This window comes from Tursiops truncatus, chromosome 13, assembly GCF_011762595.2.
Source record: "Tursiops truncatus isolate mTurTru1 chromosome 13, mTurTru1.mat.Y, whole genome shotgun sequence".
Taxonomy (NCBI): Eukaryota; Metazoa; Chordata; class Mammalia; order Artiodactyla; family Delphinidae; genus Tursiops; species Tursiops truncatus.
Window position 1 is genome coordinate 737,683 of NC_047046.1, and position 121,896 is coordinate 859,578.

At 57.1% G+C, this 121,896-nt stretch overlaps 1 protein-coding gene across 1 annotated transcript; it reads left to right on the forward strand.

Annotated features, from left to right (window-relative positions):
• The first annotated feature begins 26,065 nt into the window (after window positions 1–26,065).
• On the forward strand, window positions 26,066–117,632 carry GALNT9 (polypeptide N-acetylgalactosaminyltransferase 9). The gene is made up of 11 exons (XM_033837895.2): window positions 26,066–26,306; window positions 50,578–50,758; window positions 66,139–66,305; window positions 68,411–68,585; window positions 71,750–71,947; window positions 81,055–81,172; window positions 107,657–107,842; window positions 109,821–109,958; window positions 111,871–111,966; window positions 115,653–115,820; window positions 116,747–117,632. The coding sequence occupies exons 1-11, from the start codon at window positions 26,066–26,068 to the stop codon at window positions 116,891–116,893; spliced, it is 1,815 nt and encodes a 604-aa protein (XP_033693786.1). The 3' UTR covers window positions 116,894–117,632.
• The last annotated feature ends 4,264 nt before the right edge of the window (window positions 117,633–121,896 follow it).

A 121,896-nucleotide genomic window follows, 5' to 3' on the forward strand; every position in this document is an offset into this window, starting at 1 on the left:
AATTCCTCACTATTCAGCCCGTGTTATGTAGCATGCCTCACCTGGGACCCTTGTTAGATTGACAGAGGCACGTGGAAGGTTCTGAGAAAATCTGGTCACGTTTTTGTGGAAACATTCGAGGCACGTAGCAAAGGGAAGCTGTCCCCACTGATAAGCTAATAGATCAACTATTTCTAAGCGCAGCAGCAGAGGCAGCCCTGTCTGCATTATCGAGGACGTTCAGGGCTGCCTGGGGAGGGAGAGAAGCTTAGCAAAGTCATTTCAGAGCCTGGACTGCTTCCTGATGACAAGTCGGGATTCCTGTTTTAATCATTGCTTGTCCAACGGGGCGCAGACTCCCCGCCCCCGGGGGAAGCCAGCTTTAGAAGCCAGTGTGCAGCAATTGTCTTTCTCTGGACTGGTCTGGAAAACGTGAAAGGATAATAGTCGGCGTCACACAGAATTCTCAGTGAGTCCCAAGCCCGCTCCTAGACCCGCTCCTCACATCTATCTGTTTACGTATTTTGATTCCTGCTCACTTCCTTCTTCCTTCCTGAGCTCGCTTGGGGAGAGGCAGGGAAGGAAGCATTTAGACCCACGGCATCGTCGGAACTGCTAGGCGTGGGGGTACTGGCAGGAGGAGAGGAGACTTAAGTTCATCTACTTCAGGAAGGGTTTCTTTGGGAAGGAATTGCGGTGCTCGTTCAGTCACTGTCCCTGATCCCCTCTGGCCTCTCTCCCGCCAGGACACAGAGTCTAGTACTGGGGGCTGTGGGGAGGCGTGTGGAGGAGAGAGGAGGGAAGGAGAGGGGGTCCTGGGCGTTTGACGGGCTGGGGGAAAGGATGGGGACCCTTGGTTCTTGGCCTGGGGACTCAGGGCATGGCAGCTAGGGGTCTGGGGGGTCTGACTTATGGTGCAACGAGAGGGTCAGTCCACCTGTGCTTTCACGTGTTTTTAATTATTTGCCGCGTCTGTAGGTCGGTCAGTCTCTTGGCGCCAGTTTCGCCTATGATTATTGGAATCTCCACCTTATTTATCCACTGGGGCAATTGGGAGCCTGCAAGGAAACAAGCTCTGCAGTGAAAGCCCCCATAACACATCTTGTCCTGCACACGTGTGTCTCAGGTGATGGCTCTTGTGGCCAGTGCGTGTGGACTGTGTGTGGGAAGAAGGTCCAGACTCTCTTTCATCCTTTCGCCTTCAGATTTTACAGATGAGAAAATCTGACACTTGTCTCTGGGACCAGTACCTCTGAAACAACAAGAAAAATAGTACCTGGGGGACCACGGCCATCTGACATGGTAACTTGGTCAGCTTGAGCTGAGCGGAGAGTGGCCAAGCAGGGGAGTCAGGAGGTGAAGGCACAGGTGTCCTGCCCGAAAGCTCCACTCGCCCGGGGCTGTGAGTCTGGGGTCTTGGGTCTCAGCACGACTCCCTGGGGCAGAGGCACGGACGTGGTCCCGTGCTGCCTCTAGGGATGTATCAGGGTGTCTGGGGGGCCACCAACCTTTCCCAGCCATAACTCCCTCCCAAGGAAGCAGCGCTCATCCCCAGAGGGCACAGCTGGCTTAGCTGGAAACCTTCGCGGCCAGACCACCACGGTGAAGCAGTCCCCAGGGTTGCGAGAACATGCTGGTCCCTGTTGCCCAGGAGTTCCAACTAGAGCTGGGCGGGGCGGGGTCAGGGCAGAACCTAGACCCTGGAGTGTCCACCTCTTGCTGGTTCTGGGGAAGCAACTTGGGTCACAGTGTGTGCGTTATTTCATCGAGGCCGGTACAATTATCCCATTTCTCCAGGAAGGAAATTGAAGCTGAGAGGATAAAGTGACCTTCGAGCCCTGGGCTGGAACATTTCCAGAAATGTCTTCTGGGAAAGGAGCCGAATATTCCAAGGCTATTTTGATTGTAAGTGACAGAAACCCAACTCAAAATGGCAGAAGAGCAGGTTTATTGGTCATGAGAGTGGATTCAGGCACAGCTGGGTGCAGGGGTTCAAGTGCTCCCAGGGCCGGGACTTCCCTGGCAGTGCAGTGGTTGAGAATCCCCCTGCCAATGCAGGGGACATGGGTTTGATCCCTGTTCCCGGAAGATCCCACATGCCACAGAGCAATGAAGCCCATGCACCACAACTACTGAGCCCGTGTTCCACAGCTACTGAAACCCACACACCTAGAGCCCACGCTCCGCAACAAGAGAAGCCACCGCAATGAGAAGCCTGCGCACCGCAACGAAGACCCAACGCAGCCAAAAATAAATAGATAAACAAGTGCCCCCGGGGCCTCCGGCTCCACCCATCGTCTGCTTCTCTGCTGAGCTCTTCACTCTCAGCGGGGCTCCCCAGTCGCTGTGAAGATGATCCCCGGCAGCTCCTCGCCCATATCCCACCAGATGTGCAAAGCCCATGGGAAAAAGCACCATTCGCCAGTCTTCCACAAAAACATCCAAGAATTGGGTCGTGTTGACCTGTCTTGGGCCACGTGTCCACCTCCATAGCAGTCCTTGGGCCACGGGCATGGAATATGCTCACTGACCTGAGGAACCCTGGACTGCTTCAGAGCTAGAAGTGGGGTCTTCCTCACCTCAACCAACGGACTGAGAATAGGCGGCTCCTTGAAGAAATCTTGGACGCTCAGTCAATGCCAGACAGCTGTTAACAGAAAATGATGGCATGGGTAGCCTTCCTCAGCTGGACACGGAGCCAAAGAGAGATGCACTGTGTGAGCAGGGTTCACCAGCACGTCTTCCCCAGGAGGTCTCGGCTAGATGGGCGTTCTTTTCTTAGAACAAATAAATGTATTTATTTATTTTTGGCTGCGTTGGGTCTTCATTGCTGCACGGGCTTTCTCTAGTTGCGGCCAGCGGGGGCTGCTCTTCGTTGCGGTGTGCGGGCTTCTCATTGCGGTGGCTTCTCTTGTTGTGGAGCACGGGCTCTAGGCACGGGCAGGCTTCAGTAGTTGTGGCACGTGGGCTCAGTAGTTGTGGTGCACAGGCTTAGTTGTTCCGTGGCATGTGGGATCCTCCCGGACCAGGACTCGAACCCGTGTCCCTTGCACTGGCAGGCGGATTCTTAACCACTGCACCACCAGGGAAGTCCCAAGATGGGTATTCTTAACACAGGGTTCCAATCCCACCTCCACCAACCACCACTCTCACCCCCACCAGCTCTGACCCAGTTGCGTTAACTTGTACTTGCATGAGCTGCCAACACTTGGATACGTTGAGAGAGCTCTGAAAGAGGTCAGAGGTAAAGAAATGAATCTGGTGAAAGAGACAGAGAGACACAGAGAGTCTCTGTGTGAGTATATAGGGATATGAGTATGGACAGTGGTGGAGGAGGTGGAGATGATGATGGTGATGATGACAGTGGTAATAGTGATGGTGGTGGTGATGATGATGATGATGATGGTGGTGATGGTGATGGTGATAGTGATGCTAATGGGCATAATGGGACGGTGATGATGATGGTGATGATGATGATGATGGTAATGATGGTGATGATGGTGATAATGGGATAGTGATGATGATGATGATGGTGATGATGATGATGATGATGGTGATGGTGATGGTGATGGTGATGATGAGGGTGATGATGGTGATGATGGTGATGGTGATGGTGATGATGAGGGTGATGATGGTGATGATGGTGATGATGATGATGGTGGTGGTGATGATGGTGATGATGGTGATGATGGTGATGATGGTGATGGTGATGATGATGGTGATGGTGATGATGATGTTGAGATGGTGATGGTGATGGTGATGATGATGGTGGTGGTGATGGTGGTAGCACTTTTGCTCCTAGCACAGGAGATTTGAAGAGGGGTCAGTGTTCTATAAAATTGATCCCAAACTTAAAAGTCCACAGACCAGAAAGGTAAAATAAATGGCCGAAGTGGGCCAGACGGGAGTGTGGCAGACTGGATTTGCATCTTCTTCTAAAAGGAGTGGTACTTGCTCAGCTCCATCTACTTTTTCCATGAGGAAATAGAAGCCCTAGGTGGCCACATCTCTCAGTACTTCTAGAGACACCAGAAATCCTTTTAAATGTGAAATATTCTGGTTTGCAGATATTGGCAAATAACTCGAATTTTTGAAGAAGTGTTGGTGGACAAAAGAAAACAGGTCTACTGGGAACATGTGAAGGCCCTCTTTGAAATGACTTTGCACTGGAGGAGATACAGAGTAGAGCCAGAGGGGCTTGGAGCAAGACCCTGAACCTCCACAGCCCCGGTCCAGGTGTAGGGGGCAAGGTCTCTCCCGGAGCTCCAGATCCATCCCCCTCATTTCCAAGGCCTGGGGGTCCAGATCCCAGGGTTCCCAGGGCACCCTGTTCTCCCTGGCTGGGCGGGAACCTCAGCAGTCTGCTGTGTGAGGAGTCTGGTGTTCAGATTGAGACGGGGCTTCTCTGGGAAAACTCAGTTCCACAGCAGCCTGGGATTGGAGCCTGGGGGAGCGCTTACTCTTCTGGAGAGGTAATGGAAAGCTCTCTTGCTGGTTTCAGGAGAAATTCTGGTAATCTCACCACAAGGCTCTCTGAGAGCCCGCCAACCCAGCCCCTCAAGTGGAGACAGAGCCCGAAACAGGCGATCTTCTCCTGCTGGGCCGGGCCCGGAGGAGCGCCCCTTCCCTGGGCCGAGGCCACAGTAAGGGAAGGAAGTGTGGAGCAGGGAGGTAGGGCCAGAGGAGCTGGTGTGTCTCTGGCAGTGGCCGACGCAGCAGGCCGGGAGCTGGGCGCTGCACACCCATCCTGATGAATAACAGGATGGCTGATGTCTACCGGGCGCCTCCAAAGCGCCAGGCCCCATTGTTCACATGCCACAGGCGTTTATCCTTTAAATCCTCACAGCCTGAGGTGGAAAGCACCCCGTTTCTCAGACCAGAAAGGCCGTCAAGAGAGCTGAGGTGCTCCGCTCAAGGCCACAAGCCCCTCATTGGCTATCATGGGTCAGACTATGTCCCCCCGCCAAATGCACACGTTGACATCCCAAACCCCCAGTAGCTCAGAACGTGACCCCACTAGGAAACAGGGTCCTTGCAGATGTAATTAGTCAAGTTAAGATGAGGTCGTACTGGAGCGGGTGGACCCTCATCCACCATGGGACTGGTGTCCTCATCAAAAGGGGGGATTTGGACACAGACACGCACCCAGGGAGAAGGCCACACAAAGACGGACGTGGAGGGGGTGAGGCAGCAAGCCGAGGACACCGGGACTGCCAGCAGCCGCTGGGAGAGCCTCGGAGGACCAGCCCTGAGATCCAGGACACGAGGGGACGAATGTGTGCTGCAGGGGCCACTGTGCGAGGTGCTCGGTGGGTGGCCCGGCAGACGAACACAGCGGCACGTCTAGACCAGAACCAGGCAGGGCGGTTCCAGCCGGCTCTTCCTCTACCCCTGCCTCCCCAGAATGGGGGCTGTCACGCTCTCATAGGCAGGCTGGGGGCGGGGCAGAACCCGCACTGATTGGTCAGCCCTGAGCACATGCGCCCCAAGTGACCCCCAGTTGCCGTTCACCCCTGTGTTCCACAGGTGAAATAGGTTAAGGCTGAGACACGGGCAGGTGAGGGGACTTGCCCGAGGCCACAGAAGCAAGGCTCGAACTCAGGTGTGTCCCTCAGTGGCTCTCGATGTGGGGTCTCCAGGACACAGAAGTCTCTAAATGTCCCCCATCTCAAAGGACACACCAGAGGCCTGCCCAGCACCACCAGGCCACCCAATAGCCCTCAGATCCCCAATGCTGGAAGGAAGGCAGAGGCTCAGGGACAGCCCCCATCACATGGGGGCACACACACACACAAAGGGGCACACATGCCACAACACACACACCGTCACATGGGAGCACACACACACACAAAGGGGCACACATGCCACGACACACACACCATCACATGGGAGCACACACACATTGGCACACATGCCACACATAATACACAAATACATACACATCCCAGTACACACCAGCACACAACACACATTCATGCGCACACCACACGTGTGCACACGCACACACAAACACCAGGCACACATGTGCACAATACACACATGCTCGCACACACATTCACATACACACACGCACACACGTGCGGCACATGACAATACACATGTGTACGCACACACCAAACGCCGACACACAATGCACATCACAATACTCACACGCACGACTACACAACGCACATTCCTGAACACCACACATGTGCACACACACAAACACATGCACACACAGGTGTACACATATGCAACGCTTGCATACACATGTGTGCACACACTCCACACACACACACATGCACACACCCACAGAGTGCATTCACATACAAGCACGCATGTCAGTCCGGGAGCTGACAGCGCGGGCTCGGCTGTGACGGGGACGCCCAGTGAAGCGGTTCAGCACCTCAAGGCAGAGCCTCCAGGGCCCGGCGATGGCGAGAGCCGCTCCGGGGCGAAGCTGCATGTTGGGGGCACCGTGGGGGCATCCTGGGAAAGTTTGCGCGAGGGAGCTTCGCACGGGGGCTTGCGCTGTCTCTGCAGCCACACCCGCTCCTTCCACTTCTGGAAACTGCAGCCCTCTTCCGTTTGGGATCGCTGCTGCCCCACTGTGTGAAGTCTTGGAGGGACCGGCCAGACGCCATTCCCTGCCCTCCAAAGAGAAGCCAGCTGGCCTCTGTCTCCCCAGCATCTGGCTCCTGAGCAGAGAAGGGCTAATGCTGATCCAGCCAGAGGCCCACGGAGCTCCGCTCCCGATCTCTGGCTCCACCCACTCCCGTCCAGGGGCCGCTGGCCTTTCTCAGAGCTCGGCTGTTCCCTTCGCCTCCTATGTTGCTCACATCTTCCCAGTAGATCCTATTCCTGCACTTGTTATTCGGGATCAGTGTCTGTAGCCAGCGAACAAAGGGCTCTGGGTAGATTGATGGCATCTGTGACCCCAGGAGCAGGCCCCGCCCTTCAGCCCTTTGCCTCCCACGTTGCGGGCCCCCCACTGTGACGCACGCCTTCCTCTGGCCACGGGCAGAGCAGCCTCGATGCAGACGGAGGCTTGAGACAGCCCTTGTGCATTTTCAGGCCCTCTCTTTCCTCTCCGTGAGCACTTCCAGAAGGTGCCCGGGCCAGCCCGCGGGGGAGCCGGGTCATCTCAGCCAAGGGTCCACATGTGCGGAGGGGAGAGCTGTCCTCTCGCGACAGCTGAGCCAGCCCAGGAGAACCGGCTGACCTCGCCATGGACAAACATAACTGTTGAGTGCGGCATCTGCTGCTCCGAGCGCCTGAGTGTGACTCAGCGTAACGGAACGCAATTCAACAGATGAGACAGAGAGAGCCACAGCATCTCCACAAGGTCTCATGACCAGCCCACCTGAACGCTTCGCCCGGACGTGACTCAGCAGGGCCACCAGTCAGGTAGACGGGAAGCTGCCTCCTCTGTGGGGGGGACGCGACCCCAGCCCGTCAGCGAGCTCTGCGCGTGGGCTGCTGCCGCAGCTGCGTGGGTCTCAGAGTCGCGGCGATGACAGCTCCCACACACAAAGCAAGTCCCAGTGAGCAATTTCCTTTGATAAAGTCGTTAAGAAAATTATATGTAGAACTGAAATTATATAACTGTTATTACAGCTTGTTGAAAAATTATTTGGATTTAATTGATCAATTAGATTAAATTATATAGTAGTGATAGCTGGCAAAGGCCCAGGCCGGCGCTCACAGAGCTGAGAAGCCCACGCTCCGGGCTCTGGCTCCGGAAGCCTTGAAGCAGCACGGATTGCTTTTCTAATGAGGTTGTTACAGGTTATTCTAGATGGTTTGTTTAGAAAAAGGGCAGGTGACATTCCTGTGCCTGAACGGCCTCAGGACGTCCTGGGGACACCTGACAAGTCTCGCGGCAGCAGCACTGGCAGTTGCTCTGTGACGCGCCCCCGGCACAGAGCATCCGGGCGTCACTGCCACCGTTCCCTGCCGGCTTCCTGTTTTCCCACCTTCTCCGGACACCCTTGCGATGGCCGAGCCCCCGGAGGCCCAGAGGTGGCCGTGGGGAGCCCTGAGCAGGCAGCTTTCTCGCGACGGTAACTTTGTATGCAGGTGGCCCCAGGGGACCAGCTCTGGCCGAGGCTGTGACCTCCTCCAGCCTCAGACCTGGGACCCGTCTTGGTGGGTTCCAGTGACCGCTGTCTGGAGTGTCATGGGTGCGCCCGCGGGGGACACATGCGTGTGGGCAGAGGGCAGGTGAGGTCTGGGGTGGGATGAGTCCATCTGCCACTCTCCCAGGTGCCACTCTGGCCAAATCCGATCCCATCGGGTCAGAGATGGGAAGAGCTGCAGAAATGTTTTCTCGGCCAGCACAGAAGAGCGCTGATTTCCCCTAAAAATTAACTCATGGAGTTACGACAGGGCGGAAAGCCAGGTGTCCTCCGAAACTTGGAACGATCCAGCCACCCACACGCCCTCTCTGCCATCTGCTCTGGCGCCCCCTCCTCTGTTAGCTTGGTGAGGAATTGAGGTTTTGATTAGAGCTCACTGCCAGCTCGCCTTCCCCAGTACCCCCGGCCAGCGCCTTCCCTTCCTTTCTGGATCTGTGTTTGCAGACACCCCGAACCTCCAGCTGGGAACAGGGCGTGGAGCTGGGCAGCTTCCCAGAGGTAAGTCCTCAGCCTCGGGACTCGGTTCCTACTCTTCCAGGAGCTGGTTAGGGCCCCCCCGAGACCCCTGGCTGCTTGACAAGAGGGCTAGTCTGGGGTTCCCTGGCACCTCCACTGCCCACCCCAGCTGTCTGTGTCCACTGGCTTCTCCGAGGCAGACCGTGCAGTTCACCTCTCCTCCGTCCCGGGAAATGGGAAGCAAGTGTTTATCAGGCTCCCCCCAAGCGCCAGGCACTGTCCCTGGGGCCCGGAGTCTGAACTGGAGACACAGCCCAGGCACACAGCCAGGATCCCGGATGCCTGCTCCGTGGTGACGAGGACCGTGAAGCACAGCGAGACAGACGCAGTGACTGCGGGGGCTCAGTGGGGGGTCGGGGCATGCTCGGGGGCGATGACACCAGAGCTCGGGCCTGAGAGGCGAGAAGGAGAGAGTCGGGTGAACACTGCGTACAGCAGCCAGCAGGTCACGGGTGTCCGGGGCTGGGACTCTGAGACAAGCGGGAAGAATAGCTTCCTACTCGCGGACGCCCACCCACGCATTCCACCTCCATGGATGCATCACTGACACCCACCCCTGCACTCCGGAAGGGGTCTCCCCGCCCACCGGTTCTCGGGACTGTTCCGTTGGCCGGAAGAAAGCCGGGAGCAGGGCAGTGACGCCCCGCCCAGAGCCGGCCGTCCCGGCAGGTGCTCAGAGATGCCTGATTTACGAGGACTGAGTACATGCAGTTTGGGACCCGCTTGCTCCTTCACACTAACTGAAAGGAAAGGCAGCGGCTGGGGCACCGTGTCCGCGAGCGCACACGCGTGTACAAAAGGCTGTTGTAAATCTTCCTGCGTGCCGGCTCTGCTTTGTTGCCTATCTTGGGGGGTTCAGCTGGAAAACCAGAGTTGGGGAGACCACCCAGAGGGGAGAGGAATGTCAGATGGCCCACAGGGGCGCCCGTGTCCTACCCCGACTCTCACTGCTTCCAAACGTCACCGAAAGTGCTGAGCTTTCCTGCTGTCAGCTTGGACAAAGTGCTTGGCAAGTAAAGATCTTTCTGGGATTCCCAGGGAGACCCCTTCTTAGAACTAAGAAATTACATCCTGGGTAATGTGTTAGTAAGAAAGCTTTTGTTGGGAAGACTGCACAGGCTGCGGAGCAACTAAGCCCGTGTGCCACAACTACCGAGTCTGCAAGCCGCAACTACTGAAGCCTGCGCGCCTAGAGCCCGTGCTCTGCAACAAGAAAGCCCCCGCAGTGAGAAGCCCGCTCACGGCAACAAAGAGTAGCCCCCGCTCGCCACAACTAGAGAAAGCCTGCACACAGCAACGAAGACCCAACACAGCCAAAAATAAATAAATAAATAAAAGAAATTAATTTAAAAAAAAAAGAAAGCTTTTGTTAGCAAGCAGTAGAGTTCCAGCCCACACGAGTTTAACCAAAACAGGAAATGTACTGATTTATGTAACCAGGGGTTGTGTGCTGGACCTAGGGCTTCAGACATAGCTGGATCCAGGGGCTTAAATGATATCATTACAATTTACACACACACACACACACACACACACACACACATACACACACACACACATATACACACGTGTTTGTGTATTTGGTCTATTATAATTATTCTCAGTAGTTATGTTCTATAAAGTCACTGCAAATACTGAATCCGTGGATACTAAACTGCTGTTCTTAGGGGTAAAACAGAGTTGCGTTCCTGTGAGCTTCTGGTCACAACATTTTCACCAAATAATCAATACACCACCTTGTTTTATGTGCATTTCTGTTTAAAGAAATCTCAATTCATCTATGTTGTTGATTCAGGAATGTGGACTTCACGTCCGCAGCGCTGTGACCACACCAGAAAAAACCCTCTGACACGCACTTTCTCAGCGGCACGTCACAGCCTTCTTGTCCTTAGGACGCTGGATGGTGCTTCAGCTCTGTGCTGAGGGCTGTCTTAAACAGTGAAATCACCCACTAAAAGCACAAAAATGCAAAAAACATGGCCCTAAACAGACATGAAGTGCCCTTGCTTACAGCCCCAGAGCTGCCACAAGACGGCAGCATCGCCTGGCTCCGCCCCTGCCAGGAAGACGCGTGTCGGGCCAGTCACGTCTCTCCTGCTCTGCCACGTCCCCGAGTGACCAGGAAGAACCATGAGAACCGATCGTGAGGTTACACACAGATTCCAGTGGGCAGGCACACGCACAAGTGCGGAATCCTCCAACGACGGGGAGGGACTGCACACGTGTGTACGTATGTACTACGCATGGATTCCCTACACTGTGTGTGTTCTGTGTGTGTGTGAGCGTCTCCCTCGTCCGCCCTCCCTCCCTCCCTCAGTTCTGCTGCCCTGGGCGTTGACTGTATTCTCAGGCAGGCTCCCTCCCAGAATTGCGACCAGGACCTCCAGGTGTGTATCTCATCCCCTTAGTGACCCCGGCAGAGAGAGAAAGTGCAGGCAGCCATCCCGGCCACAGCCGAGCAGGCGGCCCACCGCGCCCAAGGCAGAGAGAGTGGGGTCAGCCCAGGTGGGCTATGCGGGTTCTGGGCCCGTGGGTTAGAGGTGGGGGAGCCTGGCATTAGCCCGCCTCCCTGTGGTCACTGCATGGAAAAGGGCCCGCTTGTGGGGAAGAGAGGGCCAAGCTGGCCCTGGTGGGGAGGGCATGCCGGGGAGCAAGGTGTTAACCAGGGGCCGAGACCGTGGGGTGGAGGTGGAGGGGCGGCGCAGCTGCAGCCTCTGCCGGGGTCTGTGGCGTGAACCTCCCGCCATGGCCAGTTTCAAGCCCCAGCGGGATGTCACCCAGCCCCCAGCAGCCCTCGCTGCTTACCGGGCGGTCGCTCCCGGGTGAAGGGCGGGCGTGAGCCCCGTGCGTCTCCAGAGAAGCTGCCCCAGGCGTCTCGGACGCGGTGCTGATCCGCAGCGTTTTAGCACGTGCCGCTCTTGCCAACATTGAAATACTGAGAAATTTCACGTGGCATTTGAAATTTCTAGTTTTCTTGAAAATTTTGGAACCTCTGACAACATTGGGGCCACAGTTGGCCGGAGATGAGATTTGTGAAGCCCTGGCAACAGTGAGGACCACATAAACATCAAATGGAATAAAGTCCCCTCCCCTCCCCCACTGGCAGACATCCCCCCATCTAACCTCATGCCTGCGGGGTCCGCCACAGACTGTACAGGAAAATGGGATTTCCCTCATGCATTCTGATGTCCATTGTTATCACTGTTTATATTTGAAGCTTGTTTTAAAGTCCTGTTATGAGTTCCCTGAGCGCTGAAAACCGCAGGAGTTTGTCCTCTCAGTTCTGGAGGCCAGAAATCTGAGACCCGGGTGTCGCAGGGCCAGTTCCTCCTGGGGGATCTGAGGGCAGATCTGCTGCTGCTTCTCCCGCTCCTGGAGTGGCGGCCCCAGCCCTGTGGACCACGCACTCTGGTCTCTGCTCTGGCCTCGCCCGCCCTCCCTCCCGTGGGCCCCCATCCCCCTTTCTCCCCTCCCTTAGGGAGCCAGCCGCTGGCTGCCGGGCCCGCCCTCACCCAGGGTAATTCATCTCGAGATCCTCGCCTTAATTCCACCTGCAAAGGCCCAGTCTCCGAACGAGGTCGCCTCCACAGGCCCCGGGCTCAGCACATGGACGTGCGTTTGGGGGGCTGCCATTCAGCCCACGACGGTCGGAGGCCGCTGCGCCCCACCTGCCTCACCTGTTCTCCCGCAGGTGACTGCTCACAGCTTCAGCCAGGGCCCTGGAAGGCAGCGCAGAGACTTCAGAGAAGTCAGGTCGGCCCTGTCCACTCCCGGTCCCGGCTCGGGGTCCCCACAAAGCCTGAAGTTCCTGCCGCCCAGCCCCAGCCCTGCCTGCGCCTGCCTTTGCTCCTTTCTCCACGGGGGAAGCGGAAGCTCTCCCCCCTTCCCCCCGGGGAGCCTCTTCCTGGCTGCCGAAGCCCCTCCATCCCGTGGCATCTCCGCCCTCGCTTCGCTCTCCTGCACGTCCAACCCGCCTGCTGGCTGCTTCCCAGCCACGCTGCACGAGCTCGCACTCTGTCCCCCGACCGCCCACCGCAGGACAGAAAGCCTGACCTTCTCTAACGAAGCGTGAGGTGCCCTCCGTGATTGGAACCCTCCCCTCTCGTCCAGGACACGGTCAAACTGTGCCTTGGGCTGCGCGCTTCTGGCCCCCCCGTCTCGTCCTAACCGCCCTTTCCCTCTTTCTTGCCGCGGCTCAGCCACTCCAGCCTGCTCCCGGTTCCAGAAGGTTCCCTGACCCCGCGCGGAGCCCATCCTCACCAGGTTCTCGCGGGATGACGCTTCCCTTCTTCACCTGTCAAGGCCTCCGGCTTGGCGGCTTCCTCTGAGGAGCCGGGCGCCCCGCCGGCTGCTCAGACCCCCTCTGCTATGCGCAGCCGCGGGCCCTCCCCAGGGCACAGCGCCCGTGCGCCGCGTGAGTGAGGCTGGGGCCCGAGCTGCCGAGGGTGTGGGTGTGTGTCTGGCTCAGTGAAGGGGCCGCGCCGAGGCCTCCACGGCTCCTCGGGCAGGGCCAGGGCCTCTGCATTCGGACGGGCCCGTGTGGGGTCACAGCCACCACGGGGCAGACGTCAGACTGCAGGACGGCAGCCCCGGTGGTGTGCGGTGGGGCGATGCTTGTGCGTGTGGGCCCTGAGAGGCGCCAGCAGCCTGACTGCGTGAGGTCAGGATTCCTGAGACAAGGGCGACGCGCCTGTATCCCGGTCGCCGGGGAGAGGCGAGCCCGCTTTCCGTCCCTGCCGCCCAGGCATGGCGCCCATCCTCCGTGCCCAGAAGAACCAAAGTCCGCGCAGACGTCAGGCTTTCACGCCGAGACGATGCGCTGCGGCCTCCTGGCCTCTGACCCTGGCCTTCCTTTCTGCAAAGCAGCCTTGGTGACTTATGCAAACCAGCATTTCCCCTCTCCGCCCGGCCGCATGCCACCCACTCCCGCCAAGTCAGTCAGGCCCTGTCGCCGTGGGGGGCACACGGGCACGTGCACACACACAGTCACACACACCACACTTGTGTGCAAGCACGCGCAGCACACACCCACTTGCAAGTCACCTCCACGTACACACACTGCACACACACTCACGTGCACACCTGGCAAAAAAGCGTTCCCCGCCCCCTCCTGAAACAGCACTCCAATCTCCTTGCACACCTGTCTGTTCACATCTCTGTTTTGGAAGCACACATGACTAGACGTGGTTTTGCAGTCAAAGGTGGTCTGTGACTGTGGGGACTTGGGTCAGTAGGGCTAGGTCGCCCCCAGAAAGCGCCCATTTACTCTCCCTGCAGCGGGAGAGGCAGCCCCGCCCCATGACGTCATGCTGTCCTTTCGGCCCCAGCTGGTCGAGCGGTTACGGTAATATTTATGGATGTTTTAATCTGGAGGTCTTTGGTCACCAGAGAAGTTGATTGTTTCCCCATAAATGTACTGGCCACTTGTCTTTCCTCCTTTGTGAACTCTCTTTCTGGGGTGGGCGCAGGCCTTCCTGCAGGACGTGGGGCAGCGCTGGCTGGAGGACGCCGCCAGCCTGGCTGAGACTTTCCAGCCACACCTCAGACTGGGCTCCGCGGCCCTGATGCTCCTCCCTCCTGCCGCCCCGCAGGGGCCAGACCTGCTCGGTGTGAAGACGTCCCTGCCCCCTCCGGTTTCCTCCCTCGCACCCTCTGCAGGCATTTCTTCCCATAGGTTTCCTGCGCCTCTCATCTGGTCTTGGCACTGAACTGACACAGTCGTGTTCCGGCTTCAGGCACAGATTGACCCAGAGGCTCGGTCACTGCCTCAGGGTCTTAGCTCTTCCCGTCCCGAGGCTGTAGTTTCCCCGGGGCTTGGCCACATGGCCCTTTGGGTTACTTCCCTGCAGCGGCACTGGCTGCACCGGGGTCACAGCTCACAGCCCCCAAATCTGTCTTTCCTGGTCATTCAAGCAGAAGTCTTGGGTCACCTCTGACCAGATCCAACAGCCTGGTCACTGTCCTTTTGTGAGCCGATCACGGTCACCAGCACAACGCAGCGTCTGATCCGCCCACCTGATGCCTGCCTGCCACGGGGTGAGTGCGGGGTGGGAGGGGAGCCATGCAAGCCCCTGGACTGTGGCTGAATGAGGGGTGGTGCCCCCAAACAGACATTATTCCAGAAGAAGGGGTGATGGGTGGGCGGCAAGAAAACAGAGGTCCTCCAGAGGGCCGGCCACTCTCCAGGCCTCAGCCCCACCCCTCCCCCTGCAAGGCTGCCGACTGAGCAGTCAGAGGCCCCCTCAGATAGCTTCTGTTCCCACAAGGAGCTTAAAAAGAAGACCATGTTGGGGCTTCCCTGGTGGTCCGGTGGCTAAGACTCCAAATAAATAAATAAATATTAAAAAAAAGAAGGCCATGGGGCTTCCTTGGTGGCGCAGGGGTTGGGAGTCCGCCTGCCGATGCAGGGGACACGGGTTCGTGCCCCGGTCCGGGAGGATCCCACATGCCGCAGAGCGGCTGGGCCCGTGAGCCATGGCCGCTGAGCCTGCGCGTCCAGAGCCTGTGCTCCGCAACGGGAGAGGCCACGGCAGTGAGAGGCCCGCGTACCGCAAAAAAAAAAAAAAAAAGGAAGTCCTGCCATTCACAACAACATGGATGGACCCAAGTGAGATGATCCAGACACAGAAAGACAAACACCGTATGACCTCAGCCACATGTGGAATGTGTGTAAAATCTGAAATCAGAGAAGCGACAGAGTAGATGCTGGTTTCCAGGGGCTGCGGGGGGGGGGGGGGGGTGGGGAGACGCTGGTCAAAGGGCACGAAGTCCCAGTTGCAAGCGGGACCGCACAGACAGTGTGAAGACTGTGCTTAACAGCCTGCACTGTGTACTTGAGATTTGCTGAGAGGAAATGTTATTCTCACCGCACACACAGGATGGTGCCTAAGTGGGGTGATGGGCGTGCTATTAGCTTAATTGTGACGATCGGTTCACAATGTACACGCGCATCAAACCATCACACTGTACACCTTAAGTATCTACAATTTTTATTTGTCATTTTTACCCCAATAAAGCTGGGGAAAAACCCCAATCTTATCGTGCGATTGTTCTGTGTCTACAACCTCCTCCAACTCCGCCCGACGCTGATATCTTTCCAGGTCAGGTGGGGCCACAGAGCGTGTCCCCGGGACAGGGGCCCCTTCCGGGGGCCTTCTGCTCGCTCCCAAGCCACTGTGTGTCCCCCAGCTTCCTCTGTGGTCAGACCCCGCCGTCAGCTCGCGGAAGTCCAGGCTGGACGCTCCCAGCCTCTCAGGGCCGTGTGTGGCAAGGGGCCACCTTCGCTCACTCACCCGCGCCCCATGCCGCTCTGGGAGCCTCGGCGCACGAAGGTCTGACTCCGGCCGGCCTTGGCGACTGCGTGGGTATCACACCGCAGTCATCGGCGGCCCACAGCTCCGCGCTGGGGCTGCTCCCCAGAGGCTGCAGCCTCCCTCTGCTTGGGCAGGACCCCGCGAAGGCTGGGCAGTGGGTCCCTGGAAACTGTGAATGCTGTATTTTCAAGTCAGCCTGCGTTATTAGACCCTGTCAAGGGACCCGATAAAGGCGGGCTGGCCAGCTTACAGGTCTACTCCAGGCCTGGGAGTCGATGGAAATGAAAACCGTTTAGACGGAGATTTTCTCCTCTGGCAGAAGGAAGAGTGTCCAGTAACGGCCTTTTCCAGCTGAAGTGTTCTCTGTGAGCTCTGAGCTAATTCTGCCTACAGCAGGAAGGGGAATCAAAGACGCCCCTCTGCAGATGATGGTAATTTCATGTTCCTCATGCAAAGATGTCGGTTTCTCTGTGATAACGCGCTGCCCCGGGTCACATCACTTCCCCGCATGACAGCAGCAGGAACCCTGGACAAAGGGCCTTCGTCGTGGTCTTCTGGGCCTCAGGAACTTGCTGAGCCCCCTTATGCCGTCCTGGCAGCACACCGGGCACCTCGAAACGTGTCCTCCAGGTAAGGGGGAGGTGGCAGCCCTGGGCCTGCATGACTGAGGCCCCACACTCTGGATGTCTTGAGATCCACGTTCGCTTCCAACGAGGCAGAGCCTGCTGGCGGGGTGTGGACCTGGCATACGACTGCCCTCGTGCCAATCCTGGCTGGGCAGCTTCCCCACTGTGTGGCCTGTCTGGTCACTTCACGTCTCTGAGCTTCAGTTTCCTTGTCTGCAAATCGGTAGTGATAACACCATTACCAGCCAGCCGTGTCCGGGGATTCCTGGGAAGAGACAGCTGAGCTCAAGCACAGGGGCACGGGGCAGGGTGGTGAGGAAACAGCGCAGGTTTCCATTTTATCGACCAGTGGTGAGGGGAGATGGAGCGCAGCAGGAGATGATGCTGGGGACATAGCGGAGAGCGAGCGTGCAGAGGCCTGAGGCTTGCCGGGGCAGACTTTATCCTGGAGGCGCTAGCGAGTCATGGAAGCATGTGAGGAAGTGTGGCACCCCTGCTGGAGCTGTGCTTTGGAAGGAATCCTCATGCCACCATCGATGACGGATGGCAAGAGGGATGGGGGTCACAGGGAACAACTTTTTTTTAAAAATTTATTTATTTAATTTATTTATTTTTGGCTGTGTTGGGTCTTCGTTGCTGCACGTGGGCTTTCTCTAGCTGCGGTGAGCAGGGGCCACTCTTCTATGTGCGGTGCGGGCTTCTCTTGCTGCAGAGCACGGGCTCTAGATGTGCGGGCTTCAGTAGCTGTAGCATGTGGGCTCGGTAGTTGTGGCTCGTGGGCTCTAGAGCGCAGGCTCAGTAGTTGTGGCGCACTGGCTTAGTTGCTCCGCGGCATGTGGGAGCTTCCCGGACCAGGGCTCAAACCCGTGTCCCCTGCATTGGCAGGTGGATTCTTAACCACTGTGCACCAGGGAAGCCCACGGGGACCAACTTGAAGAGGTGATGAAGACCTGCGCTGTGTGGTCTGATTGGGAAGGAAAGAAAGGTGTGGTGCGGAATGAGGATTACAAAGTGCGGACCACCGAACCACAGGATGGGCAGAGACCGGGATGGGACCAGTCGCCTGGACGGACCCGGGGAGTCGGCGTCTCCCTCTCGCTGAGGTCTCTGCCATTCTGGTCTTGTATCCGCAGGCTTTTCTCCTACGCTCCACAGTATGGGAAGAAGATGCTGACTCGGGGCGTTCGGACAGAAGTGGAAGCGGGTGTGGATGCAGTCGGGTGGAGGGTGTTGAAGGAAGGTCTAAGGACGGGGCCCTGAGCGGCACCGCACTTCAAGCCTGAGCAGGGAAGACCAGTCCCCACAGGAGACCCAGAAGACGAGGCCGGAGGCGCAGGAGGGAATCCGAGGAAGGGTGGTACCACCCTAGCTGGAGAGCAGTTTCCGAGAAAGGCGAGCGACCTGGTGTCAGGGCCGCCGAGAGAGGGGCTGGCTGGGCGAAGAGGCTCCACCCAGCGCACAAAGCCCGACTGGGCGTGTCCCCAACTCTACGTTCAGTGGTGTCACATTGCCAGCTTGAAACCAGCCGTGACGGGAGTACTTACACCACGGAAATTGGCAAACCCTGCACAACTGCTCTCTTCCGCCTGCAGAGCTGATTGTTAAACACGTCCCAGCACAGCATGGGAGGGGCGTGAGGGAGGAATTGAGAGCAGGTCCCTGAGTCTGGCAAGTACCTTCACGAGAGCCCTTCTGGTGGGAAGGCAGGGGTGCCACTGAAGGGGGAACCAAGGATGGGAATCCAAGCAGGCAGTAAAGGCAGCCGCACCAGGAAGCTTAGCCACAGAGGGCAGGGCAGAGGGACAGGGATTCAGGAGGCCCTGGTGGTCCATCTCCTCCACGGGGACCAGACTCCAGGTTGGCACGGACCACAGAAGGGGCCCCGTCAGAGAGAAGCAGGTGTGGGCCGAGCCACGCCCAGGCAAGGCGGGCACAGGTAGGATGGGGGTGATGCCACGTGGGGCTGGCAGAGCCTGCGGCAGCGTTCCCACCTGGGTGCAGGCGACCCTCCTCAACCCGCAGGGCGCTCAGCTGATGACAAGGCTCTGAGGGCGAGGACAGCCAAGGTCATGGGAAGCTCCCTCCCCGCCTCTTTCACTGCAAGGGTACCAAGCAGCCTGCAGCCTCTGGCCTTGGAGTAGCCTGGGTGCCCGGGGGCAGTGACAGCCCTGGATGCACAGAGCCCCAAGCAGAGGCCACGGGTGCTCAGGGCAGATCCAGGTTATACGTGTTGCTTTGGCAACAGTTTGCTAGTTGCAGTCACTGAAAGCTCCTTGCTCAGAACACAGGACGGGGAAGACACATCACCCTTGTCCTCCAGCTACAGGACGGTAGACATTTATGGGGGTTCATGAGTCAGGGGACCATGGAAGTTGTGCTTGTGGTGGATGATTGAGTGGTTCAGCCGGCCCCAAACCGTGGAGCAGCTCATGAGGTATATTAACTAGGGATGCAGGGCCGAAAGCCTGGCTAACGGCAGCTCAAGCGATAGCAGTTCGTTTGTTTCACGTAACAGGATTCCACAGGCCAGCAGCCCAGTCCTGGAGAGCTGCTCAGTGATGCTGTCAGGGACCTTCCTCCTTCACTTTTCTGTTTTGTCATCCTTAATGGGTGTTGACCTTCATCCATATGCTTGTAGCTTCATGGTTACCAAACGGCTGCTGTCCCTCCAGGCATCACATTTGAGTTCCAGAGAGGACAAATGGAAGGGGGAAAGGGAAAGTTGGCCAGATCAGTAGAATCAGTGCCTTTTACTCAAGGAAGAAAACCTTTCCTACAAGCTCTTCCCTGCAGACTTCTGCCTACATTCTCGGCCACAACCGGCTAATATGACCACCTGTCTTAGTCCATTGGAGCTGCTACAACAAGATGCCGCAGACTGAGTAGCGTATAAACAGCAGATACTTATTTCTCACAGTTCTGGAGGCTGGAAGTCCAAGATCAAGGCACCAGCATTGTCAGGTGAGGGTCGTCTCCAGGCTACAGACTGCCAACTTCCGGCTGTGTCCTTACATGGCGGAAGGGGCGAGGGAGCTCTCTGGGGCCTCTTTAATAAGGGCACCAACCCCACCCTTGAGGGCTCCACCTCATGACCTAATCACCTCCTGAAGGCCCCACCTTCTACTAATACCATCACCTTTGGGGGTTAGGATTTCAACATATGAAATTTGCGGGGGGACACAAACGTTCAGACCATAGCACCTTCCATAGACCTATCGTGGGTTGGTTTCAACTAATCAAGATTTACTTCTTGGTCTGAAATAGGCGTTTGTGGCCAAGAGGGGTTTGTTGTTGCTCTTGCAACAGGGAAGGAAGGGAGGTTGGGTAAGCAACTGATGGCATCTGCCCCGCTGGGACTCCAGCCCAGGGCTTATGACATTAGACTCAGCTGCTCAAGTGGTGTCGCTGTTAAAACGTAACTGCAGTCAGGAATGATGCCCACACAAACGAGACCCCTGGCTCCACCGGGGGTGATGGTCCTCCGTGCAGCTAGGCTTGAGCCATAGCCTTCCAACAGCTGGGAAGTGAGAGCAAGAGACATCTCATCAGACTGGTTAGGGAAGAGGTCCCCAGGTAGAGAGATTCCAAAACATGCCCACAAAGAGATGTTGTCTGTGTCCCTCCCCTCAATCTGGGTGGCGGAAGCAACACTGTGTAACTTCTGAGGCTGGGTCACAAGAGGCAGTGTGGCTGGCCCTCTAGGCAGGCTTGGTCCTGGAATTGGAAGTCACGTTGTGAGGAAGCCCTGGCCACGTGGAGGGGCCAGTGTGAGCGGAGGGGCCAGCATGGGTGCTCTGGTAGCCCAGCCCAGCCCAGGTCCCAGCCAACCACGGGCCACAGCGACAGCCACGAGTGAATGAACCTTCGGATGGGCCCCTTCCACTCCTTAATGCCGACTGGGGCCCCAGCCGTCATGGAGCAGAGATGAGCCTGACCTGTGAGCCCTGCCGTGGTTGTAGACACACCTGCTGAATGACCGAATGCTGTCGATTTAAGCTGCTGTTTGGTGGTGCTTTGAACACCCTGATGGGTTAATGATTCAGCAGCCCAGGCACCTGCGATGAAGGGACAAGTTAGCGTTATGGGCGAGTAGGAAACAGGAGAGACTAATCTTCAATATGATAAAAGGAAGAATATATTTTAGATAGCTTACTGGCAGCAGAGGCACCTGAGCGTAGAGTTTAAAGGCTGGAGCCCGGTGGCCTGGGTTGCATCCCAGCTCCATCTCCGATACCTGTGTGACTTTAGGCAGTTACTAAACCTCTCTGTGCCTCTATTTCCTCATCTACAAAGTGGGCATAATGGCTTCCCTTTGAGGGTTGCGTGAATGCACTTTGTAAAGCGCTTGGATGAGTGTCTGGCATGTGGTAAACGCTCTTTAAGTGTCTGGTAAATATATTACGAGTCAGACACGGAAGGCCTCCTAGATGAGGTTTTTGTTCTACGTGAGACCAGTGAGGAACAGACCTTTGAACCATTACTGTCGGGAAGTAGACAATGCCATTGTGCCGGAGCAGTTGTGAAGCTGGGTTATAGCTTCAGAACCCAAGGGCCAGACGTGATTCAGGCGGTGAGGACGCTCGCAAATTCGATCACCGTTTTAGAATGTCTTGGGGAGAAATGACAGCAGGAAGCGACACCCAGCGTCTTCCATTGCGATGGACGCTCCCTTCCACCCCATCTCCCACCAAATTCTCTTTCTCCTCCGCCCTCCCCGTCCTTCCCGTCTTTCTCTCCCTGTCCATCTCTCTCTCACACCGCCGCTCCCCTCCCCACCCCTTGCACGCGCTTTCTGGTCATCCTGGCGCCACTTTCCTCTCTTGGCTCAGTGGAAGGTGCCCTCTGTGCCCGGAGAAGGAAGGTGTGGTCTGGCCTGCAGATCTCAGCCCTCGCTGCCTCTCCACCCACTGTGCACCCGCATCACCTGCCCGAGGACTGATGTGCCCATCTGGGGGGGGTAACGGGCTGCAGGCCCACCGGCTGTCATGGGGGGCATCCAAAGGGGCCCGTGGTTAGTGAACGGACCCCGCCAACATCTCTGTTGCCTCTTTAAAGCTGCTTAGCGTCAGATCTGGTGGCCTAAGTCAGAGGCAGGGGGAGACAAGACTGGAGTTGGGATCCTGGGGTGTCATTAGCTCCCCACTTTGTCTCTGGTTCTGAACTGGAGCTGGTGGAGCGTTCCTGCAGCTCCGTGTCTGGGGGTCAATCTCTCAGCGAGAACTTGGCCCGCACAACCTCTGCCCTCGTCTTGGGCCCCTGCCAGCTGGGAATCCCCATGGGGAGGAGCCCCGTCATTCAGAAGCTCAGCTTGCAATTCTCAGCGGATGGCGGCTCAGGTGCAGATGCCTGAGGTCCAGCCTCGTCAATGAATCCTGCCTAAACCAAAATTCACCGCACGTTTTTTTTTTTGCTTTAGTCTTCCATAAAATGGTTGCATTAATTTTTAATTTGACAACAATCATGTGTTGCTACCCTGGGGAGCCTGGTACTTGGGAGTGTGGGAGGAGTTTGGAATAAAATCCTAATTTTCTGGAAGGTTGCTGTGCGGATCCTGAGTGTTATTCACCCACATACCTCCAGATCGCCCTCTCCCAAGTGCACGGTAGAATTTCACTTCTACCCCGGCCGTCGGTGCAGGGTGGTCCACATGACACTCTCTGGACGATACGTTTTGAGTGGAAATAGCAGGTGTCACTTCTAGGCTGGGAGTTTAATGACCAGCGTGAGGCCCCCCTAAGCTCTCCTCTCCTCTCCCCTCGGCACAGCCGTAGGCAACGCTCAAGGCGGCTGCTCTCGGACGACTGGGTCCCGAGGTGAGTCGTCAGCAAACTCCCCTGTTGACCCCCGTGGATGTGCAGCTTGTCCGAGAAATAGCCCCGCATTGTCTGAGCTGCCGAGATTTGGCCGTTTGCTTCTGCAGCACCACCCAGGCTCTCCTGACTGATACGTTTAGATAATGAAACACCGCATGCCGTATACTCAGGCTGAATTCTGAACAGGAAACGCCCTCCTCTCCATGAGCTGGGAGAGAATCATCTAGTGAATCTTGAGTTTCAGTTTGTGGTCCACAAAAGACAAGGCCCAAGTCAGAGTGAATTCTGTTCAGACAAGAATGTTGCCTCAAGGCAAACCTCGGGATGGAGGCTGGCTTCAAGGACATCAGAGGACCTAGCGCGTCCCTTCCTGGGGCCACTTTGTGTTTCCATGGTTCCGCCTTCCCGTGGCCTGCACCAGCACAGACGCCTGCCCGCCTCAAGGCTGTGACCACAAGACTCCCTTAGTCCCGTGGATGCCTTCCCACCTGGTATCCGCAATTCCGGTGAGGGTTTTCCCAGGCTGGCCAATCAGCACTGTGGACTGCAGGCTCCCTTGTGGCTTCTGAAGGGCTGGCATCTGAGGAAGCCCCCGGGAAGCCAGAGCTCTGTCAGAGGGAAGGTGGTCATGGTGGAGGGGGGGTGGTTCTCCTCCTTGCACGGTCCTGCGTTAGAGCCACATTACTGCAGCACATCTCACAACTCACTGCTGAGCATTCAGTCTATTTAAGAAATCAAATGAACACCAGTTAGCTGGACTGATGCGTTTCCGTCCGTGCAAAGTACCCCAAACTTTCCCAGGTCAATGTGCTTGTACTTCAAATGAAATGCAGCCAAATATGAATGCGTATTGGGGATGTATCATTTCCTGCTAAACCTTAGGATGCAGCCCAAGGTATTTACAGGAACAAAATAATGCTTCCTTCTGCAAACCCACTCTAACATCATGTTCAATAGACACATAATGAAAAGTGCTTGATTCTTCTTTTCTCGAGTGACAGTGGCGAATACATTGGATTCTGGAGCCAAATTGTCTGGGCTTGAAGCCCAGATCCATGCTTTGCCCTTGACGTGACCTTGAACAAGGCTTTCGCCCTCTCACTGCCTCAGTTTCCTCGTAGTTTAATTAGATCATGCCAGTTGCTGTCGGTCTTAATCGGCTAATGGCCGTAAAGGACCTAGAACAGGGTCTGGTGCAATCTTACCAACTGTGGAAATGTTAGCCGTTTGTATTTTTATTCCAAAAGCCATCCTTGTAAAATGGGGAAACATCTTACAACTTGGCATTTTATAAACAGAAAAATACAGTATTTCTTAAGGAGGGACAGGGGAATGGCTATTCACCAAGAACAGACCAGTGTTTATCAAACTTGCTGCATGTGAGACTCTCCCAGAATGATGATGAAAAACAGAATCTCAGCTTCTTCTCAGGCGAACGCGCTGTAGCCAGCTGTGGCCTCAAGTCCCAACGGCTGGGCCCTTCCTGGTGATGGTTCTCTGCCTTTCTTGGACAAACTTCCTGAGAAAGAAAAGAAAGTTTTGACGAGGGAAAGGAGCAAGGGGTCTTCCGGCTTCTCAGGAGAATCTACCAAGAGGCACAGAACCGCCATGCTGGATAGGCTAGTATGTCTGACGTTTAGAAATGTATGCTTGCAAGAAGAGCACTGGACCAAGAGCCAGAGACCCCGAAGTTCCCCTAAACACTCATACATGGATACACACACATATACACACGAACACACACATAGGCACATGCCCACGGACACACCCATAAATGCACACATGGACAAATCCACACATGTACACATATGTACACACATAAATGCACTTTTGGACACACAAATGCACATATGTGGACACACATATGAACACACACACTCAAATACACACACAGAGGAACTTCCTTGGAGCTCCAGTGGTTAAGAATTTGCGCTTCCACTGCAGGGGACACAGGTTCGATCCCTGATCAGGGAAGTTCCACATGCCACGTGATGTGGCCAAAACCCAAAATGCACTCACAGAGACACACGTGCATACAGACATGTGCACACACACACACACACGCCAAGAGCTCCCTGAAGCCCAAGGGTCAGTATCTTATTCATCTCTGTATAGTGAGGGACCAGCACAAAGCCAGCTCTTTTTTAAAAAAATTATTATTTATTTATGGCTGCGTTGGGTCTTCGTTGCTGCACGCGGGCTTTCTCTAGTTGTGGTGAGGGGGCTTCTCATTGCAAGGGCTTCTCTTGTTGTGGAGCACGGGCTCTAGATGCACGGGCTTCAGTAGTTGTGGCTTGCAGACTCAATAGTTGTGGCGCACGGGCTTAGTTGCTCCGCGGCATGTGGGATCTTCCCGGACCAGGGCTCGAACCCGTGTCCCCTGCATTGGCAGGCGGATTCTTAACCACTGTGCCACCAGGGAAGCCCCACAAAGCCAGCTCTTAATGCATGTTCCCACAATTATTCACTCAACAAGTATTTACTGAGCACCAAGTAAACACGAGGCACTGGCGAGACAGCGTGAAGTCGACAGAACCCCTTGCCTCTGGCCGCTCAGTTTCCAACGGAGCCCGGCTGTCTCATCTATAAAACGCCGGCTTGGGGCTAGATTAGAGATGGGAGTGGAGACGCGGTGAGCCGGGTTTGCTCTCACCTGAGGTCTGAGGACCCCGACCTGGAGCACCCGACGCCCAGGGGTCTGCGCCTTTTCCCCCTCCTGGTGGATTTCGCAGTTCCGCCTGGAGGTGCCCCTAGGTACCACCGACTCTCAAGCGCGGCCCACCCGTCCTTGGACTCAGCTCTCCCCAGCCTTCAGCCCCAGAGGGGGGCAAGGGGAGGGAGGCCGGGAGTAGATTCAGTTTGGCCTAGGGAAGGGGGAGACGAGCCACCGAGGTGGCTTTGACCCTACTGTCCCCCCTTCTCCTCATAAAGACGCCCCCGCCTACCCCTGCTCATCCGCGCGGACTACACCGCCTTGACCAGGCGCTCCCCAGGACCCCGCTTCGGTCGGTCAAGTCTGGGGAGGGGGAGTGGAGAGAGACTGCGCGCGTGCTCCGCCCCCACCCACCCCCCCCGCCCCCGCCCGGATGCCCTTGGTCGGGGTACCCTGAGCGCGAGGCCCCGCCCCACCCTGCTCGGGCGCCGGGAGCGCGCGCCGGACCTTGCGCCCCGCAGGGGAGGTGAGGGGAGGGGAGGGTGGTCCCGGAGGGGGCGTCCCGGGAGGGTGGGCCTGCGGGGGAGGGTGCGGGCCCCGCTTGCATGCTGATGAGCTGGGCGGCCGCGTCACTCCGCACCGGCGCCGTGGCGGCGGGGCGGGCAGGAGCCGCACGCCAGCCGAGCGCCTGCCGGCCCGCACCTCCGTCGTTTCTCCGGGCCCCGAGGCCCGCCCCGCCGCCCCCGAGACTGGGCCGCGCCCCTCTGCAGAGGATGCCGGGTGCCCCCTGCATCCGCGGCCCCGGGCAGCCCCTGCGCGTGGGGAACCCGGGAGGCGGAGGGGCGTGCTGAGCCGGCGCGGGCGGTACTGAAGGGACAGCTCCCGGGGACAGGCGGCAGAGCGCGCAGCGGGTCCGCAGCCCCCAGCCCGCGGCAAGCCGGGCTGGCTCATGGTCCCCGAAGCAGCGGGCCAGACGGAGGCTCCTGCGGCCGCCGGGCCCACGGGGATGCCCCGCGGGTGAGGCAGCCCCCAGCTTCCAGCCGCGTTCATGGCGGTGGCCAGGAAGATCAAAACTTTGCTGACGGTCAACATCCTGGTGTTCGTGGGCATCATCCTCTTCTCGGTGTACTGCCGCCTGCAGGACCGCTCAGAGGGGCCGGTGCAGATCGTGCGCAGCGCCGACCGCCGGGTGCGCAGCCGGCACGCCACGGTGGGCGCGCTGGCGGAGCGCGAGGCCATCCTGCAACGCCTCGACCACCTGGAGGAGGTGGTCTACACCCAGCTGAACGGTGAGCCGAGCCAGCGCCCCGCTCGGGACAGAGGCGCTGGGCAGGGGGGAAGCGTCCCCGTGCTTGGGACACGGCACTGCGCACGACCGCTAAAACCTCTGAGGACCCCAGGGGCCCGATGGCCAACTAGGGCTGGGGTCGAACTCCTGTCTCTTGGCAGGGAATTAGGCAGGAGGCCAAAAGCGATGAAGGCTCCTTGTGGCAGAGGGCACTGGCCTGCTTGGCCACTCACGCATTCACTCGCCCAGTGGACCCTTGCGTACCGTCCCTCCTCCCCCCCAGCACACATGAGGGGAATCCGCCTTGTCCCCCGAGGGGATGTGAGAGAACTTCTAGAGGTTGTAGGACCTGCGTTAAGAGCAGGCGGTGCCCAGGACAAGAGCTGTGATGCCCCGGGAGATGTGGCGCATCGGGGCTTAGCCCAGACTCACTCCCCTCCCTCGGGGAGGAAGTGCAGAGAGGTGGGGTGGTGACACTGCCCTTCAGAGGTGTCCTTTAAATGTTGGTGGAGAAAGGTACCCCCGGCCACTGGGCCCGTTCAGCCCCCTGTCCTGGGGATGCTCGGGGCTCCCTCCACAGAGTCGTGGGCCACGTCTGAGGCCGTGAGCCCGTGGCTCGTGGATGGAGAGACTCCAGGGCCTAGCAGGGGCTTGGCAGGTGTTAGTTACCCAGATGGACCCGGGAGTCCAGGAAGCTTCTCCAGGAAGCCCAGCTCCTGGAGGTGGGCGCCTTGTTTCATCCCAAGCAGGTGTGGGTCACCCTGAGAGTCAGAGTGGGAGTCAAGGAGGGTGAGGGGAGGGGGGGGAGTACTTTTCCACTTGGGGATATGCAGCGGAGCAGAAGAAAGCGACTGCTCCCCCGTCGGTTCACTCGGTGCCGAGGTGCGAGGAGGAAGGAGGAAAGTTAGTGCTTACCTCACTCGCGAGCTCCCCTGTCCTGCGCTATTCCGGTTTCTGCATCAGCAGACCCAGCAACACCCCTCAGGCAGCGTCAGTGACAGGCTCCGGCAGGAGCTGTCTGGGAGCCAGCTTGCACAGGCAGGGCCTGTTCTGCGTGGCGCCCGCCCGACGTGAGGGTCATCTCAGGATTTGCTTCTGGAGGCCCAGCTGGCCTCGGAGCAGCGGCTCTGAACCTGAGGCTGGGTGACGCCAGGGACGCAGGAGTTGTCCGCAGCCGTGCCCACCTGCTCGGGGAAGGCAGAGCGTCCCCTGGCTTCCCAAGCACCTTCTCACCACCCCCGAACTCCTGGTTTTTCTCTGGAGGTACTTTTGGTGGGCTCCGTGGCTTTACTGATCTCTCCTGCTCAGCTGAAGCCACGAGGGCAGAACAGTTTGGTTCAACTGCCATTTGGCCATTCCGGCAGTGATTCGTCTCCGGGAAGGCGGCGGCCCCGGTAATAGCACACAGCTTTATTGAAGTGTACTTGCCAGGGTGTTGTGGTCTGTGTTATGGGGAAGCCAGGGGATTCTATAAAAACACTGGCAGCGTGTCGGGTTGTCACATCATGACGGCCAGCTCAGCACCGAGAGCCATCCTCCCCACCCTTCAGGGTGAGAAGGGACCAGGATTCTTGGAGGCAGAAAAAGCCAAGACCTTCGACAGACTTTCCCGACACTGATGAGAGATGATGAAGCGTTTCGGGAAAGTGGAGTGTTATCCCCAGGCCCACCCCAGCCTCTCCCTCTCCTGTCTCCCGGCTTCTCCCTCCTTCCTCTCTCCCTTCCCCTCGCTTCCCTCTTCCCCCTCCTCCCACCCTTTCTCCTTTCTTCTTTTTAAAATCTTTCCTCCCTCTTCCCTTCAGCAAGTCTCTTCCTCGTCATCAATGTCCCTCTCTCCTTCTCCTTTCTTTTTTTCTCTTTTTTTTTTGCGGTACGCGGGCCTCTCACTGTTGTGGCCTCTCCTGTTGCGGAGCACAGGCTCCGGACGCGCAGGCTCAGCGGCCATGGCTCACGGGCCCAGCCGCTCTGCGGCACGTGGGATCTTCCCGGACCGGGGCACGAACCCGTGTCCCCTGCATCGGCAGGCGGACTCTCAACCACTGCGCCACCAGGGAAGCCCTCCTTCTCCTTTCTTTACCCACCCCTTCCTCCAACCGTTCTGTCCCTCTGTCCACTCCCCCCAACCCCACTCTCTTTGATGAATCCGCCTTGCATCCCTCTCTTAGGCCATGTGCCTAGCATAGCATCTTACCCAGGGGTCATTCAGTATTTGTTCCTGGAAATGACAAGAGAGCCCCAATCTAGCCCTCACCCCAGGTCGGTCGCTAAGGATAGGACAGTGCAGGCGTGGGGCTGACCTTGGTCCACAGGAAGCTGTGTGAGAGCAGTGCTCACGCCTTCAAACCGGCACCGACTCCCGTGTTAAGGGTGTTGAAGCACGGCAAAGAGAGTGCTTCCTGGAAGAGGCGAGCCGCTGCCCTTTGCAGCTGCCCTTTGCAGCCGCTGCCCTTTGCTGTCTGTTGTGTTTTAGATCCAAGAAATATGAAATGGATTCCTGGAGTTTCTACTCGACACTAATTCAGCAGAGTTTAGAAAGGAGAGGGAGAAACCCAAACAAAATTGATTTATTGCTTATCTTTCCTTTGCTTTGACTGCTTTCTAGAAATACCTCTCCCGGCTTGAAGGAGCTGGTGGGAAGGAAAGGCTGTCCCCGGGAGCAGGGCCCAGAGGCAGGGTATTCTCCCCAGCTCTCCCCACACCCTTTCTTTAGCCGGTCCAGTGACCTTTACTCGAGATGTCTTGTCGACCTCAGCAAAGGCTTATTAAGCGGTGTGTGTAGATTCCAATTCACAGGACCCGGGGGAAAATATTCTTTAAGGAAATGCAGTGTAGTCACATCCTGTATGTACACGAGAGTTTGCTTCTAAATTCAGTGCTCAAGGCAAGAAAAAACGTTTATAGACAGAAATCATCCTTCTGAATATCTTAAATTGCACATAAAATACAGCATCCCTGGTTCCGTTGCCTGCAACTGGCACAGCGAGTCTTTCCAAAGTGGAATTGGAGAACCTCTAAGCTCAGTGAGAAGGAAAAGAGAGTCCCATTCAGTTGATCGTATGTTCAAGCCCTTCTGCCTTCTTATGACCCCTTAGGAGCAGAGGCTGAATTCAAGCTGGGGATGGGATGGGAGGGTTTCCATTTGGGTTGGCTGGTTGGTTTTAAAAATTCAGACACGTGTGCGTTAATTCCCTCTAACCAGACCCACCCCAGCCCAAGTGCTTTACAGTCAGAGGTCAAAGCCATTACAGTTAGAAGTCAACGCCATGGGCCCATTGTACAGATGGAAAAGCTGAGGGCCAGTGAGACAGCAGGACTTGCCCCAGGTTGTTTAGAAAGTTAGTGATGGCAGCTGCTAAAAGCGTAATTGCTTCAGAATTATCTACATTTCTGCACTTATTAAAAGTTCAAGTTAAAATAACAGAAGGTCCAATTGCGCTCTACCGGGCAATGGCCTTGGACATCTCAGGTGCAGGTCCCCTCCCGCCAGCCCTGCCAACGTCACTTGCCCTCCACTGGGAAGAGGTACTTGCTGGCCCTGCTGTCTCTCAAACTAGACACATTCACGTAAGACTGGTACTGTTTTACCAGACTTGTGCACAACACCTGTTCTGCTATTCATCTCAGGGCGGGAATTTTTGTCTGTTTTATTCACAACTCTACATGCCCAGGGTCTAGGGAGGCACCCTGCCTATAGTTAGCGCCCCATAAATATCTGTTGGATGAGCGAGTGAGCGGATCTTTCTCTAAACAATTGTTTTTGTTTAGAATAAATTTATTTGAAAAGACACTTGCAAATCACCACTGTACCCATAAGCAGGAGGGGACTGCGTGAATGAATGCGATAAAAACAAAATCACGCCCTTTAATTCCAGCGTAACGCAGCTGTCACCAGAGGCGCTGAGCCAGAGGCCTGCCCTCTCCTTGTTAAAAGGGAGATTCTCGCGTATGAGGGATATATTGGCATGAAACCAAGACTTTCTCCTCGAAGAAATCGGGAGATCGAGACAGACTTTAAAAGGCGATAAGTCGCACGGCGCGAGTCGATGCTGCTTAACACCGCGTTCATTTTCTGCCAACGATCCTATCCTGCGTGCCGGTCCTGCCAGGGTTCCGACCCCACACTTTGGGAAGCCCGGGTCTGCATCAGAGCAGCAGAGGGGATGGTACGGGGGTGCGGGCATGGAGGAAGGGGGTGGGAAGAGTGCGGAGCTGGGCTGTCATGTTGCCAAGGGGCGTGTGTCCCCGAGGCTGCCTCCGCTGTGGCGGGGCCCAGGTTTCAGATCGGGAAGCTGAAATCCTACCAAGAGTCTGAGCGCCGTGAGTTTTAATAATCGAAGTCTGTAGGAGCTGGGGCCGGGAGGCCTCCGGGGGAAGGTGAGAAGCAGAAGGGTGGAGAGAGTGCGTCCCCTTGGACTCTCGGGCCACAGAGGGAGCAAGTGTCTCCTCGTGCAGCCGTCTTCCCCGTGCCTGCTTCGGCGGTAGGCAGATGCCACAGCTGAGAAGCCGAATCTGGGGAGGCGTCCGAGGTTTCCCCACCTGCGACGGGGATTCAGACGTCACACGAGAGCACAAGCCACATGAGGGCAGCAGGTGCCTCAGACTGTGGCACCAGGAGGAGGAGGCGCCTCGTCGCACCGTTTACGCGACCAAAGCATGAATGACACCCTTGGGTGGAGCCTGCAGGAGAGCGTGGTGGAGAAGGGGCTGGGTGGGAGTCTGAGAAGCGCATGGAAGGTTCTTGAGGCCAGGGGGGGCCGGCCGCCTCACTGGACCACCCCTTGCCCCCGTGGCACTCCTGTGCCGGCCCGCCCACCCCTGAGAGCCGGCTTCTCAGGAGGGGTTTCCGAGCCCTTCTGTGCGTGAGTAGCTCCGTTCTGAAGACCACACTCCACCTGTAGGGCACGCGCATTTCATCACAAAGCTTCCCCTGTTCATCGTGAGTTTTAATTCCAGGAGGAGCTCCCCGCTGGCTCCGGGGCCTTTCCAGCTTGAGTTCATCCACCTCCATCCTCCCTGAACCTGCTTTACGAACTAAAATGTCCTGCCTCGCCCATCCCAGCAGTCAGAGCCACCGCGGCTGAAGGAACAGCTGCCGTCTGTTCGGGGTTTAATCACGGGTCCTGGCAGGTCTTGCTTCAAAGTGGCAGCATTTAACTGGCTGGCCCTTCCCCCCGCTCCGGGCCATTAATGGAGTGGCCTTATCCCCCTGCATCCGTCTCACATCTCCCCCACTGTTGCTGATTTACTACAGAAAGTGAGAAAATACTCGGTGCGCCCAACTGGAGCCCAGGCCTCCCACAGCCGCGGCCGGCGGGGTGTTTGACGAGAATCACCTCTTCCCTTCTCCTCCGCCGGAGCTGCCTGCAATTACATTTCACTCACCCTGAGAAGATGAAGAGCGCGTCGGTTTTGCTTTTTTTCCTCTTCTTTGCCTGTGATCCTCTGCCTGCTGGTCTCGTTCTGACCCCAACTGACCACTGGTGAGTCAGGACGACCGAGGCCACTTCCGGTCACAGAGGTTAGCGCTGTGCAGACCTGGGCCTCGGCATTTTCAGGGGACGAGAGGCAGGGGTGCTTCACCCTGAGATAAACACCCCGCACGTAGTTCCCTTGGGAGGAGCGGACCTCACCCGGGCTGGCTCTATCCGCAGACTTCTGTCTGCAGATCCAGCGGGCAGCGCTTCTAGGAATAATTCATGCAGGCGGGGATCCCCGCCTCGGGAGTGTGCCGGGGCTAAGTGATTGCATTTACGGTTCAGCTCAGCAATCTGCACATTTCAAAGTTTCGGCACCGTATTCTGGAAGGACAGCTTATCCTTCGTTGGCTGGAAACTCGACAAAAAAAAGTCTCTATCCATTTCCATGTCCGATGTCCCACTGAGGACATTCCCAGATGGGATCCAGGTCTTGGAACAGTTTGGTCAGCTTCTCTGTTCTGCTCTCAAAAAGCACAGGTACCCTTGAAGGGAGGCTGGCCAGGTGTCAAAGGAGGGAGGGGCAAGGCCGATTCACGGCGAGAGGGGTCCTCGGAAACTCCCCTGCAGGCGGAAGCTCTCCCTCTCTGGAATGATGGAAAAGCTCTTTCATCCGTGTGTTGTTCACTCCTCACGTGTCCCTGATGCCGAGTCAGGAGTCACTGAGCCACGGGTTCCTGCCTCTCGGGGCTGACGTCCCAGGGGGGAGAGTAGTGCTGGGATTTGGACCCCGGCACACTGGCGCCAGGGTCCCTGCCCTGGACCGCCTCCCTGGGGATGGACTGGGAAAGACATCAGCCCGGTCAGCTCGGTGGTGAGGGCTTATGCCTCCGGCTAGAGCGAAAAGGACTGCTTGTACTTTTAACAGGATGGAGTCCAGTCAAAGCCAGCTCTGGGCGCTGCCTGCATCTGAGACCCAGCAAGCCTCGATTCCATTTCAGAGAAAGAAAGTAGCAGAAAGTGCCTGGGTTGTGCAAGGGGCTATTTCACAGCATGTGAGCGGACTGTGGAAAATGTGTTAATATTCTATGTGCGTGAGCTCTTAGCAGTGGACGCAGGGAAGGAGGAAATCTTATCTTCCTCGGTGGGGCAGAGCTTTGCAGCTGAAATGTGGCCGCAGAGCCAGACCACCCGGGGAAGCAGCCCTGCTCCCTGCAGCCTCGGGCGGCTTCCTTCACGGCCTCGCTCTCAGTTTCTTCACCTGTAAAATGGGATGAAATACTGATTATCTCCCGGTGTCACCGTGAGAAGTAAGTGAGGGAAGCACGTGAGCTCTTGGGCGATGCCTGGCGCGTGGGTCTCGCTCAGCTGACTTGGCTGAGCTCCAGCTCTCTTTTCCGCTTGTCCACAGTCCCCTGACCTTCCCCCCACCGACTCCGCCAGCCCTGTGGGTCCCTTTCTGACGCAGCCCCACCCCTGCAGAAAAACGCATGGCCCCCAGGCATCCACGGGAAGTTGGGGAGTGGGGATCAGGGAGGTGGTTTCATCCAGTTCACACTTTATTCACAGAACCAGCTCTGGCTGCTTGCAGAGCACAGGACGGGGTGCCCACAGCTCAGGGCCTGGGTGCCTTCCTCTGAGAGTTTACAGCCAGGTGGCGGGGAGGCAACTGCCTGGCATTCTCTGTTCTCTAAGGCAGTGAGTGTGAGTGACAAGAAAGCACGGTGTTGATGGGCTGTGTTGAAGGTCAGGAGGGCTTCCTGGAAGGAGAGGAGTTTGGAGCTGCACACTGGAGTTGGATAGATGACCCAAACCCCAACTGGGAGACCGTGGCAGGTCAGTTCCCCTCGCTGAGCCACGGTTTTCCCATCTGTGAAATGGGGAGGGTGATCATCCTTCCATGAAAGGATTTTTTTTTTTTTTTTTTTGCGGTACGCGGGCCTCTCACTGTTGCGGCCTCTCCCGTTGCGGAGCACAGGCTCCGGACGCGCAGGCTCAGCGGCCATGGCTCACGGGCCCAGCCGCTCCGCGGCATGTGGGATCCTCCCGGACCGGGGCACGAACCCGCGTCCCCTGCATCGGCAGGCGGACTCTCACCCACTGCGCCACCAGGGAAGCCCCATGAAAGGATCTTGAGGCGATTAGACAAGATGATGCGTGTGAAAGTGCCTGACACATAACAGGTCCTCAGAAACGTGAGCAAAGACAGTGGAAGGAAAAGAATTGAAACGAGGCGGAATTGGGACAGATGACTAGCATGGCGCCCGACATAAGAGTTTCTCAATAAATGTCCACTGGACGGGTGGATGGATTTATGGTTGGGGGGAGGCAGGGAGGGAGGGAGGATGTTTGAGTGGACAGGGGGATGGGTGGGGAGGTGGATGGATTATGGATGAATGAATATGGGAGGAGACCCCATAGAGGGTGCAAAGCCAAGCAGTGAGGAAGGGGGACGGGCATCTGGCATGGCTGGAGGAGGACAGAGGGCCAGGAAGGCGGGGGCCCTGCGCGCCCTTGTGGAGATGAACAGCTGGCCTGGCGCAGGTGTGAGGAAGACAGCCTCGTATCCGGCGTGGCCCTGGTGTAAGGGCGGCCCCGCCCTGTGGCACAGTCAAAGGGCGCTGGGCACTGCCTGGGGCTGCAGGAAGCCCTTGCTGCCCCCGCGAACAGGGCTGTGAGGCACGTGCTCCCTCCGGGGCTGCAGATGTCAGAGCAGACTCCTGGCAGCTGGGAGCGAGTGTGCCCAGAGAGCTACCCAGAGAAAATTCATGTGGCTCTGAGACCCGCGGAAGTCAACTGCTAAGCTCTAGGCCTTCACCTCCTCGCCTCCAAGGTCCCTCCACTGCTGGAAGGGCTAGCATCTCTGTTACTGACCTGGTGGCCTGTGGGGTCAGAAGGACCCAAGAAGCAGGGACCTGCTGGTCCTCAGTCAGCGCCACTTAGGGCAGGTGTCTTCACGCTGCACCCCACCTCCCTCCGGAAAGGCAGCTCTTCCGGGCCCAGGACTCTGCCCCCGACCTGGGGCCCTGCGGCTGGAGCGGCCTCTGGGGATTAGAGGGAATCCCTCGGGCCGGTGGGTACCACAGGTCCCCAGCCCTCTTCCTGGTCTCACTTCATCCCAGCGCTAGCGAGGAACCAGGAGGCCACAAAGCTGTGTTCAGTGAACTTGGAGCCGTCGAGGGCGATTCTGAGGGTGGGTCGGGGACAGCCACTGCCGGTCTGATCTGTCCTGACTCGGCAGCCAGCCCGGCTCGCAGCGGTTCTGCAGATTGGAGCCTGCAGGCCATCCCCCAGCAGGAGCTGGTCTGCCTACCGCAGCCTCGCCCAGCCCTCCGTTCCTGCCTCCGCCCGCGCCACGTAACCGTGGTCGCCGTACCTGCCCACGCCTGGCTGCGCCTGCGCCGCTCTGCCCGCGGGTCTTCTCAAAGGCACTTGACGGTGGGCCCATGACTCTCCTGTCTCGGTGGGAGTGGCTGGGATGCTAAACGTGGGGGAGAGAAACCCAAAGGGCGGGGAAATGCGAACAGCCCCTGTGTCAGGAGCCGTTCGACCGTGTGTCGCCAGGAGGACAAACGACCCGAGCGCCCGTCGTGCTGAGTGTCACGCGCGCCACCTCGTCCAGCCCCACAGCAGCCCTGGGATGGGGGCTCTGCCCCCGTCACCCCGAGGGAGGCACGCGAAGGCTGAGCGTCTCGCCTGAAGTTAGGACGTGGGCGAAGGTGGGGTCTGAATCTTGGTGGCTTTGCTCAGCCTCCAACTCAAACACATTCCAGCTTGATTTGGGGGGGAGGGGGGGTTAGACCAGGAGCAAAACGAGGCGTCGGACTCGGCCCCGGCCCGGCTCTGGGTCCTGGAGAGCCGGCGCCACAGCTGTCCAGGGGCTCGGGTCTGAGGGGACGCGAGTGGCTGATGTACATTTAGGGAAGCCCTTGAGCTGAGACTTCCTAGTTGACGCCAGCGCGGATTAAGGCTTTGGGGGTGTTGGGAAGGACTGAGTGTATTTTGCGTGAGAGAAGGATATGAATTTGGGGGGCCAGTGGTGGAATGCAATGGACTCAATGTCTGTGTCCCCCAAATTCCTACGTTGGAGCCCTAATCCCAGTGGGCTGGTGTCAGGAGGTGGGGCCTCTGGGATGTGGTTGGGGGAGATGAGGTCATAAGCATGGCCCCCATGATGGGATTAGTGGCCTCGTAAGAAGAGGAGGTCGGGGATCTCATTCTCTCTGCGTGCACACGCCGAGGAAGGGACCCCTGAGGACGTAGCAGGGGGGCCGCCATCCGCAGGGCAGGGAGAGGGTTCTCATCAGGAACCAAATCGCTGTCTTGATCTGGACTTCCAGCCTCCAGAACCGTGAGAAACAGATGTCTGCTGTTAGGCCCCCTGTCCGTGGTGCTGGTTACGAAGCCCAAGCTGACTGAGCCGGGGGTCCCACGCCGTGGGGCGCTCTGCATCCTCAGGGTCAGCGTGAGCTCTTACGCTCGTCCGTCATTCTTTGTCTGGAAGGACACTCTCTGCAGACGGAGCGTGGGGGCAACACCCCTGGCTCCAGTTCCGTTTCCTTCGGTGGGCGCCCTGCAGCGGCCCCTTCGTTCATGCATATGTGCCTTCATTCATTCATTCATAAACACCTACTATGCACGAGGTCCTGGGGCTCTGGCCTGAGTAAGGCGGGCAGCCCCTGCCCCAGGATGTCAGCAGCTAGGCCCAGGGTGGGGCCGGGCCCTCTGTACCTGTCCAGTGGGGCTAGGGGCACAGAGCCAGCCTCACTCTCTGGGCTGCCCGGACTCTCGGCTCCCTGGGGACCTGAGTGTGGGCTCTGAGGTCTCCTCCTGCCTGTGACCCCCAGAGCAGGGCTGGCCTACGGGACAAGCATTTCCCGGGAGATTCTGCCGTCGGGACTGGAGCCCGATGCAGTGGGCGTGGGGAAGGTCGGGCCCCAGCCACCCTGACATCCTTGGGCAGCTTCGCTCAGAGCCAGGTCACCACTGAAGGGACAGGATGCCCAAATGTCCCCCGTACCCTCTCCCCAGCAGTGATCAGGCCCAAATTTGGGGCAGGTTGGCCCAAGAGCTGGCCGAGGGACATTCCACGGCCCATGTGCTTTACAAAGTGAAGGAGCTAGGAAAGGCATTTCGCCAGATGTTTCCAGTCATTGCTTATCTCCCAGGCTTTGGCCCCATAAATATTCATATTAGTTGAACAGGAGTATTATGTATGAAGATTCATCAAATACCAGATTAGTCTCAGTGAGAATATATTTTACAGGTATTGCCACGTCCTGCAAAATATTCATGGCTTCATAGTTTCAGAAGGGCAGTCCGCCTTCCCACTATTGACAATATGTTATTGCTTTGGGTCCCCAGGGAATCTTAAAAGACCTGTCTGTAATGAAATTAGCCGTTGTGTTTGGAGAGAGTGGCTAAAACTGAAGCTGGGAGGGACGTTATCTTCGAAGGCGAACCAGGGGCTCTCGCTTTAATCTCCTCTTTGTAATCATCAGAATTAATAATCAGGCACGTTAAATCAGCCCAAGTTCTCATAGGGGAAGGAAAGAGGGAAGCCGGGGCCACCGTTGCCACCCCTCATCCCCCCAACCCCAAGGTCACGGGCACTGGAAGGACACCACCTAGAGCCCGGCAGGTGACGGGCAGGTGACGGGCAGGTGACGGGGGATTTCTCCACTGCGCACTGTGGAGTCCCGCTTGCTGGGTGATGTTAGGAGAGGGGACTGAGGGCCTCTTTGATCCGAGGGCAGCGTGAGGACCCACAACCCGGCAGTGCCCGTCTGAAGCCTGTCTCTGTTCTCTCGAGTGTCCTGGTGTGTTTGCTGCGTGCTGGTCATCGTCAGGAAACACGGAGTTGTGGCCTCATTGGAGGCCTGGACGGGCAGGATCTTTGTCTGCGCCATTCCCCAGGCCTCCCAGAGGCTGTATGCCCCACACAGGGGTCCGTCTGCCCCTCTGACTTCCTTCCCCCTGTGCCCCCAAGTCCACAGAGTTCAGAACATCCTCCAGGGAAAAAGCAAGTCCTGGATTCATCTCCCAGATCTCCACTGTTCTTCACGCTCATCCCAGTAATTTCTTCCCGTCTTGTCAGATACTTAGTGCTTTTTCACAATTGATTTTGTTACTTTGTTTTAAATCTTAGTGGTTTTAGGGCGGCGGGTCAGTCCGACTGGCCTGTCCTGTCCCTATGGGGACTCTGCTGACGGAGTCCCCTTCTCTAGGCCGCCAGCGGCCGTGTGTCCCCAGGGGTGTCCCAACACCGAGGCCGTACCTCACGGGCCTGTCCAACCCGGTTGCCAAAGGTGTCTTCATTCTGCTTCTTCCTCTCAGATTATCTTGTGACCGGCAGCCTCTCCATTTGGGCTGTTTCCTCTCTCAGAATATTGGCTTAAGTCGCTATGACAGATGGAAATCAGTGATTCAAAGAGAAGCTGGAAGCCTGAAAGCCACGCTTCCTTCCAAGTTGAAAAATTGCAGTCGCCCACGTAGCCCAGGTTTCTGTGCTGGAAGGAGTGGGTTGGCCAAGTGTGAAATGACTCTTCTGGGGAGAGGATGTTCCGGGGGGTGGTCCTCGGGAGCTGGCGGCTCCATCCACGTCCCGGGAAGGCTCTCGGCTCAGGGTGGGCAGCCAAGTCCTCCTTGGGTGGGAGGCCACTGACTGGGGGAGGCGGCTTGGCCTTTCTTGTTGCAGTGTCCTCTTATTCCAAACTTGAGCCCCCTCGCCTCTCTGGGTGAAGAATTCAGAGTCCTGACAAAACCCCAACTGCCATGACCTAACTGCACTGTGCTTTGTTTTTCTTGAGAACATGAAATCCCGAGGCTGGTAGTTGTCCTCAAGAGCCCAACCCCATTTGAATCGCAGCTCCCCCCTTCCTCTCGTGTGGCATTCCACCTCATGGTCACACGACGGCTGCTCCAGCCCCAGACATTGAGTCCTAGTTCCAGGTAGGAGAAAGGGGGAAGGGCTGTAGATAAAAGGCAAAAACCAAAAACAGACCCCACATATACCAGCTGAGTCTCTGCCCCTTTTAGACACGTTTCCCAGAAATTCCACCCAGCGAATGCCATTTAAATTTTATTGACCAGGTTTTGGTCACATGCCACTCCTAGCTGCGAGGTCAGCCCAGGGAGGCGAGCCTTTTAGCTGAAGGCATTTCTCTCCAAAACAAATTGAGGTTCTACTAATAAAAAGGTTGGAGAGAATAGATGCTGGCCAAGCAACCACAGGGTGTGCAGCTGGCCCTTTTCCCCCTCCTACCCACCCCTCCCTCTCCCCCTTCCCCTCCTCCTTCCCTCTCCTATGAGCTTCCTGGGGCCGCTGTAACAAATGACCACAAACAGCGTAGCTTTAAACAACAGGAATTTCTTCTTTCACAGTCCTGGAGGCCGGAAGTGTGAAATCAAAGTGTTGGCAGGCTGATCCCTCCTGGAGGCTCTGAGGACGTCTGTTCCAGGCCTCTCCCCAGCTTCTCGTGCCCCGGGCAATCCTCGGCAGTCCTTGGCTTGTAGACGCCTAATTCCAACCTCTCTCTCCCTCACCATGTGGCGTCTCCTTCTGTAAGTGTCTCTCTAAATCGTAAGGACGCAGGTCGTTGCATTTAAGACCCACCCTCATCCAGAAGATTTCATCCAAAGTCCTTACCTTAGTTACATCTGCAAAGACCCTTTTCCCAAATGAGGCTACTTTCACAGGTTTCTGCTGGACAGCGCCTCAGGGGCCACCATTCAACCCAGCACCCCTCTCCAACCATCTAAACCAGGGGCACAACCTCTCGACCTCCAGGGCACCGTGCAAAACCTGCAGGGACGGCGAGAGAGCAGAGGCCTGCCTGGGGCGGGGGTGGAGCCCATCGCTGCCCTGTGGAGAAGCAGGCCCCTGCGGCCAGCACGCCAGATCCTTCCAAAGAGCTGGAGTCAGGCTTCCACGTGAAACCCGCATGGGCTGATTTCCAAGAGCACCACGTGGGGAAAACACCAGGACCCACAGCAGCACCTCTGGGGCTTCTTCCCTGCTCTAGCCCCGCTGGTTCCTCCTGTTGGCTGGTCCTCTGCAGGGTCCGGACCGTCCGCATTAGCTGAGGGTCAGCGCCCGAGGGTCCCGAGGCGTGTCCAGCTGCCGGGCACCTCAGAACCCAGGCACCTTCGCTCTAGCCGGCTGCCCTGAGGTTCTGAGGTGCCCAGCAGCTGGAGAATCCCCGGGCCAGGGCTCATCTCCAGAGCACCTGGACTCCTGGGCCAGTGTACCCGGGCGCCTGGACTCCACCAGCTCATGTGGCCCCTCAACAGACGCCTTCCGCCTCTCCACCCCCCAAACCTTTGGGTCTGACAGTCTGTGCTCCCGCCATCCCTGGGGCGCCACGGCTCACGTGTGCTGACGGCAGATGAAAGGGCTTCGACTGCCCAGCCCAGGGCTACTGGCAAGGGCTGGTGAGAGCAGACCATCCCAAGACCCCAGCTCTGGGGGCCTCCTCACCTTGGCGGGCAGGTCTCCAGCAAGCGCTCTGCCTGGTTCCCTGCCACATCCTGGGGACATCAGGGCCCCAGGGCAGAGGAGCGAGAGAGGAACCGCCCAGGACGTTAGCTTCCCCTGCTGTTGCAGCAGGTCTGTCTGTCGAGTTCATTTCCTGGAGCTGCGGTGACAGCCCACGTGTTGGGGACTTAACACCACGCAGATCTGTTCTGTCACAGTTCCGGAGGTCAGGAGCCCAAAATGGGTTTCCCTGGGCTACGGTCGGGGTGTGGGCAGAGCCACGCTCTCCGAAGCCTCCAGGGGAGGATCCTTCCCGCCTTCGCTGCCCGCTAAGCCTCCACGTCACAGGGCTTCCTCTCTGTCTCTGCCAAACCTCCCCCAACCCTCTCCATTCAGGGACACTTGCAATGGCGTTTAGGGCCCTCCTGGGTCACCCACCTCTGCCCATCTCAGGGGTCTTAACTTAATCCCACCTGCAAAGTCCTGTTTACCATTTAAGGCAACGTGTCCACAGGTTCTGGGGATTAGAACCTGGTATCTTTGGGAGCTATTACTTAGCCCACCACACTGGTCCTGGCTAACTAACAGATAGAGACCCTATTTGTTACTTAACTTATGAGATTTTTTCCCAAAATATGAATGAGTTGCTGATATGTAGAGAGATGAATCTGTACTGCTGCTTTCTCTTGAAAGTCTAGAAGAGCTGGTGGCTTTGGACCTGTTAGATCCGGAGCAGTGGTCCCCACAGGTCGGACGTGTGCACCCACTCACCGCAGTCCCCACCCCTCCCTATTGCCCTATGACACATGCCGAACGACAGTCCCTATTTATCATGAAATGCCTTTGTCACTTTTCTCGGGGCACAACAAGAGAAAGCGTCTGGGAAACGGGCTCCAAACTCCTCCCCTCGGCTCCTGAGTCATCTCCTCAGTTGCACCTTCCTGCTGTCCTGCCTTCCAACCCAGAGTCAGTCCCCTTCCCCCCGCGTGAATAGGGTCTCCCACCCGCGCTCGGATAGAGACATCTCGCCACTGCGTCTTCCAAATTATCTCTTGTAATTAGAAAAGTGTGCTCCCTCAGGTCGTGGGAAAGGAACTTCAAATGATTATTCCATAAAAGTAGAACTGCTGTGGGCGACCGGCGGTCTTTCACATTAGTGCACGATCCCTGCCAGTTACCGCAGAGATGATGAATTTGAGACAGTTCACCAGACCCTCAAACGGAAGACACTTTACCTCTGGAAAGTCAAATTGTTGCCTCTGAAGCCGAATGTGTTTCACCAGAGGTGTCCCCTCGGGCTCTGGGCCAGAGCAGCCGAGCAGAGAATGTTCTGGAGGCAGTGGGCACCCCGACGGGCACCCCACCAGTAGGAGCATGCTGGGACTTTGGATCTGGAAAGGGAGCCTTGCTTTCCACCCGACCTTGACGAGTTGCTTCCTACAGCTCAGGACCCACCCCTGCCCCCTCCGCCTGGGCTCCCAGCTATCTGGGCCCCTGGGAGAGCCACCCACCCACCAGGCCTCTGTGCTGGGGCCTCAGGCCCTGTTCTGCCTTGGCCAGCTCAGCTCCTGTTTACCTGGGCTGGGCTGGACTGCCCCTGAGTGGGCCGCCCATCCGGGCTGGGATGGAGAACACCTGAACGGGCAGCCTCCCTCTGTGGAGACCAAGATGGCCCTCAAAGCCCTTATTCTCGGTGCTCAAGATACCAGAGGAGGGGGCTGTTCTCCTGGTTATTAATCTTCCTGGGGCACATGCCCACCGTTGACCAGTGTCCGGGGGATGAAGTGTCTCATTGGAACCCTGTGGCGGAGAAGGCAGGCCACATGGGTGACAGCCATGGAGAGGGCCGGTTCCTGAAAGAACTAGAGAGGGTCTGCTGAGGTCGGGGGGAGAGAGAGGGAGGGAAGGCACTGGGTCACCCGTGCCTACAGGCCACCTTGCCCGCAGGGAGCCCTCACCCCCTCCCATCTGGACGCCACCGCCAGACCGTCAGACTCAGCACAGGCCCCTCCGAGCCCCCTCCACCCGATGGTTAGTGTTCCTGGCCCTTCTGTGGGCCCCTTTCCTGCAGGTTCAGAAAGCTCCCCGGAGGCTCCAGGAGGCCGTGTCTGAACCCCCAACCCCAGCCTGCGGGGGCAGCTGCCCTGTGTCTTCCCGTGAGCGTGGCTGACCTCAGCACACTGGCCCACGACTGCGTTTGTGTGACTGTCTCCTGCCCGAGGGCAGGCATTGCGCGTGTTCCCCCGGGAACCTACGCACAGCACCTGGCACGGATCCTGGCATTTGAGATGCTTCATGTATTTTTGATGAATGGTTGAAGGAATAAACGGTACGGCCACAAGATGAGACTTTATGTTCGCAGTCGTGAAAAGTGATGCTTACGCAGAATTTCTGTGACATGAGAAAATGCTTAGGACGTAGTGACGAGAGCAGAATGCAGGCGTGTATATACGTCATGTGTATTTATTAAACTCAGTTGAAACTATTATATACAATCTTATAAAAACAATCTAGAGCGCTGAAATACTGATACTGGTTTTCCCTGTGGAGTGAGACCCTGGGTAGCCCTGTGGCGTGTGTGTGTGTGTGTGTGTGTGTGTGTGTGGGCATGTGTGTGTGTGTGTGTGTGTGTGTGTGTGTGTGTGGCTTCAGAACTTTCTGCAATGAGTATTTATGATCTTTTCAATCAGGAGAAACGCACTTTCTAATTAGAGAAGTAAGAACGTATATTGCTGGCAACAACATAAAACAAATCTAAACTTTCTGGAAAGTAATTTGGCGCCAAGATCCACGAAAATATTTTATCCTTGACCCAGCGGCTCAATATCTGAATAAGGAAACAGACCTAAATGCATAAAATAAATAAACAAGTCAATGTACAGGACACAGGAACTGTTAAGTAAATGTTTAATATCTTGGTGCTTTAAAAGGTGATCATTAATTATAATTATTATCGAGTCACATATAACAGCATAGGAGACACTGACAATAACTTTAAGTGGCAGCAAAAGAAGGAGGCAGACTTGCCCCTTGGTGCCCCCCCCGGCCCCTCCCCAAGGGCAATGCAGGAGCGGGGAGCCAGCGGGCGCCAGGGAAGCCTGGGCCGTCCGATTCCCACTGAGCTGGAGAAGCTCCCTGAATGCCAGTGGGCAGCTCATCTTTGGGAGAGACGTGAGGCCCCTGTGGGTGTGCAGAGGGGCTCCATAGATCTCCCGAGCAGGGCTTGTGTTCAGTCTGGATGCTGTGACGGGGCTGCACCTGTTATCCACCGTCACCTGGTCGGTCCCCGTGCCATGCTGACTGTGGGTGTTCCCAGCACCATCCCTGCCTCTAACCTTGACTGGCATTCCCCCCCTACCCACAGAGGGAGCCCCTTACCTGGCTGGAGGGGAAGTGTGCGACCAGGAGCCCCGTGGACCAGCAGGTGCTGGGAGAGCCTCCCGTGGCTCACCTGTAGTGTGGGCCTGAAGCTCACCCCCGCGCCCCCACCTGCCTGGGCAAAATGAAAGCCAGGTGTATTTCACTAAAATGCTACCAGGAGGGTGCATCCTTCCTGCCCAGGGTGTAGTGCAGGACCTTCCTTTCATGAGATGGTAGTCATAGTGACAAGTAATTGTAATTAAAATGTCCTTGATGTCAAAGTGAAAAGCTGGTGGCCTTTCTGAGTCCCTCTAAGAAGCTTCTTTGAGATGCTTTGAAGTTTACAGAGGCTGGGCTCGCCACCTGCTGGCTCTGGGGCCACGGCGAGCCTCGGTGGTCTCCTCCGTGAAGTGGGGGGATGAAGGCGCCTGGCACAGAAGGGTCCGTGGGGAGTAACGGAAGCAGGTGTGGGCAGCGCCTGGCACGGGCGGGCCAGTGCGGCAAACGTCAGCTCTGACCTCCAGTCCCAGAACTGCGTTGAGGATGCTGGCTTTGGTTTCTTTTGTCAGAAAAGCTGTCCGACAGAGGTTTCCGAGCTAATGAATGCAAATTTCCCATTGTTCTCAAAATCACGGCTATTCAAGGACGAAATGACAAGTTTGCGGCACCCTCCACTGGAGGAGGAGGTGGAGGGTTTCAAACAGGAAAAACAACCCCTCTGCTCCTGTTAAGGAAGCCGGTGCCTCTGGAATCTGCACCCACATCCGCGCAGGTCAGCCTGACAACGGCCTGAGCGTCCGTCGGATGTGAGGGACGCTGCACCTGGGCACGTGCCGTTCTCAGGATCCACCGGCTGCAGGTCACGTCCCAGCGGGCGGCGTGAGTGGTGGGTCTGTGTGTTCGTTTCCACAAGCGGATGGCTGAAACAAGAGTCATCCGTTCCCTCACGGTTCTGGAGGCAGAAATCTGCAGCCAACGTGTGCGCAGGGCCACGCTCCCTCTGGAGGCTCCACGGGAGAGTCCTTCCTGCCTCTTTCAGCTCCTGGTGGCCCCAGGTGTCCTGCGCTCGCGGCCACATCACTCCCAACACCGCCTCTATGGTCTCATGGCCATCTTCTCTGTGTGTGTCTGTGTCCAAAATTCCTTCTTCTTTTAAGGGGCTCAAGTCATTGGGTTAGAACCCACCCCAAGTCAGGATGCCCTCATTGTAAATGACTACATCTGCAAAGGCCTATATCCAAATAAGTTTGCACCCACGGGTCCCAAGCGTCAGGACTTGGGTGTATCTCTGGGGGCCACAGTTCAACCCAGAACCGTCTGGAGAATCTGGTTTCTTGCTCTTTCAGGGGCCCTCGCACCGAGGCTGGCTAATTGGAGCAGGAGCCCCAAGAGGCAGGGCAGGAACGAGGGCACTTTGCTGCCTCCCCACACCCCCACCCCCAGCCCTCCGGTCCCAGCCCCGCCCCTGCCCCACCCCGGCCCCGGCCCCGCCCCACCCCCGGCCCCACCTCTGGCGCCCCCCCTGGCCCCAGCCCCGCCCCTCCGGCCCACCCCAGCCCCACCCCCGCCCCAGGCCCCATCCCGGCCCCCACCCCCGGCCCCACCCCCTGCGGGCTGCTTGGTGATGCCGGGAGCTGAGAGATGTGAGGACAAAAGCCCAGTTGCAGACGTGGCTCCAGCAGGCCTCGGCAGGCCCTACCTGGCCATCGGTTCAGTGGGCCTCAGACCCTGCAGTAACGGCCGAGCCATCTTTAATCTTGACAATTTTCTTCTCTCTCCGTTTGCCCTCGTTTCCCGGGGGTACCAATCAATCCCGCCTCTTAGAAGGAATTCTTCGGGAGAAGAGATGTGAGTCAACGCTGGGACACGAGAAAAATGTGGGATGAGAGCTCCGGGAGCCCTGCGGGGAAGCACCGATGTGCGCGACTTTCCTTGAAAACGAAACGAGATCCGTGGGTTCTCAAGCAGGCGAGCGGTTACAGGTCTTTACTGCTCTGGAGACTACGACGGGGGCTATCAGAGACCCGCGGCGGGCAGCTCTGACCCCTTGCCTCCCCGCAAGGGTGCTCTGGGGGGCCAGCCTCTGAGAGCCGCTGCAGCCTCCTCTGGGTCGGCCGTCTCCGCAGAGCCAAGAAGGCCCAGGGTGAGGCCCAGAAGGTGCCGACCCAGGATCCTCCCCTTGCTTCCAGCCCCACTGGAGCCCCAAGGCCGGGTGTGCACCACGTTCTCGCCTGCAGTGCGTCTTGTACCTGTGGCGGGGTGAAAGGCGGTGAGCGCCTGTTCCACGGCAGAGGTCCTCCGAGTGGGGTCCCCAGCCGGCAGCATCAGCATGCCCTGGGGGCTTCTCAGAGGTGCCAGTTCTGCCTCCGGCCCACCCCGGACCTGCGGAATCAGATGCTCCGGGTGGGCCCCTGCAGTCTGTGTCCTCCAGGGGTCGCTGCCCACGTTTGAGAACAGCCATCTAAGGGCAGCTGTTGCTCCGCAGAGCCCCCGCCTCCAGGGCCCAGCAGGAGAGTGTCTCGGGGGTACAGCCCCTTGGGGTTGGCGTGCTGGCTCCCTGCCCACCCTCTCTGTCCGTCGGGCTCAGTCATTCATTCTCCATCCACTCTCCCAGCTCATGTCCCTCCGGGCTCTGTGGCTGCTGGGAGATCAGCAATGAAGAGCACGGACAAGGCTCCCGGGGCTTTGGTTCCAGCGATGGCCAGTGTCCAGCTGGTCCCACCAGCACGTCCGCAGCGGTGTTTTGTGGTCATTTGCGGACGTGGGCACCTGGCAAATGGCTGATTCAAGGAGCAAAGTCGTGGAGGACTTTAAGAGACGGGGACCCTGAAGGCGGGCGTCTCCTTGAAACTTGCACCCCAGGCACCTCACTCTAGTCCCAGCTCTGCCGTGAGGAGTGTCTGCAAGAGGAAACTGCACCCTGTCTCACGAGGCAGGTGATTCGGAAGCTCCGGGAGAGTCAGCAGCACACAACAGTGAAGCACCTTCCCTCGGCGCCACACCGCCTGCGTACAGAGGCAGGTTCTGGTGCTTGCAAACTGTGTGACCTTGAGCAGGTCATTGGACCTCTCTGTGCCTCAGTTAGCTCATCTGCAAAATGGGGTGAATTATAGCCCTACCTCACAGGGGTGTTGTGGGGAATGAATGTGCTGGTATCTGAAGGACACATGCTAGCTGAATGTTAACTGTTATCATTCTTACACGTTCATCTTAAAAAGCTGTACAGAAAGTCAAGCTGCAAACCTAAAGCAAACCAAAATATGCAGACTTCGGGGAAATTAACAGAGTATCACAAAAGCAATCAATACTGCCTTGACATTTGGAAATTCTTCACTAAGTGCACGGGTTCAGTTAGTGATAGAATTCCACTTCAGTCCTCATGGGCCCTCATTGCTTGTCTCCACAGTGAATAATATTAACATAATCACAGTGTGGCAAATGTGGACTCCTCTCTCGTTTTGGAATCAACCCATGGACAAATCTGTGGAAAGCCCAGTCGCAGTTACAGAGCAAAATGTAGATGTTACAAATGATCTTTGACACCATAAAAGGGATGGCGCAGCTAAGCGGGAGACGCAAAGGAAGTATGTTAATGTCTTTTCTTTTGCGATTCAACATTTTATTTATTTATATTGTGGTAAGAACACTGAACAGGAGATCTGACCTCTTAACACATTTTTAAGTGCACAATACAGTATTGTTAACTAGGCACAGTGTTGTACAGCAGACCTCTAAGTTTATTCAGAGGTGTGTGTGTGTGTGTGTGTGTGTGTATCCCTGGAACAAATATATATAACTGAAACTTTATACCCATTGAACAGCAACCCCAGGAGTATGTTAATTTCTCCTGTAACCTGGTAAGGAGTCCATAGACAGCAGCTAAAGTTGATACTTCCAGAAATAGAGCCTTAAGTTTCCTTTTAAGGTCACAAAAGTAACCACCAGAACAACTAAAAATAATAACATAGCTAAGAAAAATCAAGGGAGGCAGGAGCAGGATGTAGGCGGTAGGGAAAATGGACTAAATCCTCATCTTTCATGCCAGGAAGTCAAGGCAAATAGTCTCTGGCTGACAAAAACTAGACCCATAAAATTACTCTGCGTGTCCACAGTGGACAAAATGAGAAGGCCTAACACCAGAAAAAGCCATTTCCTTTGGAGAGAGGGAGAGAGCACGGGAAGCGCTGGCTCTTCATTTTATAGCTTTTTCTGGATGGTTTGAACTTCTCAACAGGTGCATATTTTGCTTTTGTAAGCGGAACCTGGTGTGATGGCCTCAGCCATGCTGCCGGGGCCCGGCTGCAGCAGGCGGTCCCACCCGGGGCAACCCCTCCCTCCGGCCACCTGAACGCACTCTGAGGCTGGGCTGCCATGAGCAGCGAGACTCTCTCTTCAGGTGTGGAAGCACATTTGCCTGTGGGAGACGTCTATTTACAAACCTTTCAAAGAAACTGCAAGTACAGTACAGACGTTTAAAAACAGCATGATTATATATATATATATATATATATATATATATATATATATATATATATATAGCAGTATTAAGATAAGCGGAAGTGATTTGTGTCATGTGATTTTTCAATTTTACATCCAGTGAGTATCCTTCAGTCCTACATAGATACCAACGCTACATATGTCATTTACAATGGAGTATTCCCAGGACTTCCCTGGGGGTCCAGTGGTTAAGACTCTGCACTCCCAATGCAGGGGCGCGGGTTTGATCCCTGGTCTGGGAACTGGGGGAGGGGGGGGTCCCTGGAGCCTGCGACCTTGGCTCTGGTGATCAGAGGAGCCCCCGGCTGTGTGGAGGATGGAGGTCGGCTCCCCACCCCCGCCCTCGCTGGGAACCGCTAAAAGACAAACTGAGGCATATTGCAAATTTTAAGATTATATTGGACATGGGAATTCCCTGGTGGTCCAGAGGTTAGGGCTCCGGGCTTCCACTGCAGGCGGGCGTGGGTTTGGTCCCTGATTGGGATCCCGCATGCGCACTGCCAGCCAAAAGATAAAAAGGATTGTATTTGGACAAAAATTGATTGGAATGGGGCAACCTAGAACTGGAAGTGGTTAGGAGCGCCCCACCCATAGCAGCTGGAGAAAGTATAGATTAAGCGCTGAAGCAAAGCAAAAGTGATCGTTAACTGGTATTGCTGAAAGCCCAGCTGTGAGTGGTTGGCTGAGATTGGCTGTGTGTGATTGGCTGAGAGTGGCTGTGTGTGGTTGTCTGTGATTGGCTGAGATTGGCTCTGTGTGGTTGGCTCTGTGTGATTGGCTGTGTGTGGTTGTCTGTGATTGGCTGAGATTGGCTGTGTGTGGTTGGCTCTGTGTGATTGGCTGTGTGTGGGTGTCTGTGATTTGCTGTGTGTGATTGGCTGTGATTCTCTGTGTGTGATTGGCTGTGTGTGGTTGGGTTTCCATTTCGTAACCTTGAGGCATTCACAGGCGTAGGTTTGGGTTTGTTTGCACACAGGCCATGTGTTAGACCCCCCAGCCAAGTGGCCTCCTTGTTTAACTAATTTAAAAACCTAAGGAGGGAGTGGGTGTCACAAAAGAAGATCCTGGTACCCAGTGTGGGGCAGCGTGTGACATCAATGTTAGATATTTCCCTGAGTTTATACTTCTAGTGGCCTGAGCTAGGACCAGAGACTTCTCTATGGAAGCTATTAACTGCATCTCTGGGATGGGAATTCATCCCAACTCTTTCTGGCTTAAACTTCTGCTCCCCGGAACTCACTCCCAAAACCAAGATGCCCCAGAATCACCCATCCCAGAGAGAGCAAGGGGTGTTGTCCTTGCTTGACTGGCACTGCTCTGGTCCCTGGCATCAGGGGGGTGATGTCTCCTCTCCTGGCACAAGTGACCAAATAGAACATTCCAGAAAGCACTCCCTTGGCCTGGCCTTCTCAGGCACCCACACATGCACACACACCTTGGTCATCCCGGGAGGGCTCCTTTTCAGCCAATGCCACCTTCCACCCCGGTGGTCCCTGTTCTTGCTGCTGTCACCATTGAGTAGCTTCCTCTGTTCCTCCAGTTTTGTAAATAGAGTCGTACATATGTTTTCCTCTGTGTCTCTGGAGGCTTCTCGCTCAACATAATGCTTTTGAGACTCATCCAGATTGTTGCATATTTGGTAGTTCCTTTGTTTTTATCCCAAAGTAGCGTTCCATTGTGTGGATGTACAATTAGTTTAAATTATAAAGACCAACAATATCAAGGATTGGTGAGCAAGGGGGGCAGCTGCTTTGCATTTTTAAAGTTAATTTATTTTTATTTTATATTTTTAAAAAACCATGAGCGTTCCCTGGTGGTTCAGTGGCTAAGACTCCTTGCTCCCCATGCAGGGGGCCCGGGTTCAATCCCTGGTCAGGGAACTAGATCCCTCATGCATGCCGCAACTAAGAGTTCGCATGCCACAGCTAAAGACCCCGCGGCAATGAAGACCCGGGGCAGCCAAAATAAATAAGTAAATATTTTTTAAAAATAGCTTTTGCTTTTTAGAACAGTTTTGGGTTTATAGAAACATTGAGTGGCAGGTACAGAGAGTTCCCATGTCGCCTCGCCCCCGCCCAGTTTCTCCTGTTATTAACACCTTGCATTGATGTGGTACATTTGTTACAATTAGTGAACCTGCACTGACGCATCGTAATCACTGAAAGTCCGCAGTTTACATGAGGCTTCACTCTCGGTGCCGTACATGCTCTGGGTTCGGACAAATGTATACGGACATGTACCCACCATTACAGAATGATACAGAGTAGCTTCGCTGCCCTAAAAGTCCTCTGTGCTCTGCCTGTTCATGCCTCCCCACAAACCCCGGCAACCACTGATCTTTATACTGTCTCCATAGCTTTGCCTTTCCTGCAGTGTCCTAGAGCTGGAATCCTGCAGTATGCGAGGAATTTGCTGAGTTTGCACCTGAAAAAAGGGCCTTTTAGGGTGAGGCTGGGAGAAGGGCGGGGGAAGGACACGGTCGGTCCTGGGACGTGCCTGACCCCCTCTTTTCTCCGTTCCGCCAGGGCTCGCCAAGCCCATCGGTCTGGTGGAGGGGCCGGGCGGCCTGGGCCAGGGCGGCATGGCGGCCACACTGCGTGACGACAGCCAGGAGACAGAGGGCAAGTTCGAGGAATACGGGTACAACGCACAGCTCAGCGACCGCATCTCCCTGGACAGGACCATCCCTGACTACAGGCCCAAAAAGTGAGTACGCCGCCCCTCCCACAGACACCTCCAGGCAGCGCCCCGCAGGCCTGGGCTCCTGGCACCCAGATGTTCACAGGATCTGCTGGACAGGCAGAGCGGAGGGAGGGGGGCCCTGGCAGGTGGGGCACCCCCCATCCGTCTTCTCTGCTCTCGGCCATGGGCATCCTCTGCAGGTGCCCAGTACAGGACTGAGGCTGCTCAGGGACGGCGCCGCCCAGGAAGCTGGGCAGCGCCATCGCCGATGCTCCAGGTGCCGCGACCTATACAAATGACACAAGTGACAAGCGACACAGCTTGAAGCACAGTCTCTGCCAAAGGCGTCTGTCCTCCCGCCTTTGGTGCAGGAGCCGCGATGGGGGGCGGAGGTCCTGCTTGAAATGAGCGTCGCCCGTGTCTAAAAGGCGTTCCATTTCTGTCACGTGCCTGTAAACCCCTGTCCCCCCACTCCCAAAGCCACAGCAGTTGATTAGTCAGAAAAGTCGGACCCCTCGATGGCTGTGCCTTGCCTTCTGGTCACTCAGGACTCCTGGTCTCAGATCATCGCCTCTTGTAGTAAAGCAGAGGCGAGACTAGAACAAAACTCCGTGTTGAGTGGACCTCACTGCTTTACTAACTTCCGCCGAGCAGGGCGCCTGCACCCTGGACATGAAGCCAGGCTCCTTCCTGTGGCCCTGGCCGCAGGAACTCAGCCCGCCGCTCGCAACGTTGAACAGGACAGCACTTTCAGCAGCACCTTCTTCCTGGCAGGGGCCGCAGTGCAGGGCTGGGCTGGGCCGGGCAGCCGTGTGGTCAGAGTTGCCGCTCTGAGTCCTGAGTCCGCGGAGCAGCCTTCAAGGAAAGGTGGGTGGGGGGTGCGGGGGAGTGTCTCCTTTTAGCGCCTGTCTTGGTTTGCCCCTCTTCCAGTTGTGGCTTCTGAGGTAGGACTCTGGTTTGGGAAGTGGTCCCAGAAGCCCTGGGAGGGGGTGGGAAGGCTGACAGGGAAGGGCCCGGAGTGTGAGAAGGTGCATCATCGTTGCGGGTACAGGTGGTCGGCCGCGGATCAGCTCCACTGGGGACACAGGGCCTCGGGGCTCCCCCAGCCCAGGGAGGACCAGGGAGCGGTTCTCACAGACTCCCTGTTCCTCCAAGCTTGAGGGCTTGCTGTGCGAGGAGTGAGGTGAGATGCCCAGAAACGAGTTTCTAGGGCGCTGGGGCAGGGCCGGCAGTGAGCGCGTGGCCGCCCCAGGGAGTGCTGGGGCCTGGGGCGCGGGGACCAGCGCGTCTGCCCAGGTTCCGTGCTCTAGCCGCAGCCGGGATGCGTGAGCTGCAGAGTGGGAGGTTAGGCCGTCTCGTGACTCCATTCCTGTCGCGTTGTACCCAGAGAGCCTGGAGCAGGCGGCTCCCCCCGCCTTGACCACCGCGGCTCGTGATGGCGCTATTTTATTTTCATCGCATTTATTTTCATGGTTACCGTTGATTTAGCATAAGTGGTGCTGCTTTGCCTTTGCAGCGATGAAATAAAGGTGCCGTTTTGAATTTAAAAAATGCATTTAGGTGTAAAACAGGCCAATTTGGAGAAACATACAAAGTAAATAGTAACGCAGGTGGTGCCGAGACGCGGACCTGAATGAGTCAGGGGCTCTGAGGGTGTGTGTGAGTGTGTGTGCACGCGTGTGCGTGTGCATGTGTTTGAGTGTGAGTCGCCTTCTGAAAGCTCCCGTTGTGTCCTGACTTTTGGAGGATGAACTAAGTTGCCCACCAGCAGGGTCAGCACAGCTGCTGGCGTTTAGCTCTGAGCGCCTGGGCAGCCCTGGTGCGGTTCGCGGGAACCCCCAAGGCCAACCTCAAGTTCAATAACTCACTAAAATGAGTCATAAGGCTCAGCAAAGCTGCTACACGCGTGGTGCAGTTTGCTATCGCTGAAGGACACCAGGCAGGAGTTTCCCGCTGGCCCTCATGGTGGGGCTCCCAGGGACGGTGCCTGATTACCCCAGCAATGAGGTGTGAGCACACTATGACATATTGCCAGCCGCGGGGCTCCCTCGAGCCTTTTGTTTGTTTGTTTTTTCCCTTGAGCCTTGGCGTCTGGGTTTTTACTGGCTGACCTCAGTCTCCAGCCCCTGCAGAGGTCAAGCCGAGACCCCACATGAATCCCACTGTAGCAAAGACCCCCTGGCAAGGCCCCAGGCCTCCAGGTGAAGGTGACGCTCTTCTCAGGCAGGATGTTCCAAGGGCTCAGAGGTCACCTCCCAGGAGGTGCAGGGCATGGATGAGCCAGACCTGTTGCCTTGGCCCCTTCCTGTGCACGTGGTCCTCGTGGGGACACCTCAGCTGACTTGGTACGGAAGTGGCTCCGTGCTCCACCTTCCTGAGCCACGCGGCACATCGCGTCACAGCACCCCGTCCCTGTGACTCCGGGGCTTGCAGCCCTGGACTTGGGTCGGAGGCAGTGGGGGGCGTTCTCCTGCTGCGTCTCCTCCTCCACCTCATAGCACTTGTTGTCATAGCTGAAGACAGCCCCTTCTTGCCCTGTTTCCCAGAGATCGTGTTCTTTTGCTGGCTCTGCGGAACCCTCTAGAACCCCTCCACGCTGCCTCTGCATGGCTGGACCCCTTGCCCAGTGGGCATTGGGCTTGAGTCCAGTCATGACCAAGTTATGATGAAGGTGAAGCCTCTCTGTGACCCCCTGAATGCCCCCAGGGCCCGCTTTCAGAGCAGTCCCAGCCCACAGGGGTCCAGCCCCCCACCCCCAGCCCAAGGGCAGGGGTCTCCCAACGGTCCTGCCGCATCTCCCAACATCAGAGCAGTGGTGCTTACAGAACAGATGTGCGTCTGCGTGCAGCAGACGCTTGTCGGTCGCCTCCTCAAAATCCAGTTCTCTTTCTTCGGGCAGTAGCTCCCTGTTTCCATGTGGGGACCCATGGAAACTTCCCACCCCTGCTGCAGGGTGGGTCACATGACCAGGGCTAAGCCAATCAGAGCTCACGGCCCACCAGCCACAGTGATTGGCTCAAGGAGATCACATGGTCTAGGCCAGTCCAGCATGAGCCTCGGAATTACCTGAGGCTACGGGGGGGAAAACCAAGATTTTCCTCAAAAGTAAAAGTGCAAGTTTAGGAGCCTGGGATCTGTACTATCTTATAATCATGAGGGGAGAGCTTGAGCTCCCAGGGCGCACTTGTGAAACCGAAGAAAAAAATCCGGTTGCAGGGCATGGCAGAGCTGGGATGTGGGGAGGAACTGGGTTCCAGTGCTATGAGCACCTGGATCCAGCTGTCCCTGAAGCCACTTGCAATAAATTACAAATAAATTTTAAAAATAAGTCCGCTAGACTCTGCAGTAAATTAGTATACACACATACACATATATACTTTAAATTTTTTGCTTAAGCAAATTTGCACTGGATTTTCTGCTTTTTAAGCTGAAAGGGCTCCACCCGATGTGTGTGGTGTGTCACTGCACACTCTCCTGTCCTCGGGAGCACTGTCCTCCCATGTCTTGCTGGGCCTGGGATTTGCTCAAGCAGCAGGAGCGATTCTGGCTTTCCCTTTGAGGATTCAGATCCCCCGTAAGAAACCTCAGCCTGCCGAAATAAAAGCTGACAGAGTGATCAATCCCAGTTGTCACTCTCACGTCACAAAAGAAGACATCAGGGCGAACTTTGAAAGAGCTGACCTTTACACTCTGCCTTAATTGATAGAAACCTGCTTTACAGAAACTCTGATTTGAAGGGGCGGAGCTCTCTGCCTCCCTGAATTAGAGAATGTGGATTTTATCTAGTTACTTACCTGGTTGTTTATATCCCATTTCTTCCCAAAAAAGAAGCGAGGAGGCTTTGGCGCCAGGCACATGGGCAGACCACCCCTCCTGCCCCCATGGGCGATGTGGCTGAAGAATCAGAAGTGGAGAGGGGCCTTCCCACGCCCCTCCCCCACGCCCCTGCCCCCAGTGCCCTCCTGTCCCACAGGCTCCGCCCGGGGCCTCTCTGGAGCTTACTCAACCCAGAGCTTCCCTCTGCACGCAGGGGGCTGCATCATGGGGATTTTTCAAAGCAGTGACAGCCCTCATGAGAGCCTCGCTTAAAACACGGGCTCCAGTCCCCCAGGGGCCTTTCTGACGAGGAGCTGGGGTCTTCTCATGAGCATGACCAGGCATCCAGTCTTCTATATTTGGAAGTGAGATCTTCCCTGACCTTTAGTCCTCCAACAGGAATTCCCCTTATTGCCTACCATTCTGGGGGCTGGGTTGGTAAGACTTAAAACCCAGTTTGAAACGGCTGAAGCAAAAAAAGGGAACGTATTGGCTCAGGCTCTGAAGGGTAGGCTTTCAGGCACGGCTTGATCTAGGGGATGCCGCTGTTACATCAGCTCTGCCTGCCTTCAAGTCGGGTCAGTCAGGATCCTGGAAGGAAATCGGTGACATCCTCAGGAGGGATGTGGGCAGAATCCAGGAACCCCACGAGGGCTGTGAGGCACCCAGGGAGCGCAGCAGCGGCTGAGAAAGCTGCTCAGTGACATACAATATCCTGGAGCCTGATGTTCTGCAGTGGGCGGCGTCAGAAGACTTTTCCTGAAAAAGGCCGTGTGTAAAAACCCCCCTGTTTTTCTTTACTCTCACAAGACTGCCACACTCACAGCACTTGTGACATCAGATGTGTGGGGCTTTCCCACACCAGCCAATTCTCTGACACCAGCTGTGTGTCCTGCACTTCAAGTCAGTTCTGACACTCTCTGCCTGCAGTCGGCGTCAGACCCGCAGGTGCAGGGCTTAGATGCCAACCTCAGCTCCAGGCTCTGCCCCGGCACTTGTGACCCCTGCTTGGCTTCAGACACTTGCTAGGACTGCGCACGGAACTCAGGGACACTTGTGTTTACTGGCGTGTTCTAGAATGAGGACGCGATGAAGGACACGGGGGAGGAGCCGGAAGAAGCGCTGCGCAGCGGGAAGCCTGGGAGGGTCCCGAGCACACGAGCGTCTGTCCCTGAGGAGCCGGGGTATCCCACGCTCCTGGCACTGGATGTGTTTGGGGCCCAGAAACTCTCCAAATCCCGTACTTCAGAGGCTTCATCACGTTGGCATGATCCATTTTTAGCTTCGCTTTCAGCCCCTCCTCCCCAGAGGGTGGGGAGGAGGGGCTGAAAGCGCCAACTTTTTTTTTTTTTGCGTTACACGGGCCTCGCACTGCTGTGGCCTCTCCCGTTGCGGAGCACAGGCTCCGGACGCGCAGGCTCAGCGGCCATGGTTCACGGGCCCAGCCGCTCTGCGGCATGTGGGATCTTCCCGGACCGGGGCACGAACCCGCGTGCCCTGCTTCGGCATGCGGACTCTCAACCACTGCGCCACCAGGGAAGCCCAACTTCTAATCGTGCTTCGGTCCTTCTGATGACCAGCCCCCAACCAGGAGCCCACCCAGAGTTGCCTCATTAGAACAAAACTCCCTCCCGTCAGCCAGGGACTCCCAAGGCACTCGGAGCTCAGTGTGAACACTCCGACCTCGCCCATCGCCCTGGAGGTTCCAAGGGTGCGGCTCTGTGTCTGAGAACCGGGCGCAGAGACCAGTGCATGTTTCTCGTTACTTCATGAGCCAGACAGTACCTGTTTCAGGCTTTGGGGCCGCGCGAGAGCGGCCACAGCCAGTAGGTACATGAGCGGGCGTGGCTCTGGCCCCAAAAAACTTTATCTGCAAATCCAGGAGGCAGCCTGTTGTGTGGCGTGATTTCCCCGTCTTACCTTCCTCACGTCACCCGGTGTGACCGATCGTATTTTCCAAAGGTGGACGCAAACCCCTCGTCTGGAACCTTGCCCCGCCCGCATCAAGAGGTGGAGACAGTGTCCGTCCCCTTGCAGTCAGGGGGCTTTTGAGGCTGGTCATTCCATCGAGGAGGGCGGACGTGAGGCTGTGGAGCTCTAGGGCTCCCCGCCAGCCCGGCAGGCGCCCTGGACCAGGGGCCGCCACGTTGTGAGGAAGCGCCTGCGCGCTCCGGCAGAGCGTCCATGCGGCCGGGCGCCGAGAGCCGGCGCTCAGAGACCCGCCAGCCGGTGCCGCCTCAGCCCCACCCGACGGCCCGCTCCACAGTCCCTGACCCGGCACTGCCAGCCAACACCTGGCAGGGGGCCGCGGCAGGAAACGAGATGACGCCGACCCCGCGCTGAGGATGCCTGGCGCCCGCGGGAGGAGGCCTGAGGCTGGCGCTGCAGCGGGCTCGCTCGCGGGCACCGGGGGAGCCTTGCGCTCCGCAAACAGCAGCCGCTGCGCGTTGTCACACATCGGTGGCCGTGCCCGGTGCCTAGGGGGCCCTCAGGAAATATGCGTGGAGGATTAAATGAATCAATACATAAACGCAAGCTCTGTCTACGCCCGTTTGAAACTTTCAGTTTGGTTTCCTGAACAGCCTTTAGCCCCCGGAGCCCATCCATCCAATCTGGCAGGTGCAGTCATCAGAACACACGCGGGTGGAGGAGCGCGTGCGTGTGTGTGCAGGCACACGTGCGTGGGCATGTGTTCCCACCTCAACTGGCAATTCCATCCACTCTCAAACCGAAGTTCTCTACCTCTCTCCATTGGATGCATTATTGATCTCCCTCTGCCTGGAGGCGGGCAGCTTTCCTGATTAAGCGGTGGCTTTGATTATGCCGCAAAGCACATAACAAAGGTCTTGATTATTAAGACTGGCCCACGGGATAATGGAAGGAAGACTGGCAAACCCAAATTAAACGGCATCGTAAAAATGAGCGGCCTCGTCCGAGGCCCCGTCCTGCGTTCCCGTGCAGTGATGCCCCCCCCCCCCCCCCCCCCCCGCCTCGTTAGGGCTGGAGAAGTCTTAGTGCTGTGAACCGTCTCTGCTGCGCGTGGCTCGGCGGTCAAGGGTAATGAGTGTGGATTTAGCGGATGGTGATCGCGAGGCACTGGAAACAGGCACCGCATGCCACGTGCCAATCCGGCTCCACATGGGGGCTCTGATGCCACTGGCATTGAGGGTCTGCAAGTGGAGGCAAGGGTCCCAGATAACGGGATGGAAAGCACGGTGCTGTCAGGGAAACGGGCTGGTTTCTTTCCTCCTGCTGCAGCCAGTAGACCCCCTTCCCTTCCCACCAGGCCCAGGAGCCCAGGGAAGGAGATGCTTGGGGAGGGCGGGGGCCCCTCAGCTGAGGCTGCTCCTCCGCCTGGGAGGCTCGCCGAGGGGAACAGGCCCCACCCGCTCACCCTGCTGTGTGCCGGGCTCTTCCTGAGAGCCAGCTGGTCCCCCTGCAGCAGGGTTGGAGGCTAACAAAGCCAGACAGGAAAATCGGAGGCCACCTGCCCCGTGGCTCCGTCTCAGCTGGGGATTTGCTGGGAAGGGCTAGCCCACTCAAGGGCCCCGTGGAGGGTCCACTCGACGTGGGGCTGCCCCAGATCCCGTCGGGGGCCAGACAAACAAGTACCAGGGTCCCACCTCTCCCTTCCCTTCCACTGACCACCCTAAGGGCTCACTGATGATCCCCAGGGCCCTGCTGGGGCTGCTGGGGCAACAGAAGACACCTGCGCTGAGCTGGACCCTGGCATGGGGCGGGTCATCGGCCTCTGGCCCAGCGACCGCAGGGACTGCCCTAGGGAGTGCCTGGAGGGGCTGGAGGTCGCAGGCCCTGAAGGTCGCACACTTGGGCCCCGATGGACCTCACTGCCCAGGCAGAGACACTCCAGGTGGGCGCAGGGGTCCTCTGCAGCACTGCACCCAGGGCTGTGTGGTCTGGCCACCCTTGCAGTCCGCTCGCTCTCCTGGGCACGAGCAGGCCTCCAGGCAGCCAGACGGCGACCGGGCCTGTGAGCGCGCGACCCCGCGTGTTACTGTCCCACCGGGCTCCTATGAGGGGGGTGTGAGGGGCCTTTCTGTGCACGGGCCAGTGTTCTGTTTCTGACCGGCTTTTGCTCTGAGCTCTGAGGGTGGCGTGTGTGCTCATTTCTCCTTGAACACGTGGTGCAGTGATTCTCATGCATCTCAGCCCGTGTCTCTCCAAAGGTGCGTATGGGTCGCCCGCAGCTGTGAGTGAGGGCCTGGGTGTGGAAGGGTGAGTCTGAGACCCGTACTCACCCTTAGCTCCGCGCACAGGCTCCTCCAATGAATATGAGCCATTAATGTCTCCACAGAGTGCGGCTGTGCGTAAGGTGCCCGTGAGGGCGTGCGTGTGAAGGCATGATGGGCACGTATAATGCGCGTGTGCACACCTATGCTGTGTGTGCAGTTGTATGTATGTGTGTTTGCAGTGTTTTACTTGTGTGCACGTGTGCTTGTGCACGTGTGTAGTATACGCATGTCTGGGTGTGTGCACGTACATATTGCTTCTGGGGGGTCTTGCAGCCAGCTGCCTGGACGGATGGGTGGACTCAGGCTGGGAAAGACAAGACCCCAAAGCAGGAGGCCCTGGCGTTCCTCGTTGCTCAGGTTTCCTCCTCTCCACCTTCCCAAGCAGCCCCTCTTGTGCGGTTTTCTGTGGGGCTGCGCTGTCTCTGTGCCCATCAGGATCCTGCCTTGGGCTGGCAGGAAGGCCAGGCGTTGGCGTGGGATGCACTGGTCTGGGATTCCAGGCTCGCACCGATGTTCCTGAGAGGGCAGGAGCGTGTCAAGCCAGCAGGCAGCTGCTGCCCGGAAGGCATCCCCACTCCCCGGTGACGTGCTTCCAAGAACCCTCCTGACAGCTGTTCCCAGACACGTCCCTCTCGGCTTCCGATGGTACAGCTCCTGGGTCTGTGCTCAACCCGGACCCGTCTCCTCTGGCAGGAGATGGATGTGTGTCCTGTTGTCACAGGCAAAGCTTGCTGCCCCCCCGGGAGGCCACTGCCACTTCATCCCCTCTCCATCCTGCATTTATTTCTCCAGCGGCACAAAGGGCATCCCCATAAATTTCCATCAGTGTCGCTGCCATGGCCCCGTTTCCCCGGAGGCCAGCTGGGACACGGCGTGCGACGCATTCCAGTCACGACCTCGGAAGTGGCTTCGAGAGCCCGTAACCACTCCTGGTGCTCTGTGGGCTTATAAATCCTCTGTGGTTGAGGATGTCCTGCTTCTCTGGCTCCAGATGGGACATGCGAAGCCGAGCCAGAGCCTCTCTGGGGCCCACAGCCCAGCCCCTCCTCCGGCCTTGACCTGAGGGGGTGGGCGTGAAGCCGGCCAGCCTGCGGGAGGCGTCCAGCCTGTACCCAGCACCGTGCAGGAGGCGTCCAGCGCGTACCCAGCACCGTGCAGGAGGCGTCCAGCGCGTACCCAGCACCGTGCGGGAGGCGTCCAGCCTGTACCCAGCACCGTGCGGGAAGCGTCCAGCCTGTACCCAGCACCGTGCGGGAGGCGTCCAGCCTGTACCCAGCACCGTGCGGGAGGCGTCCAGCGCGTACCCAGCACCGCGCAGGACAGCGTGTGTCCAAGGAAAGGACAGAGCCGCCGGACTTTGGGGAACGTACCTGTCCTGGTTACGATCGCTGCTTAGTCGGCTGCGTTAAACCACGTTTTAATGTACTGGGGGGCAGGAGGTCAGGCGGGGTGCAGGGGGAATAGCCTCTCTGAGCAGTACTTCCTGAGACCTCAGCTGGGAAGGTGTGATGGGGTGCTCAACGGTGGGGGCTGGAATCATCTGGGGGGGCCAGCGTGCACACGCCTGGCAGCAGATGGACGGTCCACGCAAGCACCCACACGCGGACCCTCTGTGTGGCCTGGGCTTCCTCACAGCGCGGCGGCCTGGGCAGAGTTGCCTCTCTGGTGCCACATGGCCCCAGAACAAAGTCCCAGCACGCGAAGCCTCGCTGCTCTTCGTGGCTCAGCTCAGAAGGCGTGTAGCACCCCTCCCGTGGCCTGCTGGTGAGAGGCGGCAGAGCCCACTGTCGTGCAAAGGGAGGGTGGCAAAGTCCCAGGGGACTTGGGGGCTGTCGTCGCAGCATCTTTGGAAAGCATGATCTACCACAGCACCCATCCCGGACTGTCGTGAGGTGACGTCTGAGGGCACAAGGGCTAGATGATATTCCGAGGGAGGATGGGATTCCCCTAAAAAGAATGGATGTTCTGTGTCACCGAGAATGCTTTCAGATGGAAACCTAGCAAGTCTGAAGTGGCTGCAACAACCCCGGGATTCCTGACCTCAGATAGTGAGAAGTCCACGGCTTGGGGTGGTGGGCAGAGTTGTTCATTGGTGGTTCAACGACATCATCAGGGACCTGAGCTCTTCCCACCTCTCTGCTCTGCCACGCTCAGTGCATTGGGCTTATCTCCTCATGGTCACAATATGGTTGCCATAGCTCTCAGCGTCACGTCTTCAGAGGCCAAATTTCCAAAGGGCTAGAATAAATATGTTCCTACATCTTGTCCCTCTTTAAGAACAGAGGAATCGTTCCCAGAGCCCCCTACAGACATCCCCTCCTGTGTGCTGGGCTGTCTGTGTGTCTCACCTTGCACCATGCAAGGCAAGGATGCTTTCCTGCTCCTTCTCAGAGCCCCTCCAGTGTTTAGTTTGCTCAGTCTTTGCCTCTCAGGATGGCGGGGACACCCAAGTCTCAAAGAATGGGGTTTGCCTAGAATTTAGCTGAGGAGGTTGGCAGCTGGCTCTCTCCTCCTCTCGAGGAAGCCGAGGTCCCAAGCTGGGACTGTCTGTGTCCTAGACAAGGACAGGGTTAGGATGAAGCAGCTGGTGTCATCTCTACCAACAATGTGAGAAAGCCCCCAGCTCACCTGGACGGGGACGTCCTGAGACAGGGTGTGCAATGGCCAAGGCCAGACTAACGTCTGTGAGCACTGGACCCACTGGTCCCCTGTCTTCCCCTCTCGGCCTGGTCTGGGACTCTGGGGTGCGGCTGACTGGGCAGACTCCTCCTGAGGGGCGTTCACAAGTGTGTCCCTGCATCATACACATGTCAGGACCTGTGCAGGATCCGGACTGACAGAAGATCCATTTCAAATTGGCTTAAGCTGGAAAAAGAGAGAGAAAGGGAGAGACGGGGAGAGAATGTATTATTCCTGCAACTACAAAGTCTGGAGGAAGCACTGGCTTCGTGTAGACTTGGATTTGAGGCTCAGCTGATGTCATCTGGACCTGGCATCTCACCATCTCTCTGCTCTGCTATTGGCCTCATTGGCTTCATCCTGACCACTGGACGCAAGATGGATGCAGCTGCTCCGGCCTCACGTCCTATCTCCCCAAGGCCCCAGCCAACCTCTCCATGTCTCCGTGTGTCTGTTCCTGAGCCTATTGCTGAGCTGCCTGGTTCAGACCCAGTCACGTCTCCCCCGCTTCATCCAGGGGCTGGGATTCCACCCAGTGACTTAGAATGTGACAGTGGGGGGTGAACCACACGTGTTATGGGGGACAAGGAAGAGACTGAGCAGGACCACAGCAGACATCCACAGCCTGAGACAGGATGGACAGGACTCCGGCTGGAGTTCGATTTTCAGGGGGAGGAAGGGACCTAGGGAGGGTTGCACTCCAGCTAACATCAGTCACCGGGCACGCTGGGCTGGGTGCCGGGAGCCTCACGATGCTGGAACGGTTGCCAAATCCCAGCCCCCCCAGGGCCAGACCCCAGATCCTAGACCAGGGCTTCTCACCGGGCGATTTCACCCCGGGGCACATTTGGAGATGTCTGGAGGCATTCTGGGGTGTCTCAACCTGGCTGGGGGCCAAGGATGCTGTTAAGCACTGTATCACACACAGGACGACCGCCACAACAGAGAGTTCTCCGAATATCCAGCCCCAACAGTCCATAGGGCTGAGACTGGGAAACCCTGTTCTGGGTGGATTAGATGTGGCTCAGCCAGGACTGGAGAGACCCCCAAATAAGGCAGATGCCCCAAGTGGGGCGGGGGCACAGCCCTGTCAAGGGCTCGTGGGTGTGTGTGTGAGTGTGGGCATGCATGCGCCCGTGTGGTACGTGCACACGTATCCTCAGATTCAGCTCGAGGCTCAAGTGTAGACTTTTAACGTCTCCCTCACACAAAATCATTCAGAGCTCCGACACATGTCGCAGCTTTAAACGTGCACCTCATGCCCCACCTTTGATTCCACCAGGAGCTGTGAATGGAAGCTTCTTAGATGTTGTGGATTGAAGCCCATGGAGCGTCTGCCGTTCTAGATGCCGTGAAGCAGTGACCAGACAAACAGGGGGCCCTGCCTGGGGGCTCCCAGCCCAGGGGAGAAAGAGCAGAAGAGCAGTCAGTGACGTGGCCGTGGGGGAGGGCGTGCAAAGGCCCTGAGGCAGGAGCAGGACTGGCGTGCTCCTGGAGGCACTGGGGCCACGTGGGGCCATTGAGTGAGCGAAAGGAAACAGACAAAGAGGTCAGGTCAGAGGGGGCCCAGCTCACACATCCTAGAGACCACGCCCTTTCTCAGCGGACGGTGAGCGCATCCAGGAAGAGGGTCAAGGGAGAGGCGGGGAGACCACAGTCAAGGCCAAGGCTTTGCCAGAGCAGGTGGGCCAGAAATGGACCGTGTTCATCACTAAGGGGAGCAGGTGGGGGGCAGCAGGAGGGAGGGCTCAGGGCGATGTCGTCTGGTTCTCTCCCGACCTGTACCTGTTAGCTTCAAGTTTGAACGTAGAAATGTTACTCGGTCAAGTGGGAATCTTTAAAGTGTGTCACTCGTCTTCCTTCAGTTTTACGGTGACCAAGAGCCTCGGCGTGTGGGAATGCTCTGGGTGTCCCTCCGCCTCCGGAGGCTCTGGGAGGGGGCGATGGGGTACTCCTGCCCCAGGGCCCGAGTCCCTCTGTCCCGGCCTCTGCCTCACTCCTGGGGCCCACCCTGGGTCACCAGGTTCACAAGCTCTCAGAGCCGCCCCCTTGCTGAACTCTGATTCTTTCCAATCACCATAAACGTGGTTTATTTTCTGTCGGACAGGAACAGGGCTTTCAATTACAGAGGAGAACCTTCTGGCTCCGCTCAGACCGACTTCTTCCAGGGCTGCAGTGTGGCGGCCAGTTTTGTTTCCCCCGCCCCACCGAGTGCCTCCCGGGCTTCAGCGCAGGGACAGTCCCTGCAGGGTGGGAGGACATTGAGCCCTGAAACTGAGGCCGATTCAGGTGCAGAAGGAAACCCAGAAACACAGCACCTCCTGCCTGGAGGAGGGAAGCAGGGGCATCGTGGGACAGTCCCACCCAGCGGCCACCGGAGCTTGTGCGGGTGCAAAGGCAGGACAGGAGGACTCCGGCCTAAGGTCAAGTCCACGTGCGCTACTGGCCAGGTGCCTGGGGTCAGAGGCTGTAAAGAAAAGCTCAGCGGGAGGGTGGTAATCTTCCTTGTCTTCAGCGGGGTTTTAGGCGTGGGGTTCTTACTTCCTCACTGACGTCATACCTCCCTGTGTGTGAGGAACATCCCCTTCGATCTGCTCAATATTTACCGATTGATTTTTAAGTTTTGGGCTTGCACCACTCAGCTTGCGGGGTCTTAGTTCCCCCACCAGGGATTGAACCCGGGCCACAGTAGTGAAAGCACCAAGTTCTAACCACTGGACCACCAGGGAATTCCCTCTGCTCAATATTTAACACAACCAATTTTTTTTTCAACTGAGAAGGGGATTATATTATAAGGAAAACAGATTATTTTTATGCAAATTTGTGGTGGACAAAAATGAGCCATATATATTGCACGATTTCTAATTTAAACAACCTTTTGTAAGCTGCACATGTTTATAACACAATAAAGTGAGACAGCGCATCGCCCCATGGGAGACGTGCCCACACACTCCTGCCGCACCGGACGGCCCCGGTCCTAGCCTGGCTGGGCCCTCCTTAGCCTTTGGGTCTCATTAGGGTCTGAGTTGTGTCCCCCGACCCCAATGCACAGGTTGAAGTCCTGACCCCAGGACCTCAGGATGTGACTGTGTGTGGAGACTGGGCCTTTACAGAGGTGACTGAGGCAAAATGAGGCCATAGGATGGGTCCTCATCCCATAGGACTGGTGTCCTTAGAAGAGGAGATGAGGGCTTCCCTGGTGGCACAGTGGTTGAGAATCCGCCTGCCGATGCAGGGGACACGGGTTCGAGCCCTGGTCCGGGAAGATCCCACATGCCGCAGAGAAGCTAAGCCCGTGCGCCACAACTACTGAGCCTGCACTCTAGAGCCCACGAGCCACAACTACTGAGCCCACATGCCACAACTACTGAAGCCTGAGCTCTAGAGCCCACGAGCCACAACTACTGAAGCCCGCGAGCCTAGAGCCCATGCTCCGCAACAAAAGAAGCCACCACAATGTGAAGCCCGCGCACCGCAATGAAGAGTAGCCCCCGCTCGCCTCAACTAGAGAAAGCCCGCGTGCAGCAACGAAGACCCAACGCAGCCAAAAATAAATAAATAAATAAATTTATTAAATAAATAGATTAATTAAAAATCGCTCTATCTGAACTGTGTTTACTGTGAACTGCACACAGCAGAGCTGCGTGTGGCTGCGTGAGTGTGTGCATGTGTAAGTGTGCCTTAGCGCATGTATGTAACTTCATTGAAAAGCCTCTAAAAAAAAAAGAAAGAAAAGCCTCTGGCGTTTTAAGGAGAGAGTGAGTTTGTTTGCACTTATTGTAGCAGCCAACGTACTTGATTGGGTGCCTTCTGTCTTACTTTATGTTTTGTTCCTTTTTCCCCATTTCTCTAGTTTTGAGAGCTCCCTTTGCCCCTTTGTGAACTTATTCCACTGTCACCGGCCTCATCCCACACCCAACGTGGAATATTTTCTTTCCCTGCCCCCCATCTTTTCCCCTCCCACAGCCCTACAGCCAAGATAAGACCTTGGGAAGAAGATACTTCATCCTTCCATTTCACCCTCGATGCTAAGGTGGGGAGGAGGCCACGATTAGACTGCCCCGTGCAGGCATCGCTCCCGCTTCAACAGCCCTCGTCTGGCACTAGCGCTCCGCCCTCCTGGGCAGCCCAGCACTGTCTACTTAGACCCCACTTCAGGGGACAGTGGCCGCCGAGCGCAGGACCCACCCGGTAGATGCCACCTGCCCCGTGACCGCCCGGGGCTCAGTAGAGCTGGGCCTCGGGAGCTGACGTGGCTCCGGGCTGGGCTCTCTCCCAGGCCCTCCACTGGGCTGCACCGCGAGATGACTACCATTCCTTTCATCTCTCTTCCACGCCTTCCAAGGGCATCAAGGAAGAATGCTCTGTGTGATCCCAGTGGGACTTTAACCCCTTAAAGTGCAAGTTCCCTGCCTTTCTGCAGGAGACAGCAGGTCAGGCTCAGAGCCTTGAAGTCCAGAGCTTCTGAGACACACGTCACCGTGCCGTTCCTCTCACCGTGCTCGGTCCTTTTCCATCTGTGGCATTGCTGTCGCCCTTCCACTGGGAGTAGGACTGAGAACTGGTCCCAGCGGGCATCCCGCGGGGGCACCAGGCTCCCACCTCCCCGTCACATCCCGACACGGACCACTGCCCCCAACCCCGTCTCTCCCGCAGGTGCAGACAGATGACCTACTCGGACGACCTGCCCCAGATCTCCGTGGTGTTCATCTTTGTCAATGAAGCCCTCTCGGTCATCCTGCGCTCCGTCCACAGCGTGGTCAACCACACGCCCTCCCAGCTCCTCAGGGAGGTCATCCTGGTGGACGACAACAGTGATAACGGTGAGTGGGACCAGCCCGGCCCCCCGCGAGGGAAGCATGTCAGAGCCCTGGAGGTCAGAAGTCTGAATTCGGGCTGGGAGTCGGGCCACACTCCCTCCAGGGGCTCCAGGCGAGAGTCCTTCCTGCCTCGCCCAGCTTCTCCCGGCTGCCGGCATCCCTGGTGTCCCGGGCTTGGGGCCACACCCCTCCCACCTCTGACTCCACGTTCACAAGGCCTCTTCCCGGTGTGTCTGTGTCTCTCCTCTTCTAAGGACACTTGTCCTTGGAGTTAGGGCCCACCCTAACCCGGAAGGTTTTCACCTCAAGATCCTGAACTAGTTATATCCACAAAGATCCTACCTCCACCTGAGGCCTCATTCTGAGGTCCTGGGTGGGCCTGAGCTGTGGCAGGGTGCTATCACTCCTCCAGCCAGGAAGGCCCCCAGCGTGCTGAGTTCTCCCAAATGCTAATGGCACCTGGACAAAGCTGCAGTGGGAGCCTTGCTGGTGGGGAAGCTGGACTGGCGCTCACGGCCGGAACCTGGGCCCTTAGCGTGGCCCTGCGTCACCCTCAGTCCAGCCCAGCACGCTGTCCACACCCAGCAGGCACATGGGCTCCGAGCCCCTAACAGGGGTCCGGAGGTGCCCCGCCTGCCCCCGTCTGCGGTCCCCACACCGAGCCCTTGGCGCGCTGAGCCGGGCCTGCCGGCCCCTCCTCGTCCCCAGTCTCTCCCATCACAGCAGCCTCTCCTCCTAACCTCGGGAGTCGGGGGGCGGGTGGAGGAGAGCGGGGCGAGGCCTCCCAGAGCCCTCCAGGACGGCCTGAAGGAGCTCCAGCCCTGCGTGTGCTCTGTGTCTACGCGGGGGGGGGGGGGGGGGGGGGGGGGGAGCCCCGCCTGACACCGTCAAGGGAGCCGGGAGCGGGTGGCCGGCGCCGGCCTGCGGGGCCCTGGAGAGGGGGGACAGAGCACAGGAAGGCTGGCCTGCGGGGCCCTGGAGAGGGGGGGGACGGAGCACAGGAAGGCTGCTCCAGGAGGCCCTGGCCGCTGCGGCTGGGGCACCCCTGGGACCAGGGCTGCCCTCACAGGCGTGTCCACTGGAGCCTGGTGACTGAGGGGGAGGCATGGAGACGGGCTGCCCCGCACATGCCCAGCCGACCCGGCGAAGCTCCCGCCTCACTCAGGTGTCCGCTCGCTCTTCCCCTTTCTCTTTTTCCTGCCGGCTAGAGTCTGTCACTGTGGTGACTTACCTTGTTGCTTGCACTTTTGGCCATTGGGAGCTTCCTCACGTAGACACCTGCGCCCTCATCAGTTTTTTAATAATTTACTGAGTTGAAATTCTCATAACATAAAATCAACCATTTACAAAATAAGTGTAGAGTTCAGGGATATTAAGTACATTCACATCATCGTGCGACTATCACCATCATCATCTCCAGAACATTTTCACTTTCCCAAAGTGAAACTCTGTCCCCATTAAACACTAACTCCCCAGAGCCTGTGCTCCGCAACGGGAGAGGCCACAACAGTGAGAGGCCCACATACCGCAAAAAACCCCAAAAAACCCCACTAACTCCCCACCCCCCTCCCCAGCCCCTGGCACCCAGCACCCTGCTTTCCGTCTCTGTGGAGCTGTCTGCTCTAGGGGCCTCATGTAAGCGGAATCACAGGACGTGTCATTTGGCTACCGGATTATTTCACTGAGCGTAACGTCCTTGAGTTTCTCCACGTAGTAACATGTGTGAGAATTTCCCCCTTTCTCAGGCTGGATCCGGTTCCATTGTATGGATGGACCACACTTTGTTTATCCATCCGTCTGTCCACGGACTGCCTTCCTTTCTACAGCTGAGTAGTTCAGCCCCGTTTTCTGCTGTCTTTATAACACGTGCCTCTGTCTGAATCAGTCTGGCTTGATTGTTCATTGTCTCTCCCGCTGGAATGCAGCTCCGTGAGGCGGGCTTTTATCTCTCCGAGGTCCCCCCCAGCACCCCGAGCCCACGTCCAGCACCGGCGGGTCCTCTTAAATGTTTATGAAATACAGATCCAGGGCACACAACGACCGTGGGTCTCGGTGACCTCAGGCCCTCCCGAGGTGTCACGCCCGAAACATCTCTGTGTCCCCCGCAGTGGAACTCAAGCTCCACCTGGACCAGTACGTCAGCAAGCGGTACCCGGGCCTTGTGAAAATCGTCCGAAACGGCAGGAGAGAAGGCCTGATCCGGGCTCGCCTGCAGGGCTGGAAGGTCGCCACAGCCCCTGTCGTGGGCTTCTTCGACGCCCACGTGGAGTTCAGCGTGGGCTGGTAAGGGCGGGGCTGGGCCCCGGGCGGGGTCGGCGGGGTCTGCTGGCGCCTGCAGGACCCCCGCAAAGAGGATGAGCCTGGCAGGGCCGGGGGCAGCCGAGTCCAGCCACGTGGCCGCTCCATGTCCAGCTCCTGGACCCAGAACCTGTTTCTGCTGCATATAGATGAAGACTGACCTGTATCCCCACCTTGTCCCCAAAGGAATTTGAATTGGCCACTCATTCCAGCAGGTGACAGTCAAATGAGGCTGCTCGTGTGACCTCAGGCCAGGGGAACACACAAAGGTTGGGGGCAGTTCCTGCATGAACACGTGGTCTGTAGGGTCTCAGTTAATGGAGACCTAAGTCTAGGGCACAAGGTGGAAGCAATTTCTCATCCTTATGGAAAATTCTAGATCAAAGCGTCCACTCATTTTCTCCCACCCATCCATGCAGGGGTGAGGTGGGCTTCTAGTGAGAAACCCGGAGCGGGATGTGGCCAGGGGGGCGGCAGGGATACCTCAGTGACGCAGGAGCATCTGCGTGAGATGATCTAGAGGTGCCCCGGGGCCCGCCCCGCAGGAAGGCTGGGACGTCTTGCTTTCAGGGCCCAGCCCAATCCAGGCTGATCTCATCTTGGGCTTTTTAACTGAATTACATCTGCAAAGACTCTATTTCCAAATAAGGTCCCCTCCCAGGTTCCAGATGGACAAATCTTTGTGGGAAGACACCGCTCAACCCTCTCCCAGCTTCTGGGGGCTCCAGGAGTCCCTCCAATCTCTACCTCCGTCTTCACACGGCTTCTCCTCTCTGTGTGACTCTGTCTCTCCTCTTCTCTCTCCTAAGTACCCTTGCCAGTGGGTTTAGGGCCCACCCAGGTCACCCAGGATGATCCCATCTCGAGATCCTTAAGTTAGACCCACAGTGGGAGGGTCTGCAGGGGGCCCACATTGGGCAGGGAGTATGAGCCCTGCACCCAGGGGCAGCCTGAGCACCCATCAGAGGGACTGCAGGGAAAAGTCAGCCCCGGGGTGAGTGGGCAGCTTGCCCTGTTTCAAGAGAGACTAAACCTCACCGTTTTTATATCAAATCGCCCACATTACACCTTCAAACTCTGTGAAGCCTAAACTAAGACGTTCGCTGAGATACTCCCCTGCGGGAAACGCGAGAGCTGCGAACGCCGTAAGGAGGTGCTCGTGGTGGACGTGCTGACCAAGTCGCACAGCGCCTGGCCGGCATCCCCAGCTGGGGACCACGAGGGTCTGGCCTTCGGTGTCTCTCAAAGTTCTTGGTTTTCCTAATGGCTCCTGCTGGTTGGACCAGGGCTTTTGTGCCTGGTTGGCAGGTGAGTGGAGCCCTCTCCTCCACGTTCCCTGCACTCTCGCTGTGGCGTCTCAGTCACCCCAGGACCACGAGTTTGTTCTCAGCGCTGCGTCTGTCCCAGTACGTTCCTGACCGAGATTCGGCTTCTTTCTGCTTTGACTTCCCCTGCTGGCCCCCACTTCCCTCTCCTCTGCCACCCTCATGAAGCGAGTCTTCTTTTCCCATGACACCTGTCACGTTCTATCGTTAATGACGTGTTATGGTCTGCGCTCCCCACCAGGGTCACTCCATACTGTTGTGCAGGTTGTGCACTGCACAGCTGTACTCGGAGGCCTTTCTGTCCCTCTAACATACGTTAAACTCCCTGGAGCATTTGGAGGGCGTTTGGGAGAATCACAAGTCTACCACGTCAAAATGCAACTTTAATTTTCACAACTGAAAACCCAGTTATCCATCTGCAAATAGCCCTTCCCTCCAAGAATTGCCTCCACAAAGATCCTGCCTGATTAGCAGATGTGGCATTTGCAGAGAGCTTTTCACTTCTGAAGCACTCTGCTAACAGTAATTAATTAAGCCTCCTCATGAAGCTGAAAGGCAGGTAAATACCAGGCTGTCGCTTGGAAGCACAGGAAGGAAGGCGGGCCACGTGGCGCATCTCGCCAGGGTCAGAGAACTGCCCCAGCCCCACCCGCCCCCGCTGTCCCTGCCTGAGCTTGGCCCCCTGGCCCCCTGTAGCGTTCGTCTCTCTGGCTGCCCCGTCAGTGGGCTGCTCACGACCACGTTGAACTCCAGTTCGGTGACAGGCCCTCGGGCAGCATCTCATCCTTGCGGTAGACAAGGCCGTCTCTGGGGTCAAGCTGCACCTGCTTGCCTCTTGGACTCCTGCAAGGAGAATCAGCAACCGACAGCCCATGTCCTCCGGTCCCTCTCCTCCCCGGCTTCATTGCCTGCGCTGCCCCCATCTCGCCACTCCAGGCCCCTGGCCAGCTCCCCAAGTGCACCAGCACATCCCAGGAGCTCAGCACTGGCTGCTTCCTCTGCGTGGAATGCCCCCCCCCTCCCCAGCTCTCCCAACCACCTGCTACATCCTACACCTCCTTCTGTTCACCACCCAGGGCAACATACACCAGGCACCCTATTTAAAAGTGCAATTCCAAATCCTCCTTACTTGCTCTCTTTTTCCACCACAACAGCTATCACCTCCTAATATATTATATCATTTATTTATACATTATTTTCTGTCCCCTGACCCCCACCCAGTCAGGGCTACCACATACTGTTGTGTAGGTTGTGCACTGCACAACAGTACCTGGTAGCCTTTCTGTCCCTTCAGTGTATCCTAAGTTCCCTGAGGCATGGATGTTTTTTTCTTTTCTAGTTCGTGAATGTACTCCGGTGTGTTAAAACAGGGTGTGGCACATAACAGGTCCTCAGTTCATGCTTGTAAATGAACGTACGGCCACCCGTGCGGGGAAGGAGGGCCGGGAAGTGGGATGCGCTGGAGGGGGAGGCCGAGCTGTGAAGGGTAGGACTGAGCTGACCCACAGGGCCTCTGGAGCCAGGACGGACCCACAGAGGCGTCAGAGATTGGGCCCAATCCGTGTGCCCGTATCCCTGGTGTCCATCAGTCCTTAGCCACGGGCTGGCCCGGGAAGGGCGAGACCTCGGCAGGCGGGTCTGCAGCCCAGGCGACCCCGGGGCTTCCAGAGGTGAAGCTCTTGGATCCGCCGTCCGCAGGCGCCATCAGACCCGGGTGTGGCCGCCTCCCTGGAGGAGGCCCGGCTTCAGCCCCCCCACCTGGGGGAATGGGGCGGGGGCTCCCGGCATCCACGCCCTTCCCCATGGGCATGCACCGCCCCGCAGGGCCGAGCCCGCCCTCTCGCGGATCCGGGAGGACCGCCGGCGCATCGTCCTGCCGGCCATCGACAACATCAAGTACGACACATTTGAGGTGCAGCAGTACGCCAGCGCTGCCCACGGCTACAACTGGGGCCTCTGGTGCATGTACATCATCCCGCCCCAGGACTGGCTGGACCGTGGCGACGAGGCAGCGCCCATCAGGTGAGCCGACCCCCGGGGCCCCCGGGGCAGGGCCTGCCCTGGAAGGAGCCAGGACAGCGTGAGGTGGCGGTGGGGCAGGGCTGCCGCAGGAGGCTTGGGGGCTGGAGGGACGGGGGTGCTCTCCTGCAGAAAGCCAGGGCCTGCGCCATGTGGGCAAGTAAATGTGGTGGGATGCAGCGTCTGCCCAGACGTGCAGAGGGACATGGTGATGTGATGGGGGAACTTGGGAGCGGCTCCAGTGTGTGACCTGAGAGATGACGAGGTCGGGTGGGGGGGGGGGGAGAGGGAGGGAGAGGGAGGGAGACAGACAGACAGACAGACAGAGCTAACACCCAAAGAGAAAGAGCCAGTAAAAGAGACTGAGAAAAGGGACACAGACATGGAGAGAGCAGAACAGGGGACTCACCAAGGAAAGTGAGAGGGAACAAGAAAGAGAGACGAACAGAGGAAGACAGAGTCAGCGTAGGCGGCAGCGAGACCAAGGAACAAAACTGGGAAGGCGTCACGGAGTAGAGAGGACGAGAGGTGCAGAGATGGAGAGAGGGAGGGAAAGGAGACAGAGACTTAGAGAGAACGAGGGAGAGACAGACAGAGGCAGAGACAGCGCCACAAGAGTCAAAAACACGAGCCGGGGAGCAGAGCAGAGACCCGGAGACCACAGATGCTGTGTGTGCTACAGAGACCCCAGGCGTTTCAGCAGACCCCAGAGATTGTCCTGCAAAGCATTTATTTTATTTTGAATCGGTTCCCAAACATGAAAACGGAGAGATTTTCACATGTTAAAAATACACAACCCAGAGACTTCTCTTGTGGTGCAGTGGTTAAGACTCCATGCTCCCAATGCAGGGAGCCCAAGTTCAATCCCTGGTCCGGGAACTAGATCCCACATGCATGCCACAACTAAGAGTTTGCATGCCACAACTAAGGAGCCCGCCTGCTGCAACTAAGACCTGGCACAACCAAATAACTAACTAACTAAATAAAATATTAAAAAAGAATACACAACCCAGGACTTCCCTGGTGGCACAGTGGTTGGGAATCCACCTGCCAATGCAGGGGACACAGGTTCAAGCCCTGGTCCGGGAAGATCCCACATGCTGCAGAGCAACGAAGCCCGTGTGCCACAACTACTGAAGCCCGTATGCCTAGAGCCTGTGCTCAGCAACAAGAGAAGCCACCGCAATGAGAAGCCCGCGCACCACAACGAAGAGTAGCCCCCGCTCGCCGCAACTAGAGAAGAAAGCCCGTGTGCAGCAGTGAAGACCCAACGCAGCCACAAATAAATAAATAAAATAAATTTTTAAAAAAACCCACAGCCCAGCATCTTTATAAAAATGGGAAGGTGCACATTCTCCCAAGGCAGCAGTCCCTGGGGCTGAGAAGCAGTCCCCTGTCTAAACAGCGTGGTGGTCTCCAGTTCCCGAAATCCCCACCCCTCCCCATTGTCTCCCTGACGCTCTGCCTTCCTACCTGCGCTGTCATTCCTTGCACCTGGCCTGCTTTGTTTGTTTCCATCACCGACTGAGCTTCTGTAGTTTGCAGCCTTTCCTTCCACTTCCCTAGTCTGCTGAGCCCCTGGGAAATCTATGTTTCAAAATCTAGGGGGGAAAAAAAAAAAAAAAAAAAAAATCTAGTGGGGCTACCACTTTCTCCTGGGGGCCCAGCAGGATGGAGGTATTTTTTTCCTGGAGTGAACGTGCATCTGCAGGATCTGTTGACCCCTTGCAGCCTTGGCCAGGTCCCCCCTGTAGAGGTTTGGATCTTAGGGCCTCGGGCTGGGACCCTCCTGCCTCATCTGTACAAACTGATGTGTCCCTGCTGAAACAAGCCACTCTGCCCGCAAGTGACCAAGACCATCCCTCACTGCGCCTCTGAAAGCTCTCTCTTCCCCTAGGAGTGTCTTACGGGGGCTTCCGGGCACCCACCCTCCATGAGCAAAGAGCCGACCAGCGAGAAATTAAGTCTCAGAGCAGCCTGGATGCCCCGAGCTGCAGGAGGGACGCTCTGGACAGACTGTGCGTCGTCTCGAGCTTTGCTCCTTATTACTATTACCTGGAGAGCATTTGAAACCCCTGATGCCCAAAACCCAAACAAAAAATGGGCAAAGGCCTCGAACAGATACTGCACACAGGAAGGTAGACAAAGTGCTAACACACTCACAGAAAAACGCCCCCCACGGAGTCACGCAGTGTCCCAGTGAGGGGCCCTGCACGCCTGCTAGAACGGACAGACAGACCAGTGGCAGCGGGGGCTGGTGACACAGAGCAGTCGGAACTCTCAGCACGGCCGGTGCGAGAAGGCATCGGCAAGACCACTTTGTAATACTTGCAGTTTCTCAAAGAGGTAAAAACACTTCCTGTATGACCAGCCGCTCTACCCCAGGTATCTTCCCAAAAGAAATGAAAACGCACGTCTACAAAAGACACCTGCGAATGTTTGTGGTGGCAGCTTTATTCACAGTAGTCCCGAATTGGACCCAAATGTCCACCAACAGGTGACTAGATAAACGAAGCATAACCTATCTATGTAACGGGAGGCTTCTCAGAACTAAAAGGGAATAAACGGTTATGCCCGTAACAATGCGGGTGAAACTCAAAATGGTGAAACAGAGGCGAAAGAGCCAGATACACGAGAGCGCGCAGTGTGTGATCTGATGCACAGAGAAGCCCAGAGAACGCAGTCCCCTGGTGGAGGACCGAGGAGCCCTGCGTGGGCACATTCTCCGTCTGGACTGGGACGGGGTTACCCGACGTTCCCTCCGTCAGACCACTCGGACCACACGCTTTCAAGGGATGTGTCCTGTTGCGTGTAAATTTAACTTTGTTGAGTTGATTTTTAAAATGAATTTCAAAACATACAAAAAAGCAATAATTCCAATGCCCAAGCTGCTTACCATGCCAGTTAAATTAGCATCTCTGAGCCGAGACCAGGAGGATTCCAGCAACAGAGAAGGGCGCCAGCTAACATGAGCTGAAGCGGCTCTGGGGAGGAGGCAGCAGGAAAGCCAGACGTCTCCCCGACACTGCGGACGGGTGTCCCTCCACCCCAGTCAGTCCCCGGAACAGAGGAGGCAGTGGCTGAACTTGGGCCGCAAACCCCTGCCCCCACCTTTCCTGGAAGCAGATGGGAGAAGGCGTCCTCCAGCGACTCGCTGACCTTCACAGAGGGGAAGGTCTGGGGACTCACCGTCCCACAGGGAGTATGTGCAAGGAGAGAGGCGGTCTCCCTAAAAGATGTTGGGGTGTTTATAAGAAGGCTGGGCGCAGCAGACAGGCGTGTCCACATCCTGACCCCCAGAGCCCATGAAGGCGACCTCACTGGGGAAAGGATCTTTGCAGATGCAATTGGGATCTTGTGACGGGGAGATTACCTTGGATCACCAGGCTGGGCCCTGAATGCCGTCATGAGTGTCCTTAGGAGAGACACACACAGAAGAGGAAAGGCCACGCCACTCTGGAGTCAGAGACGGGAGGGACGCAGCCAGAAGCCAAGGGACGCCTGGGGCCCCCAGCAGCTGGAAGAGGCAGGAAGGACCCTCCCCTGGAGCCTCCAGAGAGAGCGCGGCCCTGGGACACCTCGACCTCGGACTTCCAGCGCCAGGAGCTGGGAGAGGACACACATCTCCAGTCCGACACCTCGACCTCGGACTTCCGGCGTCAGGAGCTGGGAGAGGACACACATCTCTGGTCTGAAGCCCGTTTATGGTACTTCTTTTCGCAGCCACGGGAAGTGAACACGCTGGGTAACCTAAAATGGCCAATGTCCAGAACAGGCCCTCTGCAGAGCCCTGCGCCGAGACTGGAAGGTCTAAGCCTTGCTGGGCATCTGCCAGGAGGGCGTCCCCGTGGGGATGGAGCCGGCACACAGCCACGCTGAGGCGAGACCATGGTGGCAGTCTGGAGCCGGTGCTGCGTGTGACAGTCACAAGCATTCCTCAGCTCCACGCGGAGCCACGACCACAGCCAGTCCCCGAACTGCGTCCTCGACGGGCATGAGTGCAGCCCGCGGGGAAGCAGAGTCCCGACAAGGGCCTCTCAAGGCTGCCTGCGGGGCTGATGGCTTTGACCGCGCCCAGCCAAGGCTCCCTGGGAATCAGATGTGGTGTGTCCCTCGGGGAAGAGAGGAGGCCGACCGGAGCCTCCCCAGACCCGCCTGGCCCTCAGCAGGCTCCGTGCCGGGACTCACTGCCCTGCCCCCAGACCCCCGGCCCCTCTTCCTGGGGAGAGAAGTCACTCTGAATCTCCCGTCTCAGTGTGCACAGCACCCGGGGAGCCAAGGGTGGCGTAACCGCGTCCTTCAAGTTCTAGAAAAGGCCGTCTCTGAGTTACAGCGTGTTGCCTCGATTGTACCGTGTATGTTTTGAATTGGAACCAATGTTTACACTTAAGAGATTTCACATGAAATTGATATCTACTCTTTGAAAAGTAGAAGATTCTGGAAAACCCAGGCCCCCATTCCTGCCTGGTGACGGTCCACTGGAGCTGAGCTGCCACTGGTCCCCCGGGAGGGGCAGCACCACAGTCCCCAGCGCTCCCCGCAGCCTGTTCCCCTCGGGCCTCGAGCTGGGGGTTCAGGAGAAACAGGACCGCAGGGGCAGCCGCGAGGTCCTTTGCTTCCAAGGTTGTTATCCAGAGGATGGCCCTCCTCTCCCCCTTCTCAGGGAAGGGTCTTCACACAACCTCCCCGCGACAGCAGACCCCGCGGGAAAAGCCCTGGCACCCCAGTGCCCGCAGAAAAGGCCCCTGGCCACCCTCTGATGGAGCCCCTCACCCTGCACACCCGACCCCGGACCCCAGGCTGGGAGACTGCATCCCCGGGGACAGCACGGGCCTGGAAAGGTCTCTCCTGAAAACCGCTCTGGGATTTCTCGTTTCCCTCGGACCTGGGCGCGGACCCGCTGCCCTTCTCCTGAAGGATGCAGCTCGCACACCCACCCTGGAGCCCGGGTGGGAAATTAGCCTGGGAGAGGCTGGCGTGTGAAGATTTCCTTTAGGAAATTTCCCTACCGTTCATTATCCTTGAAGCTCAAGGAAGAAAAAGGCGTGAGAAGAAGGCTTGGATTGCTGGAGGGAAGTATCTCAGCCTTGACAGAAGGAGAAAGACGGCTCCCCCCGCACGTGGAAAGGGGAGTGAGGGGCCCGCAGGCCTGGTGTGGGCCCAGGGGTCCTGCGTGCTGGGGGCGGCTGGCCGCACGCGCAAACCATGTCACTGAAATGGAGCTATTTCCCGGGTCTGAAGGAGGTCAAAACGGGACCCGTGACCAGTGGCGTGTTCGTCCCCGTCTCCGCGTGGCTCCGAGCTGCCAGCAGGGTGCAGGCGCGGAGCGTCTTGGCCGCGTCGTACGGACCCCCGCCTCGGGGAGGGCAGTGCAGCCCCTTGGCGCACGCGGCTCGCATCTTCCAGGGGCCGTGGAGCTCGTGCGAGGGTTTGCACCCCGTCCCCCGAGGGGAGTCCAGATCCGGGCCAGTGTGTCTGGTGGACGCGGAGGGATCGCGGGTGTAAGTCGCTACCAGTGGGGCCAGAGGAGCCCGGAGGAAAGGGGGACGCTCGGGGGGTGGCAGAGGGGCCCCCTCCCAGCACCCAGTCCCCCCCACCAAGCAGGGGAGCGTGGAACGAGGCCCCAAGTAACACACGCACACTCACACACACATGCGCAAAATCACACACAGATGCACACACGTGCATAGAGGTGCACACACAGATACAAATGCAAGCACACGGACACGCGCGCACACGCACACACACACGACCGCACAGACCCGCCCACCCAGACACACGCGCACACACACGCACACGCGCAAGACCACACATAGACCCGCGTGCACACACACACACACACGTAATTGCTTCTCCGGTCACGGTGGTAGGTGGTAGCATAGTGACATTTTCCTGCTGACTTGTCACTTACCCTCTTCTGAGCCGTCACTTCCCGTGGTGCTGGGATCTTGGTAAGCACCTCGCCTGCTGGGTGGGTAACAGTCCATAAAAGGGATGGCTCGAAATTCATTCGACCGTCTACACTGATGGACTCTAAGTTGATTTCCCTTTGGCCGCTATAACTCACGCTGCAGTGCACAGCTTTGTGCGAATAGCTTTTGGATTAGTCTCCTAGGATAAATGCCAGCTGTGGAATCAGGGGATAAAATAATAACAGCAAACGGTTCCCAGGCTCCAGACACTCCTCTATGCAGTTTTCATCTGCACAGCAGCCTGTGGAGGAGGCACTGTCCTGCCTTTCACGTTATGGGCGGGGCAGCCGAGCACAGAGAAGCTGAGCGACTTGCCCAAGGTCACACAGCTGGTGCGCACCGAGCCGGGTCGTCGTTGCATCACTGCACAGGTATCGTTGGCTGTCTATTCATAGCTTTGGACTTTTCCAAGACAGTTGAGCCAACCCACCCCAGTTTCTCCACAAACTCGCCACCAGTGCATGTGACCCCTGCACCCAGTTCGGCAGCGAGTCTGCAAGATTCTGCACACGCCTTCCCTGTGCTTGTGCCGATTGCCTGGCCACGCCCTGCCTGCGAGCACATGTTCTTCCTCAAGACGCCGGGAGCAGATGACTCTCTTGTCCCTTGTCACTCTCCTGAAGGCTGAAGGACCCGTTTGTGACCTTAATTCTATGCACTCCCATTTATACAGAACTCCAGAATTCCATGGACTCGAGGATGTGGATTGTCTATGCGTGGGTGTCTGGGTGTGTCTCTGTGTGTGCATGTGTTGTATGTGTATCTGTGTGTGTGTTCACTGCAGGTGTGGGTCTGTGTTTATGTGTGCGGGGGTGCACATGTGTGTTTCTCTGGGTGTTACCTGTGTGCATCTGGGTGTGTACGTGTAGGTCTGTGTGTATGGGTATCTATCTGTGGGTACGTTTGTGGGACCATGTACGTGTATTACATGTGTCTGTATATCTGTACATCTGTTTGTTGGGTGTGTGTCTGGCCTTGTAGTGGGTGTGTTGCGTGTGTGTCTACATGTGTCCGTGTACCTGTCTATTGCATGTGTGTACTTTTGCACGCACGCGTGTGTGTTGTGTGCATCTATGCATCTGTGTGTGTCCGCATGTCTGTTGCCTTTACAAGGCAGGAGCCCGGGTGAGGACCCTTTGCAGAGATGCCGCTTGCTATATCCCGGCATGTGCACATCAGCCCCGATGTAAGGATGCCCCCAGGACGACACGTCTCCCCCTGCCCGCCGAACCTGAGAACCCCTCGGCCCCGGCTGTTTTCTGTAAACAGAGCAAGAATTTCTCATGCAGATAAATTCCGTGCCAGCTGATTCTGCTTCCATCGCCTTCTGAGTTTAAGTTTATTTTGGAACTCTGAGCAGTAATAAAAAAATTCTTACTAGCTACATCAGACTTGGGAGGGATTTGGTAGTTAAGTTCACCAGAGATCGCCCGAGGTTTTTGTGTCGTTAAGAAAATGAGAGAAATATCTCTCTTGGTTGGTGAACCATAACTTAACCAGTCAAACGCTTGCTATTACACATCACAGATGACATTAAAATTTCGTTGCTGTTAGATTTGTGGCTCAAATGTCATGACTGAACAAATTGGATCTTTTTACAAATAAAAGGATAATCGCCTTTTAATGCCTCTGTTATTCTTGGACAACTCATGGGCATTTGCTTCTGATGTCCTAGTCACATTGAAAAGAAATGCTTCTTTTAAATTGTGATTGAGAACAATTTATCATGGCGTTATCATGAGTGACTTCATACCTGTGGGAGCAGCGGGACAGCGGGGGGAACGGAGCAGGAAACAGCCTTAGCCTTCAGCCTTGCCAGGACCACAGGGGCCTTCGGGGACAGTGGGGAGCCTTTTTGTTTTTTAATTTATTTGTTCTATTTTATTTTTGGCTGCGTTGGATCTTCTTTGCGGTGCGCGGGCTTCTCACTGCAGTGGCTTCTCTTGTTGCGGAGCACAGGCTCTAGGCGTGCGGGCTTCAGTAGTTGTGGCTCGCGGGCTCTAGAGAGCAGGCTCGGTAGTTGTGGCGCACGGGCTTAGTTGCTCCGCAGCATGTGGGATCTTCCCAGAGCAGGGCTCGAACCCGTGTCCCCTGCACTGGCAGGCAGATTCTTAACCACTGTGCCACCAGGGAAGCCCCAGTGGGGAGCCTTTACTAGTCCTCTCAGAGCTCGGAAGAAACTAAGCCCTCAGCCTACAAGGGAGGTGTCTTTGTTTTGAGGGAAACACGTCCTTCAAAAGCTTGGAAGGTCCTGCTTTCTTACAAAACAGAGACTGTGTCTACTTCTTGCTAGCAAGCTATTTTTCCGTTCTCTTTCCTTTCTCTTTTTTATCCCCTCCGACTAATAGGCACTCAGTATATCCTGCATTCATGATGTGAATGTATCATGAATGAATGAATGAGTCAGCAAATATGCAGTTCTATTCACAGTGACACCGTCCACTTTTCTCTGCCACTCTGTCTCACCCTGTCCTGCTTTGACCACCGCTGCTCCATGAGACCAGTGGAGGTCTCAACACTGATAGATTGTTAATGCATTTTAGAAAAAACTATAACCAGCACATTGACACATGATTTTACAGATACAATTGCTTGGGACAAGGCAAGATTTACTGACATTTTAAAAATATGTAGCTGTAAATAGAATTATTACAGGAATAATAGTACAGTTGGCAGTCTTGTGCAGACAGCTGCACAGGTTGTGTACTGTACAACTTCAAGGTGTGTCATTCAGAGAGAGTCTGATATTGAAGAGCTTCCATAGAGTTGAGCAGTGCACAGCCTGTGCAACCGCCCATTACAGCCCTGACTACTGATGCACAGATAAAATAACGAAGGAGGTAGGCAAGTGACTGATGATCAGGGCAACTAAACAACTCATCGGGTAAACAGATTTTTAAAAATTTCCACTAAGTTGCCTGAATTGAATACTGGTTTTTGTCATCTCTGAGGGATGCAAAGGCAAGTCCTAGGCAGCCCTGCCCGTGTCCCAAGCCCTGGGCACAGTGACCAAGCGGAGGCGAGGAGTGCAGGGATGAGGTGTGGGGACTTGGAAAGAGGATGGTGAGCCCACCCAGGCTGTGGAGATCCGGGGCCACACACCAGCAACCAGCTCATGCACTGCCTGCTTCCCTCCAGAACCCCGGCCATGATCGGCTGCTCCTTCGTGGTGGACCGGGAGTACTTCGGGGACATCGGCCTGCTGGACCCGGGCATGGAGGTGTACGGTGGGGAGAACATCGAGCTGGGCATGAGGGTAAGTGTCACTGCCTGGCCACCGAGGCCTCATGAGGGGACCATCTGCCGAGCAGACCTGTTGGCCTGGCTGGTCCGTGAGCTGCGTGTTACCAGTAAGGGGGACGTAAGGCCCCAAAACTTAGGTCAATGTAAGAAACCTCGATGGCAGCGGGACTGGGAAACATTATGAATATGGTAACAAGAGATTGTGTTTTGGATGTGACTTTCTTTCTCAAGCCACGCGTTCCGCTGCATTACACTAAAGTGGGGGCTGGTGGGGGGGTGGAAACTGTAAAAGCTGGTCCTCGGCTTGGGGAGTTTGCACGATGGCGACGAGGAGACCCACCCTGTTTCGTGGGCTTGTCTCGGTGGATGTGTGTAGAGCAGGGTGCAGATGGGGGTTGTGAGCATCTGAATTCCCCACGACTGCTCCTGGGGCGGGGGGCAGCTTGTAGAGAAGGCTCCAGAGAGGAGGTTTTCTTCTAGGAATTTTATGATTCTAGGCCTTATGCTCAAACCTTTAGTCCATTTTGAGTTAATTTTTCTGTATGGTGTAAGATAGTGGTCCAGTTTTACTCTTTTGCATGGAGCTGTCCGGCTTTCCCAGCACCATTTATTGAGGAGACTATCTTTTCCTCGTTGTATATTCTTGGCTCCTTTGTTGTAAATTAATTGACAATGTGTGCATGGGTTTGTTTCTGGGTTCTGTATTCTGTTCCATTGATCTATGGAATGTTTTAATGCCAATGCCATATGTTTTGATTCTTGTAGCTTTGCAAGGTAGTTTGAAATCAGGGAGTGTGATGCCTCCAGCTTTGTTCTTCTCTCTCAAGATTGCTCTGGGGTCTTTGTGGTTCCACACAAATTATAGGATTGGTTGTTCTATTTCTGAGGAAAAATGTCATTGGCTTTTTGATAGGGATGTACTCAATCTTAGATTGCTTTGGGTAGTACAGTCATTTTAACAACATTTTTCCAATCCATGAGCATGGATACTTTTCCATTTATTTGTGTCTTCTTCAACTTCTTTCATCAATGTCTTGTAGTTTTCAGTGTGCAGGCCTTTCACCTCCTTGGTTCAGTGGATTCTTAGGATAAAATCAGGTTGGGTTCGGAGCCCAGTCAAAGGCTAGTATCCTGGGCTCTGTTCACGGCTCAGCGGGACGGTCACAGCATGATCAACGTGACGTGACACAGCCCATCCAGAGAGGGATGGGCAGGGCTTTCAAGGGCTGTGGACCTGGGGTGCCAAAGGACCCTGCTTCCAGGAGAGTTCGGGTTTGAGCCCTCAGCACCAGGTCGTGGGTTACGACCAGGTCACCAGGTCACCAATTCCTTGCCCTTCACGCACAAATGCTCCTTCTGAGGTGCTGTGACCCCGCTCCACACAGAATGCTCAGAGGCCCAGGATGGGGAAGCAGCTTAGCCATTGGTACCAGGGGCTGGAACGCAGATCCCCACTAGCTCAAGCCTAACTAACCAGCTGGTTAGCTGTCTACCCAGTGGCGACACCAGAGCCCCCAAATCAAAGAGTTTTTGACACTGGATCTGTTAGCCTTGACAGAGTACCGTCACCCGGGAGGCCTAAAGCCACGGCCCCCTCCTCTTACTGCACTGAGGCTGGAGTCTGAAGTCTCCGGGGCTGCGCCCCCGGGGGCTCCCAGGGAGGGTCCTTCCTGCCTCTCCCAGCTCCCGGTATTTGCTGTGAACCCTGGTGCTTGTGGATGCGACCCTCCAATCACATGGCCGTCTTCTCCCTGTGTCTTTACGTCCCCTCCCTCTGTGTGTGCTCCCCGTTAGAAGGACACCAGTCACACTGGATTAGGGCCCACCTGAATGACCTTGTTTTAACCTGATTACCCCTTTATTTTTTTAAAAAAAAAAACACTGTTTTAAGTTTCCTCTCTTTTTTTTTTAGACCTTTTTTTTTTTTTTCTTTGCGGTACGCGGGCCTCTCACTGCTGTGGCCTCTCCCGTTGCAGAGCACAGGCTCCAGACACACAGGCTCAGCGGCCATGGCTCACAGGCCCAGCCGCTCCGCGGCATGTGGGATCTTCCTGGACCGGAGCATGAACCCGCGTCCCCTGCATCGGCAGGCGGACTCTCAACCACTGCGCCAGCAGGGAAGCCCCTGATTATTCTTAATTATCAGCATTGCCAGCACCAAGAGCGTCCCATCCGGCGGCAGAGTAACTTAGGCAGCTGTTGGTGCCCCAGCTGGTGATGTCCTCTCTCCAGGGGAAGCTGACTGAGCTTGGTCATGGGTCCAAACTGTGAAGCAGGGCAGCTCCAACGGCCTGGAAATGACGGTGGCCCACGGGGCTCTGGCTGTGTGGGAGCGAGGCTGCCAGCAGCTGGGAAGCCAGAGCTGGAGGTCAGGGATGTGACCCCCACACTGTCACCTCTGACCTCACTGCCGTGGCCTCCGGCCCCTCTTCAGAGAGGCCAAGGCTCAGGGTCTGGGGACGGCCAGTGAACTGAGCAAGTCCTGCAGCCGCAGGTGGGCCACGAGCTCCCAGCCACCAGCAGCCAAGCCTGAGGTTCAGAGCTGTTTCTGGATGTAAAACAGAGGAAGCCAGCGTGTGCAGGGACTGTCCCATTATATGGGACAAGAATCTCAGTTAGCCGGGATGCTGAGTCCTGATGACACCGACCAGGGTTCTTGGCCTTCCCCAGTCGATAGAAATTGGCCTGAGGCCAGACAGGAAATTCAGGCAAGGCTTTACGGGGGCCCCTGCTGCAGCTGGTGGGGGGGGTGCGGAGACCAAACAACAGCTTCCCTTGCTTGCCCGCTCCCTGAGGGGGGGCTGGTCCCTTACACGGGGTGAGGGTAGGGGTGTGTCCAGGGGTCGGGCTGGAGGCGTGGCTCAGGTGGTCTGCCCAGCGCCCAGGTGGTGCTGAGTGCGGGGGGCCTGCGCGGTGCCCTGTTTTTGCTCCCGGCTCTTCAGAAGCGGCAGCTGGGCTTTATTTGGTCTTTTTGTATCTTTTGTCCAGAATTTGCAGCAGCTGCACATGGGTGCATTTATTTTTAGTCCCGTATAGTTTCTTCGTATTTATTGCTGGAGGAGAGGTGTGTCCAGGTACAAGCACTGCAGCAAAGGGGCCCAGGTTCCAGGTCCCAGCCTGTCTCACTGAGGCCCCAGGATGCTGTGACAGCCGCTCCACCACTCAGAGCGCTGAGCAGAGCACGTTCACAGGCAGAGCAGGAGGGGCCAGGAGACCTACCAGAAGGGTGAGGCTGGTCTCTGGGCCTGGTTCTCAGACTCCAGCTGCACCAGAATCCCTTAGAGGCTCCTTAAAATAGATCACTGGGCCCCAACCCAGAGATGTGGATTCAGTATGGCAGGGTGGAGCCCGGGAATCTTTTTTAAAAAATTCATTTATTTATTTATTTTTGGCTGCGATGGGTGTTCGTTGCTGCGTGCGGGCTTTCTCTGGTTGCAGCCAGTGGAGGCCCCTCTTCGTTGCGGTGCGCGGGCCTCTCATTGCGGTGGTTTCTCTTGTTGCAGAGCACGGGCTGTAGGTGCACGGGCTTCAGTAGTTGTGGCACGCGGGCTCGGTAGTTGTGGCTCACGGGCTCTAGAGCGCAGGCTCAGTGGTTGTGGCACATGGGCTTAGTTGCTCTGCGTCATGTGGGATCTTCCCGGGCCAGGGCTCGAACCTGTGTCCCCTGCACTGGCAGGCGGATTCCTAACCGCTGTGCCACCAGGGAAGCCCAGCCAGGAATCTTAATTTCCAAAAAATTCCCAAGGGCCACTGACTCTGTCGGTCCAGGGAACCCACTCTGAGAACCAGCCTCCGCCCAGCCGCCACTCTGCGGACCGTAAGCCGGCCAGGCTTGCTCTGCACAGGGCCTGGAGCACTACTGAGCGCTCTGTAAACACCCACGGATGGACGGAAGGGCAGCGGCCGGGGGCCAGGCCTCGGGGTCCACTGTGGCCGAGCTCTGCTGATGTGGGGCTGAACTCTGATTGGTTTGGGGTCCTTGTGGATTTTGTGGTTTTTTTCTGGGGTTTCATTTAGGTTTTTGTTTGTCTGTAGGGACTTAGGTCACAGAAAAGATTATTTAAGGCTGGTTTTTAAAAATTTATATACAGTTTATTGAAGTTACACCTTTCCAAACCTGTTTGCTTTAAGCTTTTCAGTTAAACCTAGAGACTATATTATTGTGGTTATAAATAAAGTAAGAACACTCAGCTTCCCCTTTCCTTTGATTAATGCTTGATTAACTCAGTTTAACAGATTAAATGCTATTAAACAACGATCAGTTCCATTTCTGCCTTTAGTTAATTCAATTCCCTTGAACTTTTAAAATGACACAAATGTGGCGTATTTTCTTTTCTCTTTAAGCACATTGAATGCCTGATATCATTGCAGAAATGCCTGATATCATTCCCCTAAGCGCTTAAAAAACTCTAGAGTGTCTAGTATATTAAACTTATACCAAATCTCAACTTCTCTGAAGCATTTTGGTATTGTTTGCAAATGTTTAAAATTCTCTGACAAGGTCCAATTTTAAATCACAAATTGAGAATCAATCCTCAGTTATACATGTTAAAATGGAATCAGAGGATTAGCCGGCAGAGTCTTCAGTACGCTGACTTTTCTCAGCTGTTTTCGTCATTAAAGACAAATCCTTTCCGATGATTCCTGAACCTGGCAGAAAGTACCCGCTCTCCGTGTCTGACTGATTCCTGCACCTCTACACTGGATTCTAATCCTTCCCAGTGTTAGAGGATGTCAGCTCGGGAACCACAGTCAGAGTCCCAAGGAAGCTGCAGAGCCCCTGGGGGCTGCCCCTGACCCCTGGCCTGGGTGTGGGTAGCAGGGGGCTCAGTGGACATGCGCCTGGGTGGAGGGACCGCCCTGGGGGGGATGAACCACCACTGGAGACGCAAGGCGCGCACACAGGGAGGGGCAGGGGAGAAGCGCCCCGACAGACCTCTTGCGCCCTGCCTCCTTCCAAACCAAACCCAGCTGGGAGCCTGAGGGCAGGAAGGGACCTGCCTGGAAGGGCGACCGGGCCTTGCCAACCCAGCCAGGTGGGCCCGGCCAGGGGTTGTGGGCCGTGAGGGCAGGAGGAGGAATTTGAGGGCGGGGACCCCCAGGGGCTCGCAGTGGCTCAAGTCGGAGGTAGTTCAGGGTCAGGCAGAAGCCAGCATGGGGGAACCGAGCAGGGAGGGAGAAACAGTGGGTGTGGTCGAGGTGAGAAGACACCAGGTGTCGGGGGGCCGGACGAGGGCGACAGCCTCATCCCACATGCCGGCGGGGAGAGAGAAGTGAGGCTGGACGCCACCACCAGCATCCAGGAAGCAGGCTGTGTAGGGGGTAAGGTTAGGGTCGGGGTCCATCTGAGACCCCAATCTGTCCGAAAGAGAACTTGGTATGGGGGGTGGGGGAGGCACTGCCCTGGGTGTCACCACGTAGGCGCCTGGGAGAGGGCGATGGAGAGACGGGCCTGTCTCCATCCCTGGTGGCACCTGGGTGGGAATATCCTCCTGGAGGATTTTGCAGCATGGGGAACGGGGAAAGAGGTGAGCCTCCACGAAGGAGCGTCTCCTGAAGGAGAGGCAGGAGGCTGTTGCCGTGGTAACTAACTGGGGGCACGAGACACCTCACTGGGAAGAGAGGGCACCCTGCGCAGTGGTCGGGGAGACAGAGGGGACGGGGCGGGGGGTGACCCGAACGTAACACGAGCAGTGCCCACGCGCACCACGTACAGTGCGCGGCCCGCAGTGAGGGGGCGTCCAGAAGTGGGGTAGGTGCCCAGTGCACATGGGGGACAGCCGAGGCCGCGTGGGGGTCACGGGGTGCTGACCGGCGCAGGCGGAGGGCAGAGCTGGGCAAAGCCCCCGTTTCCAGCTGGTGAGGCAGGGAGGGGTCCAGGTGTGGAAGCTCCCTTGCACCCAGCTGTAGCTGGGAGACCTGAGCTCTGTGAACGCACGGTGACTGCGGGTTTGGCCATTAGACAGCGACGAAGGGCCAGGTTGATGCTCCCCTGGGTGAGTTCTAGCCGGTGGTCACAGTGACGAGGGATTGGAAGGAAGACAGAAACCCTCCGAGGTGTTGAAGAAGGGGCGTCCAGCAAAAGGAGGCCCGGCAGCAGGCTCCGTCTGGCCCTGGAGCTTTGACCACAGGTGGGTCCCCAACACCCCTGGTCTGGGTCTCCACTTTGTAAAGGGGGCTCTGGGCTCTGAGCTGGGCAGGGTTCCCCTAGCTGTCGGGGAGGGGTCTGGGGTTGGCGTTGCCTGTGGGACATCAGGGGACGTTTGCGGACTGGGGTGATGCAGGTGTAGGTGTAGATATGGATTAGGTGTGGACATGGGTGTGGATGGAGCTACAGAGGCGTAGATATAGATGTTGCTGCAGATCTGGGTATAGATCTGGATAGACAGGCGTGTAGAATCCATACAGATTCTAGAGATAGATATGCATGTACAGAATCACACATACTTACGTACATTAAGTGTACAGATGTGTGTATATATGTATATATGTTTTTAGACTTTTATTTTTTTCAGTTATAGATATATATACATTCTTTTTTCTACTCTTTTCCATTATGGTTTATCCCAGGATATTGAATATAGTTCCCTGTGCTCTACAGTAGGACATGTTGTTTATCCATTCTATATATAATAGGTTACAGCTACTAGACCCAAACTCCCACTCCATCCCTCCCCCACCCCTTTCCCCCTTGGCAACCACAAGTCCATTCTCTTTCATAGATAGGTTCATTTGTGTCATGTTTTAGACTCCACATGTAATTGGTCTCATATGGTATTTGTCTTTGTCTGACTTACTTCACGTAGTATGATAATCTCTAGTTGCATCCATGTTGCTGCAAGTGGCATTATTTCATTCTTTTTTATGGCTGAGTAGTATTCGTGTGTGTGTGTGTGTGTGTGTGTGTGTGTGTGTACACCACATCTTCTTTATCCGTTCCTCTGTCGATGGACATTCAGGTTGTTCCCGTGTCTTGGCTACTGTGAACAGTGCTGCTGTGAACATGGGGGTGCCTGGATCTTTCTGCATTAGAGTTTGGTCTGGAAATATGCCCAGGAGTGGGGTGGCTGGGTCATAGGGCAACTCTATTTTTATAAACTTTTATTGTTGACCGGATTTAAGGCAGCTTGCCAGGAAACAGAAAAATCCCAGCAAGATAAAGTAAATTATAAATAGCAAGAAAGAAGAAAGAAAAAATCAGACAGAGACATGGAAGGGAGGTGGGACCTCCACGGGCGAGCCCGGAGGCCGGGATCAGAACCCCAGGACCTCCCCTCTGGCGTCGGGGGAGGGAGGCCCACATCCGGGGCAGCAGGCTGTTCTCGCAGAGGCCTGGGGGTGGGGAAGGCCGGCGGGACGCCTCAGTGATGCCTGCCCTGTGCTTTGCAGGCTGCCCTCTGCTGTTAACAGCCAGTGGCAGGAAACCCATGGGCCCGAGGGCAGCAGCTCCACTGTCTGTGCCCCGGGCTGGGGGCTCCGGCTCAGTCCCTGAGTTCAGGGCAGGGTCTCCTTACAAGCCCAGCAGCCCGTGGGCCACAGCAGTGTGCAGAGGAGCGAGGCAGCAGGCCCGGGCCGCGGGGGGGTCAGAGTGGGCAGGTGTGCCCCGCCCCCGTTTAGAGCAGGGACGACATTCATTTCAAGCCACCTTTCCTAAATGTCGTTCTCAGTGGAACAGTTGTTTAACGTCATACAGCAATGTGGCCCCGTGGCCGTCCCTGACCCAGGGCACTGGAGCAGTTCCACACACCACCGCTGGGGGGCGGGGTGGGCCACGCCGTCCTCCATGTTCCCGGCCTCGGGGCTGTGCCCGCAGGATCCCCTGCAGGCTGCACGTCCAGGTCCTGGAGAGGCTCTGGCGGGGCCGGGCTGGGCATCCCTCCCCCATGCCTGGGGCTCCAGCTCCTGCCCTGACAGTCCCTAGGTGCTTCCGGCAGCTTCCAGGGAGAGGCCTGGGCGCTGTGCACCCCGTGCCCCTCACAGCCCGGCTGTTGCCTGTCGCTGGCTGCCTGAGCCCCGCCCTCCCCACCGCCCGCCCTACCGGTGACCAGTCCTGTGTTGCATCCCCTGTTTGAAACGATCGGATTAGTTTCTGTTCTGATCGGGGGTGCCTCGCAGCCCTGGGCAGTGTCCTCCCAGAAAAGCCACCTGTCCCTGGAGGAGGGGGGCCTGGGTAGAAGGCCTCCATCTCACAGGACACGAAGAGGGACAGGGAGTGAATGGAACGCGGGCCCAAAGCCCAGGAAGGAGGCTGGACGGCGAATCCCCGCTGAGGGTGGATGCGATGGTAGATGGGATTGTTTCTTGAATTTCTCTTTCTGATCTTTCGTCGTTAGTGTATAGGAATGCAACAGATTTCTGTGTATTAATTTTGCAACCTGCAACTTTACCAAATTCATTGATGAGCTCTGGTAGCATCTTTAGGAATTTCTACATATAGTATCATGTCACCTACAAACAGTGACAGTGTAACTTCTTTTCCAAGCTGGATTCCTTTTTTTTCTTTTTCTTCTCTGATTGCCGTGGTTAGGACTTCCAAAACTCTGTTGAATAAAAGTGGCGAGAGTGGACATCCTTGTCTTGTTCCTGATCTTAGAGGAAATGCTTTTCACTGTTGAGTGTGATGTTGGCTGTGGGTTTGCCGTATATGGACTTTGTTATGTTGAGGTAGGTTCACTCTATGCCCACTTTCTGGAGAGTTTTTATCATTAATGGGTGTTGAATTTTGTCAAAAGCTTTCTCTGCCTCTATTGAGATGATCATATGGTTTTTCTCCTTCAGTTTGTTAATATGGTGTATCGCGTTGATTGATTTGCGAATATTGAAGAATCCTTGCATCCCTGGGATAAACCCCACTTGATCGTGATGTATGATCCTTTTAATGTGTTGTTGGATTTGAATTGCTAGTATTTTGTTGAGGATTTTTGCATTTATGTTCATCAGTGATATTGGCCTGTAGTTTTCTTTTTTGTGGTATCTTTGTCTGGTTTTGGTATCAGGGTGATATCAGGTGGCCTCGTAGAATGAGTTTGGGAGTTTTCCTTCCTCTGCAGTTTTTTGCAAGAGCTTCAGAAGAATAGCTGTTAGCTCTTTAAGTGTTTAATAGAATTTGCCTGTGAGGCCATCTGGTCCTGGACTTTTGTTTGTTGGTACTTTTTGTTTTTGTTTTATAAGTTATGTTGACTCTTTTTAAAAAATTTATTTATTTAATTCATTTATTTTTGGCTGCGTTGGGTCTTCGTTGCTGTGCACAGGCTTTCTCTAGTTGCGGCGAGTGGGGGCTACTCTTCGTTGCGGTGCCTGGGCTTCTCATTGCTCTCTTGTTGCAGAGCACGGGCTCTAGGTGCACGGGCTTCAGTAGCTGCAGCATGCGGGCTCAGTAGTTGTGGTTCGTGGGATCTAGAGCACAGGCTCAGTAGTTGTGGCGCACGGGCTTAGTTGCTCCGTGGCATGTGGGATCTTCCCAGACCAGGGATAGAACCGGTGTCCCCTGCATTGGAAGGCAGATTCCTAACTACTGCACCACCAGGGAAGTCCCAAAAATGTGGTTTTGAGACAGGCTGGGACCTGGGACCCTTTACTGGAGTGCTTGCAGCTGGACAACAGAATACGAAGAAAGTATAAGGGACTAAAAATAACTGCACGCATGCTCAGTTGGGGCAAATTTTGAACAATAAGGTACAAAAAGGCCACAAACCAACTGCCATTCAGGTGCAGGGAGCAAAACCGGGTCCTGCCCACGATCCCTGCACACGGCATCACTGAGTGGGCGGGCAGACCGCCTAAGGCACCCCTCCGGCCTGAGCCCTGGACCCACCCCTACCCGCTCCCCATTTAAGGGACCAGCCCACCTTCCCCGGGAGCTGGCAAGGCACCTCTTACTAGTTCTCGCTCCCTGGTGCTTCAGCACAGCCCTGATAAAGCCTCGCCTGGATTCCTCACCTGGCCTCTTATCAACTCTACTGATTAAAAAGCCCAGGTCGGCATCAATCCCACCTGGAATTCAGCTCACCTCCGGCCTGCACCCTTCTGCCTTCTCATCCACTCTACGTAAAAGCCAAGAGAGGGCTATTGCAACCTCATTAGGGCTTCCCCACCCTGAGAATTAATCCCACACTCCCTCCCATGGTGTGCAGGACCCTCTCGCCATCCTGCTGACCATGTGTCCTGGTGCCCACCCTCTCGCCCACCCGCACCAGCCCCTGACCTTCAGCTTCCCTTGTCCAAACCGAGCTCCATGCCCCTCAGCCCAGGAGCCCCGCCCAGCCTGGCTGCTTCCCGACCCTTGGTCTTGGCCCTGCCCAGCCACAGCCCACCAAAGCCTGGCTGTGTCTCCTCGCACGACGCGGCTCTACCCATCACTGTCTCACTGGTTTGCCTATTTTTCCTGCCTGTCTCCCCGCTCCGTCACCAGTTGGGATGCGAGTGAGTCCTTGTGCCCAGGGCTGGGTCTCCTTCACTGCTGCGTGCGACTGCCTGTTGACGTTTAGGTTTACTTACAGGATAAACAGATGGGTCATTTGGGAAAGAGGGGGCCTCTGTGCTGTGCTACGTGCTGGGTCAGTGGGGGGGCATCAAAGGGAGGCAAGCCGTCCATTTGTCGTGTTGATGAAAACGAGCGTCCGGGTGCCGACCACCGTCCCAGGTGCTGGGATTCGGCAGGGTACACACGTCCCCTCATCCCCAGCTAGCAATGTCTGGGATGGGGGAGGTTGTCATTTTAAAAGGGGTAACCAGGGAAAGGAACACAGAGATGTGACATCTGAGCAGACGTGAAGGAGAGGAAGCGAGCTGTGTGGCTATGGGGAAGTGTTCCCGGCGAGGGAACAGCAAGTGCAAAGGCCCTGTGGCAGGAGCCCGTGAGTGGCCCTGGCCCGCGTGCTCCTCCCCCGCCTTCCTGGAACCCCTGCTCCTGCCCAGATGGCCCTTGAAGCCACCGCTGAATCCGATCCGTCGTTAACACAGATGGCCACGCAGCCCTTCTGATAGATTCAGTCCAATTAGAGGAGTAATTCTGTGGTCTCGGGGCTAATTTACATTTCTGTGATTGTCGAAATGCCAACTGCTCGTCCAGTAATGAGGAAAGTCCTCGAACCAATTAGGGGGAAATGAATCCGTCGCGTCCGTTAGGTTTAATAAAGGTCAAGACAGAATCAAGAGGCACGCGCCTGGTTAGGCAAAGCTCTGCCACACAGAAATTGGAAATCGTTCGCTTCTCTATTTTAAAATGTTCTGACTCGCTGCCTTCCCAGGGTGTTACAGGCAAACCCTCAGCACGGAGGGCCTTCAACTCCCGACCCTCTGAGGGGCTGTCTTAGCGCTAGACATCTGGGGGCCGGGTGGTAGGTTTTCCCTATTCCCCAGGAGTCGATCGTCACAGGCTCCTGTCCTGCCAGAGCAGGGAAGGGGCCTCGTTACTCGTGGAGGAATCCACGCTGCTCCACGGGCCACACCAGAGGGGCTGTGGGTGTCCCCCAGGCTGGTCCTGGACCTTTCTTGGTGGTAGTGGGAGTAGACTGTGAAGTCCCATCTGGTTCTGCTTCAGGAAGGGCTTGTTCTAGTCACAAGTGGGTCTGTCTGCCTGATAAGGTGAGGACGCGCGTCCTCTCCCCAGTAGCCCACAGGGGGACCCCTCGCCTGCCCAGCCAGCCTCCGCTCCCCCAAGCAGATGACCCAGGCCTCCAGACAGCGGAAGCAGATGCAACGCGGGGGAGGGAAAGTCTCATCCACTTGAGTGTTCTGTGGAAAAGCCCCTGTGGCTACATGGGGTCTTCAGATGTCCCCTTGAGACTTGCCTTTGGAGGTGGTCCTGCCCGTCAGCCACCTGAGCCACCTCCTTTCTGAGCCTCAGTTCCCACTTCTGTCCCCAAGGGGCGTATAGGACGCAACTCCTGGGGCCGGCTGGGGATTAAATGAAACGTGGCCAGCATGTGACGGCACTCATTGTTTGTGCAGGGATTTCTGGAATACTATTTTTCTTCCCTTTATAAGAGTGACTTTTATTAGAAAAACACAAGGTCAGCTAACAGGAACAAAATTAAGTCACCCAGGATTCTGTCTCTGTCTTCGCCAGGGTGGACGTCCTCTCAGAGGTGCCTTGCGCGTGTCTAAGATTCTCTCCACGTGCACGTAATGTGCGCCCATTTTTGCTTATGTTTTATATATGTGTACGTTTCTGGAAAGCCATGACCCCGACAGTTACTCGACGGTGGGTCTCTGTCTGTAATGCGGCCGCCCCTCCACACGGCACAGCCCTGAAGTCGTGTTCTCATGTCTGGATCTTCCTTCATGTCTCAGCATTTCCTCAGGATGAGCTTCTAGAAATGGAATTGCTAGATCAGCTGAAACACATAATTTTACAGCTTTTGATACAATTTGCCAAATCCCCCGCCCTGCCCCCCACAAAAGTCTGTGTGTGTCTGTGTATGTGGTGTGTGTGTGTGTCTGTGTATGTGGTATGCGGTGTGTGTGCTTGGTGTGTGTGTGTGGTGTGTGTGTCTACATGTCTGTGTGTGGTGTGTGTGTGTCTGATTACGTGGTGTGTGTCTGTGTATGTGGTGTGTGTGTGTGGTGTGTGTGTGGTGTGTGTGTGGTGTGTGTGTGTGGTGTGTGTGGTGTGTGTGTGTTTTCTCAAATGGTACATGAGGAGGCAGTTTCCCAGGCATATAACACATGTGATCTGATTAAATATAATCTTCCTTTTTTCATACATGACAGACACACAGGGAACGTCTTGTTGTTTAACTTGCTTTTCTTCAATTACTAATGAGGTTAATTTTTTTTGTTTTTGCGGTACGCGGGCCTCTCACTGTTGTGGCCTCTCCCGTGGCGGAGCACAGGCTCCGGACGCGCAGGCTCAGCGGCCATGGCTCACGGGCCCAGCCGCTCTGCGGCACGTGGGATCTTCCCGGATCGGGGCACGAACCCGCGTCCCCTGTATTGGCAGGCGGACTCTCAACCACTGCACCACCAGGGAAGCCGGAGGTTAATATTTTTGTACATTTGTTGACCATATATTTTTCTTTCTTTGCTAATTTTTTTCTCATGACGTCCCTCATTTTCTAGTAGATTTTAAGAGCACTTCATACATTAGGGATATTAACTCTTTACTGTGTGACACGAGTGCTTTCCTTGTTCTTAATTTTATGATGTTGACTTTTTATAGAGAGAATTTTTTAATGTAAGTACCTACTTTTTTATTAAATGGCTTGTGTATTTGCTGTCCTTCTTAGAAAGGCCTATTTGAAAGGCTATTTGACCACATTTCCTTCTGACACTTTTCTAGTTCCTTTTTTACATTAAAATCTTTAATCCACTTGGAATATGTTATTTATAAGTTAGGTTGTGATCTTTCTTTATACCGTTTTAAATGATGGACTATCTCTTTTCACACCGTCCGCTAAGCATTGCATCCTTTCCCCCGATGAGAAAGGCGGCCTTTACCATATTCTAAGTGCTTCTAGATAACGCTTGTGTCTGTTTTGAACTTTTTACTTTTAGCCATGATCTCCTGCTTTATAAAATATGCTAATGTCTAGCAATTGAATGCTTCCTCATTGTCATTTTAGAATCTTCCTGGCTGCTCTCTTGCTTTTCCTCTTTTGTATGAACTTAGAAACATTTTATCAGACTCTGTCCACCTGTACATCAGTTGAGTTTACAGAGTGTCACACAGGAATGGATGGGAAGATAGTCCTGGGCCCTGAATCCCTCGTGTTCTATGACCCTTTGCCTGTATTCTTCTCGGGTGCTGGCGTACGTCATCAACCTGAGGCTTCTGTTTTACGGATCCAGAAAGTGCTCGGGTTCTTAGTATGTGGCCTCACCTGATCTGGAAATCCTGTCGGATGCCTGGTGAGGCCGTACCGTCGACCCTCCAGGTCTCTTCAGATCTCATCCACTTTACCACATCTTCCTCATCCTGCCATGTGTTCTGGGTAATGTCCTCAGCTCCATGTTCCAGTGAACAAATTCTACCTTCAGCCAGGTCTAGATGACTAGTTAAGCCACCTACTTAGCGTTGCCTTTCAATTTTCATGAATACATCTTACATTTATGAGATCTTCCGGTGGTATTTTTCATATCTGCTTGTTCTTTTTTATAACTGCCTGCTGTGATTCACAACCTCCTGTTCTGTACTGACAAGTGCTTTTCCCTCATTCCTCATCTCTTTGAAAAATGTTAATGGTCTGCTTAAGACCTGCTTAGTCACTTTTTCTCTCTCTCTTTCCTTGGGTTTAAATCCACCCATCTTTGGATTTGTTGGTGACTCTCCTGGAATCCGGTTTCCTTGTGTGCTGTATCTTCACAGCACACTCACTCATTCCTGGGAGGAAGTTTCAGGCTATCTTGTCCCCAGATCCATGGCTCAGAATTGAGTGGCTTAGGGTTTTTTCCTTTTTTTCTTTTTATTGAACCATAGTTGATTAGCGATAGTTTTCACCCTGAGATCTCCAGTTTCATTTCTCATGCAGAGAACCGGATTGATTCCAGGTGCTGTGTACATGTCTGCTTCCTCTCCTGGTAGATTATTTCTGGCTGAACCCCAGGGATCAGTCAGAGATGGTTTCGCCTTCTACTCGTAATCAGGGAGCCTAGTCTCAGCCCCAGGCTTCACACAGGATCCTGGCTACGCGTTCAGCCCCGCCCCTCGTAAGGGTTACATGCATTTGCCGTAGAGCTTCAGCCTCACTTACATCAGCGCATTTCTGCTCTCTCTGAGCTAAGCGGAATTTCATCTTGTTTTCTAGTATATATTTTTAACTTTTAAAATCATTTTATCTATCATTTCTATATGTTTGGGGCAGATAGGGGAGATTTTCACATCCATGATATTAGCTAGATGTCTTCTTTGTCATTTCATCCAGCTACAGTGGGCTTGGTTCCATGGGAATCATGACCTAACAAGTATAGCCTCACTTCTGTTTGAGGACAGAAAACTCAATAAGATGTGGTCCCACCCTCAAGTAGTGTTCAAGGGACACAGCTTCTGAAGTAGACGATTATGCCAAGTGCTCAAAGGACTAATGAGAAGGTGGGGGGAGGGATGAGAAGCCTCAGCATTTAGCACAGCTGTTCTCAAATTGCAGCAAACATCAGAACCCCCCCCCCCCCGCCAAAGTCCTTATTAAAACATTCCCAGAGTTTCTGGTTCAGCAGGAATGCAGCCGGAGTGCAGCCTGAGAATCTGCATTTCTAAGGAGTGTTGGGGGGTGCTGATGCTTCTGGTCCAAGGACCACACTTTTTTTTTTTTTTTTTGGCCGCCTTCCCCAACCAGGGATTGAATCTGGACCCCTGGCAGTGAGAGCACCAAGTCCTAACCACTGGACCGCCAGGGAATTCCCCAAGGACCACACTTTGCGCACCACTTGTTTAGAAGGAAGGAAACTGGTTTTTTCTTTTCTTTTTTTTTGAGAAGTTCAAAGCATTCAGTGAAACAAGTGGGAGGAATCTGGAATGAAAGCTCAGCTTGAAAGTTTCTGGCATAAGAACAGAACACTGAAACAGCAGTTTTCATAGCATATGTGTGTGTATATATATATAACCTCAGATAGTCCGGGAAGAGATGTGTTCTTGTCAAAAATTTATGAATCGAGCCCAACTGAGCCCTGGGAGATGGGACTTGCTTTTCCAAAGCTAAATCCAGTCAAATTCTGCCCCTGGAGATGAATCATTCCCGCAGAGCGAGGAGTCTGTGTGACGAGAGGGAGGCATCAGCCTTGGCTGCCCTGTAGGAATTATTTCCTGAAATTGGACCTGGGCTGGGGAGGGGGCAATTGAGCAGATTGTAAATCTTTTTTAAAAGTTAGGTTCCGATGTGAAATCTCTAAACATGAGGCACATCGTTTTCTTCAGGGTGAATATAAAGCCCTGTTTTTTTGTTAAAGGTGGAAACTCTGTACGGCCAAAAGGAAGATGATGGTTGGTACCTCTTGGGTATGTGCCAGGTGTGAGGCAGGATGCCTGGGTTCCTGTCAGCCTCAGCCAGGACCACTGGTGCATCCGACCTTTTTCCTTGAGACCTGGGCTAGGAACACTGAGCTTGCTTCGCCTCTCAATTTGATTTCCTGATCTTAATACAGCTTTGCACATTGCCTAGAGTCATGTTGATTGTATGCACTAATGCGGATGAATGGGTGGATGGATGGATGGAAGGATGGATGGATGGGTGGTTGGATGGATAGATGAGTGGATGGATAGATTGGTGGTTGGTGGATAGGTGGTGGATGGATGGATGGGCGGATGGATGGATAGATGAGTGGATGGATAGATTGGTGGTTGGTGGATAGGTGGTGGATGGATGGATGGACGAGTAGATGGGTGGATGAATGGGTTTATCAATGAGTGAATGGGTGGTGGATGGACAATTTGATCGGTTTTAGATCCATGGATTATTACAAAGGTAAAGAAGAGACAGGCCAACCTGAGTAGATGTTGGCCATAGCTTGACAGGCAAAGTCCCATCCTCAGTATTTTCAAGGTGAAAAGCAGCTTCTATCATGTTCAGTGGATCCCAACACCCAGAAGGAAACGTGTGTGTTCATCACATGTAAACCTAGGAGTTAAGAACTAAGTTATCCCCAAGTTGTCCTCACCGTTTACAAACGCAGGCTAGCCCAAGGACGACAAGCCCAGAGACTCAAGAAGATGTTCCTCATAATACACAGCCTGGACAAAGCCAGCTTTAAACTCAGAACAGCACTCAGCAAAGACGTCAGCTTCCGTCCCTGTGGCTCTCTCAGGCCCTGCCAGTGAGTCCCCTGCTCACCGGTCCAAAGAGAAAACACACTCCCCACAGACTGTGGCGCCCCTTCCCAGAGAGGTGGTGAGGGCACACGGATCTCAGGAGGAAGATGCCCAGTGAATGCCAGGGACACATCGACGGGAAGCCAGGATTGGGTGCTGCAGGCCTGGGGACCCACCGACATCTGCCATGAGCCTCCTGCCATAGAAAATCCCTTTCAGGGCTGCAGGGTGGCGCAGCGAGGAGATGCCAGGCTGGGCTCCCAGACCCCACCTCCAGCTTCCCCACTCTGCTTCCCCTGTTACACTGCTTGTTCGGAACCAAGGAATTGACTCACGCGGATGAGCCCACATGGGAGAAGCCTCGGAAACGCCAGCCCCTCCCCAGCTCTGGCACGGACGCCCCTTAGAAGGGATGAATGGAGGTGGGCCGTTCTGGACCTCTCATTTGCTTCTCCAGCCTTCGCTCAGCACGTGCTCCTTCTCTTCCACGGGGTCTCCCACGCAGGCGGATCGCCCCCCTCCATTTTGCTTCCCTCCCCTCCACCCTCCCCTCCCCTCCACCCTCCCCTCCCCTCCACCCTCCCCTCCCCTCCCCGCCCCCTCCCCTCCCCTCCCCTCCCCTCCCCCTCCCCTCCCCCCTCCCCTCCCCCCTCCCCTCCCCCTCCCCTCCCCCTGCAGCAAATCTCCCCTGTGTGACCGCAAGCCTCCCTTTCCTGGAGGCCAGCACCAGCCCGCCCCATTAGATGTGGCCTCCCACCCCGCCCCCCACTCCCAGATGGGGCAATGCGGGGAGGGGGCGGCAGCTCCACCCTCAGGCCTGAGCAGGGACATTCTGCCACGCTGTCCTCGGCGCCCGCGCCCACACTCCTCCATCCAACAAGCGCTGGGAGAGCACGTATCCGCCACGAAGTGCCGGGTCCCCAGGGGCCGTGTGGAGCCGCCCGGGCTGTGCCCCGCTGCCTGCAGCGCGCTGAGACGGAAGCCAGGCGTGAACTCCTGTGCGAATGCAGTGAGATCCGGTTGCTGATTAGAGCGACCAGCCTATCCTGATACCGCGAAGGGTCGTCTCTCCATCCTCAGCTCTAGGGCTCAGAGACGAAACGGCCAGCTGGGGCCATCGGGGTGGATGTGGGACGTGCCGGCCTGGGCTGGGCCCTCAGGGAACCCAGCGGCGTGAGCTCCCCGGACGGCGGGAGAGGACGTCTGCTTGGGTGAGCCTGTCCACGTGGCAGCCGAGGCAGCTACCAAGAAACAGCCGTCACCAGGAACCGAGGGCCGCGCTCAGAGAACCCTTCCAGCCTGGACGCACAGCAGAGTCCGCGGAACAGCCGTGACTCCGACGCCACCAGGCATCTCTGCGCACACGGGGAGCGCTGATACAGCTGCAGCTCAGGATGCGTCAGGGATGGTTTGTGTTACTGAAAGCCTCCCTGTGTCACCTGCAAATCATGTGAGAAAGACTTGAGGGTCCTGAGCAAGTCGCCTGTGAAACTGACGACTTCTGTTATGCCAAAGTGGCCCGGGCGGGGCCCACGGTGCTTGACTGGGGTGTGCACCCCCGAGAGCCAGAGTCTGGGCATCATTCCCTCCCAAGTGGCTTTAAACAGGCTGGACCAGAGAGCAGTCACGAGGACGCTGGCAAGGCCACCAACAGCAGCAGAAGTTTCTCCCAGGCCTGCACATGGGAACCAGCAGCTTCTCAGATCTCCCAGCCGCACACTCTGAGTTTGCCCAGCAGCTAGAATCTTCCTCCAGGGCAGCTGGAGAATAATAACGGGGACGGGCCTCTGTGGAGTGGCCAGGCGCACCCTGCTCTGTGAGATGAAAGCTGAGAGGGAATTGGGGTCGAAGGCCCTGCTGTCACCTGCTGTCCCAGCCCCCAGGTAGCCGCCAGCCCTGGCCAGCTGTTTTATTGTTATTCAGGTATGGAGTGGCCAGCGGATCAGGAGACCAGGTCTGCTGACGGGAGGGGGTTACTCCCAGCTCCCAGGAGGACGGGCCGTGGGGAGGTCAGGAGGCAGAGGGTGGGGTGCACCGGGGTCACAGCCTTTACTGGGCTTCCCAGGGAAGGATGCCTCAGGGGAGCCCAGCAGTGGCTGGCTGAGCCATTCCCGGGGCTCTGGGGCGTGGGGCTGGCCCTGCCCTGGGGGTGAGAGCCCATGGGGGGGGGGTTGGGGGGGCTCGGGCTGGCTGGGTTACACGTGACAGGGGCGCTCAGGTGAGTGGTTTACAGCCTCCCGGAATCCGGAACCTGGGAGAGGCCATCCCTCCGGGTCAGCGAGGCCCCAGACGTCAAAGTATCAGAATAAAGAAATTTAAGACAGTTAAGGGAATTCCCTGGCAGTCCAGTGGTTAGGACTCCGAGCTTTCACTGCCGAGGGCCCAGGTTTGATCCCTGGTCAGGGAACTAAGATCCCACCGGCCTCTTGGAGCCACCAAAAAAAAAAAAAAAAGACACAGTTACTACACAGGCCAGCCCTCCTCTCCCCTCTGCGTGGCTCCCCTCTGGCCCGTCTCGAGTCTGTGCAAGCCCAGGCCAGCTGTCTCGTAATGAGCCAGCATTACAGGCCACAGACGTTTGCAGTTGGGCACATGAATCAGTGCCCTCTTTTCCAATGCCCTTTGGGGTGATCCTTCCCCTGAATAATCCTAAAGGAGGTGGTGTCCCCAGCCCTGACCCAGCCTGGCAGTGGCCACGTGCATCAGGCTGGGCCACCAGCGGTGCTCCCCAGGTTCTCTGAAAGTACAGGAAGGATGGACAGGTGTTTGGGGAGGGGCTCAAGGCTCAGACTGCCTGCGTTTCCAGGCTGAGGGACCAGCCCCGTGGTTTTGTTTTGTTTGTTTGTTTTGTTTTTCGGGGTGGTTTTGGCCACGCTGCGTGGCTTACGGGACCCTAGTTCCCCAGCCAGGGATTGAACCCTGGGCCGTGGCAGTGAAAGTGCCGAACCCTAACCCCTGGGCCGCCAGGGAGTCCCCGCAGCCTGGTGGTTTACCTGTTCACCTGTTATCCGGCGCTGTTTCACCAGCCAGCGCCCACCTGTGGAGGGACTGGATTCGTGACCAGGAGCTCGGCCACCGGGGCACCTCCCGCCAGGTCTCCCAGAGGCGCTTCTCAGCTGTGATCAGGGAGGGTGGGCCGGGCCTGAGCATCTGCACTGCTGACCGGTCCCCAGGCCACTCTGAGGGGAGACGAGCTGCAGCAGCCCCGGCCGCTCTCCAGCTTCGACGCTGGGACCCCTGAGGCCTTCGGGGTCAGCCCTGAGGCAGCAGACGCCCGACCCCCATTCCTCCTCCATCCCCCTCGGGGACCAGGGCTGCGTCTGGAGAAGCAGCTGCAGTTGTTTGCTGGGCCGCCAGCTCCAAGGGACCTGAGATTTGCTGGGTCTCTGCTCTGGGCCCGGAGCTCTTTATTCGGGTCCAAGATGTGTCAGCGGCCTTCTGTCCCAGTGGCTGGCGCGCTGGGCCCTAGGGCTCCGGCAGAGGCCCCGGGGGGCTCCTGGATGTCCCTCCTGAAGTCCCCCCACGGGGCAGGGGCTGCTCCACAGAACAGCTGCACGCCCACAGGGCGAGCTGTCCCCAGCGGCAGGTGTGAGTGTGCGTGTGCATGCGCGTACGTGTGTGTCCTTTCCCACCCACCTGGCCGCCCTGCGGGTCTCACTGCAGGATTGAGCTGCGGGCCCCGTCGCCCCTCTGGGGGACCCAGTTGGAGACCCTGGTTGCAGCAGCAGAGACCTCTGTGTTCAGCTATATCCAAACAGACCCGCGGGGCTTGCTCCTTCCGCCTCCCCAGGAGGCCCCTGGGACAGCACGGCCTCCCCCGAGGGCAGATTCGGGCCCCAGGGACCCGACCACCAGACCATCAGTTCTGATGTGGTCAGCAGGGGTGAGAGTTTTAACCTCCACCAGGAGATCTACCGCAGAGCAGACTGGGAGCTCCTGCGCTGGCAGCGCGGCAGTGCCCCTCCGTGTCCCTCGGCCCTCACGGGAAGGCTCACGGAGAGGCAGGGCCAGCGAGGGGCCGCGTGCCACGCTCCTGGGCTGTGCGGCCAAGGGGATGAACTCGGAGTCCAGAGAGGCGTCTCCGTACAAAGGATGCACAGACACGTGGCCTCTCCCGCCAAGGGGCCGGGACCATTTTCCTTCTCCTCTCAGGTTTCAGGAGGCACTGGCTTTCTAGTAGCAGGGCTCTCCAGAAATGTCGTGTTGACCACTGTGGTGCAGGAGGAAGATGGGGAAGGAACCACGAGAAACGGCAGCTTGATTCACGATGGACGTCCTAAGGGCGTCGATTCGAGGGAAGGCACTCAGGCCCCGTCGCCCGCTCTGCCGTCCCCAGGCCCCACGCGGACCCCCGTCACCGGGTCCTGGTCCCAGCCTCTCGGCTCCTGTTGGGGCCCCTGTCGGGCGCGCGTTGCCGGGGCGGCTGGAGGGTAGATGAACCTTCACAGGCGTTCCTGCTGCTGGACCGTTATTTCCGGGCTTTGTAAGAAGGGCTCGTGTATAAAGGCTGCTGCTCTGGAATCCCAGCCTCAGACACCGGCAGCAAGGCTCCGGGAGCTGAGATCTGCTGGCTGAGGGGCGGGGCTCCCTCTGGGCGGGGTGGGCGCCCCCCCACCCCCGTGCCCTTCGCCCTCCCTCCAAGCTGCTGCCTGAAGGCCTGACACCTGGTCCTCTGCCTCGTGTTTGCTGTTTCTGTTTGGGTGGCAATTAACCAGGTCGATTGAGATAATTAGTGGTTGAGACACAGGGTGGGTGTGACAGGAACACTTAGATCGTGTGAATCGTCCCGTGATGCCTTTCACAGCTGTGGGTGAAGCAGAAACTTCAGGGTCTTCGTGCAAGCATTCTGAATCCCTGTCCCACCACGAACCAGCTGTGTGAGCCTGGATGTGTTTCTTAACGTCTCTGAGCCTCAGTTCTTATTTTCATCTGCAGCGAGGGCGAGGTTAATCCCCTGCTCGCCCCCGCATGGCATTGTTGGGGTTTATCGTCATCCCACTGCTACCTCCTGGTCCAGCTTTGTCAGCTGGGAATGCGGCAATGGAAAACCCCACTGACCGAGGCTTACATTTTAGTGGGGCAGACAGACAACATGGAATCAGCAGGTAAATGGTGTCACATGTTAGAAAGACACAAAAGCCACGGAGGTAGACAGGGCTGGCTGGGGAACGAGGCTCGAGGGGCTGCGCTTTAAATGGGGTGGTAAGGAGGGAATCCCGGAGGAGGTGACATGCGAGCACAGTTGAAGGTGGAGAGGCGGCCAGGCAGGCAGAGCTCGGGGAGGGCGTTCCCGCCAGAGGGAGCAGCCGGCACGGGGCCCTGGCAGGGTGTGGGGTGGGTGCTGAGACGAGCAGGGGCGAGGGGAGGTTCAGAGGCCTGGACGGCTGGACAGAAGCCCCGGCCCCGGCTGGAGACTAGGCAGGCACGGACAGCAGGGAGGCCCCTCAGGAAACATGCGGTGACGGTGGCCACAGAGGATGGGTAGGGGGACCGGGCGCTTGCCCTGCGGGTGTGCAGAGCCTCCTCTGTTTGTTTCAGTGTTTGGCCTCCTGGAAGGTTCCCGGCTCACCAGGTGACCACCTGCGCTCCCAGCCTCCTGGGCAGCTGGGCCCCGTGCCGGGGTTTGACAGAGGTGTGTGAGCGGAAGTGGTGGGAGTTGGGCAGGGCCCTCAGCCCTCCCCCTGCGGCCCCACCTCCAGCCACGTGGAAGCAAAGCCACGTGGAAGCAAGACCGCGTCTGCAGCTCGGGACCTGGGCGTAAACTTGCCGCGTCTCTGATACAGAGTGTGCGTGGTTCTCACCATCGGGCGGAGGCCGTGGAGGCTGCCTGCTGAGCCTGCAGGGTGCCAAGCAGTGGTCCCGAGTGGCCATGAGCCGGGCCAGGGGAGGGCGTGCTGGGCACGCGCTCAGTGAGCCACGAGGAGCGGGCAGCCTCCCCTCCCTCGCTCGGGTGATTTCTTATCCCAGCCGTGGGTGGTGTCAGGATGGGCCGCCCGTTACCTGCTGTGAGACTTTCCTGTCTTCCTCTGTTTCCCCGGGGCAGAGAGTAGGGCCGATGGAGCAGGCAGGGCTGGGCCGTGCTCTTCCCCGAGACGAGGGCTTGGCGTCTGTGGTGGGTGAATGGCAGCCCCGGAGACCTCTGCCTGGAAGCTGTGAGGGGTCTCAAGATGAGATCCTCCTGGAATTAGGGTGGGCCCTAAATCTGATGGCTGCTGTCCTTACCCGAGAGAGGAGAGGGGAACTTGAGACACAGACCCATGGGGGGGAGGCTGCGTGGCGGGAGGGATAGGGCCACAAGCCAAGGGCACCTGGGGCCACCAGAAGCTGGGAGAGGGAGGTGGGACCCTCCCCTGGAGCCCCGGAGGGAGCGGGGCCTCAAGGGCTGTGAGAGAATGTGTCTGTTGTTTACACCTGGTCTACGGTCCTCGTTACGCAGCCCCAGGAAACGAGCGCGGCCTCTAGTTGGTGCGAGCTCTAGCAGGCCCCGCCTTCCACGCCTCCCGTGAAGCCAGCCCCGCTTCTCAAGCCCCTCGTCATGGGCCCCAAAGTGGGTTCTGCAAATTCAGGCTGGAGCCCCGAGGCATCAAGGCCACTCTGCGCAGTCGCTGTCTGGGAGGAATGGGCCTTGATGAAGCCAGCGCCACTTAAACTGGGCGTAAGGCAGAACGTTTAGGCTGAAGAAGGCTAGACAAGAGGCCAGAGGGGCCCACGGAGTGAAATCCATGCCCAAAACTGAGAAACACCCAGTTGTATTTGTCAACAAGACTTTAGCTTGAAGTACTCGTGCCTGCCAACTTACCGCGATGATTTAGCCCAAGAAAGTGTTTCTGATGTGGAGTACAGCCTTGATTTTAATAGTGAAGAAACTACAGGAGGAAAATCTAAATGTCTAATAACTGGGGCAATAGGGAAGTGAATTAAGGCCCATCCTCTCTGCGATAAGAAATGACAACTTTTGGACTTCCCTGGTGGTGCAGTGGTTAAGAATCCACCTGCTAATGCCGGGGGCAGGGGTTTGATCCCTGGTCCGGGAAGACCCCTTCCACCACAGAGCAGCTAAGCCCGTGCGCCACAACTACAGAGCCTGCACTCTAGAGCCCGCGAGCCACAACTAATGAGCACGCGTGCCACAACTACTGAGGCCTGTGGGCCTAGAGCCTGTGCTCTGCAACAAGAGAAGCCACCGCAATGAGAAGCCCACACACCGCAACGAAGAGTAGCCCCCGCTCGCCGCAACTAGAGAAAGCCCACGTGCAGCAACGAAGACCCAACGCAGCCCCAAAAAAAAAAAATCCCACAACATTGTAAATCAACTATATTGCAATACAAATTATTAAAAAAAAAAAAAAGAGGGCTTCCCAGGTGGCGCAGTGGTTGAGAGTCCGCCTGCCGATGCAGGGGACACGGGTTCGTGCCCCAGTCTGGGAAGATCCCACGTGCCGCGGAGCGGCTGGGCCCGTGAGCCATGGCCGCTGAGCCTGCGCGTCCGGAGCCTGTGCTCCGCAACGGGAGAGGCCACAGCAGTGAGAGGCCTGCGTACCGCAAAAAAAAAAAAAAAAAAAGAAATGACAACTTTCAAGTGTGGCTGCATGGACAAATGTTTGTGAACTGATGTTATATTTCAACTATAAAATACAACACTTTCCAGAAGACAGTGGCCGTGTGGGGGAGGTATGACCAGCACAGCACTGACATTAAGAGGCTGTGGGATCGGTCAGGCCTGGTCAGGTCCCGTGAGCTCGTGTGACTGGCTTAACCTCTCTGACCCTCGGTATCTTCTTCTGTACAGTGAGGAGAACATTGCCTGTGGTACCCGTCCTTCCTGGGTCGTGGTGGGTTGAGTGAGATGAGGCGCGTAAGCACATGCCTGGCATTTCCAAAATGTCTGAATTAGAAGAGGCTTAGGGGTAAGAATCTGACCGAAGAGAGCTTGGGCCAAGTTGATCAGACTGAGTTGTTCATGGTGAAGTCGACCTGGTGGGTTGCACCAGCATTTTTTCAGTGGGATGGGGTAGGGTGGGATAAGATAGGGTAGGACATTAGTCTGGGTTATCCAGAGATGATGAGGAATTGGCCCACACAGTTACGGAGCCTCAGAAGTCCAAGACCTGCAGTTGGCTAGCTGGAGGCCCAGGAGAGCTGAGGGTGTGGTTCCAGACCAAGTCTGAAGGCAGGAGAAGACCAGCAGCCCAGCTCGATGACCGTCAGGCAAAGAGTGAACTGTCCCTCCCTCAGCCTTTCTGTTCTGTTCAGGCCTTCAACTGATTGGTTGGGGCCCACCCACACTGAGGAGGGCAATCTGCTTTACTCAGCCCACCAACTTGAGTTCATCTCAGCTGGACACACCCAGAGCCGTGTGAACAAATATCTGGGCGCCTCATGGCACAGGTCGGATCGCATAGGCTGGGGTAGAGTAGAACAGACTAACACGACCCGTGTCTAGTGAGGCTAAGTTGTGTCGGGTGAGGCAGCGCAGAAGCAAGCAGGCATGAAAGGAGCTCCTGATGCGACAACATTTCTATCGCAAGTGAGGGTCCTAGCGCTTAGGGACTTGGGGAGCCTTATTTGCAGAAGAAACAGCTGTTTGTTTAGACTTTTCCTTTAGACCGAGACTGTGTCTGGGGTGCTTGAAGCACTGTTTGCATAGCAAGCTGCTCTTTTTTTAAAATATAAATTTATTTATTTTATTTTTGGCTGCATTGGGTCTTCATTGCTGCACAGGGGCTCTCTTCTCTAGTTGCAGCGAGCAGGGGCTACTCTTCCTTGCGGTGCTCAGGCTTCTCATTGCGGTGGCTTCTCTTGTTGTGGCGCACAGGCTCTAGGCACACGAGCTTCAGTAGTTGTGGCACGCGGGCTCAGTAGTTGTGGTGCGCAGACTCTAGAACACAGGCTCAGTAGTTGTGGCTCATGGGCTCTAGAGCACAGGCTCAGTAGTTGTGGCTCATGGGCTCTAGAGCACAGGCTCAGTAGTTGTGGCTCATGGGCTCTAGAGCACAGGCTCAGTAGTTGTGGCTCATGGGCTCTAGAGCACAGGCTCAGTAGTTGTGGCTCATGGGCTCTAGAGCACAGCCTCAGTAGTTGTGGCTCATGGGCTCTAGAGCACAGCCTCAGTAGTTGTGGCTCATGGGCTCTAGAGCACAGCCTCAGTAGTTGTGGCGCGAAGGCTTAGTAGTTGTGGTGCACGGGCTTAGTTTCTCAGCGGCATGTGGGATCTTCCCGGACCAGGGCTCGAACTCGTGTCCCCTGCGTTGGCAGGCGGATTCTTATACACTGCGCCACCAGGGAAGTCCCGCAAGCTGCTCTTTTAAAATTAGACTGTAGGTTGGTTCTTCCAGCTGCGGGGGGAGGACAGCTGCTGGTGGGAAGTAACCCCTCTCAGGCCAGGCTCTGGGCCCAGAGCAAACACTGAGTGGTGGCAGGGGCCATAGGAAAGGGATAATAATGAATTGTCAGGATATCAGAAAAAAACCCCTCCATTGTTTAGATCGTGGAACGTGCAAGAGAAATGCAATTCGGTGGGAAATCCAGAAGGGGAGGCAGCCTTGCCCCCAGGCTTCGGTGGGCCTAACCCAAAGCCACGGCTTCTCTTTGGCATCTTCCGCTGGAACGGCCCAGGCGGCCGGGCCTCCTTGCCCTCTGGAAGGCCTGTCCCGGGGATCTGAGAACAGGGGATGCGGGGAGGGAGGAGGGTGCCCTTGGCCCCGGTGGCTGCTGGGAGGGGCGGGTCCACCATCCAGACCCGGGTCCCCACAGGTGTGGCAGTGCGGCGGCAGCATGGAGGTTCTGCCCTGCTCCCGCGTGGCCCACATCGAGCGTACCAAGAAGCCCTACAACAACGACATTGACTACTACGCAAAGCGCAACGCCCTGCGGGCGGCCGAGGTGTGGATGGACAGCTTCAAGTCCCACGTGTACATGGCCTGGAACATCCCCATGAGCGTAAGCTGGTGGACCGGGTGGTGAGGAGGAGGGCTGGGGGCGGGGCTGCCCCCGGGGACAGCCTCAGTGGTCATCCGAGGCACAGCCCGGCCACGCGAGGTGGGGCCTCCTGGACAGCTCAGCCAGGGTGAGGCTCAGGGACGTCATGACCTTCACCAAGCAGAGCCCGTTTCCAGCAGCTGCGACGCTGGTTGGCACGCCTCCCTCCCGCCCCGAGAGCTCCTTCCCTCCATGGTGTGAGCCCCCGAGCGGCCGCAGACGTGGCACTGCGGGGTCGCAGTTGCTGCTGCGCTGAGAGCTGCCCCAGGGTGACCACAGCCCCTCCTGGGACTCATAGCATACCCCTTGCCACGCAGAAGCCTCTCCCCGTAGTTCTGCACGAGGCCACGGTGATACGATGACCGTAATGATGACCCCATCACTTCCACACGGCAGATTGGGAAACTGAGGCACACGAGGGTGCGCGGCTGAAAAGAGGCAGAGCCTGAACGTAACTCGGTCCCCCGCGGGACCCTGTCACGAGGCTCTCAGGCCCGCCTGCTGTGGGGGTGGCGGCTTCTCCCACGTGTGATGTCTGCAGCCAGATCCGCCTGCCCTGCAGGGCGCGGGGGCAGCAGTCTGTTCGAGGGGTCTGCCTGTGGCTGGCGGGAAGAAGGATCTGGGTGTGAGCCAGAGGGTCCTAACCAGGGCCTGGGGGGCGGGGCAGCCCGGAGAAGGGGCTTGGGCGTACACGTGTGTGTGCACTGTGTGCATGGGAGTGCTGAGGACAGGCTGCCCGTTCCGCTCACCCCCACTGGCGGCAGGCCCAGCCCCACGCACTTCTGCTCCCCTGGACACGGGAGGATTCGCGTCTCTGGGGTACACTCATCCTGGAAGCACCCACCCGCAGAAGGAGCTTCATCTTTTATTAGGACACACACACACACAGGCACGCGTGGGCATGGGTTTCTAGCTGTCAGCAGATAGAGCTTTGTGTATATAACAAAAAAGTTAAGAGACATTATCTTCATTACGTGCAAAACGTCCTGGTATTTTAAACATCTTCACTGCAACCTCCTGAACCGAGTCGGATTCGCGGCCCCATGTCTGGGTGATGCCGCCTTGTAGGTGGGGGGCTCCCAGGGTCATTTGCTCCCGCGTCCAGCCCAGGGTCTGCCCTTCATACCAGGCCCACGGTCCTTCCTTAGCTGGTATCAGAGCCTCGGGGACCTGGGCTTGGGGAGGGCCTTTCTCAAACCCACCCACGTCCCCAACCTGTCACAGAGTGTCGGGGCCCCCAGGACCACCCTCAGGTTCAGTGTTTGGCGACAAGGACTCAGAACTCAGAAAAGCTGTTACGTGGGGGCTGTGGTTTATTATAATGAAAGGATATGACTCCCGGGGAGTCACAGAAATTGCGCTTAATGCTCCCAGCTGCGATGTGTGACAACATGTACAGCGTATCACCAACCCAGGAAGCGCACCCGAGCCTCGGCCTCCAGAATTTACGGGGCTCACGTGCCCGGCCTTGGCCTCCGGCCCCTGCAGAGGTCAAGCTGATGCCCCACGGCGACCCCCGTAGATCACCCTGGAGCACAGACGACCTGGCCTGGCCCCCGTAAACAATACTCGGGATGTTTGAAGTCACCTCCCGGGAGCTGGCTGAGGGCAGGTCTTTCCTTCGGCGGGTGCAGGGTGTTACGAGCTGGCCCACACACGCCGCCGGCGGCTGTCTGTCTAGGCCAGCCGCTCTCCAGCTGGTCCTGCTGCAAACAGGCCGGAGATGCCAGGCCTTTCCCATCGGCCCCGCTGCCCTGGACCTTCCAGGAGCCTGGGAGGGCAGAAGGCCCCCAGACGAGGCTCAGGGCCGGGAAGCCCTGAGCGCGGGCACGCTCCTGTGATGGGGGGCCTGGGGCTCCCCAACCCCCCGGGCAGAGGCCTGGCTGGTGCGGGCTCTGCACACCGCAGCACCCGTCCCGCCTCGCTTCCGGCTTCGCAGAACCCCGGCGTGGACTTTGGGGACGTGTCCGAGCGGCTGGCCCTGCGCCGGAGGCTGAAGTGCCGCAGCTTCAAGTGGTACCTGGACAACGTGTACCCGGAGATGAGGACCTACAACGACACGCTCACGTACGGAGAGGTACCGCCTCCGCGGCATGGCTGCGCCCTGCACCCGCGCCGCGCCCCGCCTCCCGGCATCCTGGCCTGTCCCCGGGCGCACGCGCACGGACAGCAGCCAGCAGAGCGCACGGGCACACTCACACCAGTGTAAGAGCCGCAGGGACACACACTCGTGCCTGCATACCGAGGTACACAAAGCCGATTCAGAGACACGTGTGGCATACGTATCTGTGTCGCACACGTGTGTTTATACATGCCCTCATGCACATGCATTGACCCGTGCACACACGCATGTGGGTGTAAGCGCACACAGACACACGTGTACATTGCACTGTTTTGCTCACAGACACACAGAAAGCTACCTGTACATCTTCACCTGTGTATGCAGACCCCACCCAAGCTGCCTGCCCTGCACACGGGTGCGTTCACACACACAGCGTGGCTGTGTGCCACAGTGCCTGCATGCGCGTGCACGACAGGACACACAGACTCACACCCGAACAGGCACCAGCTGTGGAAGACCCACGTGTCTGCACCGGCCCCCACGTGCACGGCCACGCACACCTCTCCTTAAAGCCGGGGGAGGGCACCGCGTTCCTGCCCACTCGTCCTGGTCTGTGCTGGGGGACAGGCCTCCCCCTACCCCAGGCCTCAGCTCCTCCGCGGGGACCCAGGCTCCCCAAGGCGAAGGAATGCATGAACTTAGGTGGCCCAAGCAGAAGTGATACTGGGGCGGGGGATAATCCCAGGAGGCCCGTCTGTTCCTGGAGCTCCTGGTACACCCCGCTCCTCTGGACACAGAGGTTTCCCACGTGACAGGGAGCTCCACGGATGCACGTCAGCAGCGTGGGCGGGAGGCCACTGTCCTCCCAGCCCCTCCCAGGCTGCCCTGCGGCTCCTGACCACAATGAGTTGAATTCATGCAGCGCCCGCCCACAGAAGCCGTAACGTCAGGGACTTTGCCAGCTGACAAGCTTGGGGTGGGAGTGCTGTGTCAGTGAGTCAGCGCTGCAAACAAACATCCCCAGAGCACGGAGGGTTCGGGCGGCGCCCCTGTGCCTGCTCGCACGTCCAGGGGTCATCCGGGCAGCCCTGACCTCGGCCAGTCTGACATCAGGTCTCTGGGGACGGGCTCACCCGCACACCTGGAGGGTGGCTGGCTGTCAACAGGGCACTGGGGCGCAGGTGACATGTCTGTCACCCCCAGCGGGCAGCTGGCTTGTTCTCAGGGTAGAGTCAGGGGGCAAGGCAGAGCGGGGGCTGCAGGTGTCCTGCGGCTCAGAGCTGCACACAGCCATCTCCGTTGCGTCTATTGGCTGAGCAAGCCTCCAGGTCAGACCAGACTCGGGGGCTGTGGGAGTAGCCCCCCGACCCCCGGTGAGGGGACGAGCTGCAGTCACGTAGCAAAAGGCGTGAGTGTGGGCAGGCTGTTCCCGGGAGCCAGCCAGGCCCTCCTCGCTGTTTTCCGAGGCTACCGCTTCTGTGGTGAGCTTCACCTGGGGAGGGTGGCCGGGTCCACACGCGCACGCACGCACGGCACGTCGGTCCACATCGCCCCCAGAGCCAGGCCTGGTCATCCCTTCCGAGGAGCCCAGCCAGTCCCTCCGCAGCCAGCCCACCGGCCAGGGCACTGTCCCCTCCCTCCTCCCCCCCACCTTTCCCCTCCTCGCCCTCCTCCCCCCTCCCTCTTCTCGCCCTCCCCCCTCCCTTCTCCCCCTCCCCCTTTCCCCTCCTCTCCCCCCTCCCCCTCCCCTTCTCGCCCTCCCACTTCCTTTCCTCCCCCCTCCCCCTCCCTCCTCTTACCCCAGGAGGGCCACCCCTTCCTGCGACCACAGGTCCTGGGCAGGGGACAGGTCGGTAAAGCCCCCTCTAGCCTGCCTCTGCAGTTAGCACCCTTGTGACGGGGCCTCTCCTTTGATTTCTGGTCGTAGGTGAGAAACAGCAAAGCCAGCGGCTACTGCTTGGACCAGGGGGCAGAAGACGATGACCGTGCCATCCTGTACCCCTGCCACGGGATGTCCTCCCAGGTAGGGGTGGCGGAGACGTTCCTGAGGGACACAGCCCCGAACACAGGTGGAGGTGGCTCCCGGGGGGCAGAGGCAGGCCTGCCGGGGCATTCTGATGCCGCTGGCTGTGAGCTCAGGCCCTGGGTAAATTAAGAGCAACGGCTTTGCTCTGGGCGAATCACCTGACACCCGTGCCTCAGTTTCCCTATTCATCGAGGGGATGATCACGGTACCTATTTCTCAGGGCTGCCATGTGGACTGAAGTGGAAAATGAGGGTAAATGGTAGCCACAGTGTAGACGTAACCCAGGAAGTCTCACATTAGCCACCAGTTCTTATCACCTGGAGGGCTTTAAAGACAGCCACTCGGGTGTCCAGACCCCAGGCAGGTGTGTTTCCAGAGGTGGCGGTGCTGCTGTGCTGGACCCCGGTGCAGCCTGATGTTTCCAGTCCCAAGCGGACCCGCCTTCTGCTTGCAGTGACAATGCTTCTTCTCAGTGGGTGGGATTTAAATTAACCCCCGAAATGACACTCGGCCCCCTTGAAGCTCTCTGAACCTGCTCCCGCTCTGGGACATCCACGGGTGCTGACACAGCTGCGCGGGGGTCCATCGCGGGTGGGAGGTGCCAAGCCTGTGGCGACAGAGAAGACCGTGCTCCCCTGGCACCCCTGCAGCCTCTTCACAGGACCCCTGCTGGCACATGGCCTTGCCTTAAGAGAGCGAAGCAGAATCACCCTTCGAGGTGCAAACGTGGCCTCCCGGGAGAAATCCGGTTTGCTGGGCCCTCAGCTGCAGGAGGGGAATCCTCTGGCCGGTACAGACCTGAGGTGAGAGGCCACGTCTGTGGGGCGTCGCCGGACACACGCTGCTCCTCTTCGACTCCAGGTGGCTGGGTAGACGGTGGTCCTTTCCCAGCAAGCCCTGCTGTGGAGCGAGGCAGCGTGGGGCCAGCCTCGGAGGTGTCTGGGGCAGCGAATCGCGTGGCTGAGTGAGGTGTGGGTGTTCCAAGGACGCCGCGTGACGCCTGGGGGAGCGCCCCCCTCCACCTGCGAGTGGACCCTGGGGCGGCCGGCAGAAGCGGCCTCGCTGCTGGAACCAGGGTGGATGTGGACACAGGTGGACGGGGAGGCCAGTCCACGGGACCGCGCCCCACGGAGAGGTCGGATGGACCCATGTGCCCACCAGGCCGGACACGCCCGTGGTGGTGTCTCCTTTGCAAATGACTTCAGTCGGTTTGGTCTCAGTGGAGGCTGCTGAGGTGTTCACGGGGACAAGCTACATCCCCAAACCCCGATCCCCGGCTGTGGTAGTGTCCTGGGGCCAACTGGGAACCGGTGTAAATGACAGGCGTTTATTCTCTCGGCCCTGGAGACCAGAAATCTGAAATCACGGCCTGGGCAGGGCTGTGCTCCCTCCTGAGGCTCTAGGCCCACCCTCCGCCCCGGTGTCCCACAGCTCTTGTCTGGTGGCCGCATCCCTCCAGGCTCTGCCTCCATCATCGCGTGGCCTGGGCGGGCCTGTGGCTGGGTCTGCACCCTGCCTTCTCCTCGTGTCTCTGTTTTCTCTGCTTATCAGGACACCAGTCATGTTGGATTAGGGCCACCCTGACCCAGTATGACCTCATCTTACCTTGAGCACTTCTGCAACGATCCTATTTCCAGATAAGGTCACATTCACAGGTGCCAGTTAGGACTTCAACATGACTTCTGGGGGGGAGCAGTTCAGCCTACAACATAAAGAAAGCCAGTCTCGGACCAAAATCTGCACACGTACAGATGGTTAGTAAACAGTCTTCAGGGAGCAGACACAGACCAGTGCATGGACCCCTCACGATGGGGCCCAGCCCTCTGTCCTCTGGCCACTGCGCTGGCCTGACCAGTGTGAGTGAGAGGGACACGGGGCAGGCGCGTCCACCCCCGTGTGGGCATGGGACCCCTCCTGGGCTGGACTCGACATAGCCTGGGGGTCGTTAGGAGGCCCTTCCTTTAACCTGTCAGGTTTTATTCTGACCACTTTCAAGCTTCCAGAAAAGTAGAAAAGTCTTCAGATGACCAACCACACACTCATGGGGTCGGCAAAGAGCAGCCCGCCGGCCAAAGAAAAGTTTTTACCTTTTTACAGGTTTATGGAGGGGAAAGAAGGGAAAACACGTGCAGCAGTAACCGTGAAGCACACATGCTTGTCCCTGCCCCTCACAGACACGGTTCTCCACCCGATCCTGATACAGTGGTGTTCAGATCGGGCCGTATTTGCATCATTTATTTTTTTCTGAGTCATTTTAAAGCACGTTGCAGGCGTCAGGTCCTTTCACCTCAGAGTATTTCAGAACGCATCTCTAAAAGCACACGGCTTCCCCACAAGCCAGCGGCAACGCCTGTGGTCACCGAAGCCCTTCCCAGCCCGGCTCGCTGCCCCGCTCGGCGTCTGGGACAGACCTCCCTCAGCACGGGCCGTGCTGGCTCCCCGGCACTGAGGCTCCCGCTTCCGAGCTCCGCCAGGCCTTACCTCCAAGGCTGAAGCTACAGGTGGCAGGGGCTCCGGCTGGGAGCTTGTGCTGGACATTTCAGGGGCTGCGGACCCCATATTCAAATCTCCGTGGCTTCAGAAAGTTTACAGAGAAGGGACACGAGCATATCTGTGACCACCTGTCCCCAGGCAGAATGGCCGGCAAGGACCACAGTCTTTATTTTACTCACAGATCTGCAGCAGGACCCCCTCTGCACGGCACTGCCCAGCCCACCCGGCAGGCTGCTGAGGCCACGTCTGAGCCACCGTGAGCTGCCGCTCCGGGGCCTCGGCCCCTCCGCACACGGCCTGCCCCTGCTGCTCGGGCCTCCTCGCCCTGGAGACGTGGGAGGTGCCACGCGCGTTTACGCCCCGCCCCCAGGAGGACGCAGGAGAGAACGTGGGCCCCATGCTAAGCGGGGGTGGCAGAGTCGCAGGGCCGCGCGAACATTCAGGGGAGGTGCTGCGCCACCAGGTTGTACTGGAAACACAGCAGAGGGCGCGCGAGCGCCCACTCTTCTGGGAGAGAAAACGCGAGAAAGGAGAGGAGAGAAGCACTTGACCGACCCCGGCACCTGCTGTGCTCAGCCGGCACTCCACACGCCTGTGGGTTCCCCACGGTGGCCCTGCCCGGCCGGCACTGTCATCATCTCCCGCTCACAGATGAGGAAACCGAGGCACAGAGAGGTGGCGTGACTCGCCCAAAGCCACACAGCCGGGGAGCGGAGGAATCTAGAGCACTGGTTTCCTCGTGGGTGCACAGGCGTTACTTAGCTGGTGTTTGGCAAATGACGTGACCTGGAACCATGAACTTGGGGCGGCCCCCGGTTCGAGGGCAGACGGGCGGCCCGGGGCACGTGTGAATTCCTCCTCGTCTGAGGCCGAGGCTCTGGGCCCCATGGAGGGAGGGGTCCGAGCAGAGCTCCGGGGAAGGAGTCCGAGAGCATCCCGCTGGGGGAATTTGTGGAAGAAAGGGGGCTGGGGCCGCAGGGCCACCGGAAGGCATCCCCTGTGGGCTCCCCGCCCACGGCCTCTCAGGCGCCCTGGGGCCGAGGGGGCTCCTTGGGGCCCGGCCCCTCCCCAGCAAGGCTGGCCCCTGACCGGGCTGGGCCCGCCCGCGATGCCCCACCTATTCCCTCCAGGGCCTCGGGTGGCCCCTGTGAGGCCAGCCCCGGCCCACCGCCCGCTCCGCCTCTCCCCAGCTGGTGCGGTACAGCGCCGAGGGCCTGCTGCAGCTGGGCCCCCTGGGCTCCACCGCCTTCCTGCCCGACTCCAAGTGCCTGGTGGATGACGGCAGGGGCCGCATGCCCGCCCTGAGGAAGTGTGAGGACGTGGCCCGGCCAGCGCAGCGGCTGTGGGACTTCACGCAGGTCAGCGGGCTGCTGGGACCCCGGGCCGCCGGACCAGCCTGTGGGGAAGCCGAGGGCAGCGGGGGCTGCAGGGCTCGGGGGCTGGACCAGCTGCTCCCACGTGACCCCCTCACGGACGTTAGGGGACCTGCCAGGGAAGGGCCGGGCTGTTCGCAGCCCCGTGGCTGCCTCTTCTGGCCTCCTGGGGAGGGGCTTTAGGCAGAAGGGATGGGGTCTGACTGCCCCGGAAGCCCCGCCCCAGCTGCTGGCCAAGTGGGGCCAGACTGGACTCCCCAGAGATTTGTTGAAATCGACCCAACTCCTCCCACGCAGGAGACCCTGGGACAGATGCGTGCACGGTCCTGTCTGGGGGCTCCCGGTTACAGGAGAGGCTGCAGGGATGAGCTGTCACTGTCTCAAGTGGACCCAACAAGACCAGCGGGTCCCCAGGAGGCCGCGTTTGGAGCCAGGACGCTGAGGGCCAGCGTGCATGGGAGGGACCTGTCTGGAGAAGGATAGAGGACGTACAGGACATGAGCTTGGGGGTCCTTGGGTTTGGGCCAGGGCCCTTGATGTCTGGGGGACCAGAGGGCCTGCAGAGGTGACCGATGGGCAAATCAGACATGCCAGGGGTCAGGGGGACAATTCTGGGGGAGAAGCCCGTCTCAGCGGCCCTGGGGTCCACTGTCTTGATCACTCCTGGGACTCCAGGAGAAGGGAGATGGCTGACGGGGGCGGGGGCGAGAGGACAGAGGGATTGGGGGACAGAGGGATGGGGGATAGGGGGTCAGGAGGGACCGAGGGATGGGGGACAGAGGGACTGGGAGAGTCAGGACCCCGAGTCTCAGGTGGCCGTGCAGTGACCCGCTTGGCCTTGGTATCACCCCCACTCCTTAGAAGCTCTTGCGATGGGACCCCTGGGCTGACTGGGTCTCCCTCCCGTGCAGGGCGGTCCCATCGTGAGCAGAGACACAGGCCGGTGCCTGGAGGTGGAGATGTCCAAGGACGCCAACTTTGGGCTCCGGCTGGTGGTGCAGAGGTGCTCAGGGCAGAAGTGGACCATCAGAAACTGGATCAAGCCAGGGCGGCACTGACCCCCAGGCTCACCCTGTGCCCCCGCCCCAGCGCAGACCCCGAGGACCTGGGGCAGGCGTGGGGCCCCTCCCACTCAGCCCACCACTGGAACCCAGAGGGCCCTGGCCGTGCCCGCATCCCCTCGGGGGGGGGGACCTATTCTCAGCTGCCGGCGGGCCCTGGGGACATGGGGACATGGGGACCTCTCCCCCTCCAGGAGCGCGGACCCCCCGCAGCTGGCGGCTCTGCCTGAGCGCGTCAGCTGACCGCCAACTCCAGACCTGAATCACGTGCCTTTTCTACGGTATTCCTGTCGAGCCGCCAGTGGCCACCTCCTTGCATGTGCTGAAGCTCCCGTCCACCCCCCAGGCAGCAATAGCCCCTGTGAACTCTGAGCTCCTGACCTCTCCGCCCTTTGGCGGGGCTGCCCCGGTGACCACCTCCATCTAAACCGAGCGGAGCTAGGCTCTCCCTGGCTGGTGAGGGGGGATGGGGACAGCAGCTGCCGTGGCCTCAAAGACAACCCCCGGCAGTGCTTGTGCGAGGAGACTGACGTGACTGCTTCAGTCCAGTAAAGAGTGATTAAACCGTACAGACCTGATGTCTCGCCCACAGGAGCCAGAGCTGGTCGGCCGTCCAGGGAGGAACCCTGTTCTAGCGGCTCACCCGGGGCCAGGCACCTCTTGTGTTGCTCTAAGGCAGGGGTCAGCAAACGATGACCCGCGGCCCCTCGCCTATTTTTATAAATAAAGTTTTATTGGCACACGGCCACACCCCTCGGTTTCTGTACTGTCCACAGCGGCTTTCACACTCCAGGGCTGGAGCTGAGAAGCAGCACACCCCCACCAGGGCTGTCCCAGAGCCTCCAGGAGGTCCTCTCAAGATTGCACTTAAAATTGCAGGACAGGGCTTCCCTGGTGGCTCAGTGGTTGAGAGTCTGCCTGCCGATACAGGGGACACGGGTTCGTGCCCCGGTCCAGGAAGATCCCACATGCCGCAGAGCGGCTGGGCCCGGGAGCCATGGCCGCTGGGCCTGCGCGTCTGGAGCTTGTGCTCCACAATGGGAGAGGCCACGACAGTGAGAAGCCCGCATACCGCAAAAAAAAAAAAAAAAAACAAAAATTGCAGGACAAAAAGTTCTGCCTGTCCCTTTCCCCCATCAGGTCCAGTGCCAAGCTAGCTTCTTCCCAATCCTAGCTGCTTCCTCCTGCCTCCTGTCTGATGGTGGAAGGCCTCAGCTGTGCCACGGTACGGTGAGGGGCCCCAGGGCTTGGCTCACCCAGCCATGGAAATGAACAGTAGATGGGATGCCAAGCTCCCGAAAGCCAACCCACCTAGCTCCCCCCACCCCATGCACAGGGTCTCCTGGCCCCTTTGGTGGTCTCCCAGGGACAGAAATTGTGGGCACCATCAGTAACTTCCAAGTTTCTCCCCATTCGTATAGAGTAACCCGGAAAGCAGGCTGGCAGGGTTTCCAGACATCAGGGCTTCAAGCTGGGGGGCTTGAAGATCCTACCTGTTCTCACTGTGCTGTGGCCAGGCAACCCATCCTTCCAGAAGACGGGGAGCCAGTCCATCCCCCACACCTTCCGGGCTCCCCCCTCTTGCTCCCTGCCTCTCAGTCATTAATCCCATAGTGCCTCTTTCTGGGAGAGGAAAAGTCCCTTCTGGTAGTGCCAGGGATCTTATCTCTCGTGGGGGAATTTTCCCCAAAGAAGAGATGAAAATTTTCCTGGAAGATATGAAAGAAGCAGAAGTGTTTCTGAACCAAACTTGGGTCCGGCCGCCTGCACACAGCAAAGCTGATCTACTGACGCGGGTTTGTGGTGAAGGGAGGGGCAGCGTTTCCTGCAGGGAGCGAGCAAGGAGTCCGGGTAGATAGTGCTCAGAAGCCCCGCACTCCCTGAGGGCTTTCAGGGGAAGGAAGAGACAGGGTGAGGGAGGAGGTTTCCAGGTGCATGGCCACCTTGTGGACATTCTTCTGATTGGTTGGTGGTGAGGTAATCGGGAGTCAACACCATCAACTTTCTGGTTCCCGCCGGTCTGGGGTCTACGTGCTTGTGGGCAGCATAGAGTTAACTTCCTCCACCTGGTGGGGGTCTCGGTATCCGCAAAACAGCTCAAGGACACGGCTCAGCATAGTATCTACAGCCCTTGAGGAGGAACTAAAGGTCCTTGACTTTGTTTAATGACTAAACTATTATAGTCTTGCTTGACTATTTTCCTTTCTTTTTGCATTTTCTCATTTCTCTGATTAAATTTATTCTTTGAAACTTGGGGAAGGCCTAGGAGGCTAAGTTTTTCTGCACACAAGAGGCAGGCGGAGGCCATGGCAGGGGCAGGGGGTCTGTCCCAAGAAGGCCACACAGGGTTCTGCTCAGTTACAGAAGCGAACTCTGGGTCTCTGGGGAGAGTGAGGGCTCTGGCCTTCCCTCGGAGTCTGAGGGGGCGTGTTGGTGATGCATCCATGGCCCCCCTGCCCTGGGGTGAAGTAATGAATCTACACTTCACTGTCCTCCATCCCGAGCCCAGTGGCACGTGCCCCTCCCCCCGGGTCCTGCCCACCGGGCACCCTCTTCTGCTTCTCCTTCCTTGGGGATCCTGACCCCATTCCTCCAATTCCTTGCTTCCTGCTGCTGGGAGAGCTCTGAAGTGTCCCAATTTCTCCATTCTCAGCAGAGAATTCCACCAGCTCTAACCCAAGTCCCCCAAACCCTCTCTCTATTCCAGATTTTCCCCAAAATTTAAGACGATGATGGAGGCAATAAAACTGGCCGTGAGTGAAGCCTTAAAAGCCAGTCTCTAGCCAAGGACTGGTCTGCAGGAATACAGAAGTTTCTTAAGTGAAATTATGACAGGTAGCGGCCACTAGCACGCAGAGTGCTTTGCCTGTGGTTTAAAATAGGAAATATCACAGGCTCGAACTTTTAAACCTCACTTGTGTTACAGTTCATTGGGCAAATTGACACTCCCGTCAGAGTTGGCTGGTTTGCAGCCCACACAGGATCCCATGAAATGCTGACACTTGGAAACTTGCTTCTCAAGGTCTTGACAAACCTCTCACCCCCTCGAAGGGGGTGAGTTCCCGTGTTTTGAAACCCTGCGCGTTCTGTCAGGGTCCTGTCTGGCACCAGGACACGTGAGGACAAAGGTGCTCAGCTGGGTCCACGGGCAGCGGGACTGTCAGTCAGCCCAGCGCGGCCCAGCGCCGTCCACGGTCTCCTAGCGGGAGGCAGCCGTCTATCGGACCCGAGCGGCCTTCATCCTAATACGTGGCCCTGGAGCACGCTTATGTCTATTCCCTGCAGTCCTTACCTGCCTCATGAGCAGGTGTATCCCTCGTGAGGATCGCCCTTTTCTAGAAGAACCGCCCAAGAATCCTGGGGGTAACTCCATGCAGAGTCCCCACCCAAACGGCAGCTGGAAAGAGTTGAAGGTGGACCACGGTTTCCATGCTGCTGTGTGGGGCGGCCACTTGGTGGCGCCCCTGGGAGCGGTTCCTGCAGTTTTGTGGTCGACACTTGGCCACGGCTGGTGGGATGTCCCTGCTGGCCGAGACCCCTGCCTGCACCCCAGGAGTGCCTCTGTCTGGGGCCAAGTTCACAGAGCTTTCTAATTCATGGTGACATGCAGATTCATTGACCCCCGCCTCTGTAATCCTGGGTTCAGAGTAACCACTAACGCCATCCACGGACGGTACTGAAGCCATCCCGGCCCCCTAAACCATTTGGCCCTCCTGTTCATACTTCCTTTACCTTAGGGACAATGTTTCTTCTTTGTCTTGTTTTCCAACCACTGGCCCATGGCTGAGGCCACCCCTACTGTACCAGCCTGCAACCCATCCGCCAGACAAAGGGAATTTGAGACCAGGGATTGATCACACAAGTTACGGAAGGGCTGAGGCATCCCAGGGGCTCATCTTCCGTCGGCTGAAGGGACCTGGAGGGGGTGGTGTAACTAGAGCAAGGAGCCACAGCCAGAAGGACGGATGGACGAGACACGGCGCTTCCAGAAAGAGCCCTAAAGCGAAAGGTGGGGAGGGAAACACCCTGGTTTCTCCCCACCCCCCAATTTCCCAACATATCCTTTCGGCTGACGCCACCTGGAGCCGAAGGACAAGAAACGTGGGACACAGAACACTCTGCTTTGCAGGGAGAGCCATAGAGCAGGAGGCGGGTCTGAGCGCAGACCCGGGGGTGGCGGCCACAGCTCGTCTCAGCTGGACCGGACTCCTGACTCGGACGGGTTGAAGCCGGGCCAGAGGGTCCCCCTGCCCTGCAGAGGGCCCAGGACGCCCTCCCCCCTCGCGGGGCCCGGGCTGAGAGGCACCCACGATGAAATCAGGCCTGCTGTGTCCCCCACAGCAGCACCTGAAGCTGGACCACTCCAGATGGCAAGAGCCAGTTTTGAAATTTTCAGGAATTTTGTGCACCAGTTGTGAACCAGAGCTATTGCTAAAAATAAACCGCTTGCACTTACAATTCAATTATACTAAAAGCAAAGGTAATAAATACTCAAAGCTCACCACTTCCTGGTGATTTACTCTAGTTGAGATTATTTGCGTTTATGTATCTGTGTGGTGAGGACGGTGGCGAGCTCCTGTTCTCAACTCCACGCTTTACAGAGCAGGTCAGATGAGGATAAGCAACAGGTAAACTGCGTGTTGGATGGTGGTAAGCGCTGAGGAGAGAAGCGAAGCACCACAGAAGAGGGAGAGGCTGGTGTGCAACCCTTAGAGAGACATCAGGGGAAACCCCACGGAGAAGGTGCCGCTTGAGCAAAGACCAGCGAGGACAGCCCGTGCAAATGCCCTGGGGCAGCAGCAACCAGAGAGCAAGTGCCCTGGGCTGGGGCAGGCGAGGGCAGAGGAGTGGAGGTGGTCAGAGCAGGGCAGCGTGTAGCCTTGCAGACCCTCGGGGAGTGCCTCCAGCTGGGATGTGGGGCCATCGGAGGTCGGGCGGGGCAGCGTCACTGTCTGTGGCGGCGGAGACCGTGAGGACCAGACGAGGGGGTGAGAGAGGAG

Coding starts and splice junctions, on each gene's coding strand:
- GALNT9 (XM_033837895.2), top strand. CDS start 26,066: ATGGCGGTGGCCAGGAAGATCAAAACTTTGCTGACGGTCAACATCCTG. Junction 109,959..111,870: donor ACACGCTCACGTACGGAGAG/GTACCGCCTCCG, acceptor TTCTGGTCGTAG/GTGAGAAACAGCAAAGCCAG. Junction 115,821..116,746: donor GGCTGTGGGACTTCACGCAG/GTCAGCGGGCTG, acceptor CCTCCCGTGCAG/GGCGGTCCCATCGTGAGCAG.